Source organism: Pseudopipra pipra, chromosome 7 (genome assembly GCF_036250125.1).
Source record: "Pseudopipra pipra isolate bDixPip1 chromosome 7, bDixPip1.hap1, whole genome shotgun sequence".
Classification (NCBI taxonomy): Eukaryota; Metazoa; Chordata; class Aves; order Passeriformes; family Pipridae; genus Pseudopipra; species Pseudopipra pipra.
In genome coordinates this window covers 34,275,513-34,419,691 of record NC_087555.1, presented here as the reverse complement: position 1 = coordinate 34,419,691, position 144,179 = coordinate 34,275,513, and the positions used below count along the sequence as shown (strand labels likewise).

The window sequence follows — 144,179 nt, the reverse complement described above, 5'->3', positions numbered from 1 at the left end:
AAACACAAGGCAAACAGAATTCCTTTAAAGTAAAACAAAGATTTTTGCTTAATTCAGAGCACCAGTAAGCCACTTCATACCTGCACAATCTTTAAAGACTCAGGATGTGAGACCCTGCACTTGTGTTCTGCAGGACCACCTGGTCTGCCAACTGTCAGCAGGAATCTTAATGAGAGTGACTTATCTTTTCCAAGTGATATCCCCAAAGGCATCCAAAGAAAGGTCAAATAATCTTTGTAGAAGGTTCTCCATGTCTGAGCTTGATCTTCGGTGTGCAATCTGTAATATATGTAGAAGACTTACCACATAATAGAATCAAGAAAAAGATTTTATAGGTATAAAACCACAAAAAAGTATAATTCATTCTTATATTTTCACTATACATGAGATTGTTATGGTCTACAGACATCACTTATCTAACTAGCTTAGTCAAACTTATTTTACATGATACTATCTACACTGATAGAGACAGAAATTCATTCCAGAAGCATAATACTGGCTTTATTCCAGGTTTGCTTGGCATTGTAGAATACCCTTTTGAGCTTTCAGACTGTAAATTGTTTGTTTGCTATAATTTCACCTATTATTAATTAAACTGTATTAGTCCAGCTCCAATGAACCACTGAATACATCTTCACCAACAGCTGTGGATTTAGGCTTCCAAAACAGTCTTTTCAATTAAAGGACATGTATTTTAGAAAGAAATCTATTTTAAGTAAATCACTGCTTGTTTGTGTTTTGTTTTGTTTTGTTATTTTACTTTTTCCAGTTTGTGTGAATATTTTATTAAATATTGAATTGATTTATTAAATATTAAAGTGATTGACCAAATGAACCTTTTAGAAAACTTTCCACACCCCTATCTAAACATAAAAGTATCTACTCCCACTGCCTCAAATGTGAGCAGAGGGCCAGGAATGAGACAATGTTATTCTAAACTGTAGCATCAAAATTTAGTTCTGAATCTTATACAATGTTTTTGCGTAAGGGTGCCCTTGGGTTAGCCAGAGGGTGCCTGGTAAGCATTCACAAAACAGTTCTGACATGTCCACCACCTTTTCTCATGCTGGAGCAGAGGACACGGGTACCAGGCACTGCTGCTTGGATGTGGCCATGCCTGGGCATGCGACTGTGGATTAGCAGCTCACACATCTTCCAGGCTGCACAAGGAAAGGTGTCTCCAGTGTACCTATTTCTCATGGCCCTGAATAGTTGATTGTCTTCTTTAAAACACACATTTGAAAGCAAAATATATTGGCTTTACACGCAAGCACAAGTGCATATATTTCACTTCAACTTCTCTCACAAAAATTGAGAATATACACCCTCTGACAGTATATTTACAACTGCAGTTTGAAACTGGCTTCCCTGTGATGCCAGTTTGGAACCAGAGGGACTGCTAAATGGCAAGGACACAACTCTTCTATTCTGTTTTTTTAGCTGAGCAGTTATGAAACAACCTTAAAAATTTGCCTACAGTTCAGCAACTGATTATTGTTCTGATTACAGCACACCAGTTACACTGATGCAGATTAACTCAGCTGGTGGCAATGGAGTCAGTTCTGACCTGAACCTGAGTGACTGAATCTGTCCTCTAATCTAATTTGAACTATGGAATCCCGATCACAGATGTCTTTGTTAACAGAAATGTTACTGTTCAACTGAAGCACTAAGGAGAACAAAGTGAAGTACCTAAGGAATGTCAGATCTGACATATCTTCATAGGAGAACACTCTAGAAGCTAAGAAGAGGGACAGAAACCATACAAACAACTTCAGTTGCAGCAATATTGCAGGAGCTCTGGTAATTATAAAATCAATTATATTTCTTTCATGAGTTTGGGGATATCTTTGGATTTGTCAGCTCTCAACACTTGAAAGAAACTCTTAGAAATATATTCTTGAAAGTACCTATGAAATCTTGTACAGCACAGTGCTCTTCATAAAGACATATTATAGAACTACAAGTATAGGGGGAAAAAAAGCTTTTTTTGGCAGATCTAGTTATCACTGGGAGAGGAAGATGGAACAAATCAAACCACAATAAGCATTTTGAAGTGTTTGCAATAGTTGCTCCACACAAGTGGATGATTCTACATCTCATGTTCATGTTCATTATTACAGCATTTTTTATAACTAAAATTCAGTTGCGTTTCTACAGCAGCATTCCACCCTTACTAAAAAAAAAAAAAAAAACCCACCAAACAAAACCAAAAATCAAACCAACAGCCAAAAAAACCAAACAAAAATGGGTCTGTGTAAAAATTTGATGCCTATTTAATACTATAAATTCTATTCTTATACTTCTCAGCGACCTAGAAAAACTCCAGGGAAGCTAGATTCTCCATCAGTGACACAAGCCAGTAAGCCTGGATCATAAGACATTGCAAAACAGACCTAGCAACCCTTAGCCTGTGAAAAGGTAAAAACACAGAATGTGGAATAGTAAAACATTACACAAACTGGATTGGTGAAGGATCTCAGCCCCTAAACCATGCACAACAGCTGAATGTTCTAGACAACATCTTCCCAAACACCAATCAAGCTCAGTTAGGATGGATTTAAAAAGCAGTGAAATAAGGCAGCAGGTAAAGGAAGGCTCTGGAAGCCTTAATGAACAAAAAAACCCTTCAGAAACACCACTTGCAAAAAGTTTTATTTCCAAGGACAGGTATATACTGTATATATCACTTCAATTCAACAGAGAAAAGAACATGCCTTGTCATTGCTCTGCTGAATGCAACCACAGTCAAAAATTACTTGCAAGGCAGTTAATAACAACTTTGAGAGTATCAGCAGAATCATGTAAAACACCACTTAGATTTGGCAAGTTTAAATGGTTTTGAAATAACAGGTGAATAATATATTTGGATTTGCCTCTGTGGGCAGCCAAAGCAGAGAAAATTACTGAAAGACAGATTTTTTGACAAAAACATAAGATAAACAACTCGGCTTCTTTTTGTCAAGAGTAACAGAGTGGGTGTATAAATAAAATACAGTAGGAAGGATGTCTCTGGAGTTTAACAAGGCCTCTAGAACTCCACCACACAGAAAACTCATTAAGACACTGGGGAATCATGGCACAGATCAATTCAGATGAAGAACAGAGATTGTAAGTGAAGAGATTGCAAGTGAAGAGATAAGTGTCATGCTAAATCTGACTGGCTAGAATATCAAGAAGGGACATGTTAGATCCCACATTAATCAACAATCAGCAGTGCAGAGCTTGTCCTGCTCCTCCCCTACCTGGGAAGCTGCACTACAGTAGGAGACTGATAGTTCAGAACGTGTGGAGGATATTTATTACAATCCAGAAGGTTCACCATCACACCTGACAGGACTTTAACACATGAAGCTTTAAATCCACCTCATGATTAACCTTTCCTCATCTAACATGCTCTGCCCAAGCCCCCCTTCTCCAAAAAACTTTCTTGTACCATTTTTTCATTACTCCTCAATCTTCTCTCTTTAAAATTATTCTCTTACAGAACCTGTATAGGGTAAAATGCCATTTAAAACATTCTTCAATCAACAGGTATTTTATGACTGTCACATTTATTAAGAACTGCAATAAAAATGACAACTCCATCATCCAGGTTTGTGAAGGACAGAAGCAGCTGTCACACCAGCCAAAGTCCCAGACAGACACATAATGGATAACATTTTGTCAAATATATTATTTTCAGCTGTGTGGACCTTTCCAGCCATCAGCATCCTTTATTTGTTTCTCTTTGTTAGATCCCTCTGGACTCTCCCTTGAATCTGTCAAGTGTGATTGAAATATAGAGTGTATCCCGGTTACTAACACATACATAGAATCATGGACATCCTCAGTTGGAAGGGATAATCAAGTCCAACTCCTGGCCCTGCACAGGACACCCCAAGGATCCCTCCACATATCTGAGCATGTTCTTTTCCTAACATCCAAACTAACCCTCCCTGACACAGCTTCATGCTGTTCCCCCCAGGTCTTATTGCTGGTCACCAGAGAGAAGGGATCTGTGCCTGCCACTACACTTCCAATCATGAGAAAGCTTTAGGCAGTGAACAGGAACACCGTAGATTACTCCAGACAAGACTGCATAATTTGGGTGCCTGGTGCCCCTTCTCAAGGGCAAACAGCTCCCAGGTGTGCTCACAACACCACCAAAATTCAGGGCTGGTCACTATTCCTCTCACTATGAGCACAGGAGCCCGGCAGCCGCTGGAAGCACCCCGGTGTGTGGATGGCTGACCTGTGTTTGGAATGGTTGCCATGGTGATATTTGCCAAAGCCAAACCACAAACTAGGAGGTCTTAAGACAGTCAGTGGCTTGGAAACCCATACCAGAGATCTGTGCTGCTTTTGCCTACAACATATACATACCTTCTCGTGTGTGTGAGTAATATTGTATATGGAAATAAAAATATATATGCATGTGTAATGAGTTTAATGGAGAAGACAAGCAACAGAGAGCATAGTCCTTCAAAAAAAACACATGTGGCAAGAAGCACCAGAGTGTGAGACAAAAAAATATGATCAGCTCTGCAAAAAAAATAATAATGGTGTTATCTATAGGATAACACCACATTTCTGCTCTTGAGTAAACAAGTGTCTAACTGAAGTCAATGTGACTTGCAGGTGGAGAATGCTACAAACTTTCAAGTACTGCTTTCTAAAGGCATTTCGTCTCTAAATATCTTTTTTTTAAAAAAAAGTGAAACGATTTTGTGTTTTATTTTCTATTTAATGGAAATACATTTGCAAGGTTTCTTTGCCATGACCATAGGCATTCTGCACTACTAATTTAGATTTGTTTCTTTTGTTATCCTCTAAATAACTTGCTCCCTTCGCATGTATAGCTTTTCCAAATTGCTTCCTTCAAAATTCTTTTTTTTTTATTTCCTATTAACACTATTCTTCAAAAAATAAAGGCAAATTAAAGAAATACCAGCCACTAGACTGCAACTAATCAGTGAGAGACTTCATATTTCCAGTCTTTTGAATATTGTTGAATGCTTCCTTACAATGGATATCAGATAACTTTCTCTGTGTAGCACGAAGGCAAATTTCAGGCGAAACCTTATCACTGCACATGAAATACTGCCCAGTCTTCTGCTTTACATTCACGCAGCCCCATTCTTGCTTGCTATTAGCAATTCAGCAAATTGTAAAATAACAGCAATGCTGCACTACTGCACCTTCCTTGAGGAATATGCTCCCCCTAGCACTTGCATAAATGTTATCCCAATCAATAACCTAGTAATTAAAGTCACCAGCATTTTGACCTTATTACAAGACTCCTTATTTGACCAAAAAAAAAAAAAAAAAGTTTCTTGCTTTACTTTTTCTCTTTGGAAAGAGAACAAGCATCATTTGGCCACCCCTTTGTCCTTAACCCCTGCATTAACTACTGCTGTAATGTCACTGGAAATCGTTCTGCTTTTCTTTGCAGACATGGCATAATTTTCTTCCTGATATCACTTATTCCTTTTTCCATTCTTGGTTTATCAGTTAGCCATAAATTGTGACTTCGATAATACCAGTAGCAGCCTCTGGTGATGAAGGGCACCCTCCTGCTCTTCACCCCCAAGGAACTCCTTTGGATCAGTGGCATGGCACACACCTGCCCATCCAGCCTCATATTTCTCCAGCCTTTGCTATCAAATATCTCAACTTCAAGCTAAGTTTATTGCATCAATATTTTCCCCTGGAAATCACAAAAATCTTACAAACATCATTTGATGGTAAATCAAAATACTTTTCCCCTCTTTCTCCTGAGTAATTTATATAAAAATTGCACTAAAGAAGTGGTTCATACTGCCAAGGTACAGTACCACTGCAACTGTCTGACAGAGCTGTTTGTCCATTTTTTCCTGCAACCTCTGTCCAAAGGGAGAGTGCAACAAGCATAAACCAGCACTTTGCCATTCTGGCAGAGGAATGCACTGAAGAGATGTAGCCCTGCTTGTTGGTACCAGCTGTATTTTGAGAGGGCATGACTCCCAGCCAAACATGTCAAAGCAGCTGTCTACCCTGTGTGTGTGCATCCATGATCAGAGAGATATGACTCTGCTAATCCAGTCTTGATTTGAGAACACCGCCACAAATAAGCTTCCAGGACCATAAAAAAAGAGTCAGTTGAGGCTGCTTAATCAGGTAGAGATGATTCATTTGAGAAACCCTGCGCCATGACCTTTCATGAGTCTCTGAGCTCAGACAGGATGTCAAATTTTTATGGAGAAAAGAGGTGTAATCAACTAGTGCTTATGATGACCTTTTAATAAGCGAATGGTTGAGGCAGGCACATCTTCTGAACAGAATGAGAAATTGGATTTGTATGTGTGTCTAGTGCTGGCTGGGGAAGGTGATGAAATCTTGTTCTATTAGTCCACTCCAGCCAAAATATAACCTGAAGGGAGGCTGTAGCAAGGTGGGCATCAGCCTCTTCTCCCAGGCAACTAGGGATAAGACAGGGGGGGCATAGCTTCAAAGTTCAGGTTGGACATCAGGACGAATTTTTTCACACAAAGGGTTGTCAAGCATTGGAAAGGGTTGCCCAGGGAGGTGGAGTCACCACCAGTGGAGGTGTTCAAGAAACAATCAAACATGGTGCTTAATGCCATGGTGTGGTTGACATGGTGGTGTTCAGTCATAGGTTGAATTTGGTGATCCCAGAGGTCTTTTCCAACCTAATTGATTCTGTGATTACCTGGGCTTCTTATGGAAGCCCTGCAAGCTTCTCCAGCACTGCATGGATGAGGTGTTTGGTGAAAACGCAGTACCGGGAACTCAGTGTGCACTAAACGTACAATTAAAACCCACTTTTGACTAATTTCATAGAGTTACTGTGTATAATTGACAAGGTCAGAGGTTGGACTCGATGATCTCAGAGGTCTTTTCCAGCCTAAACGAATCCGTGATTCTGTGATATACACAAATATTTACATTCGCACGGGGGGAAGGCGCAGAACGGGTAAAACCCGCAGATGTTTGTACACCCTGCGAGGAGACCAGAGTCGATCACACCGGTGGATGCGGGAGCCGCCCGGCCTGGAGGGCGCCAGGCAGACGAGTCCCCCGGGGCCGGCACAGCTCCCCGTCACCCCGCGCTCCGCCCTGGGCGGGAGGGGAGGAGCGGGGGGTTTCCCGCGGGAGCCGCTGCCGAGCGCAGGAGCCGCGACAGGTGCGGCGGCGGCCCCCGGCCGGGAGCAGCGGCCAAGCGCGGCCGGCGGGGCGCGGGGCGAGCAGGGGCGATGCGGCACCTGCCGCGCATAAAAGTGATGCCGCGGCGGGGCGGCGGCGGGCGCGATGCGGGGCGGCGGGGGCGCGGAGGGCGCGGGGCAGGCGCGGGGACCCGCGGGGGGCTGCGGGCGGCGGCGGCGGGCGCGGGGCGGTGGCGGCGGCGGGCGGAGGGCGGCGGCGAACGCGCGGGAGCGGCACCGCACACACAGCGTCAACTCGGCCTTCGGCGCCCTCCGCAGGCTCATCCCCACCCGGCCCGCCGACCGCCGCCTGTCCAAGGTGGAGACGCTGCGCCTGGCGGCCAGCTACATCTCGCACCTGGCCAACGTGCTGCTGCTGCAGCAGCGCCGGCACGACGAGGGGGTGGACGCTGAGCAGCCCTGCCCGCAGAACCCGCAGCCCCGTGAGTCCCCGCAGCCCTGCTCGCCACCGGGCAGCTCCACGCCGCGGCCCATCTGCACCTTCTGCCTCAGCGAGCAGCGGCAGCGGGTAAGGGCTGACCCCTGATAGCCTCTCCTGGAGCTCTGTTATGCAGAATTATCGGTGTGCCTCGCAGGTTTGGGATTTCGCCCCTCTTGGAGCTCTGTTTTGCAGAGGGTGGTTATGGGTATCCCCTGCAAGTTTGGGATTGACACAACGAAAGGGATCAGAGGCGTCCTTGGTGCATCCTAATCTGAGTTTTTATCCCTTGTACAGCACCGAGAAGGAGAGAAACCGCCAGCTGGTCCAGCAGTGAGCGGGCACTGAACCGGCCGAGGTTCTCACACCAATCCTGCACTGACTGTACCACTGCTCTGGGTAACGTCGTCACACTCATGCTGCATGTTTACATTTAAATAGCACAGTCCTAAACGAGTTACTTTTCAAGCCTATATGCACTTTGTTTCACATTGTGAGAGGTTTGTTCAGGGTGGTTTTTTGCAAAATGAAATCGAACGCTGCTGGGAGGGTTGCACCTGGTGCAGCAGCTATTTTAGCGCGAGAAACGTTAAACCTAAGCACCCAAGCCCTGATCCTGATGTCTCCTGAACCTGTGTCGCATGATGAAACTTGAACTTCGAAACACACGGTGTGCCCTGTCAGAGGAAGCTGTCATGGACACGCTGTGCCCTACGCCTCCAGCCCAGCCTGGGCTGCACGCAGCGCTGCCTCCCACTCCTCCAGCTGCACGCCAGTTCCCGGGGAGGGGGCCTGACACTGACAGCTGACATGCCCGAGAGGTCTCAGTGATGCTGGAAGATTATTTTAAGGTGTTCACAGAAAGTCAGAAAACTTCCAGTGAAAGCGCTGCTGGTGGCTGTTCGCAGGCACAGCAGCACATCCACACGGGACGTAGCCAGGACAGGACGGGAAGGTGGAGCAGTGTAAGCGATGCTCTTTTCTTATTAACAGTGTGAGTCGTGCCAGTCCTTTATATAGCATGGGATATTCCTAAATCTGCCTGGCAAGCACGGGGTAGGGAGGGTTTCCCAAGGGCTTTTACCCATTACGCAGGTCTTTCCCAAATTGTGCCTGAACATCACTTAGGTCATTTACCTCCCCTCTGTTTATTAACTTGTATATTTATATTCAGGAGTAACTCTAAATAGCAAATAAGCATGTTATGTTTTCAGTTTTGGACATCAGCGAAGCAGCAGGCTAGAATCTTAAACCCCAGTAATGCAGGATTTTAAAAAATATAGAGATAGTTTAATTTTGCAATGTTTTTATAGCTATTTATAATATGCTTAATTAGACTTTAATTAATCTTAACTTGTCACATTGGGAGGCACTCTCTATTTTTTAAAAGCTTAGTTACTGTACCACTCTGAGAAGTGCTGCAAAGAATACTTGTCTGCCTTTTATTCCCCTGATCCCATCTGTTCAGTGCTCCTGGCCACCCTTGCTTTAGCCAAAAGTGAGGGCTGAAGGAGCAGCACTGTGTTGTTCACTTTATTTTCTGTATAGAACTTTCTCTTCTTCCACTACATAAGTGCAAAGCAAATTCTGGCATTGGCTATGAAGAACTTGGCAAGGGCAGGATCTTGGTATATTGCTCATACAACTTCATAGTTTTAGTTTCCCTTCTCCCCTCCCCAAAACACACTGATCACCTTTCCTTTGGCACAATGAGGAAAACCCTACTGCACCTACAGAACCTGGAATAAACTTCTCCTTTGAATCCTAATAAAGAAAAATACTGAAGCAAAGTCACATCACATCAGTCTATTCAGTTATTAAAAAATACACCCTGTATTTTCCTGGATTGAGAAGAGTTGTTTGTTTTTAGAAGGTTTCTATCATTAATCTTGTTTTTAATAAAGAACTTTAAATGGTTGCCAGATTATGATCTTTGTTTTGCTTTGGCATTGATTCATGAAGCTGGAACTCTTTACAAGTTTTGTACAAAGTGCTTTTTAATTTTGATGTTGTGTTGGCCTGCGAGTGTGGGTATATATTTCCACAAAGACATCTTCTTGGCTATTTTTTTTAATTAATTTGAAAAAATTTATCTTTTTAAAAGGCATTTACTCTATAATTAAAACTGATCTTACTGTTAGGCCCTACACTCTTATGAACACATTAAATCAAAGCATTTGACCTCTTTACAGATACAGTTAATACTAACTGAAACTCTCATGAATAATTTGTACAATCCTACAGGAATTCGGTGTTTGTACTGCAAATGGGACTTTATCTCTCTGGTTTTGTGTAGGGTTTATCCAAAATGCTTTTCAGTGACAAAAGCAGGAGCAAGCCCTTACGACTTGGCCTTCTCTCCTGTTTAATGTATCTCAGTGTAGCATTAAATTCTTCTCCCTTTACTCAGGATAAACTGTTGAATTCAACTGGGCTTGAATACTTTCTCAGGGTTTCAATAATATAGCACTGATTGATCATGTCAGTAATTAGACCCCAGAGCACTGTGGCCCAAATAGTCCTGGTATAGACAGATAATATCTATCCAAAACAATTATAACAGTGATTTCTCTGAGGAACCTTTATATATATGTAACACTACGTATTTAAATGGGGACAAGTGGGGATGGATCCGGAACTTTGCTGAAATTTATTTATAATGTAAAGCTTCTCTACCCCTAGGAGCAAAAAAAAGATACAGGATTGAGCTGTTACTCTGTAATGGGTTTTCTATAAACCGAGAGAAAATAATTTAATTTCTGGAGACACAGATGAATTGAGGGCTCAGATTGCACTTGTAAAGAGCTCATCATCATTAGGTGCTTTATTGAATTTTTGCTGTATGAGTTTTTGTGTCTTACCAGTTCTATTTTTTTAATCATGGAGCAGCATTGTTCATGGCATGCACAAATATATAAGTCAAAATTTTGAGGTGGTGGCGAGGCATTGGAATGACGTGGGTTTTTCCAGAGGTGCTGAACAACCTCTTGTTCTGCTGCAGACATTGGGTTTTGACTCATTTGTAAGTGCATTCTGCTCTGTATGTGTGAACAGAGGAATGCCTGATGCCAATCCCATCTTTGTTTTCCTGTAAACACTTGGCTATTCGATTTACATGATGCATGAATAAAGCAGAAACAGTGAGATACACACCATTTGGTCTCAGATCCTATTAAATGATTGGTAAAATATTCCCAGCATAGTACTTTGTATAAGTCATTGTACTTAGTCTGCTACATCACAGTATGAAAACAGCATCAAGCAAAATAAATAAATCATGTTGTTTGATTTTGCTGCTTAAGTTTAAAGAAGTATTTGAACATAGTTCTTGGTTATTTATGAATTAATTGTAATGTAAGTCAGAGTAGTTTCATATGTTAGCTACTATTTTAATTTCTGTTCTGCAAAACAGAAGTTTCCATTCATGGAAAATCTGCTTCTTTACAAAAATCTGTATTTGTTTGCAAAATGTGCTTTTATTTGCAAAAGGAAACAGTATTTTTGTTACTAATTTGAACAATAAACTATAAACACGAAGGTAGTAGCTCTTGTCTGTAGCCTTCTCAGTTAAGACAAAAGTATTTAATCATTTTCTTTACCTTTTTCAAATCTTTCTATACAAGATTTCAGCATATTTGTGTGTGTATGTAACTACTACTGTGTGCATTGGCAGGACAGAAGGAAAGCTTGGGAAAATGAACAAGCAAGTTCCTCTGCTCAAGACCTGCACAACATCCTAAGTGCCAAATACAGGGGGAGCTGGATGAAGGGAAAGGATGGAGGAACAGTGGGGGGAGAAGAAAGGAAGAGTTGATTTATCAATGGAAGTTCAACAGTTTCCAGCATCAGGGTGAACAAGTCAGTATATGAGTGAAAGAGTCCATAGTATGAGCAGTCAGTGCCACGTTTCTATGTTTTCCTGTTGCGCTGTAGACCCTATATTGAGACAATCCCACCAAAAAAATATATATAAAACGTAGACTCACTGTTTAAATAACACTTGTGAAAAGAGATTAGTAATGTCTTGATTAATAGTAAGAGCTAGTAGGTAATACAAGGCAGAGAGAAAAAGTTTATATAAACAGCATGTTGCAAAGGTGAAACATCTGGGAGATCTCTTATTCCAGGAATCCTTTGAGGATTGAAGAAAAGTGTTTCTAAAGAATCAACATGAGGATGTGGAGGAGAAAGCAAAGACTATTATTGGGATAAAAAATACCATAGAGTTTTATGAAAGCTTAGGGGGAAAAAGGGGGCATTACTTAATAGCAAGAAGAACTGAACTGGCTGCTGTGAACTTATTTCTTCAAAAACTTTTTCAAAATTTGGATATACATGCATAGCCAGGCAGCCCAGTGTCTCATTTCAAGTGATATCCTTTAGCTATTTCAACATAATACAGAGTTTCAGAATCCTTGAAGATTCATCCCATTTCTGAAGTTGTACAGCAATGAATACAGGCTTTCTCAGGAGAGGGAGGATAAAGAGAAGGCGTGGATAAAGAAGAGTAACCAGTAGCCCACCACAGAGGATATTCTGTGATGCCAAGAAGAATCCTGGTTCAAGTCCAGGTCAACTCTTACCCTTATAAATGCTCTAATGATCATAACCCTCCCTTATTTGCCTGCCAGGAGTGCATACGAGATGTATTTGGTGCCTGCTCTGAGACTCCCAAGCAGCCTCTGGTGAGAAGCTGATATCTTGGATCTGCAAGAACTATGGTGCAACTGGGCATGAGCTGGGCAACTGCTGTTGTTGTTTTAAGGATTATTTAAACATTTATCATCATTTAGACAACCAAGAAATATCCTCATGAATTGCTGTGCTACAATTAGGTACCTAAATTACACCATATGGAAAATCAGGATGGATATATGTATGCATGCATTTTCCCCAGGAGAAGGCCAAGTAAAGGCAGTCCTTCCTCCAGCTTCTCATTCCTGACCCCTCAGCTGTGGAACTGGGTCACTGGAACTTCTTGTGGACCCCTTCTGAAACCAGGCGAGGGTTATGATTTATGTTAACACAACAAAACAAATAAACAACCTCTCCAAAAAAACCCTACAGATATCTAGCTCCTTGAAAGGTTTTGACATCTTGATACAAGTAAACCGTGATGCACCAAAGAAATTGTCCCCTGTTCTGGTGACAGACAAAATGCTCATGTAATAAAACACTTAAAACACAAGTTGCTTTAGAAAAGCCTTATCTTCTCTCGTTCATTTACTACATTCACTTCACAGTAGTGTTGTGAGGTTTTAATTAAACATTTGGAAATTGCTATGTGGTCTTCCAAAGGAGAAACCAATATAAATAAGACATTACACTTGAAATGGGTGATGAAACAAGTAAGTGATAAAAGTAATTCTACTTGCTGTGACATCTCTCTCTAACATCTGATTGTCTTTCCTTCACGTTATTAAAATAAACCCTACTTTCCAAGCATATGTATGCAGATCATTTTTAAATGCAGAGATTACAGAAACAGGTAATTCTTTCAGTAACGGAATGGAGCTTGGCTAGAAGTGTAGGCATCTGTCAGGCCTGGATAAGATCAGACAGCTGTGCTCTATCCTGAAAGGGTGCCATGAAGCTTAGTTTTCTTAGGGAAATAACATTCTCAGTATGAAAAGCAGCAAAATGCAATGAAGTCTCCAAACAAATAAGTAGTGAAAACAGGAACTCTCAGAGCTCATTTTTATCTAAAATACCAACTCTACATCAGGTGAAAAAATGCAGGATGAGAGGAGGAAAACATCTTTACAAAAAAAAAGTAAAGGGTAGGAGGATCATTTCACTTTATATTCTCAGTCAAGTTAACCCTTTAGATTAGAAACAAGATGTGAGTTTAGCAACAATAATGACTGCAGAGAGCAGTTATAGTAAGAGGGCTGGAACACCGGCTATGGAAAGAGGGATGTTAAATGGAGACAAGAAAGCAAGGCAGGTGGAAATCCAACAGCAGTCTCACAGCAGCTACGGGGGAAGGCAGAGCCAGGCTTTTCCAAGAGGCACACAGTGAAAGCACAAGTTGCAATGAGGTAATATTTATTTTCTTTTACTTAAGGAAGAATGCTGCTCATCACAAGCATGGTTAAGCACTGGAACAGGTCATCCAGGGAGGCTGTGGAAGCCTCCACCTTGGAGAGTCTCAGAACTTGATGGAGCAAGACCCCAGTCAGTTTGGTCTAACTTTGAAGTCAGCCTTGCTTTGAAAATGGGAGAGGTATTGAATAAATCAGAAGGTCCTATCCAATCTAATTTTTCCCATCATTTTAGGAAATGATGAGCTTATGACTGCCTGGAAAGGAAGATTGTAGAAGGGAATAATAAGAAAAACTTGAGAAATTCAAGGACTTCACAGGAAAAATCTATACTTTTGGGCAGTGCCAGGATCTATTCCAGATGAGATAGGAGGCATCCAGCATGCATACCAACAGGAGAGCAAAAAAGATTTTGGGAGAATGGAGAAACTGCATATGCCTATAAAGAGAATTTCTAAAAATAGAAACAGAGGCAGGGCATTATTTCTATCAGAAGGACCTCTCAGGCCTATTCTGGCTCTGAATTAGTAAATAGGTTATAATTATTTGTTTGGATAATGGTTAAATTTACAGGTGACAACTTTGGAGGGTAGGATTATAATTAGAGATTAACTCATAGAACAATAAAATGAGAAATGTTCTTAAAAAGATGCATTTCAGTGTAGGAATGCAGGCAGTGCCACACACGGACAGGAATAACCCACCACACAAACATATGATGGAGAATGACAAGCAGAAAATTAATTTTGAGGTGTCACATATCGCAGACATGACAAGCCTTTGCAAGGAAATTAAACCCCACGCTGGATGCATATTTCACCAGGACCCCTTTCGGCAATATTTTCTACGATTATTAGAACTTCCCCAAGTTCTGTCTGAAATGTCTGGCTGGGTAGAAAATTTGATAAAATTTGTTAAAAATTGTAACTTAGAAGAATACTACGTGTAGAGAAATACATGATCTTAACTACTGTGTCTGTGTAAACAGAATGATGGAGAGGGACTTGAGATAGTGAATGCCAAACTAGGTAATGGTGACACAGGATACCTGTATCTTATTAACTAATAAATGTCTCCCAAAGACACCAGCAGTAGTATAAAAAGAAGTTTTGAGACTCTGAGGTTTTCAAGGGTAACATTTAAAGAGCCTGTGGTGCTGCTTGTGATTGGAGACTGAGTATGTGCTGAATATATGCATATAAAGTAATCAGAATATCAGAAATGCACGATAGAAATTTTAGCATCATGGCAAGGGGTATAACAAACTGATTCAAGATATATCCATGGGCAGCAGGAGCCAGGCTGCAGGGAACAAGGTCCTACTACATGCTGTTTTGTTACCACTGCAACCGATTATTTTTATTTGCTACACTGCTCAAAGAAAATCTGAGTGGAAAAGACAGGCTTTAATAACAGGTGCTGTGAAAGATAACAGCACAAGTGAGAGTTTCTGGCTGATGTAAGAGGCAGTCTCTGGAATGCTCAGTATCTCTACAGGCTAAGTGTTAAGCACCAATTCTGAACTAGCCAAGCGCAAATGAGGACCACTGAAGCACCAGCAGTGGCCAGCAAGAGAGACCCAAAGAGAAATGGCCAAAACCAGCAACTCACAACATTCCTGCACTGCACAAAACACAGCTGAACCCAGCTAGAGGCAGAATAAAAATCAAAGATTACTTTTCTGCTGCATAAAACATGTTAGTGCTTATTTTAGCATCTGTAATGAGATGAAGCAGAAATAAAACACATGTTATGGGGTGTCTCTACATTCCAGCAAATGCTGTAACATTGCAGTGTCCTCCATTACACGAGACAATCCATTGACTGGCACATTTCAGCTGTCACTGACATATTACAAATTAGCAGATCCTCTTCTCTGCAGAAATTACTTCTCTCTGCCATCTTGGTGTGCTCAAGTGGCTCAGCTTTCCCCAGGATGGGAAACGCATAGGAAAAATGACTGAACAAATCACTACCATTAGGAAAACACCACCACACTTGAAAAGTTTTAATTAAGCTGGTTAAGCTGCTTAATTAAAACTATTTAAAAGGCCCATTCTCTCATTTCTGTTATGGACTTTAAAGATCTTATGGCCTCAAAGAGTACAAAGGGGTCCAAAAGCAGCCATAATATAAATAAGAATTAGCAAATTTATTTTCACTGGCATTATTTATAGTTAGTGATCTTCTCAAGTTGGCTTAATTATCATCTGATTCTAAAAGGCTAATAATTTCACTCCATTACCCTCCAGATCTACTTCTCTTTAGTTTAACAGATGCCAAAAATAAAAAAAAATAAGGAAAAAGAAAGATTAAGAGTTTAAGTAATGCGGAAAATCAAGGCTGTTAAAAGAAAAGGTTGCCAGTTGCTGTACCAGCGATTTGAAATTTATTGCCCACCACCTCCATCTGCTGAAAGTTGCTGTCTGTATGAGCAGAAACAGATCAAATCCTGTAGGCACCACTGTTCCTGGACTCATATAACTAGGTCAATATATATATGTATATATAACTTAAACTAGATCAATAGCAGTTTCAAAGGATGCAATAGTTCTGGTGCTTAAAGCTCTGGTTCCTTCTGCCAGCTCCTCTGGCTCCTTGCTCTGCCACAGGCAATGACAATAACTTCTAAAACTCTGTAGTCAGGAATTGCCAGAACTTTCCTTTAAATGTCTGAATTCATTGATTTTCAACAAGATTTGGGTCTTTGAAAACAAAATTAAGGTTTTATGGGGAAAAAAAATTGCCGGGATTCAGATGCTGATTAAAAATGACAGTGCCTACAAACATTTAATACCTACACACACACAAACACCCTTCTGTGCATGTACTTCTAAATCAACCATTACCTGAACTGCACCAAAACTGATCAGCGTGGAAATGAGCAGGAACACAAGACACCACCTTTGTGTGTTCCAAATTGAGAAAATCATCAAACTCATGCAGAATAATTTATAGGGGTGAACATCAGCTAAGAAATTGTGAACATCAGCTAAGAAATTATGAACAGAGTGTATCACCTCTACGTGCTCACTACCAGTTTACTTCCATAAAAACACCGACAGAGCATCCTACTCCATCCCTGCTGAACAGGACCAGCCATGCATCCAGGTCACAGAGAGGAGGAGTCAGGAAACAAGATGCCCTGCTCAGTATGTTTGTTCCATTTTACAGTCCAAAGACATAGAATTGAAATCCACGTTTCAGTAACTCAGCTCAAAACAGCAAATTCTGCAATTTCTGCTGAGCAGGTCCCCAAACAGCACAACTGCTGTTCCACAACCAAATGTCAGCAGAGCAGCTGAGCCACACACAGGCCTAGAAGGGAAAGGGAGAGCTCAGAAGCCTGGAAGGGAAAGACAGATCTCAGTGCTGACCAGGGGGAAATAACAAAAAAACCCTTCTGTGTAGCTGCTTGGTGACATATGGTACATGGTTTGAGCTTCCCTGTGAATCCCTGTCAAGTCAATCTGCTAGGCAGAATTCGAATATTACATCAGATAACATCTCAATCCCAATTTTTTTCAGGATCCATACTCCATTACACTCCCATTTTAGGCAGAAATGAAGCCCACAGCCCAGTTTGCCTCAATATGTAGGGATACGTCTCTAATAACTCTTGTGTCACCTTGGAAAATTAAAATACCACCTCTTGTTCTGATTGCATATGAAAGTATAGCTAAAACAAATTTCATGGCACTGATTAAGTGTCGTGTCCACTAAACTTTCCAATCCCGTTATGGATCTTTCTATATTGGTGTTTGTGTTGGCTGCACGATGAGGAAGAAAAATCAGATTTCAGGTGCTCCCAGGCATGACAAATAGGCACTGAAGTGGCCTTGAGAACTAGGATGTAGTAACAGAGAGGAAATTGAAGCATTCAATATTCTGAGGTGCCTGAGCCCTCTGCAGATGGCTCGTGGATACTAGTTAGTAATCTAGCAAAAAAAAAAAAAAAAGTCATCCAGTTTTGTTAGGGCTTGTTTTGTTTGTTTTGGTCTTACACTGGCAAAATAAATAATTTTAATGCATGCAATACAATGTGAATAATAATAATACACATACTAACTTGCAGGGAGCTCATCTCTAAATGATTTAGCAAGTCTCTTGCACAGTAACAAATCCCTAGTTTCAGGAGGTTATGGTACATTTCTGTAATTAGGAGCTTTGTGGAATTTAATTCAAGGTTGCTGACGGAAAGGCTGGTGATCAAGAGTATTTTAAACCTGTGACTGACAGTAACAGCAGTGCTGCAGTCTATTGCCTTAGTTGGACTATGTGTTCTGCTCATCTTCATACCCCACCATTTCATTAAATAACTTGATGCTTAAAAGCTCATCAAATTTAAATGTATTTCTATATGTTAATCTTTGTATATGTTTGCATTTTCTAAATGGAGATATAATTAAAATGCAGAAATTGAATTATATGCTTTTATTTTGGGGCCTGTTTCTATCTGACAAGCAGATCTGTGGAAAGAGATGAACTCATAGATAAATAGAAGATCTGAAAATATTTATATATTATATAATCTATTTTGACATTCACTTTTAGCGAATGAAGACAATATCAGCAGGTGTCTGTTAATTAGGTACCAGTAGCACATGCATAAAGATAAATTTTAATCTGTTCTATTACAGTGAAATTATGGAGGTTTAATATTTTTAAATTAAGAGCTTCTCTGGTTTACATTTTCATATATATGGAGATGTTTAAATTCTGAAGTAAATTTTAGTATTAAAAAAGTCACAAAATATTAGAATAGTCATATTTCCTTTTAAAATTGTTAGGCACTTATGAGTCACAGCAAAAATTTCTGATTTGTTCACACAAATCTCCCTGATCTTCCAGTAAACATTATTCTGTATCTTTAAATAAAATTAACTTAGATTATTTGGGTTGTAGGTCTGATCAAATGTGCGGAGCACATTAAAGATCAGAACAACAAATTGGCTATTACTCAGTAATATACACAGGTGTGACCCTGCAAAGGTCAACAACCAGACACTTTGTTCAAGTATGGGAAGTTAAAAATAGGCTGTGCAAGTGTAGTTTATATAAATTGGTGATGTACAGTGGCCTTTGAAGGTGAGTGAAAAAATGTATTTAATTACTAAAAAGTTTAATTGACCTCTACATGGGAAAAATATGAAATATGAACAACCCAGAAGCCATATGAAAGAAATTAAGTGGGCCACTTTATAAGACTATTAGAATTTCTATTGATTTTGTGAATAATTGTGTCCTTGATTATTTTATCTGTCTTTCCGCACATTCAGCCATCCCCTACAAATAAAATTTAATTATTGTTTAGACAGAATCTGAGCACATCCTCAAGCAAAATAGTATAACTGGTGATGGCACAACAACAGCTCCCTGCAGCAGTACACAGAATCCATCCAAAATTAGATTGTGTCCCAGCATGCTGCAAAACTACACTTTGCTGGCTCTCCTTATGTTATTAGACAAAGCCAAGTCAGATAAAGGATGAAATGAGGTTGGTTGAATTCCTGTTTCTCCCTTAAAGCCAGCACTCACACACTTACAGAGCCTTAGGACCAAGCCTGCAGACTGTACAAGGGCAGTGATTCTCTCCTTCAGGAGCACAGAGGAAGGAGAGGTCTGTGCTCCTCCTCACTGAGGAAGAACAGAATTAAACTGACAGAAGGAAAGCAGCCTGTGGAGGATCACTGGGTTGGAGCAACCAGGACACCCCGAGATTGCAGGGCTTGTGCAGTGCCCGTCACAACACTGAGCTGATGTTTCAGACCGGCTGAAGACTCAGGCAGGTATCACAACACCACTTATGTCCAGATCTGGTCCTAAGTGGTAAAATCTGCTTTATTTTGAGATGTTCTTCATGCCTCCTTTCAGTGGAAGAAGGGTTCTTTGGAAAGTACCATCAGTGTTAATACAACCAAATCCCACACCCAGCCATGACATTTCTGTAAAGGTTGCAGAAATACAAACGAGAGCTGGACTCAGCAGCTGCCTGTCGTCTATGCCAGTCCTAGATGCCAGCATAGAAGACTGATTTAAAATTGCATGATTTAAAACGTACATCAAAAACCTGGATTTATACAGGCTGGGTTTATCACTAATTTTATAAGTACATCTTGTCACATTTTCCAGGCAGCTTAACCTTTTGAAACTACTGGCTATTACTGGCCCAAAACCATCCTTTAGGTTTAGAAGGTTTTTAAATTCAAAATATACTTGGTACTTCTGTTTCAAGTGAAGATTAAAAGCTAGTAAAAAGAGTTTCACACTGAGCTAAACCCACCCAGAATGATGTTATAAATATGCAGTGGCCACAGGGAATAAAACCAGAAAGACTATTCAGCAAAAAAGCTGCTTCCTTTTCAGGATCAAATGTGATCTTCAAGATGCAAGAAAAAATGATGAAAACGATAAAAAATTACACAGAATGAGAACTTGAAGCAAAATTTACAAATATTCTTCGGTGATGTGTAAGAGAACAGGGAAATAATCATCAGTTTATGGTTCTAGATTGAGACACCCAAATTAATCTCACTGAGGTGACCATACTCAAGGCTTCAGTAGAGATATCAAACTGCAATGAGATTGAGGAATTGATGTTGCTGAATCCAAAGGAAAAGTAAAGCTTGATGTTCTCAAATTCAACATGTTCAATGGTCTGATAAAGAAAGTCTGATAGCATGATTTATCTAATAAATTTAGGCTTGAGAAGAGAAAATACACTGTGTATGTTTCAAAGTTTTGGATGGAGTAACTGGGGAACTACAATTTCATTGGTCTGACCTCAATAGTATGTGAGTCTTTAGAACACACTTTGAAAGATTTTATATAATGGAGATAAATGGAAACAAAAATAATGATGATGGTCCTGTACACTGACCAAAATAGCTTTTGCTTGTGCACTTTCTCAAGAGAGAAAATAGAAAGAAAAAAAAATAGAGGAAAAAAAGGAAAATTAGAACAAGAGTCTACACGTATTTGTAGGCAAATGAATATATGAAAGGAAAACATGAAGCCATCATGTTTTCTGTAATATTCCATGTGCAGCTGTGAATGCTTTTACTAATTCCAGTTAATCTACAGAGCTATGAAGTGAGGGAAGGGAGTGTTGGCCACAGTACTGGAGTCATCTCCTACTCCTCAAACACTGTAACCGAATCCTTTACATCCTCCTGGACTCTACCAGAGCTGAGCAGATGGAGCCTCACTAAGCTGCTCATTCAAACACAAATGCATAATAAAGCAACAAACATGAAGGCTTTGACATGATACCAAAGCAAAGGAACAGGAATAATTTTACTAAAAGTGTTTCTCACTTAAACCTTTGTGATGCTTCTGATAGAGTGAAGGGTTCGTGGTTCAGGACTAGCAGCATACAATTAAATCTGAGTAAATCTGGCTTACATTTAAAAACAATTAAAAAACTAAAGAAAAGACACTGCAACAGCACAGTCTGACTGTGTTTTTATGTGATGCATCAACTTCAAGCAGCTCTGCAGTTTGCTGAGTGTTTGTATCCTTGCAATTAAAGCAGAGCTCATCCCTGACATCCTGAACTAAGAGGATGCCTTTTGGTTTGCTTTTAGGGTTTTTTTTTTTTTGAAAGGCCCAACACTTTTCTCTTTCATACCTGCTCCAGCTGGAATTTGGAGGGGTTTTTTCCCTTTCCAGAAGTCAAAGCTTTGGAGAACAGATAAAAATGAGGATGAAAAGTTCTGCTCGTTCAGCTTTCTAATATAAAGATTTTTCTGCTTTCATTTTTTTTTTTTAATTCACTTAAATCTTAGGGTCACTATAAAGCATGCCATTTAAGTATCTCTTTTTCATGAAACCATGGCAGAAACTATCCATGCCTTCAGGATAAGCACACTGAAAGCAAATCTTCGTTTGTTCTCTTTCCCATGGCTGAAGTGAAATTGGTTGCATCCACTGGATTATAACTTCATTTTAAAGGAGTTTTCTTCATAAATGCAAAGTAGGATTCAGACTATATAGAAAGATAGATGGGGCAGAAAAGGATAAGGGATCCACAAGAAGAATAATGATTTTCTCCTACTTAGTGGATCTCTTACTGTGATTCTGACATATACTTCCACCTGACAGAGTAGTTCTGATGCAAACTTTTTCATAGCAGTTCCTTTGAGTTTAAGAACGTTGCCACATAATTTGTGATCTTGTGCATTCCAGCCCCTTACCCTACTGTTTTGTCAGGATGCATTCCTGTCTGCTTTTATTAAACACCCTGAGGACAATATTAGTTGCAACACAATTAGGCAAAGAAGAGAATGTGGAACGAAGCCTTAATTCTGAATTCCCTGACCAGTCCTATGGTTCAAATAGAAATAAAGAGTATGGAAGAAATCCAAACAGGAGAAGAAGAACACAGTTTTCTGTGCTTATTCAAAGGATAATGATGTCCTAAGGGAGCCAATAAAAGAAAAGGAAATTGTGAGAAGGACAACTCTAGTACATCTAGTAAATCTTGTAGGAAAACACAACAACAAAAATCAATAATAAGAAACTATTTGTGAGGATGCTAAATAAAGCAAGCCAGGAACAAGACCTTTGAAATGCATATATTGTAAGCTCAATTCTAATACTTCAAAATAATTATTCATAATCCAGCTTGAAATTCAATAAGAATGTTTACCCAGTCCTTACCTCTTCTTTTGTCTAACCTGACTTTATATAAATGATCAGGGAAAGAGAAACATGGCAAACCTCTTCAGCATAGTACAGTATTCTCTCAAAACAACGTTTGCATTTACCCAAAAGACGTGTGCATTTTTAAGAAAAATAGTCCATGTCCTATTTTGTTCCATTTCCATGGATGGTTACTCCTGTTAAAGCCTATTGATTTTTATGTGAGAGGAACGGCAAAACAAAAGTGTGAGTTCAGAACACCAAAGTCACACGCTGCACCACTTCACAAATACACCAGCAAAGTCCAGGAGTATTCCAGAGTATTCCAGAGTCAGCCTGGCTATTCTGTGTAGCAGGCATAACAGTGTATTTTATATATGCTACTCATTTAAAAGGGACAATTAGCTTTTCATATAATTATTACAATTATCTGTTTCTACTGAAACTAAGCACAATGAAAAAAGGGTTTAAAAGAGTTTTGCATAAGTTTGGAAGGACTTGGGGGAAAAAGTCACTGACTGAACTAGAATGATACTTGACAGAATCCAGGAATGAATCTTCACATGTGCTATAAAAAATATGGATTAAAAAAAAATAACCCACCCAAAATACACACATACTCCTAGTCCAATACTTATGCAAATAAAATAACTTGTATTCAGTAATGACCATGACACCCCTCCAAAAGACAAGTTCCTAAATACTTACGCATTCCTTTGAACTCTGGAACTCTTTTAAGAGAATTGTTTTGAATGAAAACTGCACATTTCAGCAGTACTTATGTTTTCAGGTAATCCAAAATTCATCTGAAAGTTCAAAGAGATTCATACATAAAGTATTGGCATTTCAGGTGGCTGACTCTTAATCTGTGAAATGATATATCTTAAAAACTACAGCAGAAGTCTCTTTTCAGAATACTTAAGGTCTGGTCATGCACTGGAGTTTATCAATAGCAAAAAAGTTTGGCAAAGATAGAGGCTGTGGTTGAAGTTCATATCAATATAGCATAAGGTCCCAAGGAAGACTTTCTGTCTCACTAAAAGCTTTTCTAAAGATTTAACTCAAAAAATGCTAATGTTATTGTAAGATTTCTCTGCACTGGACCCACATTCACCCTGAAAGAGTTTCCCACACATTATCACAGTTATTAAAAATGCATGCAAATAATGAATATAAACAAAAAGTCCCTTTTCAGTACCATGGCATTTACATTTCAGGAACTGATGAATGATGACAGTGGTAATTCTGAAATTATTTACTGCCACCAAAATTTGGGCCATTAAAATTACTCTTACTCTAAATATTCAAGTATAAAGTACAGGAAAAGTTCAAGGAAAAAACCCTCAATTCTCATTCTTTCATCATATTTTATAACTTAAAAACTAGCTATATCCAAGTCTTAGAACATTTAATAATTGCATTTCCACCTTCTATTTTTCTCTTCAGATGTGCTTTATTACACGGGTGCAGAACTGAATAAGGATGGTCTGACTGACCTCTCCCTTCTCTTAAAAATCTAAGATGAATTTCCACTTACTATAAATGATCAAAGTTTTATGGACTAATGACAGTTTAAAATACTTTTTTTCCCCACTTTTACTGCAGCCCTGTCATTAAGACTAACAATCTAAAGTAGCTAAGAGAATGAGTAAGCAAGATGATTTACACAGATGATAGTGCGATGGTAAGGAGTGGGGAAAGATTCTTTGAAATTTCTTTTGTAGCTGAAGCATTAAAAAGATTTACACCAAGGTCTTTAAGTGAAAAGAGAGCATTGCCAAAGAGATCTGGCAAGCTCTTCTCCCAATAAAATACTCTGATCCATAAATTTAGTCAAACTCTCATCTTAAAACCTGATTAGAAGGATCTTGCTTTGTTACCAGGGACAGCCCACCAACCCCATATCCAAAGGGATTGCCTATAGAAATCAGACAGGATAGCAACTTTTATAAAATCTTCACCACCATGGCATCTCCTATACCTTTTTTTTTTCCAGGAGGATGTGTACAAAAATTGAGGAAATATTTAGCATGAGAGAGCACAGATTCTAATACAAAACAAAGTCATGCTGAAATTATTTTGGCCTGGACACAGCAGTAAAACCTGTATTTTTTTATACCTGGCTGATCTCTACCGTATAACAAGACTTAGGAAAAATCACGCCACAGCTTATAAGGTATTGGTTTTAACTTCTTTCATAATATGCTTTAGTTAATTTAGAACAAGCTTCTACCATTTTTATTCATTAGAAATAGCCTCAGAAGGCACTAATCAGACCTCATCAGGCATAGGACAGGTTCAGAGTCAAGGCTTGGTTTTTATGACTGTACCAGTACATACATTTGGAATTTGAAAGCAACAGTATTTGATGCATTTCACAGCAAAATTTCAAGACAAAGAACAGAAAGAACACAGGAGGTTTGCTGTTGCTCAGTACAGCAGAACATTATTATTTGTTGGGTGCTAAAAATGGTCTGAAGGTTGTAAAACATGAGTGTTTTGACAGTCCTTGCTTCCAGATCAGCTGTTCATGACATTTCCATCAACTTGGATTGCAGCCCATCCAGATCTAGAAAACAGGTGCCATCCAATCTTGGACTTCACCCAAAACCAAAAGAGTAAGGATAGATACTCATATGTCCTCACCCTCACCCTGAAAGTCTGAATAGAGTGACAAACTTTATATAGGGTACCCAAACAGTCTGACTCTAGTAGGAAGAAAAGCAAGGGACCAAAGAGGGGGGACAAGGAAAGGAGTCTATTGGTTGCTTGGTCATTTTATGCCGTAGTAATTCATGCATCTCTGCTGCCTGAGGGTAGCAGGCTGCCACTATTTTGACACCTCTGAGCCAAATTCTTTAACCCCCAAACAGAAACACATCGAAAGAAATCCCCTTGGATGGCAGCCACTGCACACATCTTGTGCAATTTTGCTCTGAAGCTGAATGAGGACACAGCCTTGGCTAACTGGTACATCATAGTAGCCTTGAGTTTCTATGGAGAAGTTTGATAAGCAGCTGAATATCATTCAGGAATTTTTGTGCTCCTCTAGCCAAACAAGGATGGAAGAGAAAGACACCAAAAAGGGAGGAACCCTCCATAACCAACACCACCTTTTCCAGGTCACTGCTGTGATCTGGCAGTCTGTAGGAAGGCAGAAATATCAGGAAATTTAAACTGATTACACAAAAGTTACAAACACTGCTGGAAGCATTTACAAACACACCCTCAGAAAGAGACAGATCCCACTCCTCTTCCTGCTCAGCCTTCCCTCAACTGAACTTTGAGCACTTAAAGGTCCAGTTTCCAGTTCAGCTTTTGTCCAGGTCATGGGCTACATACTGAGCGCCATCAACACCCAGCTGTGACGTAGTGTCACAAAATCCAAGTGTTGGCATGGTAAAATTATTCATAGAGAGCCAATACTGCATCAAAGGAAAGTCAACCTACAATTCTTATTGCCCATCTTTTATCTCCATCACAGAATATACTCCTCTGTCCAACCACAGATATTACCTGTTGCTGTCTAAAATACATTTAGTAACTCTTGTGGTATTCTGAATGAGATAGGGAAAAAAACCACTGAAGATCACTAAAATTCTGACTAAAAAATCAAGGAAAAATTGGCAAGCACTTTAATGAGTAAATAAACTCACTATTTCAAATTATTAGAGAACCCGTCCTGGCGCTACAAGCATTCATTCAGAAACATACATTCACACGTGCATAAGGAAGATCCAAAGATGGATATGTCATAAATAAGAAACAGGCCAGAATATGAACTTCAGAATGAAAAAGATTTAACTGAACACAGAAATTTAAAGCTGTTTTAGGAAGGTGCTTTTTTCACATTCACCAGTTTGGAGAAAGATACGTCTTCCGCAAATGGAACTGCATCAACTCTCAATGGCAGATGGTGAGTGTGGTCATAAACAGAATGATTTAACTCTCTGGTCAACATCCAGGTATATGATCAAGTTGTCAGGATTTTTATATAGGTTCCTTTTTCATTGAAGGAAGATTTGCGCATATTTCTTCATTTGTATAAAAATATTTAGGAAAATTTAGCAGGAAACTGTTATAGAATCACAGCATTTTCCACCCCTTAGCATCTTGTACAGCAGCCTGGGAAACCAAAACAGGTCATGCATTGATAAACAGTTTTCAGAACAATTCATTAAAAGCACTGAAGAGTGCTTGTTGCTTACATATCCTCCTGAGATGATGTGTTGAGTGCACACATGCAAGCCCTCATTCCATACAGACCTGGTCCCAAGAGACTGAGTGAGAGAGTTAAAAGTGGGAAGACACACTACTCATCCAAGTATGAAAAGTTAGAAAGGTTCAGAGGGGATTACAAATGTCATTTTCGTACCGAATCTCTTTCACAATAAGCACTGTTTACTGCACACATTCACACAACAGTGCCCTTTGGCTGCACAATCACAGAACCATTTCAATCTCAAGTATCATACGTGAGGAAAATGCTGCATATTTCTCTTGTTTTCAGTGTGTTTGGGAAAGCCAGGAAACATACTCATAAAGGAATGGTTTCTTTTCTCACACATTTTTCTCTCTCAAGCGAAATTCGATTTTTACATACTGCATATTGATTAGTTGCATAGTATTGTGATTTGTAGCACTGCACAGAATCACAGAATATGCTGAGTTGAAAGGGACCCACAAGGATCATCGAGTCCAACCCCTGGCCCTGCACAGGACAACCCCAAGAGTCATACCATGTGCCTCAGAGTATCATCCAAACGCTTCTTGAACTCTGTCAGCCTTGGTGTTGTGACCACTGCCCTGGGGAGCCTTTTCAGTGCCAAACCACCCTCTGGGTGAGGAGCTTTTTTTCTAATATCCAGCCTAAACCACTACTTGTTTCAATCATTTTCAGTGCAGATTTTTTATTCTGAATATATTTTTTTTTTTCGGCTTCCTCTTTCAATTACTGGGTTTTCTTCTACGGCGAACAAATTAAAGAAAAAGTTGCGGAATAAATTTAGAAGTGTTTGTTGCGGAGTCCCGGTGGTGCCTGTTGTCAGTAGATGGCAGCATGTGGCCGCTTAGCTCACACGGGCTCTGCCAAAATGCTTACAGGGGAAACAAGCTTTCAGACAGAAACAGTTGGGTCTTTGTAAACTCACATCCCTGTGTATTTTTCACAGCAAAATATTGTAGTCATGCCTCTTAGAAATCCTTCAGGGATTGAATCAGACGGCGAAGTTTTCCTTGATTCTTCGTTTCGTTCTGATTCTGTGTTTTTATTGTGGGTTTGTTTGTTTTTAAACTAGCTTTACACAGAAATTAAAAGATTTCTGTAAAGCTGAGATCATCTGGACAAAGTCTCTTGGTACAGGCACTCAGAAAGATTTGTAAATTTGGAATTCCAGCCCTGCATCTGCAGTTCAGGACATCAGTTCTAGCAATAAAAACAGCTTTTCTGGCCCTGTCTCTTCAGAATTCTTGACTTACACAAGATATTTTCCTGCTATCAAACAATACTCACACATGCATAATGTTTACTCTCTTTCCTACCTGTATAAAAGGCAGCAGCAGTGTATGTAGGAGTACACGCCTAACAAATTTAAAATAAAGAATTCCAAAACTTCGCTACTCTCTTGAGTCATTTTCATATGATAATTTAAATGGAAACAAAACCCAAGTAAGTACCATGTACAGATTTCAGTCATTCTAAATTCCTAATTATCTACGTTTTCCAATACAAAATGGCCTTGAGATAATGAGCACTGCTGTTTGCACTTGCAATCTACAGCCTGCTTCTATGAGTAAGCAATTATATTAAATGCTGTGGGCAACGTAGCAAAAGTGTATTTTTGTATGTAAGGTTTATTTCAATTCATGTGATGCGGTTCTTTCAGGTTAGGAAATTTAGGGTGCATTTATAATAGGGTTTTCACAGTGGATAGAAAACCTTCTCTCTCCTACCACTGTTAATGAAGCCTGGATATATTCTTTTCACTTTCTAACAATATAGAAGCTTAACAGTGTATTTTATTGATAATTTTATAAAAGTTAAAAGAATTAGCAGCCAGCTCATGCATCCCCTGTGTTGTGTTGATGCTACAGCCAGAATGACTTGGCCATTTCAAAGAAAATGTTAAAGAAACAAGAATCTGATCTGCATTTCTGGTGTGTTTTTCTTACCTGATATGTTCTCATTAGCCTTCTTCTGTCCCTCAGAAGCAGCTAAAATTTCACTTTTTCCACACTGTAAGTAGCAGCTTCTTCAGCACTGTAGTGAAAAAAAACCCTTCTGTCAAACAATACATTGCTTTTATATTCCAACATATCACACAATTGATCTTAATGAAACAAGGCTTCAGGAGGGCCTTCTAACACATGAAAGCACACAGAACTTCATAAAGCAGCAAGTCCATTTGGCTTGAACTTGTGAGGGTGATTCATATGGCTCCCATGCCAGAGGTGGGATAGCTGGAGTGTGGAACACTGATGGAAGCACTGGTTGTGAAGCTTCTGCTCCCCATGGGATCACAAATGCCCTGTGGTCCTCTGGGCACCCAATCAGGGCCTCTCCCTGTCCATCTCCTCTTGCCCCAGGACTCTCAGTACCTGTCAGGAGGAGCATGTGCTCCCCAAAGCTTCACCAAGCAGCTCCTTGAATTATTTAGTCTCCAAAAGTCTGTCTGTCAAGGAGCAGTTGAAACCAGCTGCTTCTTCCTGGAGAGCATCATTAGGCAATTATTGCAGTAAACTAACTCAAAAAGTCCAAATTTCAATATGCCTTTGAAATTCCGTGTGATTTGAGGTGCAACAGATGAACTGCAAAGAAGGATGTAAAAATCCTTTGTGCTGCTAAGCAATATTAATGGAGTAAAATGATGATGGGATTTAAAGACCCCCAAGATAATGGCAGTTATATGACAACAATTATAGTAAAGAATGGCAGTAAAAGATCTGTATCAACCTAATATTGTAAACACAAGGAGACAGATTTTCCACTACTCCACTACTTCTAATGCTGCACTAATATATCCTACTTGAAACTGTTGCTTTGCAGTTTCTGAGGACATCTTATATTCAGCGTAACTGGCAATACAGTTCTTTATCTCTTTGATAAATACACTTCTCATCCTCTGATTTCTATTTTATGACCTCTTTTTCCTTATTACCTTACCATTAATCCCTATTTCCTCCCTGACTTCTCTTTCCCACTGTTTCCTCCCCTATTTCTTCAGGTCTTAATAAATTTGATGTATCATAACGCTGGGGGGGAAGAATCTTCTCTGAAGTAGCATTTAACAAAGGTAAGGTTAAAAGAGGGGCAACAGGATCTAATGTCATTGTATATTTAAATGCTGCTAATAGTGCATGAGCAGGCATGCCAGAACTCACCAGCTGTCCCTAAAGGTACAAGCCAGCTTTCTGCCTCCTCACATTATAGCCCAGTTTACAACCTCTGTTGTAACATATCTCAGCACAAAAAGATTATAAAATCTGCTTCGCTAGAACCAGAGGTCTAATTTATCTGCTTTCAGAAATACGTTTTTCTGTAGAGTTAGAAATTCAAAGATTACACTCAGTGTTACAGATAAATAACACAGCAGAAATTTAATAGTATGATAATATTGGTTGAAGCAGAGGGTTAGAGCTTGCATAGCAGAAGATTCTTCACAGATATATGTGTGTATATGAAAGATATATATGTAGATATATTTATATATATCTATACTTATAATGCAATAGATATATAAGTAATATTTTCTATATGGGTAAACTATGACACCATAAAAATTAAGCAGAATTTGGCATAAATTTGAGTCATGCATGGGAGATAGTTGTGGACATAGAGACATGCAAGAAATTAAGCCACAATTAGCAGAGGCAAGAAGCTAACTGTGCTGCCTCTAGCTAACAGAACAGCCATTGAGTTGCAGGTAGTAATATCTGATCTAGACAGTTTCAGATGTTTAGGTTAATTGGCACCTAAATGGAATTAGAAAACAACAGGTCAAAATTCATGAGGAGCCACATTCTCACTCCCTGCCCTCACTATTAAGAAGCAAAAATAGGGCCTACAAATTAGAAAAAGAATTAATTTCTAGGTAACTGTGTGAATACAAAGGATCTGGATAGTTAATTTTGGCTATGTTCATCTGAATTTGCAATTTCTCGTATTTTCAATAGGCTTTTCCATTCTACTACGTGTCATGTATTTTCTAACATTGCCTGCATTAGGCAGCCCTTATCCTTATGCAGGTTCTTGTACTTACAAAACTTGTTCACTTGACTGCTTATAAAATAACTTCTCAGTTCAGACACTGACAGAAAAAATTCTAGTAAAGTACCAATTCTCATTCTCTCCATGTGTGCATCAATGCTTTGGAAATGAAAACAAGCCACAGAAACCAGGCCTAGGTTAAAGAGGCAGAGCAGCTGCAGAAGCCAGTTGTGAGGCATGACTTGAAGCTCTGACTGGTGAAACCACGGCCGAGTTTCAAAAGCCTAAGCACAAAAGATCCGAAAATTATTTTTAATAACCTGGCCTCATCCTGAAGGAGAAGTAGGAATGAGAAAGGAGAAAGAAAGATGAGGGCACGAGATAAACTGAGGATATAATCCATGCTTAGATAAACCAAAGGCACAATTTGATGCAGTTTCCTCTGCAGTCGAATTGTTGGGTACGTAATAGTCCCACCCTGAGTCCCTTTAGGCAATTTCTAACAGGCACAAAGAGATCCTGGAAGTAGGCAATGCACCATGTAAAAGTACAAACCAATTCCTCATTGTCTAATACACAAAAATGATTGCTAGGATTAATAAGCTACCAAACCAACATTTACTGAACAGGCAAATTATGTAAGGCAGCTTTCCTCAGTTTGTCCTTGGGACAGGTTGATCCTTGCTGCTGCAGACTTGCCGTCCTCAGCCTCCTTGTTTTCTCCTTAGGATTGTATACCTTTCCATATTTGTTTTTCCTTTTGAATCCTTGAGCTGCCAGCTGTGCCCTTCTCACCAAGCCTATCTACAGTTTCACCTTCTTGCTTTGCAGGGCTCTGTTCTGTGCAGGCTTTTGCAGCTCCTGCTATCAGGTCGGCAGGTTGCTCAGAAGTCTGAGCTGGGGCTGCTCAAGCATTGCTGTGTTCATGCTGAGTCCTGGATCACAGACAGCTGGGAGGAGGTTACAGGTACAACAGGCTGCTCTGGAAAACTATTGACATTCTCTTACCACATCTTTTATTGTCAGATCATGTTGCTGTGAGGGAGCAGAGAGCATCGACACACACTTAGTAAAATCAAAGAACCTCTTTGCATCTCATTCAACTCTGACACAGCAGCGATAGCAGCAGAGGATTCACTGTTTGGGAGCACTGAGCACACAAAGCAGGCAGAAGCACATAACAGACCTCTTCATTTGCACTAAGATGTTAAGCAACAATAAGCCTACTTAGGCCTGCAGATGGTTCAGTGCCTATAATGTTTGGTTTGGGTTTTAATGCAGAAATATCAAAAGCTGTTAGTGGCAATGCTGAATGACCTCCTGCCTATAGTCACTGATATTCTTTTAATACTGAACACATACTACAGAGCGACTGATCATATTTTGAGACTCATTAGGCAGTCAAAAATGGAAGGAAAAGAGGCACTAGCTAACTATCTCTGCCCTGGCGAGCAATAGCAGGATAAACCACTGCCAGCCCTCCTGCACACTCTGGGAATGCATCAGCAAGGAAAGGTTGGTGTGTGTAACCAGCAACATGTGCCAGATGTGACACCGCAGGAAAAACACAGGAAGAAGCAAAAAGGCATAATGGATATAACAGCCCTACATGTGGCACTCTGTCTCTCCTGTGAGATGAAGAAATTTCCATATCTTACCACGTAATCACATCTAACTGCATGAACCCACTGCTTTATTCATCCGAACAGCGAAATAAGTGTTTTCCACCTTTTCTCAGTTGGAAGGCCCTTAAAATGTTCCAACATTCCAACACTGCAAATGTAAACCACCTTTTAAATAGCATGTTTTCCACTATTATTGGTCCCTGAAAAGAAAGGCATTCAACTCAGGACAACAGGTCAGCAGCCACTGAACTAGAACAATTGCATAAGCCAGGATCTGCACTTGGACCATTTCCATTCACACATACACAGGGCTGCTAAAAGAAGCTTGCAGAAAAACTAGTAAAGCATTTCAAAATCTTCTCCAACTGCTGTGAAGAGAAGGAAAAATGACAGATAGAGCCAGACATAAGCCATTTCAATATAACTTTTTTTTTTCTCTTTTTAACGTCCTAGCATCTTTCCACTCCTTGCAGTAAGGTTTGTCTTGCCAAACTCATTCTGTTAAGCACTAGTATCAATTGATTTAATCCTGAATACTGGTTGTCGTAGAAAATTAGCTATGTTAAGTGTTTCTAGAAAACTGCCACAAATGCTGCCACGAATTCCACCACAAATTCCAAATGTAATTTGTGGAAATTGCAATTACAACACAAGAATTCCTGGTAACTTAAAAGTTTTCTGGAACAGCTTTGAAGGAGTCTGTATATGTCGAGTTGCACCTGCCTAAACTTATGTCCACTATGGCTTTGGACTGACTGGAGCATCACTACTGATGAGAAAGCACAGAGCATTATCTGTTTATACCAATGTTTTTGACTCCTAAAATGAATTTTGAACACACTACTGAAGATTTCTATTTGCTTCACTGAACTATTTGCAGTCTGTCTGCAATGTGCCTTACGTGATCTGAGAATAAGGAGGGAACTGCACAATGGCATGAAATCCCAAACTGTCTTTTATGAATTATTTAATCCCAAAAAGCATATTTCCCTTGATTCATTACTTCATTCACGATATTTGCTGTTTGAAAAATTACACTAGTACTTGTCTCCACTAATCATCAGATCAAAGAAGGTCATTAGGGTGTTAATTTTGGTAACACTTTTGAAGAATGCCTTTTGATTTGAGAAACCTAACTTCTCTCATGCACCTGGGCATTTTCTTGTCTTCTTCCCTTCTGATTCCACTCTGAAAAGAAAAAATAAAAATTAATCCATCAAATCTTTCTTTCTCTATCTCTGAAACTTTTAAAGATGGCAGAGGCTTTTCAACTTATCTTACAATCATAAAAGTTGACAGAAGTCTGCAAGAAAAATGAGAGCAGGATAGATTTGTCAAAGATTCAGTGGATAAAAACGAATGCAACAAGACAAATGTACGCCTCTTTCTGCTGTAAGTGAAAGAAAACCTCTCCAGAGTCACCAGCAGGAACATTCCATTCCTCATCTTCCAGTCACACCAAGTTTACAGCTTTGTCTCCCCTTTGGCAGAGGGATGATGTCTCCTATTCAGTCCAGCAGTATCAGGCCTGATCATACTGGTGATACCCAATGATGCAATTTTGGACTCCAGTAACTTCAAGGCCAATGGAGGCCAATTGCTACCACAGTTTCCAGAACTAGGGAAACCTCCAATTTCTGTTCCAGTTCTCTCAAAGTAATGTAACATTCACTGCTATATTTCAATTTTCATACAGGTACCTATCCCCTGAGCTGGATGGTTGAGTAAAATCTGAGGTCAGCACAGAACAAACTGCAGTGTGACCTTACACAGGAATTGTTAGTAGGTCATTCATAAGTCATTGCTGCTCTCCTTATCTAACACAAGTGGTATCACCACACCATTTTTAGACAGCTTGCCCTTATTGAGAGGGTTTTTTCAGAGTGAGAGACAAAGTTAAACAGCACTGACAGAGCATGTGGCACACTTAATTGCAAACCCATGGCCCTACCCCAAGCTTCTGGCCCAGCAAAAAAAAAAAAAACTAAAACACTTTCTGCAAGCCAGCTTCTCTTTCCCCACGTTTGATTGAATTTCAAGCACCCAGTCTCCAGAGATCACAGACTTTTCAAACAATATCCCAGCAAATGAAAACTGAAAAAACAACAACATGAACTACTTTGTTTCAGGGAAGATTCCTGAGGCCCTCTGATTTATTCCAATGCTGAAAAAAAGAGCTTCACAGCAGCTTGCCCAGTTCTCCAAAACAACCATGCCAGCAGCTGGAGTCTGCCTTTCTTATTCTCTTCATCCACAGATGGAAACAGTTTCTTCAGAGAGTCAAAGCATAGCTTCATCCAAAGTTCCTCAATGGTTCTGGTCTGGATTCTAAACAAAAAGAAGTTTGTGTTGATTTCCCCAGTCCTGAACAAACCTTCCAAAAGTAATTCCCTCCTCCCCCAACAGCTATGAACCCAGCTGAGCCACAGTTTAATGGGAAAGTGGAAGGAATTGTGCTTCCTCTCCACCTCAGCTGCCTAATGACAAGTTTACAGGCAGGACTGGGAAACACAAGTTCCTTCACAGTGGCATGAGGGAAGCTCAAAAAATTCCCTCTTTCCCTGGGATATAAAAATGTCTTGTGAATAATTGCTTTGGCATTGTGGAAGATGATAAAGAAAACAAAGAATTTGTGACAATTTTCAAAAACCAGCCAATTACAGCCCTAAGAGCCTGAGGTTTTTGTCAACCTGCTCTAATTGTTCCCATAACAAAATGCACGTTCTGGATGTTTTATGAACAATTTTATCTCATGAGGCACCAAAGGCCACTGGGATATGTGCTGGGCCAGATTTAGAACAATAAAAAAAGAGTAACACAATCTGACATCTGCTGATAAACAATGTGAAAATAGATGCAGAGCACAATGTTTTAATTGGTGATTCAAGTCAAGTTCAACTGCTTATGTTGGAAATGATGTAAATAAAGACATACCTATTTTGGCAAAAACAATGTTTTTAAAAACTACGTGGAACCTCGTTAAGGAATAACGAGATATGTTTTTCTCTATCTTTGAAAAAGTTCACTTGGACATATTGTCATTCCTTTAGGCTATTTATATCCCTGGCTTGCTAAAACTCTATTAAAAATAATATATTTCTGTTGTCTTTTAGAACTAGCCAGAGTTCACCTTGATATTAGTAATTGTACATGTGCTACAAGGATATTTTCTTATCACTCCTCATATGAAAGTTGACAGTAAAAAAAATTGCATCTTTTTATATAAGAGATTATGACAGAATTGTCGTAAAAATGAAGGGGGAAGTGGATTTGGAAGCATTCACTGAACAGTATTTTTTTCAGTACTAAATGAATGCAATAGCAAATTTAATCTCTCAAGACACAGTCATCATTTTAGCATAGCTCTGGGACTTTTTTTTCCCGTATTATAAAGTTGGATTTTTTTTTTAACAGAATTACACAGCAAATATTTTTGACATAATACAGATTTGCATCTTTCATCTACTGGATTAAACATAAACCACATCTTAGAGCTGTGCTGATATGATTTATTCATATTCTATAGAAAAATAAGTTAAAAATTTAAATTAAAAAATAAAAATAAAAAACACCAAAACTTCAAAACTAAATTTTAGAACTTAAAACCTTAGAGATAAATTAAACAGGGTAGCCACAGCATAAATTACACATGAGGGTTTATTCTAAATGAGAAAATATTCCTTTGCAAGAAATTAACTGATTAAATAATTTATCTATTTATGATGAAGAAAACATATTAAAAATTTTGAAGGTAGGAAAAAAACTGTGAGAGTGTTAATAAAGGACCACTCTGCCCTCAAATGTTATGATTGCTGTCTGGATATTTAGTATTGCAGTAACTCTAGCTATTATGACTTCTAAAACCAATTTGATTTAATAGCTCTTCTTACCCAGTTACAGACAACCCATCTTCCTTTAAAGCAGAATTTTCATCATTACTTTTCCTTACTATTATACCTTCCAAAATTTTTTCCATGTTCTTGTTTTGACATAGTTTATAAGCTTTGGAAGTTTAACTATTCTAGTAAATTATATCTAGTAGACTTTAAAATAAAAATGGGAGAATTTGAGCAATCTTAACTTTCTAGCAAGTGTAAAGCACTAATATAAATTGAAATTAATCTATTCCTGGAGTACCTGCTACACTGTCATATAGAAATATAGAAAATACTGTGAGTGATACAGTAGATTAAATAGATAACGTGTTTCACCTGTCAGAGTGGTTCATATGGTTCTAGTTCAAGAAAGGTTCTCTGCCGAAGATGTTTATAGGTGACTAAAGAAAATGAAGTTGGGCAGATGCTGAAATTATTTCTTGAAAAGGACTTTCATACAGGCTTGCAGCATTTCTCTGAATGGGAATTACTCATCATAAAAGAACACTCGATTCACACAAAAAAAACCCACATAAATAAATTTTTAAAAACCACCCACACAAATAACATACTTTTCTTGTGACTATTACAGCTGAACTATTGCAAATTCTTCCTCTCATAATCAAATATTATTATTAATTTTTGATGGAAATTTTGGTCTAGTTTCTGTAAAAGCAGGAGTATCAGTCACCAAACTGTCTTACAGGTCCTATTGTATGAATTCCCTTAATATTTGCTCAGATATTTTGCCCACCTTTGTTAACAATTACAGGTTTCCAGATGTCTCTTTTTATTCATTCATTTGTGCTTATAAAAAGGTTTAAAATGTATTGATTACCACTACTGCAGTTTTAATTAATGACCTGCTCTCACCATTCTTCTTCCAGTATCATCAACATGTCTGCTAACAGTTTTGTTTTATCCAAAGGACTGTATTTGTCCATAGAATTAGATCTGGATGTGCCCTTGTATTTACACACAGATTTGTGCTTATTGGTAAACTGTGTTATACTTCACTTTCGTGGATTTTTTAACTTCTTTGAATATATTTAAACTCAGGGAACTCAACACGAATTAGTAAGTGTCAGTGACTTATTTCTCTTTCAAATGGTTTTTGAGATCAAAAATCAAGTTAAAGGGTACAGAAGAAAAACAGCTCAATGTGGTGGTCCCTCATAGCCTTCCTAAATCCAGCTTTAAATCTAAACATGCAATGAACTGCTTTGAGCATCTGGACTAGAGTCTGTCAGTGAAACAGCACAGATCCATTACCTGGGTTAAAGCAGGAGCAGATTATAATTCTCTGTTTGGACCAGCCACTATGGAAAAAAACAGCACACTGGATGCACTGGGCAAAGAGACTTTTTGTGCAACCCAAATCAAAGGATGTGACAGAAAATTCTGGTGGAGAGGCCTCCTCAGCTCCAAGGCAAACTTAGAGGTCAACCTGAAGGCAACTGAGCACCTCAGATAAACAAGGGAAAAATTAATAAAGGCAAATTAGTAGGTAAGAGGATGGATAGCAAAGAGACAGAAAGTGCTGCTAATGCAGCTGTAGCAAACAAAGTGATAAAGTTAAGATTTAAAAATTATATGACAATCATTGCATATAGCAAGAGAATAATCTAAAATATTCTGTCAGCAATACATGGATTCTGGAGAACGGGAGGACTCAGAAGTATTGATGCAGAATATGTCAGCTTGACAAGCCTTCCCTGGGGAAACAATGTTACTGATAGTCCTGAATGGACCTGAGGAAAATAATTAGTTATTGGAATACAAAAAAATAGGAAGCTGAAACAGGCTTATTTGCTTAGTGTGCAGCTAGGATATTTAGAGTAACCAGTCATAGAAAATCAACTTGTAATGATTAAAAAAAAAACCAACAACTTCACACATTTCAAATTAAAATAATGGATAAATAAAAATAGGCTTCCAACTTGGGTTCCTAATGTCTCAGTGCCAAGTGTGCTAGGCCTAACTAGATAAAAATTAGCTTAATATTTAAAGATAAGAAAAGACCACAAGAAAATGGCAAAATATGGATAATCAAAGCTAATGTATTTATTAGAGGCCAGAAAGTGTAATAATGTGAGAATCATAAAAAAATCACATGAAAAAGTACCCAAGACTCTTCGACCTCATCCAAAAGTATATGGAAAGAAAAAAACCCAAGGCACCCTCTTTTTGGAAGAAAATTAATCTCCCTCTAATTAATTTCCTACTTTAGTTTTCAACAAGAATGAAGATCCTGAATATCAGGGTGAATATAACTAATCAAAGGGCAGGAGAAAATGGAAGTGGAAGTTACAACACGCCCAGTAAAATCTAGTTGCAAAGGCTGATAGGATCAGACAAGTGTACATGCAGAAGTGGTGGTGGACAATCTTCACTCCAGAACTCTGAAGTAACCAACGTGGTTGGGATATAACCAACTGCAAGTCAGACAGAAGAGATCTGTAAAAAAGCCATAGAATCAGGAATGGTTTATATGTAGAACAGCAAATGCAAATCTTATCCCTAAGAATATGAAGAGAAACACAGCATCAGCAAATATGAGCTTCAGAAATATGCAAAGCCGCTGAAAGCAAGCTGAAGGAGGAGAAAAAGGCTTGGAAACACGGATAAATAGAAAATGGGATAAATTAATCCGGGTTTTGGTTTGGTTTAAGGGGTTTTTTTGAGAAAGGTAGATTATTCTGGGATGGCAAATATTTCATTACCTGCCTTTGATTAGGTTGCTAATTTCCTAGACAAATGAAATAGAGTCTTCTATCAGCACTTCAGTCAAAATGTGATTGTGTGCCGTGCGGGAAAAATAGATAGGTAGGAGAAGGCGATTGGGAAGAAAGTTGTGGAGAGGGTAAGGCGTGGTTTAACAGGTTGTGTTCAGGATCTGGAAAGAAATAACTAATGGGGTTCGTCAAAGATTCATCTTGGGGCCACTATTATTCAATAAATTAATTAGCAATTCCAACATAAAAATGTAGGACCTTGCTGCTGACACAGAACCAGCAGGCAGCCAGTAGTGTGAAGGATCTGCATAACACATTGGAACAACTGGAACAACAGAGACAAAATATAATTGTGATGTATTCTTGACAAGGAGAATACAGTAACACCATGTATGAGAGGCTATATTTCCAACACAGATAGATTAGGCATTAATGATGTTCCACATGACTGCCAGCATCTAAATTTGGATGTTCACCCACTTTAAAAAAAAATGTTAATTCCAATGGGAATAGACAAAAGAGAAGTTTTACTGGGTAACACAGGAAATGGAGTGCTATTGCCTGAGAGATTGCCTGGCTCACATAATTAATAAAATTTGAGAGGGAATGTGTAACTATACAATGTGAGAAGGAGGAATAGGAGCTCATTAAGATATAGCAGTGACAGTAAAAGGGCAAATGAGTATAAAATCAGATATCAAATACAGTAAATCTGAAAACTAGAGGTTAGGAAAAGGTTTTCAAATGGCAGAGGAGTGAATTTTTGGAGCAGCTTCCTAATGTAGCATGAAACTCCCCCTAGTCCTAATTTAAAGATGGATTTGCAGAGTTTCCAAAACAAACCTACATTTCAATGTCTGCAGTTAAGGGAGATGGACTGAATGACACAGGCAGCTCTTTCCAGTCCAGTGTTCCCAGTATTTGGAAACAGAGTGAAGAGTCCAAGGATTAAGGAGAGCAAAGGTTGATGTCAATGTTTTCAAGTAACTCAGAGGAATGAGACTTGAGACTTGAATTGAGGTTGGTTTGGTGCTAACTAAAGATTTTACATGTTTGTGCTTACAAATTACTTTATAAAGAAATAAAAAAAGTACTACTGACTTTGTGCACAAGCATTGGAGATCATGTGTTAATCAGATATTTTTTACTGTCTTGTAGCAGCCAAGAAAGTTTAGTAGGACCTTGAGCTCTTAGCTTAGTTTTTCTACAGCTGTGTCATCAATCCATTTCTGGAGAGATTATTTCCTGAAGCAGACAACAATTATTTCCTGAGATGAACCGACTATTTGTTATTGTGCCTTAAAATTAGACCAGAAAATTTTCCTGTCCCCATTTAAATGATGTTTGAAGATCATGCTAACACGACAAAGCAAGGGAATGCAAAGCACAGGCCTCGCATTCTGTTCTTACCCAGCACTACAGTGACTTTTCTGGCGAGTAATGCAAATAATAATACTTATCACTTACTCTGCACAGTGCTTCAAAGCGCTTTACAAATATTTATTGCTAGGTAATCTGGAAAAAGTATGATTTAAGGCCAGCTTCTGGTAGCTTGTGTGACAAACTTAATGTCATTTGAATCGACTCCGTTTGTATTTAATAGGATAGAACTGCAGCGCTTTAGTTTAAACGCTATTGTTCCATTAAAAGCCAATTACAGAAATTCAGCTTTCCCCGAACTCATAGAGGACAGCTTTTCATTTAGTAAAAAAAAAAAAAAAAAAAAAATCTATTAAATGCTTCATCCGAATTTAGTGCTCATAATTCCGACCAAAGGCTTAAAGAGCCTTTTCAGACGCGGCACAAAGCGATTCGCCGCGAGGCGGGCGGCAGAGGGAGCCAGAGACGCGTCCATTCGCCACGAGGCGCCGGGACCGCAAAAAAATGCCACGGAAAAGTGTCACCTTTCCATGCTAAACACGCGCGTAGCGGCGTTCGGCTGATTTCCCGCGCAGGCAAATGTGAAAGGCAACTTTTCGGGTTTAAATTTTATGCGGGTAAATCTTGATGTCTTTAATGCTGATCGTTCTGTATCAAAAGTCAGATCAGATGGTGGCACAGCAGGTTGGAGATCACTAAAATAAACTCGGGGCAAACCCAAGCACTGACACGAGGTGAGTGAAGAACGGGTTGAGAGCAGCTCCAAGGAAGAGGACTTGTGGGTGTTGGTTGATGCAAAGCTCAACATGACCCAGCAATACATTTGCAGCCCAGAAACCCAACCATGTCCTGGGCTGTATCCAAAGCAGCGTGGGCAGCAGGCTGAGGCAGGTAAACCTGTGCCCCCTCCACTCTGGTGAGACCCCACCTGGAACACTGCATCCAGCTCTGTGTTTCCCAGTATACAAAGGACATGGAACTGTTGGAGCAAGTCCAGAGGAATACATGAAGATGCCCAGAGGGCTGGAGCGCCTAGTGTGGAGACAGGCTGAGAGCTGGAGCTGTTCAGTCTGGAGAAGAAAAGGCTCTGGGAAGATCTTAAAGACCCTTCCAGTGCCTAAGGGTGCTGCAAGAGAGGGAGAGGGTTTTGGGGTATGTAGTGATAGGAGCAGGCAGAATGGCCTTAAACCAAAAGAGGACAGGGTTAGAGATTAGGAAGTAATTCTTCCCTGTGAGGGTGGTGAGGCCCTGGCACAGGCTGCCCAGAGAAGCTGTGGCTGCCCCATCCCTGGAAGTGTCCAAGGCAAGGTTGGATGGGGATTAGAGCAACCTGGTCTAGTGGAAGTTGTCCATACCATTGCCACAGACTTGGAGCGGGATGGTCTTCCACGTCCCTTCCAACCCAAACTATTCTACAAATCTCTGATTCCATGAAAAAGAACTTTTGAATACTGCTACAAGAAGTAACCACGGGAATCACATCAAAATACGTTGGCTCAGTGACCATCACTGCTTCAGTTTTCTCCAAATCTTTGAACGTGCTGCAAACGAGCCCATTTTAGAGTTGTTTCCTCTATATGTAGTTTCCTTTGCTCTAGTATAAGCATCTTTTCTGAACCCAAATGAGAGATAGTGATTTGTGGCTCCATCACATCCACACAATACATTTTGCAAGACACCTTGCAACAGAGCTAGGAAAGGAACCAGTGGGATATAACAACTAAACAACTGCAATTATTATCTGGTAAAATCATGGCTGCTATCAAGCGCAATGAGGGGGCCTGCAAAGCTGTTTCCATCAACAAGGATTTTAGCGGTTGAAAATACAAAAGTGGTCAAAAGGTAACCTGAACACAGACCTACTAAGAAGATGAGACTGAGGATTAAGAGGAAAGTAATCTGCAAATGACAGGCAGGGTTTGGAAACCAAAACCACTACTTGCCAGTGGCAGAGAGCTGGCATATCACATCACCTGTGAATTACTGATTAGCAAACACAGGCACTGCCAGGCTGGACACAGGTGTACCTGTTATGGGTCATGGTGGTACCGCTTCAGCCCTAGGCTGTGTGGGAGGCACGTGTGCCAAACTTGGGGTCACCCTCCAATGCAGCCTCCTGCATTCAAAACTTTATTTCCCCTTTCAAGGTTGCCACATTACAAGCTCAAAAGCACAGGGACAAGTGTTTCAGGCTCCTCAAGCCTACCTCAAAATTGTGTCCAGACAGTGTTCATTAAATTATGTTATAAAATAAATCTAATCTCAGTGACTTCTTTGGAGATGGGTCCTGCAGCCCTTTGGGCTCCCAGGAGGCTCATGTGCCATTACCCTGACCCCACTGCCTTGCACAGCTCGAGCCCTACACAAGGAGCCCACTTGGACACGACCTTGTCCCTGTGCCTGCTCGAGGGGACGCCATGCCCAGGTGACAGATGCGTGGTGTCCCCAGGACAGACTGAGTGTCCCAAGAGCAAACTGAGTGTACTCAGGGCAGACTGAGGGTTCCCAGGATGGGCTGCAGGACCCGGCCGTCTTGCAGCGTCTCCTCACAGCTGGGGAGAAGAAACACGTCGGGTTTCCCCACAAGGACAGTGGCTGCCCATCCATGTGCGGGTATCCGAGGGGCCAATTCACCCTAAAGAAATGGACCTGTGACAGGAGTGTCCTATAAAACCGGGACTGGGGCCGTCGAGTCCGACTCTTCGCCCGTCTCCCTTTCCACACCAGCGGTCGGGCTGCCCGTGGTGGCTCCGGGAGGCGCATCCCGGCTCGGGCTGGGCGGCTGCGGGCGGAGGAGGGGCCGCCGCCTCTTTAAACTTGCCGGGAGGGCCGGGCTGCCCCGCCCGGGGCAGCGGGGGCTCCTCAGCGCCCGGCGGGGACGCGCCGCCCCCCGCCAAGGCTCTGCTCCACTCCGGCCCGGGCGGGCGGTCCCCGGTGCCCGGCAGCGCCATGCGGGGCAGCGGGGCGGCGGGGCCCGGCCGCGGGCTGTGAGGGGACCCCGCTCTGCCCCCGGGGGGAGCCGGGCAGCGCCGCCACCTCCCGCCTCCCTCATCCCGCCTCCCTCATCCCGCCCGCCATGGCCGCCCGCGGAGCCGGGCGGCGCGGAGCCGAGAGGAGCGGCAGTGCCGGGGTCTGGCCGCTGCCTGGCAGCGCCCCGTGAGCGGGGACAGCGCCCCAGGAGCGGGGACAGCGGGCGGCGTGTCCCTGCGCCCGGTCCTGCCCCCCCGTCCTCCTCCCGGAGCGGGGATGAGCGAGACCCGCGCCAGGGGAGTCGCCGCCTAGACCGGCAGCCAGGATGGTGCCCCTGCAGCCCCTGCCCCTCGTCGTGGTCCAGGGCGTCCTCCAGCTCGTAAGTCTCCATCCCTGCGGCACCCGGGCTCTCCCGGGGGGCTTCGGGGGCACCGGCGCCCTTCCACCGGGTAGCGCGGTCCCCTCGGGCTGGCTCCGAGCAGCCCCCCCAAACCATCCTTCCTGCAGCCCGCGACCGATTATTATTCCTTTTTTCCTTTTTCTTTTCTTTTTCTCTCTCTTTTTTTTTTTTTTCTTTTAATTAAGCTAGCTTGCTTCTCGCCGGGCTGTTTTGGGATATGGGACACTCGCGTGCCCGAGCCCAGCGCGGCCGCGGGGGCCGGGATGCACCGGGAGCTGCCGGGTACCGCGGGCGGGGACGGGGGGATATGTGTGTGTGTGTGTGCCGAGCATCACCCGAACTGTCCGCTCCCGAAAAGTTTTCCGCTCGCCTCAAGCGCCTCTTTTCGTGTGCGAGACATAGCGGGTTGTGCAGGTAGAGCCACCTGCGCTTGGGAAGCTCCCCCGTTAGTCTCGGCTTGCTGCAGCTCAAGCCAGGTGTTTTTTAATTTTTATCAGAAACTGTGCGACCTGCCGGTGTTACGCTAAATATTCCTCTGCGTGCGGTGGGGGAATGCGGGGACTGACGTGGTGGCAAGGTGAGATGCAGACTGTGAAATTCAGGGCTCTGAAGGGAGGGAGGCAAAACGAGGTGCGCGGCTAGAGGCGGGAGAGGAGCTCAAGTTCTCCCACGCCAGCAGTGCCTCGTTCGTGGAGCACTGATGGTGGGAAACAAATGGATTAATGCTCCTGTTCAGGTGGCAGGAGAGGTTAAAAAGAGGAAAAAATGTATCTCTGGAAGAGTTTGGCCATATTCACTTTAATTTCAAAATCCCATTTTAACTTGGGGTGAGTTTTGGTTTTACTGCCAAATACCTCCGCTGCAAAGTTATGCCTCTCTTCCCCAGCTGCCTTGGACCCGAAAGTTTGTCACCGTAGTCAATAGGGAGTGTGTAATAAACCTTGAAGGGATTAAACACCCTCCTTAAGAACTGGAGTCTAGTATTACAGCGTGAGGTGATTGATTAGTTTTTGAGGAAGCTGATGTCAAATTCTAATCCGGTTCTGGATTGTGCTTGTCGTGTAATGTTTTTTGCTCCAGCACTTTATCATAGCAATGAAGTAGCGAGCTGCAGCCCTGCGATAAGGCACACATTTCTTTCACACTCCCATCCTTTTGGACAATAAAAAGCTGTTTACATTCTTCACATTCCTGCAGCCCAGTTTCCAGCTAAACAACACGCAGGGGTGAGAGATGGGAAAGCAGAGCAGCAAATGGATTACAAAGTTGCTGAGCAGAAGGGAATTGAATAAAAACGCTCCTTCCTCATGCCTGCAACCTCTCTCACCCCTTCTCACACCTTCCTCTTTATTTTTTTTTTTTTAAGATATCAAAAGGGATCGATTGAAACCTGAATCATCAGGGATCGGGTCTGTTACACAGTGTTTTATGGATGATGTTGGGAAGTTTCTTGCTGTGGTTTTACATGCTGTAAGTGATGGCTGGCTAAAAGAAGCAAAGTTGCTGCCTTGAATCAAACAAAAATCATAAACAGTCACTGAAGGTTCCCAGGTGGATGTGGCACTCAGCTCACCCAGGAGGATTCATTTTTTTCTGCATTCTTTATATACAAACCAACAAGGTTTTGAACTCAATTAGTTATATAGCTTATATAAATTAGCTTAAATAGCAAATTAAAGCAAAATGAGAATGTGTGAGATTTTTGATGCATTTTAGGCTTACCTTGTAATGCTAACCCACTGCTAAAAAGTTGTGTAAATACCTTTCGGCATGCTCTTACCAGAACATCTGGTTAACATCTGGTTAAAGTTTTTGCTTACCATAAATTAAAAATATTTGATGTTGGTGGTAATGCATTGAATACAAGTCTCTGCTATTCTTTGTTCTCTGGCCAGTATTTGTAGGGACTGGTGGCTTCCTGGAGTCTGATTAGGAGCTTTAGCAGGCAGGCATTGGTGTTACTGGTTCTTGACTTTTTCCTTCTATTTTTAACCAAAGATCAACATGGTTAATATTATTCAAGAGTAAAGGCTCAGCATTTCAGCCAAGAAATAAAAAAATCATTGGTTTCAGTGTTGCAGTACAGCAGCATTCTAGTAAGCCATAAATGCTATCATCAAACCCTTCCTGATGGGGCAATCTTAATTTTTTATAAAACATATAAGAGGTGTCAGAATGCGAAATATTTTGGCACTGTATTTCAGTGAAGATAGAAGTGCCTTTTATTTAATAAATTGAATTTCGAGTAGTGCCTTGCCTTTCAAATACCAAAGTGTGCTGTCTGCTTATCTACTTCCTAAAGATGCATAAATTAGGATGAAATCCATGTGAAAATTCATAAATTTGAGGAGATTATGGCAGAGAGTCTCACTGAATTTCTGAAAGCAGTGTTAGATGATTTTTTTATATGCTGTTCTGTCAGAAGTTCATGTTTAGTACCTTTAATAGAGTGTAGACGTATTTTTGTAACATGTTCCTGGATTATTATTTTGATTAATAGTTGGTGTACCAGTATGCATGCAGCATAAGCACATATATATTTCCTCAAATATTTTGCATGTTTGGGCATATGTAACAGTAAGGAAGCCTGCTGTAGAGTCAGGTTAAGGTGCTAACTTGCTCCTGTATAAATGCGTTGATTTTAAAAGTCAGGTTTACCTTATGTTGACAGTATGGAGCAAAACAACAATTTGCAATGCACAGCCAGTACTTGTCTGGGCTGCTATTGATAAGAAGATGAAGAATTGTTGTGTTGTGTTATCACTAATAGGTACTCTTGCTTTACCATTAATTTTCACTAAGCTTTTCCAATTGTCACGTAATTGCTGAATGCCCTGTTAGTTACCTCTTCACAAATAATAGAGTTCTACATGTTGAATATTGAAGAGAGTGAAGTATTAGGGTAATATAGTTTATGGTATGCCTGATAGTGTTTTATTAAGTTAGCTTTAAATACCTTAAAGGAAAGGGGGCTTCTCCTACTTGCCTGGGAATATTACTTGTCATTTTAAAGAAATCTTGTTAAAAAAAATAAAATGCTGTCAGTATCCATTATTTCCTTTTCATGTTATTAGTTTGCACATTTAATGCGTCATGTTTCATAACGTTGTTTAAAATAGCTTAGATGGGGTCTTCAAAATGCGTGATATTTCCCTCTTTCCTTTAGGGAAGAAAAGAAATAAAAGCAGTGTGCAGGTTTTGAATCGAGAAGCAGAGTTAGTTACTACTTTGTCTTGGCGAGGTAGTTACAGACAGGCACTCAGGCAGGACCTGTGGTTCTGTAGGGTCATCAGGCACCATAACTATTTGCACAGTCTTGCATCTTTGAGGTCTGAAATTAAGGAAGGATCACAGCAACATTTTCCAGTGCCTACAGTTCAAGTTGCACCAGCATTTCTATCAAGAAACTCCCTTCTGACATTATCATTGGGCAGAGTTGTTGCTGTGTTAGAAATCCAGAAATCAATCATTTTAAAAACCCTTAAAAGCAGTTGATTTCCTCCCCCCCCAGTAGTGTTTGCATAGATAAGAAATAATTGGGAAAAAATGACCAAGGGTGTTATTTTAAGACTTTTCTCCACCAGTTTGAGAGTACAGTGTTTGATATGAGGGAAATTCAATGATAGATTGTTTGTCTTGGAATTTCAAGGGCTGAAATTATCTAACAAACTGGTTTTTGTTAAAGTTAATGAAACAAAATTTTTACGGAAGTTTTTTTTTAACAGAATTTAAGGTTCTTAATAACTTTAAGCTGAGAAGAATATTTGCTACAGTAGAAGACATTGCTTCATAAGAAGAAATTACTTGAAAACTGAGATAACACTGCCTTTCCATTTAAAATATGTATACCCTGTAAGGCGTAGAAATACAGAGGTATGTTCCTCCTGGCTACTTTAATTTTGTCTTCTAGCCCTGCAAACATATTCCAGGTAATATGCCCTTGCAGTGAGAATCAGAAATAGGCACCATGCAAAACTCTCAACTCCATTTCAGAAAGGTAAATGCTTCCCTCTGGTCATCTTGAAGCACACGGCTGAAATTCCATCCCCTTTAATTTCGGGGGAAATTTGTCATGAAATATATTGGGCCCAACCTTTCATTTGGTTTATTTTGTTATTTTTCTCGATGCTGTGGGCATTCTAAGCCTATGTTTCATTCTTGTGTATTAAAGTAATGTGAGTAACTCAAGGAATTCAGGCAGTTTGCAGTTGAAGACAGATCAACAAATGCTGGTTTCAGAAGTTTGAGAATTTATTACCCTGAATGAGAAGTTGTGTCTTAAGGTGAAGGGGGCCAGGTTTAGTTTACATAGGAGGTTCACAACTCAATCTGTCCTCACATCATGTCTTTTGACCTAGTTCTGTGGAATTGGTGGCTGATGTTTTTCAATTTGACTGAAAATTGTAGGTTGACTGGGACACAGAAAGGTTAAGGATCCTACTTAAAATCTGTACAGAAAGTCTGTTTGATGTCCAGTAGACCACAAGACACTCCAGGCTTCCCTAGCACAGGGCAAGTAAAATCCAAGTCTCAATCTTTCCATGTGTAACATGCAAGGAGTTTTTCTGCCATTGTAAAGCACTCTGAGAGATGTCAGAGATGTGCTGTAAGTGTAACCGACAGGGAAGTGAAATGGAAAGATCAGTGGAGCCCAACTGCTAAACTGGGATGCACTGATCATTCCCACCTTCCTGGTTTTCCTCCTGCACCTTGGTTTCTGCAAGAAAGGAACTCAGACATGGGAGTCAAAAAGGAGCAGCAGAAACCCCTCACTAGAGGGACATTCAGGGCATCAGAAAGACACAACCCCTCTCTAGTTGCACCAATCTCCTGTACTGTTGAAATTTTTACCTTTAATCAGCACTTTATAAGCCAAAGTGTATGAGAAGAAGCAAGAGCTGCTCAGCATGATGTGGGGAATGAGCACTGGGGTGTCAGCAATGCATGGTCTGTGGGTGAGGTGTTAACCCGTATTTGGCCCAAGTGTTTAAGGCATGGTAGTTCTTGGGCACATCTGGTAAAGAGCTGAAATCAGGAAAGATCAGTGCTAGTCCAGAATGGTTTTAAGACAAAAGCTGCGATTCCATAGCTGTGGGTTGCATCTTGGTCAGAAACAGAGCAAGCCCTCCTGGTGCTGAGGGAAACCTGTCGCTTTGGATCTTTCACACGTACTTGTCAATGTATCAAAATCAAAAGCAGCGAGGAAAAAGGAAGATTTTTTTCCTTTTTGTGCCTGCATGCTTCACAAGACAGTACATTTGCTCTGTTAATCCATCTTCTAGACCTGATTTTTGTCAACTTCTTTAACATACCACTTCACTATACTAATTATAAAGCACAAATAGCAGCCTTAAACTTTTTACCACATCAAATCTTGGAGAACTGAGTGAAATCTAGCAGAACTGAAAAGAGGAAAGTTCCCCTTCACATGACTATTAAAAATTCATCCTGAACTTGATTTCCAAACATCCTATTTTGAGGCAGCTCTGGCCATTCACTTTGAATCTTAAATATGTGTGTGTTTATTTGTCCAACCCCATTCTTCATTCCCATTCGGTTTCCATTTGCTCAGTTTCCCACTGTGTTTGTAGCTATAGTTCCTGTAGTTTGTTTAGGAAGTTAAGACTCAGAGTTAAAGAAAATCAGGGGTGGACCTGCTAGTTAGGTTCTGCTTCCAGCAGAGCATCACTACTGCAAAGTAAGTCCATGAGAGACACATTTCAGCCTCTTAGAGACCCTTTCCTCAATTTAGGACTGTTTACACTTGCAGGTTTTATCTGGTACTGTTATCTGTAAAAAAATCCATTTATCAGTTGTTTCCTCGTGGTTCAGAAACTCTTATTGTATTGTTGTAGCACTGAAAATGTGATAACATCCATGCAGTCACGCAACACAGTTGTGCCTACAGCTGAGTCATGCACCTGGGTTACACCCTGAGTAATCTGAGCTGGTGGAGGACCCTCAATACAAAGATGCAGCCCAGGAGTCTGCATCTTGCAGGAGGAACACAGGCTGCAGTCCTAATGTTCCCCTGCTCCCAGACTCCACATACAAGGCACTTGGGATGCTGGAAAACCTATGGGTCCTGTGCAGAAATACGGGAATTGTCAGCACTCCGCCAGGTGAGCAAGAGACGGGATGGAAGGGGCAGGTGTGGATGAGTTTCTGGGTGAATCTCACACAAAATCTATAAGGTCTGCAGGTCAGGAGCTGGAAAACAATGTTTATTCCTTTCCTGTAAGGAATCTCCTCGTGGGCTGGTATTCTGTGTCAGCTTTAAGCTCAGTTGCAGTTAACAAAAAGGTTCAAGGAAACAAATTAAGAGTGGGGAGGAAATAAAGGGCTGTGAAGTTGGGTCTGCAGTTCAGACTAAGTAGTTCTGTCCTTGCAGCAGAGATTTCAGTGCTGGTGGGATGCTCTGCTCTTCCTGGAATGGCAGTACTTACTGTAAATACAGAATTTGAATGATTGACTATAATTTGAGGTAGAATTAAAGAGCTGTTAGAGCTGTAGTTCTTGAGATAGGTTTTCTCTTTGTTCCAAATGATTGGTAGTAACAGAAGCTATTATTAGCTGGGAAGTGAAAATGAAAGAATAGGGAGAAATAAAAAAGAAAACGGAGAATCTACTGTCTCTAAAATCGGTTTTTATGTGTATTGGGGGCAATTATGGTTATTGTATCATTGCAGTGCAGATTTGAGGCTACTTTAAAAGCTCTAATTCTGCTTTTCCAGATCCAGCATATTTCTTTTATGTTTACAATCAGCTGAGAATTTCTTTACTTGTTTTTGGTGATGACCAGGTATTTCTAATATCACAAATCACCAGTATAAACACGACCTTAATTTCATCTGACTTTACCCATTATCTAGGAAAATAAACCACTTGTGCATAGAAGTGCTTCTATATTTATTCTGTTATTAAGTAGATTTAAGGGCTTTTTATGGTTTTGATGGAGAAGGAGCTGGCTGTGCTTGAGGGTGACCTGGAGGAAAAAAGCCCTGGGATTTTGCTGAGGGAGAAAGAGATGAATGCAAGAAAGAGGAAGATGATGGAAATAAAACAATGCCTTCAGCAGTTGAATTGAGCCTGGGCAGTTAATACAGGAGGAGAAGGACCGACAGACTGACAATAACCAGGAATATTCCCACAATTACACCGAGTTCTACCTGTGTATGAACCTCAGGAGGGTGAAATATGGGACCTCTAGTGCTGCCTGGCTCTTTTCACCTTACAGGCACCTGCTGGTTGCTTCTGTTGTTCGCTACATATCTCTGGAAAGTTGGAATTGCTATTTCTTGTGGGGCTTCAAGGGTCTCATGGCCAGCGCTTTTTTTTCTTGAGCCTTCACTTGTAACTGTTACTGGTGAGTGTGTCTTCCACCACTGGGAGCCTAAAACAGATAAAGTATTCCCAAGTTGAATTTTCTCCTTACCCCAGGTGATTGTTAGAAGAAACCTCCAAAAACTGTAGTACAGGAATAGGTATATAACAGTAATTTTATAGTGCGCTGTAGTCAGAATTCATGACACTTTTTAGTCAAGATGTCTTAGACGTGTGCCATTATTGTTTTGGGAAATCAAAGAAACAAAATAGAGCCTCAAGGCACATGTCTCAGCTTCACCTCCAGTAGACTAGAAGAATATTCTGCATAGCTGACCCTTTCCTTCACTGGCCCATCTCCATACAAAGGCAAAAAGCTGCTGAATCTGATCTTAACTGGCTGACAACAGGGGCATTTTCAGAGTGTCATAATGTGGATCAAGGCAGGAGTGAAGCCCAGCCCTTCAGTCTCTTGAGCAAAATGTGCCAGGGAGAAGGCTAAAGCCTGTGTTGTTTTCCACTCATTAAACTAATAAAATGCTAATCAGCTCTGTGGAAAGATTCGCAGTAGATAATGTGACTGCTGTGGCATCACTGAGTTATCAGGTGTGTTAGCCTCGGCCACTTTAAATTAGGTGATTGAAACACCTCTTTTTCTTTTGAAGCCTGTTCAATTTCTTCTACTTTTTTGACTCCTTTCAATTCTGTCACTGCTAAAGGCAAGGAAAAGACTGATGTTAAACTCCTTACCAGGTTGGGACAAATCCTATGATACAGCTGCTGTTGTATTCCAGGCTCTGCTTCATCCCGCTGCTGAACCTCTGTGTAGTTTACATTAAATTAGTCTTCCCGTATTGGAAACATTCATTTTTTTAGTTAATTTCGAATCAAAGTGCACTCTGTTCTGTGCTGAATGACAAATCCATCAGTCTTCTTTGCATTCCCCTGGCTTGGGTCTGCTCCCTGCTGTAAGGAAGTTTCTGCCCCTCCAGGGAGCTTTTCCAGACTGCGGTCCGTTGTGAGCTGCCTGCTTGCTAACTCTCTTTCTCTCTCCCTCCATGCTCCATCTTCCTAAAGTTTGGGGGTTTTTCCAAGCAGAGAATGCTCAGTTCCTCTGGGAGAAGCAGCAGCTTCCTTGCTTTCCCTCTTCCTTCTGGAGATGCTTAATCCAAAGTACAGTAGCCAGCAGCAGGTAGAAAGACTATATTCCTTTCTACTGCTCAGCTCCAATTTTTTTTTATTTAAAGATTTTTAAAAATTATTTTTTTTATAATTGTATTTAATTTTTGTACAGGAAACTAGTAGTTAGAACCACCTTTCCAGAATCTATTAGTGGTCATCAGTTCAGCCTTCACTGACAGCTTCTGTCCAAGCTCTCTGGTTAGCGGATCAATCCAAAGGTTTATTGGCTCTGAGCTGTAGATTGTATAATGTAGTTCCAGAATGTTTCCATTTAAAATGGTCAATTTTTAAACCCATTTGTCATGATTCAAAATCTGATATCCACTATTATAACACATGACTGGAATGTGATACCTTTTTTTTTTTTTAGAGGAGCAAGTTTTACAGAACTTCAGATCCTATATACTCTGCCCTCAAAAGCATTTTTCTCTAAAAAGCATATTTTTCCCCTTTGACACCCTTTCCCCTGTGAAAGTCTTGCCGTGACAGTGAGCTGTGGTGTGTAACATTTAGACTCAGACCAAGAGATACAACAAACTGCATTTCTTCCACATTAACGTCCTGGGGGCGCAGAAGGTATTTGGTTTCTTTACACTCTCGCTTCTCCCCCCTAGAACCCAAAATCCTGGATATTTTTTTTTCTATAGCAGTTCTGGTGAAATCACAGCTGATGCTTTTCCTTACAGTTCTTAAATAGTGGGAAAGTCATTCTCATCCATCTCACTCTTTGAGCCTTTTCTTATTTTTCTTCTCACTGGAATTCAGTATCCGGTTCCTGGCACCAAACTGAAGTTAGCTAAAATAATACCAATGTGTTGAGTGTCTGACAGGAGAATAAATGCATTGTTGAGTTAGGACCTATTTGATTTAAATTAAATTAAATGCCTCTAAATGTAAGAATGAGAAAACATGACATACCTCATACTCAGATCCATTTTATGGTGTTCACCCTATAATCCTTTTATTCAAACACGCATGACCTATGTGTTATCAGCAATGGACAGCTTAAGACTGCTGTGACTAGGGAATTTAAACTCCATATTTTATTTAATAAAACCTTTTTGTGGATATTGGATGGGATCTGTTACTCTCCTTGCTTAGACTGAAGGTTCAGTGTTGCTGCTTTTAATACTTGATGTTGAATAATGGGGGAAAGAATGAATTTAAAATAGCTAACTTTGTATTTATGATGACTAAGAATACCAATCTGCAGAAATTTGCCTTCTGGAGAGTTTGCAATATTCTTCCAATCAACAGCAGAGTTATATTTTTGGTGGAACAAAAAGATTAACATGGTGGAAAATAGAAATATAATGGCAATTGTATCTTTCTTGTACTTTGACGGATTGAATTGTCTTGTCCAGTTCAGATTTATTTTTATTTTTTTCAATGAAGCTGGTAATTGTGAAGGAGATTCAATTTTTTTTCTGTTTAGGTATTGAAACTGTAGTCCTGATAACACAACCCACTAGTCACTTAACTGACTTGTCCCATACCAGTGACTTTGACATCCTTCTGTGATTTCAGGGAGTGTTGAGATAAACTGAGTCTGTGACTAGGGGTTAATAAAGCCTGCTCTTTTATGAACATGTGCCCCATGCCCCAATTTCTGTCTTACCTACTACAGTTATGTAACAGAAATCTAGTTATCCTTGGGATCACCAGCTCTGATCCAACTAAAGTGCACAGAATGGCTGAACAGTTATTTCAGTGGGACTTCCTCGGTTTGAGAGTAACATCTTAACTAAATGTGGTTAGGAATTTTTCTACGCTTCTGGAAAATTCAAAATCACTGAGAGATAGTAGAGAAGTTATCAATGTCACAGCTTTGAATCAAACACCTGCAGAATGGTGCCTGAGAATGAAATTTAGCAAGTTCCCCACACAGAAAGGAGATGCCTGTAAGGTCCAGAACCCTCTCGTGGGTCACAAGGATGCCCACTTTCACCTAGACTAGGAAGCTTTTTAGGAGTAGCTGGGCAGCCTAAGGTAGGACAGCTATTAATGACTAACGAATAAATAGGTGATAATATCTCCATTCTCTCTGAGCAAATAAGTCAGTGCTTATCCCCTAATTAGGATAGCAGAAGGGAAAGTGAGCCTGCATCTCTCAAGGCAGTATCAAATTTATCAAGGGAGACAGGATTCTGCAGGAGGGTGCTCAGTCCCTGCCCTCGACAGGACTAAAAGCTGCTTGGATCTACCTTTTGGGGGAAGAGAGAGAATAGGTACAAATTTGTTAATTTATTTTGGTGGGAGGTCAGATATGAACAAATTCAGTGAGAGCAGGAAGCTGACTCTTCTCACATCTATCTTGCTTCTGCAGAGAGACACTAGAAAATGAACTGTGATGGAGGCATCACTGCAGGCATTCTTACCTCATTCTGTGACCTTAGTCAAAGGTGCATGAAAACCACATCCTGGATTGGATCTTTCAACAGAAATTAATGAAGAAATGCCTGGATTTGTATCCTGAGAGAGCCCATACACGGATTAGAAGATCAGGTCCTCAGTGAGGCATGCTCCAAAACAAACTAAATGGAATTTGCAACCCAAGGACTACTTGGGTCATGTGTCTTCCTGTGTCATTTCAGAGATTATAGATTTAAGCATCTGTTACAAACCTGGGGGAAAACTTCACTAGCTCTCTGTCAAGCTCTCCCTGCTTTTGTTGTTATCTTTATCAGATGGATACCAGGAAAAGCTATCCAATATCCTGTGATGTTGGCTTGCTCATGCTGAACACTTCCTAGTATTCTTCCTTAATGTTTTTTTAGAAGGTCCCATGATAATCTCTAGGAAGTCTCACAGCTGATGGTATCATATTGTTTAGTAAGTTTTTTCTAATACTATGCACAAAGTTTCCCTAATTTATTCCCTTTATGCTTAGCTATCTCCTTTTCTATCACTCTTGAGACACTTTGTTCAGGCTGCATTATTTGCCTGTTCCTGGGGACCTTTTTCTCAAAGAACTGCAACATTAGCACAATGAGTCATGGAGAGTTTTGCTTCTTTATTCATCTTTTCTACTGATTCTGAGTGTTTAGAGTAATATACACTTTTTTTCTTCCCTCTTCTCTTTGGTTTTCACAAAACATCTTAAAGGAAAGATATCCCATGTGCTGAACAAATTTGTTTAGATGATGTCTTTTAACCCGTTAGGGATTATATAGGAGTCTTGGAGAATTTGGCAATTTTTCAGATTAAGACAATGGGCTAGATTCAGGAGGAAGACATTATATTCTGCATAATTCTCTTGAAATATTTTTTTTCTACTTCAAACTGTGATGCTTCCACTACCAATTTTTTATTATTTTTTTTTTTTTAATGGGCGTATGATCTAGACAGGTTGGATTTTTTTGGGACATCTGCAGCCAGCCCATGAGGATGGGACACTGTGTGTGTTCTGAAGATGTGAACTACGTGACTGTATTAGCACTATGCATGAGTTAACAAGCACAGCACCAAAAAGTAGGATTAGTGTAGGGTTCATACAGTTATAAGGTTTTGATCAGCTCAGAGCTCAGGGAGAACACTCTTGTATCTAGCCAGAAACATTACCAATCTCCCTGTGATATTTCCATTGTGACATCTTCAGGGGTGTCTTCTGCTTCGTTTACAGAGCACACATCAGTGCTCTGAGTAAAAATTAGAGTGTCTGAAAAGAAAAATAACAGCAGGAATTGCACATAAATAGATTGTGTACCTAAATGTTTCACTCACTGTAATTTCTGATTAAAGAAATATCCCACAGATTCCCAAGGGACACTTTTCTTTGCAAGCAGTGATAACCTTTATAGTTGTCAGTGTATAAGAAAAGCTTCTGTTGAAGGATGTTATTAAAAGAATCACATGTTTTGTTGATATAAACCTAATACTGCTTCAAATTTCCTATTCCTGAAAGAAACAAATTTAGAGTAGTCTGTAAAATAGTCTTTTTGCCTGGAACCACCACCTTTTCTCATACAAGCCATCATTAATAGATAAACTTTCCATTAAGAGCTAGACAAGATGCTAGTTTTTCTTTCAGCAGTTAGAAACAAGAACAATAAATGTGTGGGAGAAATGCATCAATTTGGTTAGGAACATCAAAGTGTGTTCTTATCTGAAATATAGACAAATCAGTTCAGAGAAGGATCCAAGTATAGAATTATTGACCCTGGAGGATAAGATACAGAATAACCTTCCTAGGCTGCGCTTTGTCAATTTTAAGTAGTGTTTGCAAGGTGAGTAGTTTAAAAGTCTCATCCCCCTCAGCAAAATATTAATAGTAGATGCATCAGACTTTTTCCTAAAAGTTTTTTCCCTTTATAAATTACACTGCTATAAAAGTATGTTAATGTTCTATGCATCTATTAATCTTCTGTAAGACAATATGAATAAATCCAACTGATTGATGTAACTCATAAAAGTACATAATTGTGGCTCTCTCTGATCTGTTTGTTAATTTTCTGATGTGGTCTCAATTCTGGGACTAACTGGTTGAGCCCTCTCTGTAGTGTGTCACAATGCTGGAAGCGATGGGGTCTGCAGTCCTACATCCCTGTAGGGTGAAAGATTAACTCAGTAGATCACAATGAATATTTATTTAATCATTGTAAATATAAATACAATTCTCACAAGTTAACTTATGAGATAAATTCTTCTTCCACGTGGTGCTAATTGTGATATATTTAAACCTATCAGGCAAAAAAATTATTCTGTTTTATTCAAAATGCTTTTGAGCCATCTGTTCAAGAGGTGAACTGTCTTCCAGACAACCCAGATAGAAAGCAGTCCTCGTTACATTATCAAGAAAGAAAACCTCATCCTATGACACATTCTCTGTGTGTGTGTGTGTGTGTGTGTTTGTATAAGTATATATATATACTTATATATATATATATATATATATATATACAGTGTCCTGGGGAAGTTAGCAGGTGAAAACTGTCCTTTAAATCAAGCCCACAACACAAATATGACTTTTTTTCAAGGAATATGTAGATTAAAAACAAGGAAAAAGAATTGCTAAACACCTTTAATCCAAGATCAACAACTGTCAATGGTATATTTTGAAAATAACTTTATAATGAAATCTGAAGCAAACAAGATTGTTTAAATCATCTTCTTTGGGTAGATTAGTTATCGGGAGGGGGTGGTGGTGTTTATACTGTGATTTCCGGTAAACCACGTCAAAACTTTTCAGTAATGATAGTGATTATGAACATTTAAGCCTCCACAATCCCTCTGTGAATTCAGTCTATAGTCTTAGAGAAGAACGGGACCCATTTGTTACCATTATCTGGTTAGAGTGTGACACATTAACTGTGGCCTTCTGAGCCTCAGCCCAGCAGCTTTTCACCCACTTTTAGTCCACTCCTCAGGGCAGCAATGTTCCAACCTGAAGACAGAAATGCTTGGGAGACTGTGTCGAAAACCTTGACAAAGTAGATGACACTCCTCTGCTCTCTCCTCATTCACAGATCTAGTAATTCGATAAATATTTGGCGACCAGTTTAGTCAAGCATGGTAAATTTAGTAAATCCATGGTAAATCTATGTTGTTTATTCCCAGTCATCATCTTCCCCTTCTTGCGTCCACATATGACTTTAGAAAGGATTTACTCTGTGATTTCCCTGAGGGCTGAAGTGAGTCTGAGCAGTTGATAATCTCCCAGATTGTTTTTAGCCTTTTTGAAAACAGTTGCTACCTCTGGGGTCTTTCCTGGTCATCAGGATCCTCCCCCAGTCTTCAAAATGTTTCGAACTAGATAGTGAAGAGCCTCACAATAACATCGACCAGCTCTTTCAGCACATTTGAATGACACCCATCCATCCCTCTGGGCAATGTATGGGTTCGGATTGCTCAGGAGACCCTTGCCTCAATTGTCTCTGTGACTGATAGTAAGGATTTACATAGGGAAAAGAAACAAACTTCAGAGGACTTGAATTAGTGTTACTTAGTTGGTGCAAGAGTCAAATGGATCCCTTGGAGTTCAATACAGTATCATTGAGACAGTTTAGTGATGTTGTTTAGTGATGGATGCTAAATGATTGTTAAACCATAAATTAAATAATCATCTGCAAAGGAATGGTTTACAATCACAATTTTGTCTCTAAATTGGCTAGAAGGACATGATGGTTCACTCCAGGTCTTTTTAGGAGATCTAAGCTTTACTTACAGGGGTAGATCTTAAGTTTGGTCTTCCAATATCAATGCAAATGACCTTGTAGAGGCAGAAGTAAATTTTCCTTGTGGATGATGATGCTCCAGATAAAGCAGCAATGTGCACTCGCTTCATGACCCTGGAGCAGTCCTGTAAGAACTGCTTCATTTTCCCCCTTCTCTATGGTTTGAACATGGGATACTTTTGCCTGAAATCTCTACTAGCAGTGTATAAGATTCAACAAAATTTTCAAGATCATCATTAGTGTGGGTTAGCCCCACTTTCTGGAGCTAAAAACTCAAGACCATCTTGCTTAAAATACTGATTATTATATTCTTTGCTGTGTTACATTTTAGCAATGCCCATAGAAATAATATATGCTTAAGGCAGACACAAGAAGATTTGTAATTCTTTGTAAGCCTCATCCTTCTGAATTCAGTGTTTCGTGGAGACTAAACACAGAGTCCTGTCAGCCTGTGCTTCGACTCAGACTAACAACTTTTGCTCCTGCAAAAACGATTCACATTTTTAATCATCCGTTAGGTTGTGTTCTACATACTGAGGACTTGTAGATAAATAATTAAATTGAGAAATTCTGGATAGGCAAATGAACCTCGAAGCAATTATAAAACTGTAGAATTTATCAAGTGTAGTGATATTTTTCAGCTATGGAAAGAAATTATCATTAACCATTGTCAAGCACTTGCAGTTTTCTACCATAGGGGAACTTGGTTCTCCCTCAGTTTGTGAGCTGATGTAGTGACAAGCTGTGGAGAGATGACAGATTTCGCTAAGGATTCGGAGTCTGAACACCTGTGCAGTGTCATGCTTTTAAAAATAGAATGTGACAGCAAAACACATCAACCCTCTAATGTCCAAATGGAAACCACAGGGGTTTTTCCTTCAACTTTTATCTGGAGAAATCACTTTCAATCATCACTGGCCAAGTGAAAACACAAAGCAAAAGCTGTTTTGTTGCGGTCTAAAATTAAGAGCAACAAATCGGGATGGTAGGCACAGGTGCACAGAAAACATTCAGTAATCCCCATTTCTTTCTTCTCAGTGCTGTTCTGACGTCCTGCATCTCCAAGGGGTGCAGATTACTAATGGTCAGTAGCATTTTCTTCAGGAAACCCTTGGAGGATGGTTAGGAGAGGACTGTCACCCAAAGCTGCTTTGCATACCTTGGCTTTTGTGTGACTCATTCAACCCTCCAATGAAGCTATCAAAAAACAACCAACACATTTCTTGTTTTCTATAATCTTCTCTCTGGAAGAAAAAAGAAAAAAGAGCATTAACCAAGGGCAGAAAGATAAAGCCAGGTTTGCTTGATTACTGTGTTAGAAGTGTGCAGTATGCTCTTCTCTGGAGGAGCCGACGTCACTGGCAGCATTTGAAGGGAACATCTCCACTGGCCATCTCCTTTAATAGTATCCTTGAAACGTTAATCAAATCTAAAGCATATAATCTTTTCCTTTTTTTTTTTTTTTTTTTTTTTTTTTTTTTACAGAGGGAACTAGGATTCCCAGTCTGCCAGAGACTCTGAGCCCACTGCCAGCCTGCTCTGCTCTCCTCCAGGGCTGAGCACAATTACTGGGCAGCACTATGGGCTGGCCAGGTACCCACTTCATCCCATTTTTCCCATTACACAGTGCTAACCTTTCAGTATATTCTCTTTCTTCAGTAAAAGCTTTGTTTTCAAAGATCATATGTTTTTTCTACATATCTGGTACAATTATTTTGAGATGTGATTTCGGCCGGCCTCTTTTCTATTGCAATACTATTAACTGTCTTAAAAAGGACATTTATTCAGTATTTTTGGACAAGATCTTTATGTGACTGTGTGATGGAGAAATAAGGAATGTCCAGATTTAGCTCTTTTGTGCTCTCATTTATGTATGAGAGAGACAGAAATCTACTTTAAACTCAGATAAGAATTAGCATTTTGGATGACAAAATCTATCACACATGAATGAGTTGCTTCTTAAAATCAACCAAATAAATTAGACTCCCTGTTTAGGAGCATCTGGCACCCTTAGAACCTAGTTCATATAATGACATCTCTCTTTGTTAAGAAGAATTATGTAACAATATGGTTGATTTATTTCAAGATGATTGGCTTAGCAACTTAATTGGACTATGCAGTATACCAGAGCAAAAGAAAAAAAAAAATTAATTAGCTCATTCATTTGTGGATGACTGGAAGCAATGAGCATCATGCTCAGCTTCTTTAGAGGTGTGCAGCCATTTGATCCTGCAAGGAACCAGACCTTTTCAGCTCCCACAGAACCCAAGCTGATGTTCAGGCATTGAGCCCCAGACAAAGCCCACAGAAACCAGCAAGAAGTTTCCTCTGAATCCAAAGAGCACTTGGTGACTCCTGGAAGGTAAAGGAACCTTCCTGGAGAAACGTCAAGACAAAAATGTGCCTTGAAGAATAAGGCTCATTTTCTTCCTCCGTGGCCTCCCTTTTCCCTTCAGCTTAAACTCCCACCTTCCAAGCTCCCAAATGCTGTTAACATACCAGAAAATTACCATGCTGTATCCAAGTTTTATATTCATCCTGGTGCAAAGTTTTATTTCCTCTATTTCCTGGATGACTATTTATATATGAAAAACGTGCATTTGCAACATCATTTGACTGCTTTATGGGGTCACCACCTCTCAGCTGAGACAGAACATTATTATAATTATTACTATTATTGAACATCTTAGTAACACAAAAGTAGCAGTGTTATTTATTGTAATGTGTTCAAATTACTTAATATCCAAATAGTATTTTCAGAATGGCACTTGACAGTTGTTCAGATTTTCAAGATCTCTCCATTTTATTTCAGTTCCAAATGCAGCTTGTGCCAGCCAAGAGACTGCTTTCTTGTGGGCAAATTCCTCTTAAGTGGAGTTAATCACATCAGCTTGTTTCTACACTCTAGTTTTACACCAATTTAAATAAAATTAGAGGTGTGAGCGCTGATTTCTCTTGTGTTGTTAAGCTAAAATACTCTGAGTCCCCAACGATTTCTTTTTCCATTTCTGTAATTGAGCACCAAACTCCCCACTTCTGTCCCACCCCCCAAAGCACACAGAAAACAAGACAAAACCCTAAATTAAAATCAGAGTAAGGATTTGACTTACAACATAAAAGAAGAAATAGGGCTGAAATTCCACACTTATCACACCCTGTAGTACCTAGATACTGCTGCACATCTGGTGTGTGAGATAATGTGCTGTTTAGAGACCACAGTATGAACACAGAAAATTGGAAATGAGTTTCAAGTCTTAACACTACATTTCCCCACTTCTGGGAGCAAGCAAGGCACTGTTTTTTACTCTTTTTGTAGGTCGTGTGATTTGATTACCCAGGGTTTTTTTTGCTCTGAAAATAATGTAGGCACTAAGGAAATCAGAAAAGGAATAGTTCTGTAAGAAGTATTTTGTGCAGCACAGCTGAGAAGGTTTTTTATAAATTCCCAGACCATATAGCAAGGTTTAATTGTAATATTAGCACCAGCAAAAAAAAAATAAGAGATGCTCACATAAAGTCATGGGTGGAGCAATAAAAACCACATGTACCTTGTTCATTCACTTATCACATAATATAAATAATCAAAGCCAAAGGCAGTGTTTAGCCATTCTCTGCAACAGAGCATATTCTCTCAGGACTACCTGGTTTTACAATTGTCACAATCACATGTATCAGTTATTTGCACGTTTCTAGACTGTAGCTATCAGACAGGAGAAGTTAAATCTGCAGCCAATGTTCTTTCCAGTTATGTCTTAATGAAACCTATGGATGTTTGCATAGGTCTGACTTCTGGCAGGGAATATTTTCCTTGTACAGTCATGTAAAAGACAAGATTTTTATTACTAAAAATGACCCAAGCATAGTGCATTTAGCTTTGGACTTAACATAGAGGAAATCAAGTACATCTCTTAATGCAGAACATCAGACTTGATCTGACCTTTTAATACTCACATGTTTCCAAACCAAATGCTTTCCCTCAGTTTTGTGTGTGTGTGCCTGAGTGCCAGTTCACCTGGGAAAAGAGAGGGTTTCCATGGCAAGCCAGGGCACAGAAGAGGAGACTGGCTGTCTTTAATGCAGAGCTTGGTATTAGTGATGTGCTCCCAATGTACAGCACTAGGTGGGATGGCATCGGGGAGGAATACAACCAGCAGGGAAGCTGTTGGCATGTGATGGACACCCTGTTCCCTAATCTAGACCAGAGCAGGAGCAGTTCTCATGCCTTAAGGCTCGAACAGTGGTGGGAGCATCACAGCCTGGCTACAAGGCCAGGAAATCAGCACCCCAATGCAGACAGAGGTGCCAACAAGAAGCGTAGTGACCCTCCTCCTCCCTCCAATCTGTGCTGCATTTTTCCTGTGTACTGACCGTGAAGATAAATGGAGAAGAGCAGCTGAGGGAAGCATGCTGTTAGCACTCCAGAGAAAACATCTCCTCCCGAGTATTGAGCAGCAATGAACTGAACATCAAAATTGTTTAGACATTTCGATCCATATTCAGCTATAAGAGTTTCTGCTGAAGTTTGGCTGAGCCCTAAGTGAAGTCGAGCACGAGCCACATACATCTTATCTACACTTAATGAGGTGTTGTCCTTTGCTGGCTGGAAGGACATCTGCCAAGATTTTCTCTTCTGGAGCTTGTTATGGAAATATTATCTCTCTGTTCAGTGAAGTAACATATCCAAGCTTCTTGTTCTCTGAACATAGGTGATAATGATCCTTGTTTCTACTGTGAGTCCATGCCCTCCTCCATGCGTGGCTTGTGGACAGGAGAAGCTGCTATGCCTCCAACAGGAGCTGGAAGGTTCCCAGCTTCAAACCCAGCCAAGAACAGGGAAACCAGACTTATGCACAAATTTCTGAGCCAAAATCTGTAACAGACTTCTGTGCATATACTCTAGTGAATCTGATGGTCATGTCTGGTCCAGATTAAGTTTGTACCAGTGGATGATCCAGACACACAGAGAATTGGCACAGGGCTGAGCAACTTTCATCCTTATCCCTGCAGCATTGCAGGCAGGTAGGACAGACAAACAAACCCTTCCTGAAATGGTTCATCACAAGCAACTGGCTCTTCCATAGGTATCAGAATTTGTAATGCTATTTGATGTAACGAGTTTACTGGCCTGAACATGGAGACTCAGAGATTTATAAAATCACATTTTTATTACTGATTCAGTCATGCACATACATATTTATAGGCATTGTAATTGATCACATAGGGCAACACATTAAATTTTAATACAGGGGATTACTTCCTGTCCCTGTAGAACCACCTTTTGTATCCACAGGAGGCAGTTTAAAACATTTACAGCAGAGTTGCTTTTATGTCTGTCACAAGCCTATTACCAGCTTTGGTCTAGGCAGCAGTTACATTTAGATTTGTTTCCTTCTTTGATCTCCACAATCCGTGTAAAAACACACATTAGAGACGAGAAGGATTGTGTGGCTTTTTAAGCCTGGCATCACTTACACATCACAAGTTCTCGTGGCTTCTCCTTATCAGCTCACATCTCATATCTCCTGCTCTAAAAGCCTTCCTCTTCCTACTCCCAGTGTGTTTGGGTTTTGAGATTGCTCAGGGCACATGTTAACACTCATTCCCAAACCCATTCATGGCCAGTGGTTAGGTTTCTTATACAGACTCAGAATTTGGCAATCTGATGAAAAAGACTTCATTTTGTGTTACATCTGTTCAGTCAGTGCATGAATGAAGCAGTGAATACGGGTCTTATTAGCAATCATGAGTCCTTCTGAACTGGTTTATTCTGCTTTTTAAAACATAGTGAGAACTGACTACTACAGAGTGGATATTTTCAGAGTAAACCTTAAATTAGAAAAGTCTGTCTTGGAAGCAGATTCATTACCTGCAAGGGAGGTCAAGACTGTGGTCAACTGAAAAAGAAAAATCCCCAAAGAAATTTGAACACCAAGGTGCATAAGGAACATTTTGGTTTTGTTACCCTGCATGGTCAAGTCCTGGAGCAGGGAAGCCAAATGAGTTGTTAGCAGAGGAATGTGGACAGTAGTACCCCTGGAACCGTCCTGGTCTAGCAAAGGTGTCCTTGATCATGGCAGGGGGTTTTGGAACTAGATGATCTTTAAAGTCCTTTCCCACGGAAGAGAACACTTCCTTCTGTCTTGTTTCTAGGGTTGTACATTTTCTAGGGTGTGTGTTTCAGACATGCGTGCCTTAAAACCAACGTGCTAAAGTCCCATTTCCCTCATCCACAGCCCTCCTGCAGGTGATTTATCTGCCATCAGTGCTTGTTTCACCAACTGCAAGCACCCTGCTAGTACAGTTCTTTTCCACAACCTGGAAATGTTATTCTTTATATGCCAGTTGGAATGCAGCAAATGCATCGTGGGATGAGACCAAATTAATACTTGGGGTTATGTGCAAAGTAATTCACAATAAAAGAGAGACTGTAAGATGTAAAGATGTGTTGAATGTGCTCCCTTCTTGTTTGATACAGATACAGCCCGTGTGGAGCAAATAGGTTTGAAATTATATTTTTACATGCAAATGACAGCAATTTGTATTAACTCCTATTGTGCTAGAACATAACATTTTCATCTGATCTGTGCCTTTCTGTCTTCAGATCCTCTTTCTGTTCTTACAGTGCATATACAAAGATCCTAGATATTAAACATCTTGTTAAATTCCTGCAGGGGAACAAACCAGGCCTGTGTTATGACATTCTTCCAGGCAAACTAGATCTCAAACTCATCTCTTCTCCCTTTTGTAAACCCAAGTCATGGATTTATTATATCAGGACAGATGACTGACCAATTTCTAATTAAGCCTCGTTAAAACTTACATGGTGATTGAATTTCATATTTAAACCTTGTAATTTTTAAAGTGTTTCAAACTTATCATTTCATTTTGGAATTAACATTTCATGTACTACGCACTGGTATTGGATGGGAATAATGGTGGGGGGGTTTTGTTTTAAAAATAAGTCAGAAACCCCAAGTTTTTTAATTGATAAATAGCTAAAAAAAAAAAAAAAAAAAAAAGAAAAAAAACTAAGAAAGATCTTTGTATTTTAGGAAGCTTTGACCAACTAATCACAAACTGTTCTCCCAATCTTTGAAGTACAACCAAATTCAAGCTGAAAGGAATTCTGTTTTTCCTTTTCTTGGGGACACAAAAGATGGCTGAATAAATTAAAAGGGATTAAAACTGGGTTTCAATAGGACCTTACAGTATGAAGTCACTGTTAGTACACCATTATGCAGTACACAATGGCTGCAGGCATGGCTGGCTGCTGTTAGGCAAAGACTAATATTGTTTCACCTTAAAACTTAATAATCAGGCAGCTTCAGTCAATGACTTTCTCTTCTTTAAGAGAGTAATTCGTTTAGGAAAGCAGCATGCATGCCTGTGTGTAGGCAGCAGTGAAATATCTCCAAGTGCCCCAGTGTGCTACCCCATGCTAAGTGGTTTGAAAAGGAAAAAGATTTTAATTTAATTTAGAAAACTACCGTGGCTTTCCACGCGTAAGGCGGGGAGGGGAGAAGCTGTGAGCCAGCATGGCACTGCTCCCCTGGCAGCCATGGGGGGGACAGGCAGCTCCAGCCCAGCCCCAGCTTCCACACTGGCTGGGGAGGAGGACAAACCTCAGCCTTGCCTTCATCCCAAACTGGTGCGATGGTGTCGTCCGGAGCAGGCGGGGAAAGGCAGCGAGAAGGGGCTGCCCGGAACTCCCAGCAAGGGATGGGTTTTGGCGCAGTCTGGGGAAGATGCTCACCCCCAGGCTTTTCCCAAAGGGCCTCCACCTCATTGAAAAGGCACAAGTGGAGGAACTTCTCCCCAGTATGTGACCTCCACATCTCCAAAGCAGCCTCAGCCCCGGCCCTCCCCCGGCAGCCTGACCCCAGGACACAGCACTTCTTGGTGAGGGGTAACTCGCCTCTTCCCTCTGTATCCGTGGCAATCCAGTGTACTCGTGCACTTCCCACATGTTTCTGTCACAAAGCTTATAAGCAGAAATATTTTTCTTAGGGAGATGCCAAGAATGTACCCAGCAGCTCCCACAGCTTGGGTACATTAACAAAAGCACATGTGGGCAGTAGGATTTCCAGGAAGGAACACTATCCTTGAAGTAAGCTGCAAAACGTGTTTTCTGGAAGAAAGCTTTTAACTTGGGACTCCTAGTCAATCCCCCTCTGTCCAGCTGATGGACTCTTGGATACATCCACTTGCAAAGAGCATGAGGAGTCAGGAGGAATCACCAAGAGTCACTGGATAACCCCAGCTAACAGGTTCTTCAGCAGGAACATGCCCAGGAACTTGGAGTGACCACAGCTTTCCTGAGATGTCAGTGCAGAAATCACTAGGGGCAGCTCTTTTCCAATGAGAGCTTCCCATGCTGAGCTCTGTGGTGACCCTGCCTGAGCCAAGAGTGGTGCCAGGAAAATACCTGCAACAGAGCATTTCTAGCAGCATTTCTAGCATTTTTATTTCATAAATGCTATAGGGTTAACAGGGGGTTAGGGAGGAAACATGCCTTCTGACAAGATGCACTTAACAGTGAAAGCTGAGGCAAAGTTCAGAAACTTGGATTTGTTTCTGCTCTCTCCCCTCGTTACAGTTGTCTCCCATTAAAGGCAGTGGAGTCTGGAAGCACACACGTTGTTCTTCAGGAATGGGCTCTTTATCTCCATCGTGTCACTGGCAGGTTGTTAGGAAATGCAGCCTGCAGTGAAGCAACACAAAAATCTTATGCCTTATTTAAATAATGGTGTTCATTGCCTATTAAAATGTAACTTCCTGCTTTAAAACAGGATTAATTAAAATGTACAAGAATGCAATTCAGTTACATTTTATGCTTCAGCCCAGCACATACTTTTCATCACTCATTCCCAGAAGAAGTATTAAGGGCAGCACAGCATTCTCAGTTCTGCCATTAAAAGCACAAATGAGTATCAAGCCTGTTCTTTTCAAAATCTTGGCTCAAGTATCACCATTGTTAGATTTTTCATAACATCTTACTTTGGCCATTACTGTTTTGCAAGATAATTGTATCAGTGATCTAACTTTTGACAGGATTCAAAGTGGCTGAAAATAGTTCACTGCAGCACCTTTGTCTTTTAAAGGCCATTTGGGGCTTGTTATTTTAATCCTTGTGCAGCCTGATTTATCACTTCAAACATCTGTCAGCTGTGCTTTGTCTTGAAATTGATAGTGATAGTGTTACTGATTTTTCAACAGCAGCTGGTAGAGGTTCATTAGTTAGGCTCTCAAAGGGAGTAGATAACTGTAATATTTTTCTTTGTTAATCATCTCTTACACGTTGTAATAATACTGAGTTTGAAATCTGCTAGAAATGCACAGCCTCTCTCTGTTTGTAACTCGTCAGAAGCATCCTTTTATTCTTTTAATCTGGCTCGATTATTAATATATGCAGTAAAAAATTGAATAATGGCACGTGAGTAGGAAGAGAGAAAATCCAGCCTTTGCTGTGCGGTACTGAGCGAGGAGGGAGGTCATGGGGGTCTCAGAGTCCACATCCAAATATGAATCAACTCCAAAGAGGAGATTAAGGGCTGTTCCGTAATTGATTTTTAGTTTAAACTCTACAAGGCATACAAAACCTCGTGACAACTTCAGTAAAATCAGGTTCATTTCTAACAGATACAGCAGTTTTCTCTTAATGCACTTTCCCTGCCACATAAAATAGCCCTAATGGTTAACTGTGATTCTTAAAACATTTCCCCCCCCAAAAAAAATCCTTGCCAGCCTTCCTCCAGCTGAGCACCACAGTGACTCCTGCTCGGAGCTTCCAGGGACCTGAGCATCTGTGAGCTCTCCTGCAGCTGAGAGCGTATCAGTGCTACCGCTGGTTCCACCGGCAGTGCTCACCAACAGATAATTACTGCTTGAAATTAGTATTTTAATGAACTGATCTCAGCAAACGTAAAGTGAAATCTCCCAGGCATTAAAGAAATAAGCAGGAGGGAAAATTGTTAACTGTAAAGTTCAACAGACGGCTGGTCAGCGGGCGCTGTCTCGGCAAAGGGGTTGAGTGTTCCCGTTTCCATCTGCAGGAAGAGGCTGGTTTGGGTTTTGCCCCTACAAGCTGCCTCAGTTCTTAGGGACAGGGTTTAGTGGGGCTTGGTAGTGCTGGGTTAATGTTTGGATTTGATGATCTTAAAGGTCTTTTCCAACTTAAATGATTCTATGAGCAGCACCTGCAAGTGGAAGAGTGACTTCAGGGGAGATTGAAAACACCTGGGACGTCTCATAGGCTTTCCAGGTGAATAGGAATGTCTTCTAAATGTCTGCTAAAAGTAACTAAACGCCAGACCTTCATTCTAAAAGGACAAGTCTCAGTCCCATAAGATAATACATGTACTAGATAATACAAAATAGTAGTGAAGCTCAGTTCAAAATAGATTGCAAGAGTGCAGCCTGAATTTCAAGGAAACGTGTAGGGTGACTGAAAAAACACCTGAGAATCAGTGGGTTTTATATGTTAGCAGAGCATGAACTGTGTTTTCTTCTTAAATATAGACAAGTAACTTTGGGTGGTCTGCATCAAGCACCACAGTCATGCCAGGCCTAGGGAGAGGAGTGTGTGGAGAGTAGGAACAGGCACCTAGAGGTGAAGCCCCCTGCCAAAAGAAATGTGACCCCCACCCCAGGCTTCACACGTGCTCAGGTAGTCAGTAGACACAGACCATCACCAAACAGGAACCCGTATGCTCAGCTCAGGTTTCATCCTCTCCCTCTCAGTTCCCAGTGTCAGAAACTACACTGGAAATAAATGCATAATGATTTTTAAAGTCAGAATTTCTAAACATCTCTGTGGACAAGTCCTTCAGAAGTCCCTCCTGGCTAGAACGCTCCATTTGTATGTCACAGACTCGAAGACCTGCTTATTTACTGAAGGACAGTTGATCACTAACACAGTTCAGGACACTGTGTAGCCAGGCAGGTGGATACTCACCCACCCCACCACAGCATGGTCCTGTTAGGAACCAAAAATTCTTCTTGAACATTTCATATAGATTTATATAAACATATATTTATATAAACATATATTTTTATTTTCATATATATATATATAATCTAAGCTTTCTGTATCTACCATAACTGAATTAGATATTTTTATACAAGACTTTTTTTCAGAATTTCACAGAAATCCTGTAAACAGAAAGGTTTACATTTAAATTACTTCCCCACCCTTAAAGAGTGAATGCCTTATATATAGTAAAGGAGTAAAGCCACTTAGTGATATCAGAAAAAAATTATAAGACTTACTCCTACACAAACATACAGAAAAGATACCTATTTTTATCTCAAATATCTCTATTTTAGATTTAAGGGGGAAAAACACTGAGAGTTTAAGTCTTCAAGAATAGAACTGGTGCACATTTTTTGGCAAGAAACATTTCTCAGAACAAATTTTCTGTTCTCTCAGCAAAAAGGTAGATCAATTCAATTCATGGATATAATTTAAAAGCTATCTATGCTCTAAGCAATTTATCCAATTGAGGCTGGAGGGAACACTTCAGATAACCTAAAACTACTCATCAGGGCTGTGAGAAAGACAGCACATACTTTCCACAAATACATTTTTGAAATAGGAAATCTTTGGATGCTTTATTTTTAATTTTCACTCTTTTCTTCTTCTGCTTCTTCCTCCCAATTTTATTTCTTTACTGAAGTGCTGTTTTAGTAAAATACTATTTTGCTTAGTTGTACAAACTGGAGAATTTTCAAGTGATTTTTTTTTTCTGTAAAATACAATACTGAGTTGGAAGTCTAAGTTTTGTTTAAAAAATATGCAAATAAATTGTATCCAGAATTGGAAATTTCTCCCAGCATACTTCTTTTAGATTTGTATTTTTGTCTGTGGGTTATTTGGATGTTATCATCTCATATTCTCATTAAACTAAAGATTTCTACCTGCACCATCCCCAGACTTTAGGCGTATATAGATGCAGACAGATCTTCTGAGGAGTAATGACAAAGCAAACTGCCCTTCATCAGCTTCCTGCTCATCTACCTGGAGAGCAGAGGGGACATTCACCATATTATAGAGTGGGAAAATAGTGCTGAGTCAAACACTGGCTCTCATGCTTCCAGTTTATGTTTTCTGACTTACCTTCTAGAACAGTTTGAATCTCTTGAAAGGCTAAAAAGCAAGGGAAAGCTTCAGGCTCACCCTTATTGTCGTGTCTGGCTGAACATGAGCAGCCAGTGTGTACCAGGGTGGCCAAGAAGGCCCAGTGGCATCCTGGCCTGGATCAGGAATTGTGTGGCTGGCAGGACTAGGGAAGTGATTCCTCCTCTGTACTTGGCACTGGTGAGGCCACACCTCCAGGTCTGGACCCCTCAATTCAGGAAGGACATTGAGGTGCTGGAGAGAGTCCAGAGAAGGGCAATGGAGCTGCTGAAGGGTCTGGAGCAGCTGAGGGAGCTGGGGGTGTTTAGCCTGGAGAAAAGGAGGCTCAGGAGTGACCTTATCACACTGTACAACCACCTGAAAGGAGGTTGTAGCCAGGTGGGGGTCAGTCTCTTCTCCCAGGTAACAAGTGGTAGGGCAAGAGGACATAGTATTAGGCTGCACCAGGAAAGGTTTAGGTTGGATATTAGGAGAAATTTTTTCACAGAAAGGGTGATTAGACCTTGGAATGTGCTGCCCAGGGAGATGGTAAATTCACCATTCCTGGAGGTGTTTTAGGAGAGACTGGATGTGGCACTTGGCACCACGGTCTGGTTGACATCGGTGATCGGTGATCGGTGATCAGTCATAGGTTGAACTTGATGATCTCAGAGGGGTTTTCCAACCTAATTGGTTCTGTGATTCTGTGTTACTGTGTTGTGTCTCTCAGGTATTTAAGCTGTACTCTTGTTTAGCAGTATTAGTTGACTTTCAGACAACATGTCAGAGAATATTAACACTGATACACAGTTTAGTCTGCCATTTCTTCTCTTTCCATCACTTTCCTGTTGCACCACTTGGACACTTCCCAGCAATGCTTTGGAGGAAGCCCTGTCACCAGTCATGGGTAGCAGGACATGGTACAGGAATGATCACTTCCCTTCCATTGGCAGGGATGCCAGTACAGCATCCCTCTGCAGAGGGGGAATTCCTTTGTAGGATGCATTAGTAGGATTACTGCTGTGGTTTAGTTGACACGGTGGTGTTGGGTCGAAGGTTGGACCCAATGATCTTGGAGGTCTTTTCCAACCTTAATGATTCTATGATTCTATTTACAAGCAGAAAATTTAATGGGCTGCAAGGTTCAATCATGAAGGCTTTCTTTTCTGCTGAAGCAGCTTGTCATAGTTTTAACTACAGGAGACAGGGCAAAGTTGTTAAAGTAATCCAGTTATATTAGTCGTTGAACAAGGGGTTTCTCACCACCTTCCCTGAATGAAAAAAAAAGGTAGCAATAGCTGTATGAGCCTCTAAAACTTTCCAAATTACAACCTCACTAACTTGGAGGACTTCAAGAAGTCTGAGTACCCTGCCACATTCGTCTAGAGATCACCTGCTCTGTTTTCCCCCCATATGGATATCTTTGCTGAATTTGTCATGCTGAACTCCACAGTCCCTCTTTATCACCTGTTTCAAAATGAGACAGAAATCAAGCAAGTGGACTCTGAATTTCTGACTTAATTTTATCTTTGCACCAGAGTATTTTAAACAGTCCATCATCGCCCACAGGAGAAACAAAGCCAGGCACAACAACCTGCTGGTGTTTATTTATTTACAGCTTAGCAAGGGAGAGGTTGTGCAAGTGTAGGAAAGTGTTTCAGTTGCCTGCAGAGTGAGAACATCCTTAGTTTCAAGGTTCAGTCTCTCTTCTGGATATTCACATCCCACCACCCCCATTAGCATGAATATGACCAGTAGTCATATTCCAATCCCATTTTTGCCTGTGTGCTGCTCACAGCTCTCCTTTTTTCCAGGTTGCAAACTGGAAGCTCTGCTTCCAGAGCCATGTAGGGCACACAGACCCTGTGCTCAACCCCCATTTGAGATGTCTTTTGTAATTTCTTTTGTTTTTCAAACTTTGTCAAAAGTAAATCCCTGCTCACTCTGTCCTTCCCCACAGCTCAGCTCTCAGTGGATTATGGAATCATAGAATGGTTTCTGTTGGAAGGGACCTTAAAGCTCATCTCATTCCAACCCCCTGCCATGGGCAGGGACACCTTCCACTAGATCAGGTTGCTCAAAGCCCCATCAAACCTGTCCTTTTTGCTTCATTGAAAAGCAGCTTTTTGATATTGGGGCAGGCTGACCCACACAATTTTGTTTTCTCAGGGGAAATCCATAAGCTTCCCAGCAGAATTTTGGGGAGACAGGATCAAAAATTAAAAATTTCCAAGCAAAATCCAGAGGATGTGTTTGGGCAGCTGAAGATTGAGGATTATTAAGGATTTTTCTGCGTGGTAGCCTAAGTTGTTAATTCACAGCTTCCACTCCTGGCAGAAGCTGCAGTGGTAAATGAAAGTTAATCCATCTTTCAATCATGAAAGCACACGGGCTGATAACATCCTGAAAAATAGGGCTGTGACTTGATGGAACAAACATGTTTCTTTTATACAGTTCTGCTGAAGGATGTTACTTAACTCCCAAATTCCTCGAAGCATCCCTGACAGCAATCACATCTGCTGCCATAAAACCCACCACGGCCTCTGTCTTTGGAAAAAAAAGTATTTAATAATCAGTAAAGTTCAAGCTCAGCTTTTTGTGATGAGTTATTAGAACCCGTCATCTTTTTCCCGGGGAGAAAAAAAAAGGCTAAGAGGCTATAATGGAACACAATTTTATGGGTTTTTTCCATTTAATTGATGATGGGCTGAGTTTTTATTAATATTTCTGGGCTCCAGCATAAGATGCTGAAAAAGCTAATATGAGATCATTGTATCTGGTTAATGTGTGTGCTTTGCAAAATTGATAAGGCCTGTCAAGACATAAATTATTTAATATTTGATAAATGTGTGGAAATCACTGAATTTTCAAACAGACAAAGCAGAGTTATTTCTCTCCCCCTCCATGCACTCCCTTCAAACTGGGGCTTTTGTGCAGCTGCTTGATGATGCTGCGTTATCCTCACGGCCTTTGAGGCTCCAAAATCACCACGGGGAAGACAGAGAAGGGTCCTCTGCTGCTGCAGAGGGGACACAGGTATAAACCCATGGGACACTCAGGCACAGAAGCAGCAGAGAGTGAAGAGACCACTGGAATTGTCCCCCAGTATGAATTGTTCACTGGTGTAACTGGGGGCAAGAGGAGGTGACTGAACCCCACCTCCCTCCCACCACCCCTTCCTCTCCAGCGGTGGGATAAAAAGCTCCCGGCAGCACCAGTGACTGGCCAAATGGTGCTTCAGAACTGTTTATTCCAACAGACTGGTTCATTTCAGCTAATTGCCAAGAGTTTTTAAATGGTTCCTGGCAGGGGTGAAGCCAGAGGAATAATTGCTGGTGATTGATGAATAACCTGGATAAAATTCCCAAAGCATCAAAACTTATTAACTCTTGCACAGGGACACCTGCTTTTATTTAGTGCCTTGCCCACAGAGAAGGACATGGGAATGAGTTCCAAATGAACCCAAATTTGGGCAAATAGAGAAAACAGAGCATTTATTGATACCAGTGTCTCAACAATGCAGGCTCATTTCTCAAAAAATATCTCATGGTAAATGTTATTTAACCCTGTGTGGCTCTGCCATGGTCAGGATCATGCATGGAAGAGGGAGGTTTTGAAGAGTAATCACCACCTTTCAGAGAAGGGCACAGCAAGAACCAAAGGTTTAAAGTTTAAAACTCCATAAACATAAACCACATCACGGTGGTTTGAGCTGTTCTCGTGGCTTATGTAGTGAAAGAAAACAGCAAGGCACGCTGTGGATACAGCACATCTGGATGGGTCCCGGTGCTTCTTACTGGAACACATCTACGGGCTAATGGAAATTTTAGGGTAACTGGGTGCCCTTTTACAGCCTCTGTAATAGGGAAAAAGATTAGGTGATTTCTTCTCTTTGGAAATTGATGGTTTGGAAGGAATGGGAAAACGCAGGTGCAGCAGAGGAGAACTCCAGCAATAGCCATCTATTTAAATGGACACACTAACCTCCCTGAGCTAGTATTTTTCAAATACCCTACCAGCAATATTTTTCACTATAGAGACGCATTTTAGTGAAATGGAAAGATGCTGAGGAAGTAATTTTTTTCCAGCATGTGCTGCATTCTTTTAATACAGATTTTTTTTTTTATTGCCCGGAAATTGCTAAAGCAAAGTGAATAAACATATGAACAAAGCGCATCGGCCTGTCCTCGCTAGGAGCAAAATGTGACCATCCAGGGAAGGGCCTTTGGGTTCTCTTATATTGCAGAAAGGTTTATTCAAAACAGGGGAAAAAAAATCTGCACACCACAAAGGTTTTACATCACAAAAGCACAATTATTATTCACATTTCTGAACAATGCCCCCTCATTCGTGCTCCTGCATCAGGCACTGAGCAGAACAGGGCGGTTCTTTGTTAGACACCTTTTTACTAAACATTTGCAAAACACAACCAGTGTACCACCTCGAGCCCACAAAGTCCCTTCCCTGCAGCCCACTGAGCTGACAGCTCTGTCAGCCTCTGAATCTCGCTCCTCTAATGAAATCAGTGAAACAAGACAGCACCAGGATGGATCAGAGTCAAGAATTAAGGCTGGGCAACACTGGAGAATCCCACAGCCTGAAAAGTAGTTCAAAAAGGAGGAGGAAAAAAATACTTAAGTGTAAGATACAACTTTTAGCAGTGGCTGGTGACTGCTGTCTGGGCTTTAAACAGGGGTATTACGTCCTTATAATTCAACTTATCAACGATTTCATGTTCCCCTCTTATGAAAGCTGTTGTGTTGCCACGTGAAACAGCCCAGGTCACTATAGCTCCGGGGGTGTGTTTCATTATCCCATGAGTACACCTCATTTGGTGTAACACATACATAAATAACAGTAGTAGTAGCCTAGCACAATGCAACTCTGCGATTTCACCATCACGGTTTTGAAATACTTGTGCCCTAATACGTTATTGATGTGGCAAACCCACCTGGTTTTAGCATGCCTTGATGTTTCCCACCCTTCCGCCATCCCAGACCTTATACCCACATATTTCTTCTTTTTCTATCAGAGCCTTCAGCAAAGCACCATCGGGAAAGCAATGCCCTGCTTTCTCATTTGGAGTGAGAGCCCCCTGAAGAGACATACATTGAACATTAGCCGTAGCACATGACTCAGTATCCTCTAGATCTCCTCATAAAAGGCAAGAGGAGAAAAGCCAAAGAGCCATTGCAGGGATTTCAATAAACATTGCAGAAGACAAGTAGCCCAGAAGGACAACTGAGTGTGTTCCTGTGCCCTTGCCAGAGGACAGTCGGACAGTCAGTGCTGGGTGCAGACACAAGCAAAGCCAGAACCTCCTGTGAATCAAACAGCTTCATTTCTACATCATTTCACCTTAAAATTTCCAATCACTTTTCCTACGGCTCAGTTACTAACAGCAATACCAGCTATAGGTGCCCATGGTTTGAATGGCATTTTAAGTAGCACATCATTTAGCTGTGCAAACACAGAGGAAAGTTTCTGATATTCCAGCAGTGCCAGGCCCCTGGTCCCAACTGCAATCTGGAAATGCAGCAGAAAAGTCTCTTTTTTGTGCTTCTCAAGGCCTCAGGTCAGATTTGGGGTGAAGGATGGGCAAATGTGTGCAGCACTTCTTTCTTCATCTGAGCAGTCACTGCTTTGCAGCAGAGGAGTGGTTTCCTTAGTAGTGGGGTTGGCCAGCTGTCCTTAGCATCACCAGGCTGATTTTGGGCTTGTGCAGGCTTAAGAGTGGCTGAAAAAACACACATAAACATGGCAGAGCTTCACCAGGAGCTTTCCATCACGGTGGAAGTGATGCTTCCCCCAGCATCATTATGACAGTGCTATTTGGGCTGGTGCAGATCAGCATCTATCACTGTTTCCATTAGAATCTCCTATTTTCCTGGTTCATAGCTCAGCCATAAAAAAATATACGATAGAGGCAGAAAGTTGACATACAAGGTCTCAGGCTGAGAGTGATCACTGTTGTCTTTTCTTCCCTCCTTTTTAATCTGAGGAAGGAAATAACATATTTCTGCAGAGACGCACCTGACCACTGCATTTCCATCCAGCCATGGATTTATTTATAGTGATAAATAAGTGAGAGGACAAGTGGAATAGCCTTAAGCTGAAGGAGAGCAGGTTTAGATTAGATATTAGGAAGAAATTCTTTACTGTGAGAGTGGTGAGACCCTGGCACAGGTTGCCCAGAGAAGGTGTGGCTGCCCCATCCCTGGAAGTGTCCAAGGCCAGGTTGGATGGGGCTTGGAGCAACTTGGGATAGCGCACTGTGTCCCTTCCCATGGCAGGGGTTGGAATGAGGTATATTTATGATCCCTTCTGGCCTAAACCATTCTGTGATTCTATGATTTAGCAACAGCAATTGCTGCCTTTCAACATTCCAGCTGTGAACATTGCCGTTGTTCATCATTTAATCTTAATTACTGCATTAGGGGTGATCAGGAAGGACATGTGGTAAGTGGATTGGGGCTCTGGTTTGGAGTCTATTGCTGGAGAACAGGCCCCAGTGAAGATTAAAGGCTTTGGAGTTTCTGATCTTTTCCAGATAATGAAATGAAAAACTACAATTTATAGAAATAACAGTTGGATATTATAGAAATGGAACACTTCTAGGAACTAGAGGCGCAGAAGATCCCTTTGGGATCAGGAGCAGAGGGAAAAGCAAGCCCAGCATTGCAGTTTCCCTAGTGAGACAGGAAGCACAAAATCCCATCCCACTGCAATTCAGCATCTGTGCTCAATGCTTTGACTGCTTTAGGCAAACTTCCACCCCGTAATCTTGCTACTGGATACTGAAAACCCCATCCTGTGTGTTAGTTATAATGGGATCCACCACCGGGATCCTGGCACTGCCAGATGAAGCAAGAGCAGCATTTTGCCAGGAGGAAGGGGCAGTAGCAGTTTAAAACCAGGGACACGAGCAGGACAACACTGTCCTTTTTTCTTTCCATTTTAAGCATCTCTTTGTTCTGTTCACACATTTTATAAGAATAGTGGCAGATGAAAGAGTTTTTCTTCGTCCATTAGGATGATGGTGTAAGACAGTCCTGAAGAGAACAAACCCTGAAAACACATTCTCCAAAGCTTCCATTTCAACCTAAAAAGTTGAAACACAGATCCTGCTTCTGACCTCTTAAACATATGCTCCAGTTCTGCATTTTCAACAGGACTTCTCTGCCAGAGCGAACAGGAAGAATATACTTGGGAAATGTGTCTCTACATTCAGTTGGGAATTTGTTGTTGCATGTTTAACTCTGAAATCTAAGGCCATTCTGTTGCTACCAGAAGGAATTTTTTGCTTTCTGATTGCAGACTTAGCTTGGCCTAGTCATGGTTCCCAAAACTGAGCTGTGCTGCATGGCTGGGATTGCTCTGCACCTCTGGAAGGCTGGGCCTTGCTAAACACAGGCAGATGAGCAGCTGAAATCAGCACACAAAAAATATGGTTATTTTTGTTGTGTCAAGCTGTGAGCACAAACACGGAGGCTAAGTTTAGAAAAAATGGAGAAGGCAACACCAGAAAAGACAAATGTACACTAAACAGTTCAGGACACAATTATTCCAGCAGAAAAGGATTTTAAGCCTGAAGCAGTTGGGAGATTAAGTGGGGAGAAAAACAAAGGGGAATGGAAAATCCCACTATTCTATTTCACTCCATCTTTTAGGAGATGGGCCACTTTGCTCTTCAGGTTTTCCACTTTCTTCAGGCATGTTTTCCTCTAACAAATCTGTGAGCAGAGGGTGTCTGTCTGCTGTTGCACATCACAGCCATCAACCTGTCCAGAGGTTTATTCATTTGCCCCAGTGAATGGCTCCTGTTGAGATTTTTGTATCTTCTACAGGCTATTTTGAGTAAGATCCTTGAGCTTTCATAGGGCAGTAGAAATTACTCATTACAGTAAACCACCTGTGATTAGACTGATACAGACCCTACTGGTGTAAAAATAAATATTAATGGCTCCTTTTTTATCTCGACCATTTTATTTTCACACTTTACACAACTCCCTCTTTCTGTTCTGAAACAGGTGTTCTGTGATGCCAATCAGGTCGTACAAGCTGCGGACGTGCTGGACTGGGAAGACAAGGATGCTGCAGAGACACTGGTTGACAACGTGGTCCACTCCAGGATGGTCAACCCCTTACGCCTGTTTGTTAAGCCATCTCCAGTACTGAAACACGGCCAGGTGTCCTACTCGGACAGCATAGAAAACTTTTGGGATTGGTTGTCCAACATCACGGAGGTTCAGGAATCTCTGGCACGAACTAAACGCAGACCTATAGTAAAAACTGGGAAATTCAAGAAAATGTTTGGATGGGGCGATTTCCACTCTAACATCAAAACTGTTAAGCTGAACCTCCTGATCACGGGGAAAATCGTCGATCACGGCAATGGGACCTTCAGTGTTTATTTCCGACATAACTCCACGGGTCTGGGGAATGTTTCTGTCAGCCTGGTGCCACCTTCCAAGGTGGTTGAGTTTGAACCATCTCCACAGTCAACGCTGGAGACCAAGGAATCCAAGTCCTTCAACTGCCGAATCGAGTACGAAAAAACAGACCGCGCTAAAAAAACTGCCTTGTGCAATTTCGACCCTTCAAAGATCTGCTACCAAGAGCAGACCCAAAGCCATGTCTCCTGGTTGTGTTCCAAACCCTTTAAGGTCATCTGCATTTACATCGCTTTCTACAGCGTCGATTACAAACTGGTGCAGAAGGTCTGTCCTGACTACAACTACCACAGCGAGACGCCGTACCTGTCCTCCGGCTGACACGGTGCAGTCAGCATCAGTCATAAAAATAAGCATTTCCACTAACCTTTTGGAGAAGAATATGTTTTTCCTATCAGGTTAAAAAAAAAGTCTTTAAAAAAACCTGTAGCTGTGTTTGTGCCGTATCGTAACTAATCAAACTGTTTATGTATCAGTCATTTTCATTTGAGACCGTTGCATTTTAGCTCTTGTCGTCATCCATAAGGGAACTGCCAGGCAGGCACGTGACAAAAATCAAACAAAATTATGTCTGTAATGAACGTTGATCTTGAAAGTCACTGTTTTAAACTACTTCATGGCAGAGAGGTTGTCTTTTACTGAAACTGGACAGCACTTAGCGGGATCCTATTTCTCATTGGGAACTTTAGGTGACAATATAAAGAACAAATGATGAAGCAGCCTCACAGCTACTCATATAGAAACTCTAAATAAACAGCTTTACCACTGATTTCATAAAGAATGTTACAGAGAGGGCTCAAGTAGTCAAGTCCAAATACTAAGAGGAAGTGCTAAATCTAGGACAAAAAAAAAAAAAGGAAAGGAATCTGCATTTTTATGAGTTGTAGTAGCTGTAGGTACTCATTGAAGTGAAGAGTGAGTAGTTCTTCCTTCAGCCTTCTTACCCATGGATATGCAGTGGTGTAATTAGACATTGATGAGCTTTAGTTTTTTAGACCCCTCAGGTGTGCACATGTGGTGTACATTCCTTCCTTCTGTGCTCACCACTGGTTTTGATTCTTCTCAAACATTCACATACACCAGTGCTAGTTTTACAGCAATAGAGAATATACAAATATCTTGAAAAAGGGTGATCTCTGCTTAAGTCAACCTGGTCTAGCGGAAGGTGTCCCTTGGTGGAACAACATAATCTTTAAGGTCCCTTCCAACCCAAACCATTCTGTGATTCTATGAAGTCTGAGGACTGTAACAGGGGCTGGCTTCCAAGCAAAGGAAGCAATTATTTTGCTATCCAGCCTCTTAGCATTATATGTTGCAGCAAGGAAAACACATCACAGCACAAGGATACCTGAACAACAAGCAGCTTTCTGCTTCATGGCATCAATTGTCTTCCTTAGCAGTGCACCGCACACCTTGAGTCAAAATACCAGCCACGACAAAGAGAGAGAGCAACAGAAATCTATGCATCTTCACCTCATAAAGCAGGTTTCAAACTATTAATATATTCAGCCAGGCTTTTCCCTAGTGCAGAACAGAATCCCTCCAGTGCAGTTAGAACAACGGCTGGTCCAGCTGTGGTTTTGCTTCAACAGGACAGGTGCTGTCCCACCACAGTCAACAGCAGTTGGCTCTGGCAATGCAGGTTCCAGCATCATCCCCTGCGCTCTCTCTGGGTATTGATCCTGCTGCTGCTGCCAATTTGCTCTCATGGCCCTTTGTGACAGTTTGATGTCACAGGTACTGTGGAAGAAGCTGGCTGAGGAAGTGCTTTTTATTGCCTCCAATCAGACCTGCAGGAAGGGTTCAAGAAGTTACACACAGTTTAAATAAAGCACTGTTAAAGTACTCTGTTTGAGTGATGTGCACACAGACAAGTGACTATGGCAGCTTGGAAGGACTCACTCATGAGATTAATTCTGATTTCCTTGGTAGAGACTCACACAGAAAAATTACTCTGTTAAAAATATACGACTAACTGGCTGATTTGTTTTTCTCTTTAGGTGACAAATTTAAATGTGTGGTTTAGTTTGATCAATAATCTAAATGTTTTCCTTCATCTTATTTCATACAGAGTCTCTCCTGGTCTATAATGATGTTTTTTAGTTGGCCTATTCCTGTCAATTCCTACAAGTTGGTCTACTTTGTATTCTGTATAGCGTGTCCTCGCTCCAGCTGTACATGAGCTTGGATTTACTGCTACGAGTTCAGTGGTCGGTGCTTTTGTAACTTAGCTGTAAGCCATGATTTTATTGCCATGTATTTTTACTCAGCACTGTAGGCAATTAAAAGAAAACCCTACATGCTATTTATTGTAGAGTATGTGGAAAACATGTATGTATATACACTTAAATATGTGTACATATACAGCACATATGTGTACATGTATTTGTATGTAAATAAAGAGAGTTTACTAAATCTGGCACTTGCTTCTGGTCTCTTTGATTATTTTTTTTTTAACTGTTGCATATATAAAGACACAAAGACACAGCAACACGTCACTGAATATGTTTCCCCAGCTGGAATTTGTTTTTCTAGGAGATATTTAAATATGTGCTATGGTGAACTGTGTGCAGGTCTGGGCAGAGTTCAACACTATTCAGGTGATATTTGAGAAATGAAGTGCATGTTTTGACGAAGACAACCATGAACTGTTTAATAATTGTGCAAGTGAAGGGGTTAGTTTAAATTAGACAACATTCCCAAGCAGGAACATGCTGGGAGACACAGCAGGCCACTGCTGATTCAGCCCTTGCTCAGTTTCACATGGAAACAGGAGCTGGATTCTCCTCTTCCACAGACATCCTCTGGCTGCAGCACAGACACCTCCCAGGCTGAGGTTTCCAGGCCTCAGGAAAACAAAGGATGGGAGAAACTCGCACTGCTCTCCTGTCTTGGCTCAAGGAGTCAGCCTGGCAGCCAGAGCAGGAGCAGAGGGAGGGAGCCTTGGTACCAAACTCCATCACACCCGAGAACTCACCACCACACTTTTTCTAATTGCAATACTGTACAAATCAACTTCAAAGCAGTATTTTTCTTTGAGATCAGTTTTGAGAAAGTCACTGCAATAAAAAGCACTTACAATCTTATTGCAGTCAAAATCTGATTAAGAAGAAATTATTCACACCAAGCAAAGTAAGCAAAACACAACCCAATGATGACAGACTTGATTGGGTCAAATTTCACACTTCCCATATAAACAGAACTAACTTTGATTTCATTTCACACAGAACAGGCAAATTTTTAAAAACATTTTTCTGTATAACAGGTGATTATTTCAGGCAAGTTTCAAATCTCAGTGACTGTTCCTCTTATGGTTCTTATTCAAAGGATTTTAAATCAAAAACTTCAAAGATTAAATACCATTTTTGGAAAGAGTTTCAAGTGGGCAATGACAACTTATGACAGCAGCAACTTAATCTAGAAGCTTTTAATATACATCCCATATTCAATACAAATCTCAACAGCATAGTTTCACACACATTTATATCAATGCAAATATCATAGAATCATAGAATATCTGAGGTGGAAGAGACTCACAGAGATCATCAAGTCCAACTCCTGACCTCGCACGAGACAATTCCAAAAATCCCACCATGTGCACGAGAACATTGTCCAAGTGCTCCTTGAAGTCTGGCAGGCTTGGTGCTGTGACCACTTCCCTGGGGAGCCCATATTAAATCCATTAAATAAGTATTTAAACTTCTTGGTAAATACATATCCTACTCTTTTCACCATCCATGGATATTCATAAAAAAATCCCAATAAAAAGCTCATTCATGACACGCAGACAAGCATCAACTTCTTTATTTTGGCGAGCATTCTGTACAGAGCTGCAGGGACTGTGCACATCCATATTTTTTAAATCATTTCCCCTTGAACAGGGAAGTAACTTAGTTTGGTTTTCCTTTTCCCCTGAAGGATTTTGTCCTTTGTGCCTTTGAATCTTCCTGCAGCTCTCACCAGTGGTCAGATCCTGCCATGAATTCCTCGGCCTTGGTCACTGGATCCCCGGCACTGCGGGCTCTCTGCCCACATGGCCCTCCCTGAGCCCTTACATGGGGTGCCCATGCTGTACCACAGAACCCAGCAAGGCAGCAAACAGCAGAGCTGAGTGTTGTGTGCTCTGAGCTCCCTGGGGCTGGCACTTTTTAGGGAGAATTTACTGGGCAGTGCTGAACGAGCAAATCCCTGAATTATCCTGATGCAACTGGAAAAACTCTCACAGCAACTAGAAAAGGTGTTCCATGCAAATCAGCATCCAGTGCTGCTTTTCTTTTTAAATTGTAATTCAAGGACATTAGAATTTGCTATTTGTTTTATGCTCTGTTGACCAGCATAATCTGGATAATGTTTTATTTATAGTATAATAATGATTTGTCATTAGCACTCTCTCTATTCAAATATGCACAGTGGAAAAGACAATAACAAGCTGCAATACACTAAGTAGTTCAATGAAACACACATCAATCAAGTAGATTTTTAGCTGTAGGGTGTCTCATTTGAAAAACTAGACTTTGCCATTCCCATCTCTCCCTCATGAACACCTCTTGCAAGCACCCGTCAGAAGCAGCATCCTTCTCTCAGAACTAGCAAATAAATTGGGTTTACAGAGAAGGAGTTGAATTGTCATGAAACATCCCACTTCGTGTCAAACCACACTTCCCTTGGTGGGTTGTTGAGCTCAGGGCTGCAAAACCTGTTCAGATCTGCAGTCAGGAGTGACGGGAACTGAAGGCCTCCAGCTGTTGGTACTCTCAAGCAAGAACTCCAGCCATCCAGATTGAATTTTGAAGGGGGGAAAAAAACAACAACAACAACAAAAAAAAAAAAAAACCACAAAAAATGCTTTTTCTAAAGATGTAATTCGGTCTCCAACTCAGCACAAATCCAGCACCAGCTGCAGCCCAATTAAAAAGCCATCACGGTCATAGGAAAACAGTTTACTCCAGGAAGAAAAAATTCTACCTGCATAAACAGTGGTAGGACTCTAAAACAGACTCCAAAGGAAACATCAGCATCTTCCTATTCAACAGTAATGGAACAGCCAACCACGTCAAACAGTCTCTTACACTGCTCTCTGGTTTTGTCCTCAAGTCAAAACAGAGGAAAAAGAATTCCACTGCTTCAGGGACATTTTAATGTATTTTCCTCATTTTATGGAAAATCCACACCCATGATTCCTGACCCAGACACAGGAAGCTGACTAATTCTGAGAGTTCAGAGGTGACAAGCATTCCTCCGTGCGAGTCAAAAGGCTCAGCCACCTTTCCTAGCTGGATACCAGGAAAGGAGCGATGTGGGAAGCACACAGGGAGACTGTGGTCTCTTTTAGCTTTTCAGCAGGCAGGACTCACGGCTCTCACCCAGAACTGGGCCATTGGAGCAGGGCACAAGGCACAAGGACACAGCCTGAGGGCAGCAGTGGAGCACAACCACGATGGAGGAGCAACTGTGCAACAGCTGCCCCTGGAACACCTTCCCAGACATCCCACTGCTCACCTTGCCTCTCTCACTGTCCTTGGAAAACAAGACAGCTTTATTACCAGCCTGATCCCAGATCAGCACCTCACATTCAGTCATCATGCTACTCATCTGCCCTTGGCAGCTCTGCATTGCAGCCCCCTCGGATGCAAATCCCATTTCTTTATTCTACTGCCTCATTCTCAGACAGTACGTGGCTCTTTCATCACTAGCAGTCAATTAAGCTTTGGCTACCTTATCTTAACAGCTCCATACAAGCTGGTGATCTTCCTGAAAGATGATACATGATAATTGGTTCCAAACTGGCAAGAAAGAGAAGGATGAGACTTGTAGGTTGTTTGAATTAGCCCTGAAGTTAAAAATGGCCAAAAAAACCCCCTCCACCTAAAGCTATCAGGGTGTTTGCTTTGAACTTCTAGTATTTTCTCAGGTTTGTATCGTCTGTTACAGTTGCTGTTACTTCCCAGGACACAAGACTTGGGATCTTTTGTTCTGGAGATCCTACAGACAGCAGCAATGCTGCCAGCTCCCAAAAGCAGGCAAAGAGGTCTGCTGTGCTCACTAAGCACCCAGCCACCTCGAGGAGAGAGGGAAGGACAGAGCCCAGCACAGGGCACAGTTCAGGTGCTCACACTCCATGGGTGTCCCTGGCACATGTCAACAATTTTTCAGAGCCCACAGCTCAGACAGTCCCAGGCAAGCTCAAACAAACTCTCAGTTCTGAACTGCAACATCACAGTATGTTTTTTGCATTGCTGTGATCCCTGCTTTCATCCCTGTGATACTCCCTGTGGTAAGGCCCTGGCACAGGTTGCCCAGAGAAGCTGTGGCTGCCCCATCCCTGGAAGTGTTCAAGGCCAGGTTGGACAAGGCTTGGAGCAACCTGTTTCAGTGGAAGGTGTCTCTGCCCATGGCAGGGGTTGGAATGAGATATCTTTAAGATCCCTTCTGGCCCAAACCATCCTGTGATTCTATGACTGAAGTAATAAACAACTAAGTAGTCATAAGAAAATCATCCCAATGATGAGGTTTTTAGATGGGTGAACAGCAATTACACCACCTTCCATCCCCATTCCAAAAGGCCCTGATGAAATGCAGCTCACCCTGAGCTCTTCTAGAGCATGACAAAGGTATCTCTTCAAAAAAAAAAAACCAGTTCAGGTTTCCAAAACATGCCAAGCTGATTTAACTTGAACATGAGCACGTGTTTTCTGGCTTAGCAGGAGAACTGCTCTGAGAGGAGACATCAGTCTATTCTAAACCAACAGTACTTAATCCTTAAAAGAAGAGGTGGTGGTGGAAAAGTGCATCTGAAGCAGGTGATGCTGAGCAGACGTGCACTGCTGTCCTGGGAGTACAGAATACTTAACACAGATTTCTGAGCAGGTAAACCGAAGGATTAAAAAATATTTTGAGTTGCCTTATTGCAGATGATAAGCAAGCCTATTTATTAGATAGCACTTAGAGCTACTTAATTCCAATCCACTTCTCATGTCAGATATATTTAACTGTGATGTTTCTGACTTCAATCACTGAAGATTTGGATTAGCCAAAGTACTCTGGGAAAACAAGATGCCTGCTCACACCAGCTTCTTGGAGGCGATGCCAGACAGGGAGATTGCTCTGTCCCAGAGGAAAAACCTCTCTTTTCCATCTTTTTCTCCTGGTTTTAAAGCAATTATATGATAAATACCAGGCCCACAGTGTTTGGTCACAGCCAAGCACAACCTGACTGCTCAAAAGCAAAAACAGCACCACAGATGAATGGTGTGCAAGGCAGCCCAGACCCACGAGGTCAGCCAAGCTCATCAGTGGGTCCAGACATTAAGGGATACTTATATTTGGCTAAAAGTGGAGAGGGAAATCTATTTTGATTCACTATCCCAGTTATCTTTTAAAATAAGCACAGCCCCTTATTTAAAATACGAGTACTGAATTGTGTTGCCAGAAGCAGATTAATTGCAGCTTCCAGGAAAAAACTCTGAGCTTATTTCACACGGACTTTATTCCCACTTGAATTAAGTTCCTTATGTTACACCAGCTCATTTGAATTTTTTGAATTGGTTTTGCATAGTATCATTTACTGATGTACTATCTTTAATTACATAACACACATACACTCTCCAACTGCATTATTAATGAAAGTGTTTTTAATTAAATGGCTCTCAGCATAATATTCAGTCATTAATTTCACATGCTCAGGGTGTGGAGAGATTCTATTCTGATGGTCTGGGGAAACTCTGTACTTTAGATGAGGGATACTTGCGAAGTGATAGTTTTAGAGAGAAGTTGAAATCATTATGAGCACTGAATTACCCTCTCAGCAGCTGGTGCCGCAGTTCTGCTCTACTGGGTATTATCTGTTCTTCAGCTCAAGTGCTCCTTTTGCTCTGACACGCTTCACCACTGGTAATCTGAAAATGCCTCTCACTGGATTCACATATATTCCAGGGTGGATAATAGCAGAGGTATCTTTTAGGAACAATTTACACTTAGACAATGGCACTAAGGCTGCACCCTCTACAATAAAAAGCTCTGCACCCTCCTCCCCAATTATGGTCACACACCTGCCTCCACTCTTAACCTTTCAGTGCTGTTAGAAGTGACAAAGAGCATTCACTGCTCTTGGGACTGGGAGGATTTTTTGCCCATGCACTACATGGAGGCACAGCACACACTGGAACATTACACAGCCACTGCTGGGAGCATACTTAATGCTGCAAAGGTTGCCAATTAAGGGCAAGAAGCAAAAGAAAAGTACCAAAAAATTTTTTCCCTCCAAACTAGCATGAAGTTACCACTGCCTCATACAGAGGTGGCAGGCAGGCCTCTTCTCCAGTCCAGCTTGGGAAGGAAGGCCCATCCAAGCAGTCCTGTACAAGCTTTTCCCTTCCACAAAGTCTGCAGAAAGGATTAATTTTCACCTCAGTTTATGCTTTTTATTTACTGATGAAAAAGACATTCCTATTAAAAAAAAAACCACGTTCTAGGACAGCATTTTCCAGGAATACTTTGGAAGTCTTGGAATTAATTCTTTTGTTTTTCTAGCAGAGTCTAAAAGGGCCTTGAGAGGAACAAGACTGCACAGAATAGTACCTGTTTGACTTCTGAATTTTGTGGTAAGTTTGTCCATCCTCCCCAAAGGCAACTGCATATAAAACTGTATTTGTATTTGTTCCTGGGACTTGTCATCTAATTAGTCTCCAGTCTAAATAGTCCTGGACTTTTGTTTTTGAGTAACAAAGTCCTTGCCAAAAAAAGTCCTCTAACTTCACCGGTTTAAAAGCCTTTTTCTCAGTGCTAATGCATGTGAGGAAGGGAGCAGCTCTTGCCCATCCCATTCTCCTGAAAGCAAAACATCCTGGATTACATCTCCCTTACCAGACCCCTCTGCTTCAGCTCAATCTCCCGCTGTCAGGCTCACCCCTTGGACTCCTCTCTCTGCTATGCTGCCCTACAGCTCTGTCCTCTCTGAGCTCAAGGCTGGCCCTTCCAACTCCTTCAAAAGAAAAAGGGGTGAACACAAAGAACTTTATTAAATAAAGACCTACTCCATCAAAAAGATACTATACTTGGACCTCCAGTGCATTTACAGTGAATTTTTGAGAAGAGAAATAACTAATATTTTTATACGACAAGACTAATAATAATACACACCCACGTTCCCAGCACTTCATGTCTACATAGAACATTGCACCATAATGAAGATAATTGAGAGTATGACTTCCATCAATATTTAATTAGCATTTGGTGCTAACTCATTATTTCAGTACAATTAATTTGACATCTTGCTGTACAGCCTGCACAGATTTCCTTCTAGAGGACTGTTTTATTGGTGGGACATAAGTAACATAAGACATGTGCACCTTCCCCGGGGCTTCTAGGACACTATGAAATATGGAGAATATGACTGACATTTTAATCTACTGCAAAAGGATACAAAAGGATATTAAAGCTCAAAATATGCAAGTGTATTTTCCTGATGTATTTTTGTAATAAGGGAAGTATTCTACCAAACTAAAATTTTCAGAAAACAAACTGTACCATCATCACAACAGCCTTTGCCTTTTCCTCCCTGAATCGTCTTAGTTTGTGTACCCAGGAACAATTCAGTAATCCAAAATTTCCCACATATTAAAGGGCTCCATTGGATCCCGAGTGTGCTGCAAGTGGGGATTTTCTGAGCCACCTTGAGTCAATACGGAGTAGTTTCCAGAAGCAGAAAGCAGTTAACACCAAATCCAGCATTTTCCAAAGACAAAGGACTACCTTCATAGTAAATACACAACAGTACTTTAAAAACTGTGGTGACACATTCAGAATTGTCATTTATTGGAATTTTCACCAGTTTTAGGCACCCCAAAAGTTGGCCCCATCCCAAACTTTGAGATTGCTCAAATCATTACTTTCCTACACTTGAGGCATTTGAATGAACTGTTCAACAACGCTTTAGTGAGAGTTACACATTATGTACAGGTATTAACAGCTGTAAGTGGGAAGTTTTAGGAGCTGCTTTAAGAGCTGCTTTCCTTCTCTTGGCACATACTCACATTTTTATTAAACAAAGTCTTCTCAGTCTGATTGAATTTTGGAATTTTCTTCACCTCTCGATTTTCAAACGTACTACTTGAAATTTTTAAGGAAAAATGGTTCTTTAAAAATTATTTTCAAGTGAAGGTGAATCTAATGAACAGGTTCTACAACTTCGTTAATTTTGAAAACTAAAAGGACAATAATATTCATGCCTAGTATGGTAATTAGCAATATATTTAGGAAGAAATTCTTTACTGTGAGGTTGGTGAATTCCTGGCACAGGCTGCTGAGAGTTGTGGCTGCCCCATCCCTAGAAGTGTTCAAGGCCAGGTTGGACAGGGCTTGGAGTAATCTGGTCTAGTGGAAGATGTTCCTGTCCATGGCCAGGGGGGTGCAATGAGATGACCTTTGAAGTGCCTTCCAACCCAAGCCAGCCTATGATATTTAAAGAACAACAAGTGATTGCTCTTTAATATTGAAAAGTGTTTCTCAGCTGGCTTGGTAAATACCATTTTTGAAATGCAGGCTCTTCCATGTGTTCTTGTTCAAATCCCTTTACTGGGATGCAGAAGGATAAACATCATGTCAACACACAGTTCTGGGCAAGGAGCAAAGAAAGATCATGTTTTCTCTGAATTCTTCCTGCATAACTTCCCAAGGGTAGTTCCAGTAGCTCTGCCATACACCTACTCAGGAACAGGCTCCTGAGCATGGCACGCACTGCAGAGCCAGAATCTATTTCTTACTGTCATTTCTCTTCACCTACTTCCAGCAGCTGTTACCTGGGAGAGGGGGAGAAAAATTCTGCAAGGTGCAAATGGGAAAGAAGAATACTTCGCCTGCCACATGAAAGGGGCACTGAGTCCTTTCAGCTCAAACTCACTGGAAATAAAAGTGCTCATGACCCTCTGCTTATCAGTTATTTGATGAATCCTCTGTTTTGAATATTTGACAAAGACAAAAAAGGAAAAAAAAAATCACAACTATCAAACTGCAATTGCCCTGTTCCTCTTTTGGCTGCTCCACTGCTCATTCCTCCTTCCCTGCTGGAGAGCACTGCTGTAGGTAACACAACTGCCCTCCTTCATTTCACCCCCAACTTCACTATTTAAGCCAAACTTGCTGAAGCAACAGCTTTTGACCACCCCATACAGGGATATCAGCTGTTTAGCAGGTGAGCAGTGGTGCCTCAGCTCCACCCAGCCAGCCACACCCTTTGCCTTCCTCCCAGGCAGTTCCTCTGGGGGAACTGGCATTTCCTTTACAGATGCTTAAACCCTGTGTATCTGCAGGCATAGAAGCCAGTTCTGACAAAGTTTAGCCTTATAAGAAGGAAGTAAAGATCACAAAACTACGCCAGCAGCATTGATGGTTCTGTGATAAGAATCTCTACATACAGGTAAATAAAGTTTGTTTTTATTAAAGATGCTGTCCTTGTGGCACTGAACTTTGCTGAGCCAGCCCTGGGCTTTGTGTTCATCTTTAAAGCACAAAAAACCCCCATTTATGCCAGGAGAAGCTTCTTTCCATCTTTGTAATTCATGCTAAAACACTAACGAGGATTATTGTTAAGGATGGTCTGAGTGCAATACCACCTTCCTCTACATGTTTTTATCCAGGGAATCAGGAACAAATGTTTAGTTTGCTCTCAGCAAACAAGTAACGAGGGAAGATTATGGACTTGCTGACAGCACTGACTCAAAGTAAATACAGCGATTGTTCATAGTATGACTACCACCAAGAGTGTAGATGTGATTATTTATTTACACAAAATGTGCCCAAATTCTAGATGCTCTTGGACTTATACTACATGGGGATTTTTTAATAGTCAGCTGTTGAGGATACTCCAAAATCGTCCTTTAACATCCCTTTTCTTAACATTGAGTCACAAAATACCTACACTTTTTACCTCTACGTTTTTAACTGCCCAGAATATCACCTTATTGGAAAACTGCAGCCTCCTAAGTGTGCACCTTTGTTACCATCTCAGCACCTCTTGGACACCCATACTATTTTTTGGGAGGATAATTCTTCCAGAAAGGCAGTTTCTATATTCTGCTTAAGTAGTTTGATTAAAATTTGTACAGAATATTCAGAGGTGGATATAACCAGGGCATGCTGCCCCAGCAAACACTCATATTTAACTAAATGAGTGGCAAGAAAACTAGAATGAAGTATTTATTGATTAAAAAAGTAGTTGAAACTGCAAGCACTCCATGTCTTTGATAAAGTGTGTCTAAAGAAGCCTTTGTAGAGCTACCTGAAGAAATGTTATTTCAGACATACAGAGCCTGCCACTCTTGCAGACTTCCAACCATGAGTTATCCTAACAAGCATCTGAAATACATGTCCTGTGGGCAGGAGAGCTGCAGAGTCACAGCTGCCCCAGAACAGCCCCAAAGGCATTTTTCTGCATTAGTAGCTTTACAGCATCTCCCTCACACAAAATCTGTTTCAGCTAATTGTCCTGTCAAATATGAAGTTCCATTTCTTCAAGTTGAATCTTTATGTCCTGCCAATGAAACAAAGTTTTACCCTACTGTGCCCTTTTTCTGCTACTGAAAAAATACTTTCGTTTGATCTCAGTTCTTTCCTCTGGAGGAGCATTTGTATCATAAGGCAAAAGACTAATTAAGCAGAAGCCAAAATTGCTGGGGTTTTTTTGTTTGTTTGTTTTTTTCTAAGAGTCAACCATTAGATACCTGCAGAGCAGCATGGAAAGCTTGAGTTCCTATGCAGACAAAAAACCAACGGCTTTCAAAACTTCATGCTGCTCTACTGATTTCAAACACAAAATTCAGATCACGGATAAATCCATACATGTGTGCATGTCAGGAGTAGAACAAAACTGAATGACAACATAAAGGAGGCATACAGAAACTCTAAAAATAAAATAAAATAAACAAACCAAAACCAACTGCTGAAGAACAGATGCCCTCTATTGCAGATGTAGATGTTTTCAGATGCAGACTCAAGGATGAGTTAAGCTCCTGACAATAACTTTGCATCCCTACATTCCCTACCTATCCATCTTTACAGGGAAGATTGGAGACCTCGGTTATGCCCAAATTATTTATGTGGAAAGAGTATATTAAAGTCCCTAATGCATCCATCATATTCTCCCTGTTCAATTGGAAGTAAAAAACCGAAAATCTGGAAAACCCCAACACCCCAAAGAAATAACAGACAAACGTGCCTCACCCACATACACAAATCTGTATTTTTTAGTAACACTGGAGATTGAATATGCAAATTAAAAGAATGTATTAATTATCATTAATCATTCTTTCACAAAGACTAGAACTAATTGGAGAAATAATTTGAGAAAATTGAAGTACATGACAGAAAGCATTAAGATTCATTAAGTTTCAATTCTCTGGTCTGTCAGCTTGTCAAAAGTAGATGCATGCTATTCTAGCATTACTGGTAAAATACTGCACATTTTCCTAATTTAGTACACAATTTAACCCCTTTTACAGTTTGTTCTGAGATTAGCTACATCTGTCACCATACATTTTTGTTAAAAGGCACTGTCACAAGGAAATTCACATCTCCATTTCTTTAAATCAGGACAATTGAACTTGATGACATTTAATTGCTAGGTATTTTGTATTTATTTATATTATTTGAGTGGTGCCAGCACACATTCCAAAAAAACACCACAGCAGATAAACAACAAGGCATTTCAAGAATCCAAAAAGACACCCACACTTCTCCATACCTGTGTCTCCAAATCACCTTGACCAAAAAAGCCAATAAATACACAAAAAAAAAATATTTCATGTTCCTCTCTTGACTGCCCTGCAATAACCCTCCCCAGGGAAGTTGTGTTGGTACAGACTCTTTTGATCCAGCGTAGTAAACCCCAGTCCTGCTGTAAGGGAGAAATGAAGGCTTGGTAGCGTAAGAACTCCCTCATGTGTGTGTCTGACAGGAACAGCCCATCTGCGAGATGTGACAGGGAGAAGATGCACAATCTAACAGACTTTTTTTTTCTCCATTCAAAAACATATGGTGTGGGCTTCACAGAGAACACAACACCACAGCTCTTCATCTGGGGATGGCACAACTACCTGAGCAAGATTCAGTCTTTGCTGACCACAGAAGGTAAACATTTCAGTTGAACACTTCAGTAGCGAGGAGGTGGTTTGTTTTAAAATTTCAAGACTCGATAAACACAGCTGGGTTAGAGAATTGTGTACATAATACATGAAATTAATTTCAAAGCTTACAGAAAGTCACCAACTTGAAAATGGAATATTTAAAATAGTTTACGTGGCAATTCCTGTTAAAATAGGTCAGCCTGCAGTTAAAGCTTCTATGCTTTAAGATGTCACACTATTAGAATCTTTTTTGCATATGCTTCAAAATTTACCTTTTGTAACTGAAATGGCTCAGTCAACTATGCAGTGAGAAACGTGGGAAGTCAAAAACTGTAACTGCTTAAAATGCAGCACCAGCCGCCTCCATCCTGATCAGCAGCTCGGAGTCTGACATGGTGCAATTTATTTTCTACATGACTATCACTGCCAACGCATGAAACATGCATAAGTTTGGCAAAGCAGAGATTTCCACTCATTATATACAAACCCTTGATTGAAATACAGTACCTGCACAAAAATATTGTTACGCTCCAAACCCTGCCTAAAGAATGCAAGACAAAAATGTCGGTGTCAGGCAACGTTTTCAAAGAAGTCCATTCTGCTCCCTGCTTGACAGGATGATAATCACCACTAGCTCTAAGGCTCCTTCAAAATACTTTAACTGAGAACTCAAAACACTCTTGGTTGTTTCTCTATAAGAAGGCCAAGGCCAAGCAAAGTCTGCAAAGTTATTTTTCCCTCCTGAGTCTTGAGTCACAAGCTCATTTCTGTTATTTATACTTGACTCATGAGAAACCCAATTTTGCACTTGAGCATCAACTTTACATACTGTTTAAAATATAACTTATTTGACACCCTCTGGAATGCCATTCCAAAGCACTCAGGAATTCTCACAGCTGAGAATATCTCACAGTTGATATTTTTTGCAGTGTTTGTAATGGAAAAAGCAAGTTCTTTGCATCATACATCAGAAATGCTTCATTCCACTCCTGTACTTGTATTTTTTCCAGCTTTCTCTGAGAGTACAAAGAAGGAATCTTCAAAATTGACAATAAAACCCATGTTCCTCTAGTGGAAAATTACCAAGAAGTTTGTAGAAAGACAAACTGTTCAAAACTACTCCAATTTTCAATGGCAATTAACAGCAATTCCTGTTACCACACTATCACAACATTAAGTGCAAAGTTATTTGTGTATAATGGAAGCAGTTTGTTAATCTAATTTACTTAATAAACATGGCAAGTTAAAGTTGTAATGGAACAGGTAATACTCTGACTTAAATAGTAACAGAAGTTATCTTAAAACATAGAAAACCATTAATGCTGTGAGGTTTGGAGAAGTGGCACAAAGACACTTTAATCAACATTTCTCACCTGTGACTGCTCAGGCTGCACTCTGAAATAACTTCTCTTCTCATGGCAGTAACAGAGACTGGTTAAGCTGGCACTACTCTGTAGGACATCAAACTGTCCCTTCAGTGTATGGCAGGATGGGCAATTCTGTATGGCAAGAGATGGTTTTTAATCTAACAGCATATATTACCAACTTGTTATTTGAGTTTTCCCTTTTTAACGAAAGAGGACATACACTGGACTGGACTGACACTGTAAAACAGTCACAACAGAAGCATTCATCTCAAAGGAGAAAAGCTTTAAGTGCCTAGTTTCCTCACAAAACACTATTAGAATTCATTTTACAAAGAAAATAGGTGCTTTTTTTTAATCAATGCTCATTGAATCCATTTTGCTGAATAACAAAGAAAACTTTTGTACGATGACAAGATAAACACCTTGGAAGAAAAATTACTTCAGAAAGACTAAGGATAAAAATACAGCCTTCTAAAAAAAGAAATAATGAAGTTTAATATTTTTTTACCTAAAAGATGAAGCTCATTTCAAAAAGTTGGACTTGCACAAATAATTCATATCACCACTCACAGTGGTAACAGTCCTGTTTCCCTTGCAGGTTACTGGAGTTGCCTGTGAAGGTGTGAGTTATGCCATTGTTAAACCTTGAGAATTTTACATGTACCTACACACAAACACTTTTAATGAAATAACTTACCTTGACATCCATTGTTTTCTGGAGTTCAGTGCATCCAAAGTCAAATACACAGAAGGCAACTCTCAATATCAACAGTCCTACATATGAGTGCAAAATATTTACAACCATATTAAACCCCATGAACTCCTCATAGAGATTACTCTTACAAACCACTTTTTCTGTAACAAATGCAAACAGCATTCCTGTTGGATGTGGTCATTATAAGCCTATACTCTTTGACAGGACAAAAGATGACAGTTTTTGATGGCAGGTGGAGAAAGAAATCTTCATTACCACAGCACCAACCCTTCTTCCCACCAAGCATCAGTCCTGACAGAGTCTGTGTAAAGGCAATCACTTCTCAGGTAGGCAAGTTAAGCTGTTCAGAGCTCTAAGATATTTGAAAGCGTCAAAATGGAAAAATAACTAAGTTAGTGGAGATCAAAGTAAGGCTGCAAGATGATCCTCCCCAGAAGAGGTTTCCAAAAGCACAGCAGTATATTTTTCACTAGACTCACAGTGCTGGTAAAATACCTTTCTCAAAGCAAAGGTAGCCACTGGGAACAGATACAGGGGGAAAAAAAAAGGCAAACAAATACAAGCCAGACCGACACATTCTGTATAAGTAACAACTTTATTGTAACTTGATGTGCTGAAACGCAAAAATATTTTCAGCAACAAGGTACAAAAAGTATTTCACCATTAACATCAGCTGATAAAAAAAGGCTGGATGGTTTGATACAACTGTTTACATATCTGAATTCTCTTAATCATTTCCACCCCAAAACAGGTCTAAGTCATTTCACTGGTTTAATTTCTAAAATAGGACTCATTGATCTTAAGCCTTCAAAAACCAGGTTACAAATACAGTGAAGTTCCTTGCAAAACACTTGAAATAGTGAATTCCCTTTACAAACATAGTCCATTTACTGTAAGCAGAAGCCAAGTTATGAGACTAAGTGTCTTGCTAGCTAAGGAGCTAAGCTCTGCACTAAATACACTATTAACACGAGACAAAGAGGACAGGTAACATTCCACTTGTCAATTAAAAAAAAAACCAAAATCAATTAAGCTTAGGAATTTTAACCAGCTGTAAAATTCAACAAAATTTAACATTTCAGGTAGCAACACCTCACATTTTCAATTCACTGTCTTCCATGAAACACAGTTTCAAATACTGCACATCATTTTATACTCCCAAGGGAGAAAACTGCTGTGAGGATTTAAAAGGAACATAATCTCCATACAGGTCTTCTACTGATCTTCTGTGCAAAGGTGAATTTTATATTAAATACTCAATGTTTAGAAAAACATCAGAACTAGAGTAACTCTGTGTCCATGATTATCACATTTTGACATACACTTATCTTGTAACAGCAAATATTATCACAATTTCACAAAATGATACCATTACTCAACTTGTATCTGTAATACTTATTCCACTTGTTTGTGTAGTTTCTACCTCGGTGAAACTGAATTTAGGAAGAAGAATCGACATGCAACTTTTCCATCTCAATTGAGTATCAAACAGCATTCTCCTTCATCTTTAAAAATACCTTTCACAAAGACCTTGTATCCTGTTAAACCTTCCCTTCACTGCAACAGTTTCCTAAAAAGGCACAATGTGTTCATACTTCTGCATGCAGTAAATGGACTAGGAAATAAGGATTATTTATTGAAGCAACTTCCACCCAAAGCATCTCCTTAGGAGAGGCTCAAATGGAAAAAAAAAAAAATATATATATATATATATATAATACATAATAGCATTTTAACAGCAAATTGAGTCCTTATTTTTAGAAAGTCATTCTTGACAAAAAAAACACCGCACAGTCATACACACACGCGCACGCACACACAGGACACATGCAGGGTTCTCCCCAGAAAAGTATGGAAGCGGTGGTTCACATCTATCTGAGAGGGTAGTGTTGGCAAGCCAAAACATGGCACCTTCATACGTCATAGTCCTAATCTGGATAGAAAACTAAGGAAAAAAAAAAAAAAAGAACAAAACACAAAACTCAGGTTTCAGCCTGAAAAAAATCTGTCCGTTGATTTAGATAGCTTTTTTTCGATCTGCTGCACTTTGAACTGACAACTGAGGCTTTGAAGGGCAAGTTCTTGAGGTGTGGGGAATGAAACGAAGCTACTGAATCTGAAGAAGAAGGTTGTAATTACCAGCTGTCCCATTTCAGTGAGAACACTGCATGTAGGTAATTAAAAGAGCTGAATAATTAGTGCATTCACTTAAGAATACAGCAATTGTTTTACCTTTTTCTTAAGAGCTGACAAAACTTGAAAATATACATAATAAATAAAATCAAATCTTAACAGATCAATCATCATAGGGCTTTTTCCTGTTAGTGTAACATCTGGTTTACACTGCCTGACTGGAGAAGGGGACACTCTACGATGTAGATGATATCACAGCACAGTGTCTGACATTTTTTGGTACCAAGTGTGCTATTAAGCTTCTTAAAATAAAAAATTCACAGAAATCCTTAAGCTTTCCATCTGATTACTCTATGTTGTTACTTCAGAACAGGCTGACCTGGGCAATCATTACACCATTAACTATTCAAGTCACTTTGCACGTGAGAGCTGCGAGTTTTACAGTGATCAGCAGAAGGATCTGTAGTCCCAACGCATTACACAGTGCAGCAAAAAAATCATGGTTTTGGAATAATTGCCTTTACTCTCTTATTGTGGAGAATGCCTACGAGACCTTATTTCAGATAAATACCTAAAAACTGGTAAAAGGATAAATCTCTACAAATATATAACTTGATGACTTCTGTACTAATTAGGTTTCTGATTTTACACTTTATCCATCATAAAGATTTAGTCAGAAGTCAAGAAGAAAATGCACGTTCAGAGGTTTTAGTCTTCAAAATTGGACTGGATATTTTTTCCTATTTACCTTTGCTAGTGCCTTACAAGAAGTCAAAGTATAAAACTATATATTCTTTCCTCCAAAAATTTTGTTCAGAGCAATTCAGATGAATCTGAATGAAATGAGGATGGAGATAGATTTCAAGACAGTAAACAATTCAAAATTCTTCCTCTTTCCTCCCTGCATAACTTCTTTTAATAGGTCAACTCAAACCCTTATGCAAATAAGTTTATAAATTAAGTGAGATCTCCTCTCATTCCCCACTGCTAAACCCAAGTCTTCCCAAATAAAAAGAAATACAGCATATTATGACTATTACAGTAAACTCAATGCAATAACTCAGGGAACATTTAGAGTGTGCACTACTGCAGACTTTTCCTCCCAATTGTAAACAAAGCTATCAAACACTGAGGATGTTGATATTAAAGCTAAGGTTCATATAATAAAGAACTGGCCCGTGACAAGCAGTTTACAAATGTTTCATCCTTTTCACATTATGCAGAATTTCAATACCATCCACAATGCTAGTACAATAACTGAAATGCAAGACTGAGCAAGTCTCTGCTTGCAAATACCATCTGACATTTCAGGGAAATACTCCTCGATGTGTACACAGCCTCCTCAGGTGTTAATGGAAGCTGTGCACATAAGTCAAGATGGGAAAAATCCCTTCAAAGTTTTTACCATTCACATGCCTTTTTCAAATAAGCGAAAATATTCTGTTACTTAAATATGAAAGCTTGCAATAGCCACCTTCAATTGAGTCTTAAAAAGACATGCCTTTCTTTTCTAACAAAACTAAATCCCATGTGGCTGTGGGCATCTTAAAATGTATCTAAAAAGTTAAGCCACAATTACCTGTACCTCATTAATTCATCAAAAGCAAAATATATATGTACCACACAACATATAAAAGTTACACATTAAAAGTGCATATTCAGAATCCATTTGGCCCATTTCCTCAATTTACATTTGGTCATTCTATGCATCCTTTACTTTTCTATGTTAACCATACACGTGGGATATAATTTTTCCATATACAACATTATTCCTTTTCACACTGAACTCTTTACCTCTCGTTCAGTTCTGCATTAAATGTAAACTAATGATGGACCGTAAAGAAACACAAGCAAGAGGTTTATTCTGTGTTTCTTTTCACCGCTTGGACAGCTTTGACACACACACAGTAAGCATTACAAACTGTAATGAAAATACATTTTTGGGCCAAACCATTGCATATTTGCCCCCACAATGAAAAATAAATTACGTTCAAAGCAGTATATTGCCATAAATAGCCTGTAGGCATTCGCTGAAGGTAAACAGGCTCTCCCTATATTTAGCACTTGTCTAGGGTACATGATGTGCCTCTGGTTCAAGTGCTTTTAATGAGAGGCCAGTCAAAACCTTCCAGTTAGCACAGGACCAAACTATAATCTTTTTTTTTTTTTCTTCTGAAAATAATGGAAGATCCCTTTCAAAAATTAATCTTCAGTTTTCAACTTTACTGCATTATGGAGCTAGTGCAATCCTGCAGAGCCTAGTCAAAAAGACAAGGCACATTAAAAATAATAATAAAAAAATCAAGATACATTAGACTATATGGACTAGAGAGTCATTGAAGATAATTTAAGGCCTTTCAGTGAATTAATCAGTCTAATTTAAAGCTGAGGATTAAACCATAAATTATCCATCTGAAAAGCAAACAATAGGCTTTTTCAGCTTCTGTTCTGTGGACAAGGATAACAAAAACTCTTGTTATGCTTTGTGAAAACACCTCTGGACATGGAGGAGTAGAGTCAATCCAATTTCTCTAAAGTTCATGGAAGATTTCATGACTGTTTTAGCCGTTTGCGTGGAATGCCAAACTGTGGACACTGTGCAGACGCCAGTGCGCGAAAGGCCTCTGCTACTAAGTGAGGGTGGGAGTGGATCATGGACTTCCAGCCTGCTGTTTCCATTATGTCTGTTGCTTGGCTGAAAACAGAAGCATTAAGAACAGTCACACAATTTTACAAACCAAATGCACAGCGGAGAAGAGCAGGCAAGGCAGGGCTAGTGCAGAAGAGCCACTGTAAAATGACAGACGATGAAAGCCAGTACGGATGCCGATGGACAGATGCAGCGAATTGCAATATGGGTTTATCATCATAATCAGATGTAGGACTATTCAGCACCAGCAAGACCTCAGCTACAGAACTACATCCATTACTGCGCACTGTTTTAGGATAACCACCTTGAAATTGCTCAGGAAAAACACTAAAATAAAGAGGAAAACTAGAGGAAAATGAGTTCCAGAGCAGAGACAAAAAGCAAGGCGAGACATGATAATCTCATTACATAAAAGGGCATGCTCAATTTGGGGAGAGAGAAGGATGACAAAATGAATCAGCTGAAACTGCAGCAAAAATGATGTAGTTCATCTACTATAAAGAGCCATGAAGACAGATTAGCTGGCTGGCTACAAAACCCTTCCCTGGGAGTCTGCAGTCTCAGTACCAGTGGAGCATACTTGAGAACATTCACCCTTTTTTTCAGTACAGATGATGGACTACGTTCAAAATGGCTTTCAATGGCCACTGTTGATTTTTAACTAACATAGAAACAACAACAGATTTCAGCAAGTATTACACTGACATCCTGGAGATTAAAAACTATGCATTTACTCAATGTATGTATTTACTTTTTGGTGAAATACTATAGATGAAAGCAAAAAAATTCACTCTGCACATGAAGAATATTGTACTGGTTGGGATGAATACCACATTGACAAAGGATAAATCTGTAATTTGGAACTAACATCTTATGCATCAATCCCAAATTTCTGTTGCTCTGCATTTTCAGAAGCCTTTCATGAGCACCCTCATACTGTTTCAGGAACACAATCAAGTATAAAGTTAGCAGTTGACCTCTGTACCATATGATCTCTAAAACACCTTTGGCAGATTTCTAATGCAAGTCTTTAATCTTCTGCTGCAAGTCAGTAAAGGTAAGTGCCTTGAGAAACAAAACCAAAGTTCAGACTTCCTGGTGCCCAGAGTCAGTAAATTAAGCCAGGCCTTCTCACATTATTTCTCTGATTTACTGTGGATGCTTTAGCTGAAGCAAAGATGGCCAGCATGTTAGCTGGCAATTACTCAAGACTGAAGTCAGCTCAGGAACTTCCAAATCACTTGAGGAATAAATACATCAACTAGTTTACATAGTCACAATTCTGACTTATCCTTATTACTGGTATTTTACTATTTACTTTCTACCAGCCCCTTCTTTTCCACATCATGCTCAATCATTAGGCCTGTGAAGCCTTTTTTATTCAAGGGAGAAACACTCTAATTTAAACTAACTGGTACAACCCAGCCTTTAACTTCTCCTGAGATCCTGACAGTAAGAAATAAATGCTCTACTGCCCTTTTACTGTCTGACCCCACCACTGGCTATTCCTGTCTTCTACCCCATGACTCACTTGAGCTGCTGCTGCAAGCAGTCCCACAGTCTGAGCCACACAGTCTCAACCTATTTCCAGTGTAGGCAGGAGCACTGAGAGTCAGCCAGATCGGAGGGACCTGCCTGACTAGTTGTGTGGCCTCCAGAGCACCAGTGCTGGCATGTGGGAAGATGCACAAACATGTCCCCAAAGGCAAAAAAGAGCAACTGCCCTCCTGTCTTTGGAAATACTGCAGGCTCAGGCAACACTGTGGGCTCACACTGACCTAAGCAAGTCTTGAAACCACACTGGGGTTATCACTCCTCCAGGCACAAACCTGGTTAGTGAAGAGAATGGTTTCCTTTATAAAGGCTGCTGCCACCATCTCACAGCACTATGTCCCTAGGAGTGGGAATAAAAGCCAGCTATTGTTAGGTTCTCACACTGGAGGGCAGTTAACGCTCCCTATCATTTAAAGGGGAAGTCACAATCATAACTGGGGTAGCATCTGCTGATTCCTACTTTACTTACAGTCAGTGACAGGCCTCAGTAGTGTGGAAATGAAGCAACAGTTCTTAAGATCTGCAGTCTATTTAGCAGTGTTTGTACAGAACATCGTGGGGCAGGGAAACTTACTTGCTATTCCAGTTTTTCCCATCTTTACACCCAAGTTGTCTAAGAACACTGCACCTGTAAGAGAGAATTGTGCCAATATTGAAAAGGTACACAAAGCATAAATACAAAGGTATTTAGAGTCCCATAAACAGTACTTGCCTGTTAATAAAGTCTATTGCTTGTGCTTTTAACTGTTCAGCGCTGTGCAAATCTGCGAGGATAAGAATGTCAGCAACGTTTTCTACGGAGAGGTTACTGCAGAGTGCTTCCTCACACATCACCTTCAGCCTTTCCAGTGCATACTGGTGAAAGAGAAAAACTACACTAATCATTCTCCAAACTCATTCCTTCTGCCCTTATCTCCACAGCTCTTAAGACAGTTCCAGTCCTGAACGACTTGGTGCCTCCCAAGATTAACATCAAACCTCCTCCAAACATGTACTTCAAAACACAGTATGCTACAGTGAAGAGTTCTCTAACATAAGACATGCACTAGGCTTGACCAACTGATCAAACACTTCACCCACAGTACTTTTATTAAAACAACAAAAATAATTAATTCAGAAGTTTTCATCTCCCTTCAGTTTGGTAAGGGAGGAAGAGCAAGGAACACACATGGGCTCTATCAAAATCAGAATTAGACATGTTCTTATCTCAAAGCAAAAGGCAAGATATTACATAATGGAGAGTTTCATCAAACTGTCCAAGGGAAAATACGTTTGTCTATTTAAAACTAGCCTATTTCAAGTTAAGCCCCTTCACATCCTTGAATTTCTTAATTTCTGTCATACCTTTGACACAGCCTACCAGAAATTTGATATAAAACAAATGCATTCTCATATTATATTTTGCATGAATAAACTGTGCTTCTTTTTTTGAAAGATGACACATTATGAACAGGCTGCATTTTTATTTTCTGGTAATGCAGACGTACAACTGTACCTTATAATAGTCTCTACATTTATCAATTATTCCCTAAATAAAGGCCATCATTCATAAAATAACTTTAATTGCTGAGCTGCTATAAGTCCCTTTATCTCAAAAAGCACAGCAGAAAGAGTATTTTTCTATTGAGCAACGGTTTAAAGAGTAGACAAGATCCTAACACGGAAGAGATAAAAGATTAGAACTGTTATGTTTGTAGGGAAGACAAAAAGATGAAAGTTCTAAAGTAGCAATACTTTAGGGAGCAGTTAATTCATGAATTTGTATAAATCTTCTTGAAGAACACAAAGATCTAGGATACATTTTATTCAAGACCAATTTTCCAAATCATATTAATAATCCTCAAATTCTAAAAAAAATTGATAGTAAATAAATATCTGAAACACTTCTGTTTAAGAAAGATTTATCAGCCTTCCACTTCTAAAAAAAAAAAAAAATAAAAATCTACTCTTTCCCATCTTTCTCCACTTCTGATGAGATCTGGTTCTCATATTTAAAAAATCAAAGTATGTATCAATCTGAACCTAAGATTTTTTTTTTTACACGAATATTCCACAAGCAAACATGAGGTTTGAGAACTTCAGAGTCAACTACTTACTTTGTCTGCAGCTGCCAACAAATTGTCAGCCATTTTTTCAAGGTTTGGTGCTTTTCCTGTGTAAATGAATCTCATCATTTCTTTAAAAACTTCAGGGTCTACATCATTTATTTCTACACGATTCTGGGAAAGAAGAGGAATCAATAAAAGTCTTTTAAATTTAAAGTGAATATCCATCATCATCTGCATGCACACTACAAGTTTTCATTTGCCATCCATCATACAAAATCCTTACAAAATTAAGTTAACATTCAACAAAGTTAAGCAGAAAGCAATCGAAAAAGCTCTTAAAAAGTCAGGTGGAAATCAGTTGGAAAAGCTTCAGCAATAAAAAGTAATTGCAACTTTCTTTCTAGAAATGTATAACTCTGGAATCTATCATACAGGTTGTACAAAAAAATCAAGACACAGTTTCAGGAATATTTAAAAATGCTTCAAAGGTTCCAATCCAACAGCAAAGTGTTTGGAATATCAGAAGTCAGAGCAGCAGACGGAACAAATTGAGGCATTTTTCGCTTGACTTCAACTAAGTCCACAAACCTACGTTTTGTTCTCAGAATCCAAAAAAGCAAACAAAGCAGCACATTGAACAGGCATCATGTAGCTGAAGACCATCCTAATACAACAGTGGTATTGCATGTTTGACCCAACTCTACAGAAGCATTCCCTAGAAGCAACTAAGGAAGTAGGAAATTATGTCAGAGATGTAGAATGAAGCATCAGACTTTTGAATGGAGTACAAAAATCACAGGCCATCAGCACACAAGAGGCACTGGTGTGTTCTGGTTCCCTATCACACTACTTAGGAGTTGGGTTGTGCTGGACATTTATTGCTAACAAAAGAAGACAAAGGCCTGGCATGGCACATTACTGAAGCTGTAACATGGCTGTGTTTCTTTCAGCCCAAAAACCTCAATAAAATGCTCCAAATATTCCAATTCTACCTGTGAAAGTTTCCAAGCTGGAGAAGTGCAGGGAAGCAAAGTGCCATGTCTGTGAAACTCAATTGTACTACAGCACCATATCCCTCTGGTATATTTGCTCACACAGTGGCATCCTGCAGCCTTCAAGAACAGGTGATGATCATCTATTCCTATTTGTCATATTCTTTTTCATGAAAGATGCAAACAACTCCTCACTGTGGGAGGTAACAAGCACATAAAAGCAGAAGCAGCTCTCTGCTGATTAACTATCCATCCAAAACACTTACACAGGTCAAGTGCCTGCAGAAGCTGTGAATGAAAAGCAGTGTTTCACTGCCTCAGGGCTTAATTTGAATCACAATTCACCCCTTGTTTCTTGGCTACCATAAAAAAATGCTTTAATACACAACAGTAGAACCTTAGTCAAGTCAATCAGCTTATGTGAAGACAAAAACTAAAGCAGAAAGGGGCAGAGATTACCAGGCCAATTAGAGCAGTAGCTAATGTTTAGAAACATCATCTAGGGCAGACACAAGTACCTGAAAAAACAAATCCTGTAGCACCTCTCTGTTCTATCTACACAAACTCCCTCAGAACTCACCAAGAGAGAATTCAGGAGCAGTCCCTCCTCCCCTCATGCACCCTCATCACACAGTTCTCATCTTCCTCAATCTGCAATACCTCGAGTTTTCTGCAAGTCTTCCCTTTTTCACAAAGTTACAGGTAATATTTTCAGTAAAGCTTACCTTTTTGCTTTCCTCCATTTCATGTTCAAACATTGCATTAAAAACTGGAGATCGTGCTGCATCGAGAAAAGTTAAGTATTAAATATAATCAAATTTTAAACTTTTAAGCAATTTAAATTACAAAATAATAGCGAGACAAAAGTAGAAAGTACCTGCAAGGACAGATTTATGAGCTTTGAATTCTTGTCCTCCTACATAAAAACTGCAATCTGTAAATCTTGTGGTTTCCCAGAGATTCCCTAAATCTTCTGCTAGTCGACATTCAGGTACCTTCAAAGTGTTTGTATTAGACTGTCCTGATATATTTACTGAGTCTTGGACCACGCTTACCTAACAGAAAATCACAGCAAGACAACTCCTTCATAACTGAATGCCAATAATAATAATATTTAAATTACAGTACCTATGGCTAGAATTTCAGTAATTCCAAAGAAAAGCAAAAAAAACAGTGATGTTTCTGGCATTAGACCAGAACCATAAACTAATGCTTTACAGTTTACTTTTAAGTAAAATACAACAAATAGGGCTTTACTTAGAGACTCTAATATTATTTACTTATCCAACCAAAACAAAAAGAAAGAGCACAATAGCACATGCTACCTGAAAGACATGCCAAAGTAAATAAGTCGAGGAGAGATATGGTTCTTGGGATATCAGTGGGATCAAAAAAAAAAAAAATTAACAGTTTAACTATTTCAGAGTTAAATTACCAGTTCAACACTTTACACTTAAATAAAATACATATAAAATTTTATACATATCATCAGGATCACAAGGTCACAGAAACTTTTCATAAGAATAACCCACAGAAATTTTTAATCAGATAGCCTTTATTTTAATGACAGTAAGTTCATACTTAACCTGCAATGTGGTAATGCAAACTAAGTGCAAGTAACAGCTCCTTCCTTATTTCCTTTTACTGTGTCCAGCTGAGGCAGGAATCACAAGTGATTGTTTTCCAAACAAGATTAAAAGCCATTATTTTCAAAATACCAGATGTAGTAGGTAACTTCAGTAATGAAATGCATGTTCACAGGATGTAATTTCTGTACAGAACTACTGAAGAAAATGGTGAAATATGTGTATTTGAAGTGAATATATTGCCATTATGCTCCATGTTTAAGTCTTTCACACAAGAAGTAAACAGGTCAGTAGCACTCCTACTTGTTTTTTTCAGGGATCTTCATATGCTGAATCCTTTTAATGAGGGAAAACAGAAGAGCTCAGCAGGTTTTGCTTCTCTTGTCTGAGAGCACACACATGAGAATAAAACCTTTGTAAAGAGTCATGCTACAAGACCTTGATCACTCCATCTCCCAAATACAGAAAATTAGGGTTATATGTTAAGAGAAAATGCTGATACTGCCAGGATCAGGGCTTTGATTGATTTCCAGAGGCACAGCATCTGGAATAAATCTGGCATAAAGCAAAAATAGCACAGCTAAGCTTCACAGAAAGTTGGAGCACTGCAAACCAAACTCCAGACCAGAGGAGGAGGAGGATGATCCAATTATGACAGCAGCTTGGGGATTTGAGTCATTGCATAATTCCCTGTATCAACCCATTCCCCCTTGTGAATATAAGAAATTCCTTTACATTCTTCCACCTTTTAAAGGGAAAAAAAAAAAAGAAACCCAAAGCACTGCAAATCTTCCCTGTCACGGTAAGACTGTACATTTATAAAACTGAAAAAATTTATAGAGCTGTTGTGTTCTCTATTTCACAGTTTTCACACACACAGTGATTTCAGGAGATAAACATACACATAAAGGAAGTTTTAGCTTAGCCAAGCTCATCTTCTGTTGCCAGAGGAGAGCTGTGCTTCTCCAGAGCCTTGAATCAAAGTTCCTGATCCCCGTTGTCCACTCAGCATCCTCTTGGTCGCTACAGACAGTGCCTAAGAAGGTCATCTACACACTCTTCATGTGCACCTAAACTGATCACTGACCTTCCAAGTTTCCATTTTAGAATGCTTTCTAGTATATATTGAAAGTTGTGCAACACAACAATTTACTACGGTTTTAACATATAACCCGAGCAAAATTTTAATTCAAGGCTCCTCCACCTGAGTGGCCCGGCATGTATTGTCTATAAATAGCAAGAACTTTTAAATATTCTAAATACAAAGGTTTGCAGGGGTCTGATGTTTCATATCTCACTTGTCCAGATGATATGCTTAAAATCAACCGTATTTTCCTTTTTTAATTTATTTAAATCAAGCTGAAATCCAACCAAGTTAATCCCACATAATGACTGAAAATTCATCAGCTTGAACAAGTTCTGTGTGTGAGACATTATTGTATTAACTGATATAATTTTCTTGATTTTGAATCTGTGGTGATCTAATAGTAAAGATATAAGTGATTCCCTAGACTACTCTCATGCTAAGCCAGGTAAGAGATCTGTGAAAGCACTCATGAGGAAAAACATCCCTGCAGAGAATATACTATTCCATTAGCAAATGAAAACACTTGTAAGGCTTCAGTACTTTGAGATTATACAGAAAGGGAGAATTGAGTGAAACAGAGATCAGTTCACTTAAAAAAAAAACCAACCAAAATTGAGGTTGTATTTAATCACAAGGCCACTTGTCAGTGGCAGCACCAGACTTCACAAAGTATTTAAACTTAATAACCCTTCAGGTTCCAATCCAAGGACATATCCAGCTGATCTTAGGAGCCTTTGGCAACACAGAAAATCTTTGCTGCCAAAGGTGACCAAATAATCTTCCTGCAATCCAACAGGAGGAAGAGCCAACCAACACAGTCGGCCTTTACTAAACACCTGCTGTGTCTGACAAGTCTCGTGCAATATAGTTTTAAGTGGTAAGTCAGTTTTCCAACCAGGATACAAGTAGGAAGGCAAACACAGAAATTAGCACTTAAGTTTTAAAAGGACAAAACCTTCAGACTTGTCTATAGAAAGAGGTCCTTCAAACAACACCTGTTATTTCTAATGGCAGCTGAAGAGCTAGAATCACACATCTAAATAAATTCTTAAAATATTTGTATTGCCATTTTTTCCTTTATCCTGAAATAAGCCAGAAGTTATTTTAACATGTTCACTATGCACAACTGCATGTTTTACTTCCTTCAGCATTTATAATCAGAGTAGGTCAAACACTTCACAAAAGTCACTCACATTAAAACATCAAGAATTTTGTGGGGAAATACAGTTACATGCAACAATTAGCATCAAAATTTAAATAACAGTATTTCTCTGTGGAAAATTCAGTATTTCTTCTTTTTTTTTTTTCTTCATTTCTAAAATTAGAGAGTGATCTATTTCCAAAACCAAACACTACTTTTAAGAGCTGTTCATTTACATCAAAGTGTTCATTAAGAGGACAACTTAAAATGAGAAAATACTCAAAAGTATCTTTATAAAACCATAAAACACTTGTTTTATCTGCTTTTATCACCCAAATAATTGTATTCATAACAAATTTATCATGCAGCTAATTTAACTTGTCTAAATGAAAATAAGATGCACTATATTTGCAATATCTAGTCTCAAGGGCCACATTTCAATTATTCTTCCTACCCAGCATAATGACATATAATTAAATTGTAATCTTGCCAAGACAATTTTACACATTTCCTGTAAATACACAGATCAAAGCAAACTTATTAGCAGTTAGAGCATCTATCATCCTCCTAAGTCACTAATCACTTTATGGCAGCCCAGATAACTGGGCAGTGTATATTTAACATACACTCTACTTACACTGCTACTTTCCCTAGTTTCCATTTTTAACACTAAGTAAGCTTTTTACTGAATTTTAATATGATAATTTAGGTTACCAACATAACTGATATTATAGAAGTGAACCATAATACTCCATGAATTGAAATTTATACCACAGCTCTCAATACTAATTTTCAGTATCAAGCACACCTTCTACAGGATACTTGCATTTGCCCAGAAAACAAAATGTAACAATTAGTACAAAAATAAAGTGTTTAATTTACTGGGAAGACCTGTTACTTGGTTAAAGGCATCAATTAGGATATTACAGGAACAAAGATTCTGGCAATTAGCTGGGGTTTTTTTATAACATGAACCAGTACGTAAACATTTCCTTTTGCTTATCCAGAGAAAAACAATCCTCTAATTCCAAAGAGAGCTGCTTTAAATAAAAGTGACCTCAGTAAAACAGCACTTCTATAGACAGCATATATGCACATGCATAAATAATTCTACAGTTGATTCTAACATACTCCTGACAGATTCATGGAGAAGTCCAACAGTTTCCAATTGATCAGTTCAGACATTTCACATTTCAGCACACATGCATCAAAAAAGAAAACAAAATGCAATGCAGACAAAGCAAGTAAATGTGTATTTTACACGTTTACAGTAGACAACTTCTAGAGTATGTTACTGTTTAAGTCAACATAAATCTCTAGTTCTTAGAATATAAACCACTTTATTTAAAAGTTTACCACTTAATACCTCGCAAATATCAACTTACCTCACAAAATAACGTAAGCTTGTCATCTGGTAGAAGACCATTAGCTTCATCTAGCAAAAAGTCTCTTCGGATAAATTTCTTAAACCCCCAGTCCTTGCCTTGCACAAATCGATAGGCTCTTTGGCTTTCTGATAACAAACAGTTATGGACAAACAGAGCAAGTTAAAGGCAAATATTAACAAATAGCAACACCTCATTCTACATCAAGGCTAAGTGTTAATAAAAAACCCCGAATCAATATCACACATTTGGATTGTGTGTCACATTTCTAGAAAACCCACAACTGATTAAAAGCTTTTTAATATTGTAATAGTGTTATTTTATAAAACACTTGATGGAACTTAGTAGAGCACAATTTGCAATTCAAACCATATCAACTCTTTAGATCTATCTTAGGCACCTCCCAGCATGAGGAGTCTTTCAGTTCATGTTTAAGAATGCCAACGTGTCAAAACACAAATTGTTCACAGGGAAGTACCATTACAATGAATTTGTCACCACAAACACATCCTGACAATGCTCTGCAGTTGTCATAACAATCTGTTTTGACTTCTTCCTGAAATGGAAAATCTTGTTTCACAGGTTGAAATCAGTTAGAAATACAGTAGAAGCATTAAAATAGCCAAGCAGAAATATAAGTTTTCAAGTAGCAAACTAATTTTTGGTCATAAAAAGATATTATTTACTTTTACATTTACCTTTTAGCCATAGTTATATCAATTTTTTTTTTAAATCCATTAGATTTGCTGTGACTACACAACTCTTATTTTCCAGTTCTAATGTTCACAGCCCAAAAAAACAGTTTCCACAGTCATCTCAGTGCAAACACATATAATTCAGTAAGATCAGGTATTTTGCATGGCTTGTTTACTGTAAAGTGTCACTTGTTTCCCAGATTGAACCACAGGAAAGAGCACTATAAACTTTTATGTAGAACTAAAACACGGGAAAGAAGTTGTTTGGGAAAGGCTTTAAGAATACATATAGAATAAAGCATATTCTGGATTATATTTAGAAAGATCATTCAAAATGAAGAGAGCAAGAATACTTCTGAAATAAGACCAGAGGGGAAGCGGGGAGGGATCTCATGAAGAATTCTCCAAGACAGACCTTTCCTTTCATTCCAAAAAAGCTGGGCAAGAAATGCATCACCATCTGATTTGCTGGATGGGGGGGATGCTTTAGCCTTCTGGAGAGCAATTCAGAAGTTTAAGTCAGAAGTTGGTATTAAAAGGAAAGTATTTTTCATGACACAATCTGTTAAAATATCAATTCATTCTACAACCTCCAAAATAAAGCCATGAGGAAAGTCACACTTCTCTGGACTAATTAACTTGGTAGCATCACTGGAACACACCTGACCACGTACTACATACATATCATACATTGTCCTCACCACCAGTAGCTGGAAAAATGATATTCAGAACAGTTTTTCACTAGAATTATATCAAGAAAAATGCAGTGTAGAGGTTTTGATTGTATTTTCAGAATGCAGTGAAGAAGCACTCAGGAACTGACACTGCAGGAGGTGTGGTGTCTCTGTCCCTGTCACCTTATCACACCCCTATATCAACTACAACCCCTCACTTGTGCAGAGCACAGAGGGAAATGCACTCACTGAAGTGCAGTGTGGGCTTTGAGGGTGACACAGCAAACACAAAGCACTGTTCACGTGTTTAAATCTGGACACCAAGGAAGAAAACCACATCTTAAAAAATATCGTATAGATTTTTAGGCCTCTAGATTAGTGTTTTCACATCCTGGCCAACTTTCAACCACATTAAATTGAATGAAAAAAAAATAAATCAGAAAATCACATTCCAAAAAGGTTCAAAACTTTCTTCTCTAGATTCAGTCCAATTCTTTAATCTGCAGATTTAGATTTTACTCTTATGAGCAACAACCAGTGTTAACCCCCAAATTAAGTCATCAGTAGCACTTTAAGTATAAAAACCCACAAAAATAAAGCAGCATAAAAGTATAAATGTATTTTTCTTTTAATAAAGTTAAAATGTTAGTTTGCTCTCTATTTTGCACACAGCTTCATCACTTGAAGGCAGCAGTCTGTGCATGAATTATCAATTTAAAAAGGACATCTGAAGTGGGGCATAATTTCACTGTATAAATAAAAACATGGCATCTCCAGCAGATGGCAAATGGCTGGAAAGTCCAAGGAAAAAGATTTCTGTTGCTAATTTCCCAAAGTGAAAAGATATTTACATTTCCTGTGGTGCCAAATACAGCACAGCTACTATTGCAGAAACTGAAGACACACCTACTCACAGGATTTTGGGGTTTTGACACCTTGTGATTTTTAGCATTGCAATGGATAATGAACCAGCTGAGAGCTTTTAAGTCAGAATTAGAGGGCAGGCCAATGTCAGCAATGCTGTGCTCAGTGTCTGCTCAGACCTACTGATCAGGAAGAAACAGGTCACTGGAGATTGGGGTCCTGGTAGACAACAAATGAATGAGAGCCTGCAGTGAACCCCTAAGGCAAAAAAGGAGCAGCAGCATCTAGTTAAACACTAAAACAAGCTGCCCAGATAAGGTGTGGAGTCTATATCCTTGGAGATATCCAAAGCATGACAGGTCCCAAGAAAACTGCCCTAGCTGACCGTGCTTTCACCAGGGGGGTTGGGGTAGACAGACTCCAGAGGTCACCTGCAGCCTCAGCAATTCTGTGATTCTATGATTACCTCAAAATATTTTTTGATGCACACACTGCAGTTTCACATTTTATCACAAACACCAATCCACTACTGGACTAGAAGACTGTCTCAAGCCAAAAGATTCACCAAATGTATACAAGTGTATCTTTGCTCACATGAGCTCCAGAATCTGGAGGCTTGCAGGGAACGGAACCATCTCCATCAGTGAAACAGATGAAGCAGAGTGAAACATATACATGAAACACAAACATCTACTTCCCTTCCAAAAAATCCCACAATTTAATTTTTAGATTTGCACTCAATTCTGTGGATTTACTTAAAGATTACAAATGGGCCTAGTTACACAAGGAGAAAGAGCATCAACTTTGGGTACAAGAACTGCAGAACTTTTTAGAAGAAATTCAGAACTCGCAACAGAACAGACCTTGCAAGATCTCTTAAATCCTGGAGTAAAAGGGATTATTCATATACTGGACTTGCAGCAGCACAAATTCAATGCATATCAGCAATAAATTACACATTTTCACGAGAATTCCAGCTTTCCCAAAAACCATTTCCAATGAAGGTGGGGCTTCCATATGACCCTTCCATACATTTTTCATATTGACGCAACAATTAAAACAAATCACCAGTTATTCCAAAGTCTTCTAATTCCCTGGGTACATGGCTCATGTTTTTAAACCAATTCCAGTGTAAATCAGATGAAACAGGCCAAAACATTGTAAAGGAGTATCTAAAAAAAAACAGCCATGCATGTTTATCTAATTAACTATGGAAATCAAACACTTCCAACTTTAGCTACAAACAAGCAAATACACCTCTACTAACAGGAAGCAAGAAAAATCTGCTAGAAAAAGTAGGTGACAAGAATCTGGAGTGACAGCAGTTAGCAATGTGCTGTAATTTATACTGCTCAGGATAAAATTAACATAGCTCAGTGATCAGAAACGTGCGAAACATGAACAGGAGTTTTTAATTAAGTTTCTAAAAGGATATTAAAAAGATATTTTTAAAGTTTATCTCAGTATTAAATTCTGTTCTCAACTGAAAAAAATTACATTGCTGATGTTCTCCAGGATGTTCTTACAAATCCACATGCAACACATTCATATTCCCTTACCCATTGCTTTTGTTTCTTCTCTTTTAGCATTCAGTAGGGAAAATTTGAATTTTGCTCTGACTTCACTTTTTGGACAACTGACTAGAAGCAAATATAATGACAGATAGTCTTTGCTTTCATCATCTAATCCCTTTGGATTCACTCTCAGGCACCTGAAAAAAATGGACAAATTGTAATTTTTAAATGGTATCCACAATAAATTCAGAAATATTTCTACAAGACACAATGATACATGCTATCAAAACAAATGTTCCCCTTGTGACTGCTGAAACTTTGAAATAAGAACCAATTCAAACATATAGTAAAATTCCAAGAAATGTCCAAGTTTTAAAATTTATCTGTAATTTAACTTCATATTTTTGTAAATAAAAAACCTCCCAAAAAACCGAAAGCAGTTGCTAGAATAAAGACCTTACCACTTCATTTTGTCATTTGGCCCTGATGAAAAGGTAGAACTCTTTAGAACTTCACCCATTTCTTCTCGGCAAAAACTGAAGTTATTAATGGTCCACATGTAGGAAAATTTTACTACTTTAACCTGAACAAAAGATGTAGAAATTATTAAGAAAATTTAATTTACATATCAAGCATTAACTATGAGAGCTAGTTAGACTGTCAGCTATAATCTTTCAACATTTCAATAACTTTAGATTTTTTTTTTTAAACAATAACTTCGACTAGAAAATAAAGCCATTGGAATTTATGTAGATTACCTGTGTGTAACACCAGCTTTCAGCCACAGGTCCACTGGACATCTCCCCAGGAGGAGGTGGGGTGGGAACCCTTGACATTGCCACTTATTGCAGGTTTATAGAATCAAGACAGCAATCCAAACTTCAGTAATTCTCCTAAAAAAAGTAATTAATAGATTTTGTTCACCCTTTTTAAAGTGTGGGAAATACAGAAATCAACATTACTGTGCTTACTAAATGATGCATCTGAAAATTAAACCTGAAAAGAGGACAATGGCTCTGCTGGGTGTCACACTTTTAACAACTCTTGGTGGTCAAAACCTGCAGGCTGAACCCTCATGCAATGCTTTACAAGAGTAACCACCTATGTATGCATCACACAACACCACTAATGACCATATTTCAACATCCCCTTTGCAAATTACCACCTTGACCACTCCAGTCATGTTACAGCTTTCTTTAGGATCTTCTCCTTTGATTTGCAGAATAACCAGGGCCTTGTGAACACTCAGTTATTAGTACCAAAGCTTTAGTGTTCCACACAGGCATCATTCAGCCCTAGAAGAACATCCAGCCACCTGGGAGAAGAATATGTTCACACAACCCTGAGATTTCTAAAGGGAGGGTAAGAAATTAAACTTGCATTAAAAGTAGTATTTCCTCCACACGTCTTTTATGGATGCCTTGTATCTTTAACTCCAAGAGCTTCTACTCAAGAACTAAAATCACCACACCACAACCATGTGATGGTTCCCTATTGAAGTACAAAGCTTAAAACCAGTTTGAAGTCAACTCACCAACTCTCCAGAACTTTCTAACTGCAAATGAAGCAATTTTGTTATGAATTACCACCTAATAGAGTACTACAGTTTCTCCTGCCCATCAGGAATTGAGTCACATGCCCAGATCCATCACATAATACCTAAAGACACATCATTAGTCAGCCTACTCGCCTTTGAACCTGGCTAATGAGAGAAGGTGGGCCCATCAGAGGGTGGCTCTGGGTTACTGGGCTGACTCTGCTCTAGGGAGGGTTTGCTCTCACCTGCAGACAGGTTCCTGCCAGAAGCACAGCCTTTCACTTAAGCCGCTCCATTAAGTTGCTAAAAAGTGAAATGAACCCTGATCAAACCAGATGAAAGTCAATTATTTCTGCCACAAAACATTTTCTCTTAGTACAGAAAGTTTCTTTAAACATACCCTGCTATCACTTAGGGCAACAATCTTCCCGCAACATTTGCCATAAACGTCTTTTTAGTTGTGATAGAACAGCATTAATTGCCCTACTCAAAAGACCTGATTGCACATCACCAGTACTGTTGGAACTCTTAGAACTCTTCCTTCAGGGATGGGCAACACTTAGAAACAAGGTTTCATGCAAACATTGGTAAGAAGACACTGCAAGACCACATGTAACTCACTCATGAGGTAAAGGAGTTTATTATTCCCACCGGAAGAATTCTCCTTTGTGAATGGCTATGATCCTCAGTGGATGTTTTCCCACCCACCTTTCTGGTACTGCTTCTCACTCAGTTGTGGTATGAAGTAGCCCTTCCATATTAAGGCCTGCTGACATGGGCATCTGAATCACAAAAGTATAAAACCCTGAAGACAAAGCTAATTCCCAATTTTTACCAGATGAGGAAGCAGATGATATATAATCACTCTACTAACAGATCTGCTAAGACAGGATGAAAACAAAATATTGAATAGGTCTCCTGCAAGATATGGATCACTGAGACACTGAAGACTAATCATAACTACAGTTCAGCTGTCTCTCATAAATGACTTTTTCGCAAATAAAACTTGCATTTATTTACAACGATACTTAGTACTTAATTAGTACTTGTCAGAAATGAAAACTAGTAACAAACAGCACCCCTAAATTTAATATAATAGAACTTGTTTGCCCCATATTTTAAGCAGGAAACATATGTATTGTTGTGTTTACACAGATTTTGCTTACAGGTTTATAACTGGCTTTGATTCTCTGTACAGAACCATCCAGAGTAAAATTCCTGAGAAGGATACACATGAACATCTCTCTTTCATAATGCAAATATTAGCACTTACATTACCATTATTTCAGGAAGCACATCCTAGTCAGTGATAACAACTGAAGCTGTTCCCCACACACGATTGATTTTACGCAGAACCATATCCTGAAAGGGTTAGAACAGCTTAACTCAGCTTTACTGAACCTATTTGCTGCTCTTCAATTCTTCAAAGCTAAAACCAAGAAGAAATACAGCCCATTCCTTATTCTGTCATTTGCAGGAGATGCACAGGACTGTCTCATCTCTCATCTGTACCTCAATTCTTCAGTCCATTGGACCAGTCAGCTCCCTGTAACCATGAAGGAGCAGCAGATCTGAGACAAATTTGCTCTGAAGGGGTTTCTAAATTGAAAAAGCCTGAAAATAACTGCTGTACAGGATCTCTTTAAGAAAGTGTTCAGTGACCTCATGCCAGCTTCCAGTAGCTACCTGTCCCCTCCTGTCTCACAGTTAAATCAGCTTGATTCAATAAGAATTTAAGTAAAGGTAGTTATTTTCAATTATTTTCAGGTCCATCTGCTGCCTTGTCTCTGTACCACCTCTACCCAGGGCATCCATACTTTAGAGGACGCTTTCACCTGGTGCTTTTAATTCATTCAGGTCCTGAAAGAAGGCCTGATTTTACATAAGGACACTTTTCAGGTCTTTCAAAATAGCTTCAGCTTTTTGTAAAGCTTCCAATTACAGCATTAGGATGAGGCAGCCGATTTTCATGACCTCCTGATATGTCTCTGAGAAGCAGATTTACATCTCACTTGTTTTCACACGGATTTACTAAGCAAATCAAACTTTTCGATTGTGAAAACTGGGAGAAAGCGATAACTTTAAATACTTGATATTATCCTGGGAGTCTGTGCTGAGCAGCTGTTTGTATTTTTTAGTATGCCTGGATGCACAATTTTAAAAAGTCTTACCCACTCTGGCCACTGATGGTCACCAGGGCAAAGTGGACGCTGCATGGGAAGCCTGAAGGTGAGGACAGAGGTGCAACTACACACCCACCCTTTGTTCTGCTGAGCTCTGCGTGGGGAGAAGACTAAATACTACTTTGAAGAAATTGTTTATGAATCATTGATTAGCCACTGTCATCAGCTCTGACAAAAAGGTTTTTCAAGCACCAACCCCTCATCACAGCCCATTAGGGCAAATGGCTGGGAACAGAGAGAGCTGCAGTTCACAAAACCAGTTGGAGAGCGACTGGGCGGAATTAAATCAGTGCAGGACGAAACAACTTAGAGGGACAATTTTCATGCTACAACCTGCATTTATTTCTCCGCAGGCTATCCTGAACAAAGCACCAGAAGTGACAGGACATTATCAGGCCATAGCTCCAAGAGTTTTCAGGCAATGTCATACCTGTCTGGACAGGGCTCAGCAAACCAGTCAGTGTGGCCATTCTGCCAGGCAGGAATCTCTGGCCATCTGAGGAACTTGCACTGGGAACAGCAAAACAAGTTTTAGCAGATGAGGGCAAAACAAGTTTCTGGTTTTCAAAAGGAGAGCAAGATGTATTTTTGAAGGGTGTCAAGTACCTTTGCTGTTTGTTTGGGGTTTTTTTTAATGAAGTGATATACTCATACTGAATGGGGTGCAGCAGTCAGTGCTGATTTTACTCTCTGAGAGTTTGAGTTTACTGTCTTAGAGAAAAAAAAAAAGAAGAAAAGCTCAAAGATACTTTGCTTCACCTGTACTCTCTGACCCCAAACATGATGGGCTTGACAATTCTTCTACTGGTCTCTTAAGGAAGGTATTGGCTTCACCTGATAATCACTCTACTCTCTGATAAACTCTCACCAATCTCTGATAAATCAGGACCTTCACAGAGCTCAGTACTACTTGCAGAACAGTGGGCAAGTAGGCACATAACATAAAAAAAGAGGAATTCTCGAAGTACATTTTATTTCGGATTCAACTGAAGTGCTCTTCTAGTCAAACAAATATTTGTGTTTAACTTCAAGCCATCTGAAGTTGATTATTGCCAATTTATTACCTGCACATGCAGTGTAAAGAAAGCATGGGCTACCTTCCATAAAATGTATTTACATGGAATTTCATTAAAAGCTGTATTAGCATTCTATTTTCCTAACTTAGGATGAGATCTTAAGATTCAAACCTACTTCCTACATCAATAACGTGAACTTCAAAAATATTTTGTTTCCCCTCTCTGACATTGAGTATTTATCAACATTATTCTAAACAAAGTTACTTTTCAACCTCTCAGAGCTAGACAAGAACACATTCCCAGTCTCTTACATCTTGCATTGGAATTATCTCAACTTTTTCACTGCAAAAACGACTAGCTCATTAAGAAAGCACCACATACATATGAACACACACAAAGAAGAATTCTCTACTCCCCCAATAATAAACCCACAGAACACTTCATAAACTTATTTGATCTTGGGCCAGCTCTCACACTTAGGAGCAGAAGCTCAGTTTAACCAGCTCCTAGGAGATCCTTCAGAGCACTGACAGTGTAACAGGGGCACAGGAGCAGGTGCTGCACGTTAAGCAGTGACCATGGCAAGGGTTTATCTTTGTATTTCAATGAGGATTACAGTCAGTAAATTACTGGCAGGAATGGCAAAACAAACTGCCTTCTGCAGGGTATCCAACACACCCTGAAAGTCAAATCCAGCCTGGCAGAACCCAACCCACAGATCAGTTCACCAAGCAAATCAGTGACCCTGTCCTGTTCCCACAGGAACGAGAGGAAAAGCACATTGTGAACTGGCTGATCAGTCCCTGCTGAGGCTCTTCTCTCCAATTTCTGTTCCTCCCAGGGCTTGAGCCTCCAGGATCAAAGTGTTTCCCTCCTGGGCCATACCAGCAAATCCCACCCACGTGTACTGCATATTCCCTTTGAATGGTGATGGTCTTCTCCTGAGCAGGGCTGAACATTTCGAGAAATGCAATGCTGTTGTGAATTAACTTTTTTCCCCCTTGTCGTGGTTTAACCCCAGCCAGCAACCAAATTAACTCTATCCCAGCCAAAACCAGCACCAACCCCTCCATTTGGAAATACTGATAGTTCATCACTGGTTGAAATAAAAGATCACCCTCTGAGGGTTAACTGGCAAATAACACCCTGTTCCTCCAACTTTTTATTCCCAGTAAATACACGATTCAGAACCCAAATACAGTTTGTCTAATTGTACAGAAAAAAGTTTTAATTTTGTTTTCTTTTTTTAAATCTGAACTGAATAACCCTTTCACTCAATAAAACCAGCTTCCAATAACCCATTCAAAATAAACACATTCTACTTACAGATATATTGATTTTATTTCCTCTCATTAAATGATCACCAGTGAATAAAGTATTATGTAGTATTATATAAGTAATATGTGTTACATATAATACTATCTATCAGTAGTTGTCATTCAAGGAATTAGTTTTGTTTTTCAAATGATTGAGGAGGAAAATTCTTGGGAAAAACATTTAAGTGCTTTAAGGTTCACCATCTTACCAATTCTTTGGTGAGCAAGAACACATTTCTGAAGTTAAAGATGGGAGAAACAAACCAACCAGACCAAAGTTACCTCTCAGGTGAAAGGCACTCTAAGGCCCAAGTAAAAGTCATTTATCACTCCCCCATCTGCAGCAATGTTCCACTGTGCTCACCAGTTCCAGGTAGCATCAACTTATGCAGGCCAAACTATTTAAAAGTGAGGAAAGTCATGTCCCTTTCTCCTTGGTCACAGAAGGATTTGTGTAACAGCCACTCTCACCCGGGTCATGCTTATCCAGTGGCACGAAACTCCTGTGGCTGGAATGCTGCTCAAATCCACAGAGGAGACGTTATCTTTCTCATTGAATCTCAGAGACTAAAAAAATAGCCAGCTGAAGAAACTGGGGTGTTTTTCCTGTTTAAGGATTTGTCTTAAAAGCAGTTACGCTTACAAAAATTCATAAGATTTCTACTAGTAAGTAGAAAAAAACCCAAGTTTGTGAAAGATAGGTTGTTTATTAATTAGCAGGATTTGCATCTCTTCACAATTGATCTTTCTGAAAGAATTGCTAAAAACTAAGTTTCCTGATGGATGATCCACAACACAACAACAGACATTTGAAAGGTCTATTAAGCTCAGGCAGTTATCCAGTTTGTTCAGTATCATCATTGGCTTCTCTGAAAACAGACTCAGGATACACTTAAGAAAATTTAAATACAGTGTTTAGTATTTATTAAATTAAAAACCTATCTATTGCTGCATCATTTTAGTGAACAGAATTACTGATACTGAGACAACTGCAATCACACATATCCACCCCCTAAGTCAGAAAATCTACAGGTTAAGGATAAACTACACTTTACATTACCTATAGTACTTCTAACATACAAAATGTTTCTTTATCAGGGCCAGAGAAGGGAAGAGAAGTTGGCCTGTGCACAGGAAGATCCTGTGACACTTACTGAAGAGGAAGCCTATAACAGTTAAAAGGGTTTGAGGCTTTTTTAGAACATAATATTAAAAAATGCTTATTTAAGTATATGTTTTCCCTGGAACTGCACAACAGCAACCAAGTTTACACAAACCCAAACCAGCTGTGGGGCTTAAATCATAAGCTCTGGCTACTCCCATGTGCTTCACGGTTAAAATCTCAGCTTTGCCATCCCCCAGCTCTGCTAGAAGCCTGTGCCCAGCCAGGAGACACACATACACACACACATCAGCACCCACACCACAAGCCAATTCCTGACCCTCTCCACGCTTCTCCAGGGAGAAAAAATACTACCTTGGACTGGATCGTGACAGCTGAGAAACTACATATACACCCCGTCACCCCTGCCCAGGGGACAGCAAACTCCAGCAGGGAAGGGCAGGCAGCTGGGGTCAGAGACAACCTAAAATAGCTGCAACTAAGACTACAGAATTCAAAAGCAAATCCTCATGGTAGTTCCAGCAGAAGAGCCCCAGCAAAGCAAAACCCAGCACATGTGAAACACCCAACTTTTCAGGAGGATGGGGCTCCACCTGTAACTGATAACACTGAAGTCAGCAGCTCAAAATTAGCAAGGTGATGATGATATTAGCTGTAAAAACTGTGAAGCTGAGTACATGTAACTTTCAGGCTTTTCTCTGAATTTTCTTTCCTATCCTAAGCCTTTGAAAAATAAAGTTGAATTTTACCTCAGCTGAGAGAAAATCCTAGTGGCTCAGCAGAGCTTCAGCTGTAACCATCTAGTTTACATCAGCCAAGCTTATTGATAAAAATCCCTCAGCATTAGCCTTGCATTATTGTTCTGTAGTATAGGAAACCCATTGTGCTCTGTATCAGATATCCCAGACCATTCCCTACAGCAGTCATCTATGCATTTCCCTGGAGAAGAAATGCAAGATTATTTCTTACAGCATTTTTCATTTTCATTGCCCAGTCTAGTTTTATGGCACCCAAAAGATGGGTATTTCCACCACAACTTCTCTTGGGAAACTATTCTATTTTAATAAACTATTGCTGTTGGGTTTTTGTTCCTGGTATACAGCCAAAGTGATCTTTTCCCCTCCTTAGTTTCACTCCATTACTCTTACTCCAACAAACCAGTGACATGTGAAAGTATATTAAATAAAGACATTTTTTCCCTAAATGCTCCAGTTACACACAGTCAAGAGTTCACCAAGTCGAAAATGCTAATCTTGACTTTATTCTTTGCACTTGAAACAGAAGCTTGAATTAGCCAGCAGAAAGTTGACTTCAACTGTAACAAACAAACATCTTTCTCTAGCAGATTCACAGCTAGTTTGGGGTGTTTTGCTTTGTTTTGTTTCTCTTTTCGTTTAAAATTCATAAGAGTTGTGAAAAGCACTGGACTATGTTCTCCAGAGACTGGTGCTTTTATTTGCTGCAGAGAAGCTGTTCAGAGCAGCAGAATGCTCTGCCCATTAACCTCTACAGACTGGTATCACCTACAAAGCTCCCACTGAAGTGGTACAACTGCTTTCAGCAGCCAAAAGCTCCTACTTACAGATGTTATCAAGAGGGGGGTTGATCATTCATTTGTTGCCCTGTTACCTCTCATGGCAAACAGTGGACACATTTGTTCACACAGCTGCATCTTGGAAATGTTGAGAGCTACAGCTTGTTTCAGGCCTGTTCCATGCCTGAGGATCAGACTTTGTGCAAAAAACAACTCATAAGCTAGGAAATTGAGAAAAAAAACCCCAAACTCATTTCTGTCAGAGGACCGAAGTGCATTTTGTGCTAGTTCACCCAAATACTCTTGTAACTGAACTAATTTCAATGGACTGGGTATTAAATTTCTTTCACAACAGTTGATTAGACACATCCTAGGAAAGACTGGTAGGTCAAGAGGTAAAGCTGCACACTCACTTGCTTTGGTGAAAATGAAGCTGGAATCTCTGAAAGCCATCAAGGCAAGCAAAACTTGACATCTCAGTATTGGACTGCAGCTAGACAGGTTTACATCCACAGAGGTAAAGAAGAAAATCCTAAAAGTTCATAGAATCACAGAATATCTTGAGTTGGAGGTGACTTATAAGAATGATTGAGCCCAGCTGCCAAATTCAGTCCAAGAGAAACTAGTTTCCTGAAGTTCAAAGACAAATACACAATTTCTATCATTCTACTGTTTAAAAAACATCCAGATACCATTTTGCTTATACTTTTGGATTTAAGAACAACTCAAATGTAATCTGTTTAAGATCCCTTTTTCCACAACTAAAGCAATTTCAAACCTTTGCAGTTCCCTGTCAGTTTTCCCACTTACGGCACAGTCTTAGTTGCTCAACACAGAAGAAAATTCCCCAAGTTTGGAAAGTACAATAAGGCAAAGAGGCTGGTGCAAGGCTGTCAGGGTGGCCTGGTTATTGGGCACAGTTAAGCAGATTTCAGTCTGACAGAAGCAACGGGCTTGATAAAGAGCAGCAAAGTTCTGTCACACCAAACTCTCTTTTCATGAGCTGCCTCAGCTGCTTTCAAGAGGCTCTTTCTGGCAACATACAAGCCACCACGTGGGTGTCTGTCACCAGAAGCTGTGCTTGCACAGGCTGTATCACCCCCAGCAATCGCCCACTGACAGCTACACTTCAACAAGCCAAATATCCCTCCCAGCTTTGCTGAAGCACAGTCGGGCTTGCAAAGTCCTCCACTGGCTGTGGCAAGTAAACAGATTTGGTTTCATCTTCAGTGCTGCCAAACAAGGCAGACCAGAAGCAGATGCTCTTTGCCTCCATCCACAGACGACACAGCCCCGGTGTGAATCATCCCGACGAGGTCACCTCGTCAAATGCAGTGCAGTGCCTGCAGTGCCGCCACAGAAAAGTGCTCTCCCAAAGCAGGAAAACAAACAGAAGGAAAAAATGCACTTTAATACCAGGAAATCAAGAAGTCAGCCAACATCAAGAGACGAGTCTGTCTTTACAAGTGCCTCTGAAAACCTCTGTGAAGGCCCAGACACTCTAATTTATTACTTACCCAGACTAACACTTGATGATGCTACTGCCATATATCTTTCCTCTCACCACTCAGTGAGTGGAGTCTCACAGTTGTTGGAAGAGATGGCACATTTCCAAACACAACTGCTATTTAAATCATTAAAAATGATGCCTGGCCTGTAAAACAATATTCAAAACCACTGACTACAGAAAAAAGGTTGATTTTGTTTGATAATCTTATTAATATAAGTAATCATAGCAACTAACTCTGGATATAAAGTTTACCACACATGAATTTTGAGTGGCCTACTGCCTATGGAAGCTTTTCTTCTGCTTCTACTTGTATCATGCTTTACTTCCCTCCCCCCAGCCTTTTTTTTTTTTTTTCTTAAAGATTACAACCCACTTTAGGAGAACATTACTGATAGAGCATCTTCTGCTATAAGCAAGACAGGAACTTCCCTAATCAGAAGCCTCTCTTGGGATGTAACAGTATTCATTCAAGAGTACCATATCTGTTTACTGTATTTTTTCCCCTAGATCAACCACCTGATCAGTGTATTTTGCAAAACTTGCAAAAAGTGTATTTATGCAAACTTCTTCAGTAAAAGGATTTTCAGTTTCTTATAAACTATATGACCCCATATTGCAACACAAATATTATTCTCCTGTCATGCACTTAAGTAACCAAAAAAATCTACCTTAACATGTTCTGCAAAGATCAAAAAAACATTGAAAGTACATTTCATACACTCTATTCCTCCGAAACCACCATATGCCAAGCACAGTCCCAGACCCAAGAGTGAGATCACACTCACTTGGACAGTCAGTACAGCAATGGATTACATTAACCTACAATTACCCAAATCAGCTAAAGATTTTGGACAACTTGGTTTCCAGTATAACATTTCCAGAACTGAAGTAGTACGACTTAAGTCTTTAAATGAGTTCATAAGGCTCTAAGAACTTTCCAAATGCAGGAGAAAAACACCTAAAAATAAGTACAAATTCAGATGAACACAAATAATTGCTGCAGTTAACTCTGCACACAGCACAGACACATCAGTTAAGATGACTGTATTTTGTCCTGTTACAAGAACAGTTATTCCATTTGATACATAAATATCAGTGTGCCCATACATCTGATGCTGACAAAAAGGAGCTAAAATTTATTATTTCCATTATATATTGCAGCATCCCCAAAGCTGAAACAAACTATTTTAAGCACTCGTTGTCTAAATCGATTACAAAACAGTTCTGGTTTCATCTTCAAGAGTTTTGTTTATAAGCAAACAAGTAACTCTGAAATCAATCTCGGTCAACAAGGAATCCATCTGTTTTAAAATTTAAGAAAAGCTGCCACCAAAGAGTACTGGTTTTGCTGCTGAGGAAATGTCTACAGATTAATTCAGAGCCCTATTGTGTTCAATGCTGAAGGCAGTACACATGTGCCTCCTCTAAAGAATTTTAAAAAAATTATTAGCTAACTAATCTGAATCATCAGGTTAATACATTAAGCTCTCAAAACAACAAATTACATGTATTTAGATTTTATTTCAACTTTAAACCAGTGATTTTTAACTTAAATTCTGCATATTGAAACTGTCCTTCACAGGCTATGGGCCATGCTGATGGAAAAAACAGATTCATCAATTAGAAACCGAATATGCATTAAAGAAAGCCAGGAAAATTAAAACTTTTGTGAAAAGAAGTTTTCCAAATAAAAAGTCAACATGGAACAGAGAGCTAGAAAGTAGGACACCATAGGAGAAAGTAATGCCAGCTCTTCCTTGGGCCAGAGTTGTGCACCTACACATCATTTCAGTTGTTCAGGAAGCAACCGCTGAAGCAACTACCTCAAACTCTTTTAGTCACCCAAGTCTAATTAATTTGCTGAACATTTAATACACAAGAAAACAAATAGTTTGAAGGAAATCAAGGGCAAGTCATTGCTCCCCCCATTCCCTTCATCTGCGCTCATAACTCTACCTGTGAATCGATTTTGCAAAAGACTTGACCAACTGGTAAGCGAGCTCTTGAGAGGGGACACACATTAAAGGAACAACCAGGAAGGAGGCCGAGAGAAAGCTTGGCTCCCAAGTTTCACCCAGTGATCCTTTCCACTGCACAACAATAAGAGGTTCCCACCCCATGAACTTTGGAAGTTTCCCAACTGCCGGAGACATTTACTCCACCAGCAGCAGCACTGCCTACGCCAAGAGCTACTCTGTTGCATTCTCCCTGGCACACAATTGCTTTTCCTTTCTATAAAGCAGCCAGGCAAATTACACATCAAATGATAATTCACCTTTGAACTACTTAAGGAGTCAAGTCACAATACAGTGCAAAGAGCAAATGTCACGCGAACGAAGGCGGATGAACTGGCACAGGCTGTTCCCTACTCAGCTGCTGAGGTACCACCAACTACAGGCTCAGCAGCTGCCTGTGCCAAAGCAATCCTACAGTGTGAGTACAATCAAACTGCAGCTTCCAATAATGCCTTGTCAGCTAGAAAAGCTTACATCTGAAGTTTGTTCCATTAAAAACAATTGTCTCAAAAAACAAAAACAAGAAAAAAAACCAACCAAACCAAACCAAACCTTTCACAGGCACACAAGAAGTAAATTGCCATCTTGGAAGTGCTCACACAACCCACCAGCTTCATTCCTTGTATTTAGCAATGAAATCATGGGAAAGCACACAGACATTTATAATGCTTAAAAAAAGAGGTTACAAGTACATACAACAGCCTCTTTTACAGAGGTGAGAACTCAACACCAATACTTCTCCCCATTCATCCAGCACTGAACTTTATGTGATGTCCACTTTGAAATCACTCAGTCCATCTTTAACCTCTGAAGAAGCAGCCTGACAAGGAAACTAGCTTTTTTCACTAAAGCAACATATTACATTCGGTTTATATCACCTATTTTTGATGATTTCCACAGAGAGAAAGAGACAAGCAACCAATTAAAAGTGGCAAGTGTAAAATTTTTCACCAAAAAAAATTATAAATCAAGTGATAAATGGCTTCTGAGAGATACAAGACAGTATACAGGATAAGTAATCTAATTTAGGGAATTTGGACATGTGAGCTCTTTGGATTATTCCATGCCAATGAGTTTCTGAACCAGCTGAAAGAGTATCTCACTTTCCACTACATTTCCCAAATGCTATATGCAAACACTGATCACAACAACGTTGACAGACACATACATGCTTGCAAAGTGATTCCATAAAAAACCTTTATAGCTGACAAAGAATAATTTTAAACCGGGTTACAAAAAAACACATTGGAAAGCTATTAAACTTGGGTAAAATGGAACCAAGAGAGTTGAGGTTTTTCAGGTTAAGCTCTTTCCAATATTCAACATATACTCCTGCCAAAATTCCACCACACAAGTTGAATAGCTAAAACATTACAGAAAGAAAAAAAGAATTTATGCGAAATACACACTCTGCAACACACTTATACACACTACCTAAAAAAACCCACTGAACTAAGGCAAGTGTACATTTTCTCTCAGTTAAAAACTACTACAACATCTAAATTACCACTATTAAAACACCTCCACTTCTCACAGAGTGGCAACAATTCTCCTCTAAGTACTGAGCACAAACAGAAGGAGAGATTTCCTACTTCCAATAGGAAAACTTTTGGTATCAGTGGGACAAGTAGAAACAGAAACAAAGCTTGCTAAGGACATAAACTGGATAGTTTCTCAAGGATTCAAAGGAAGGAAGAAGTCTCTTGTGAATATGCACATATTTTGCAGAGGGGAAAGGGAATTGTGGAATCATAGAATGGGTTGGGTTGGAAGGTACCTTAAAAACCATCTTGTTCCAACCCCCCTGCCATAGCAGGGACATCTTCCACTAAACCACGTTGCTCCAAGCCCCATCCAACACGGCCTTGAACAATTCCAGGGATGGGGCATCCACAGCTTCTCTGGGCAACCTGTGCCAGGGCCAAGAGCCAAAGGTACAAGAGCCTCTTGGAGAGCACAGTCTCTGATGTGATGGCTCAGGCATTAGACAAGCACTGAGGCAAGTGCCTCCTATTCTATCCTAAAAATGCAAGGCCCAGAATATACACAACAAAATGCACAGTCCATGCTTTGATCCAGGGCATAGTGTTTTGAAGACTTCAGGATTTTACTACAACGAGTATCTGGTTACTGTTTCTAGAGAGTGTAACAACCTCATTTACACTTCCTTAGTCTTAACCATGTTTTGCTAAATACACAGGAAGCAGAAAGGGCAGCACGTTGTCAACTGCTTTTTACAACGAGACAGAAATGCCCATAAGGAGCATATGAACCCGTCACAAAAACTGTGAGAAAAAGAACACCAAAAATATCCACTTGTCATCAACAGGAAAACACAAGGAAAAAGAACAAAACAGGATGGGATAGTTTTGCAATGCAAGACACACAGAAGCCTATGCCTGAGCCTGGAAACCAATTCAACAGGACACGTTTCTAACTATGATTAGAATCACTTCTACAAGGGCACGAGATGTAAAGAGAAAAACGTGAACAGATAAGGTAGAGACGTGAAGAGACTGTATATGAAAGGCTGGAAAAACGACAAATGCAGACAGAAAACCTGGGAAGAATGAATGAAGAGAGAAGTTAATGAGATCGATGTGCAAGTCGATCGATGCTACCTATTGGTGTCCTCGGCTATTTCTTCTCCACTCTAACTTATGTTGATAATGACAACTGGTTTCATTTTCTCTCCTGTATATTTACGTTTACGTGCTTTCAAAGGCACAAAGAGAGAAACATAACACATAGAAAAAAAGAGGAAAAAAACAGTTTTATAATATGTGATTTCAACTGAACATCTGAAAATTGTAAAGAGCATGCACTGACAGTTGAAATCAGTGATTAGGGCCAGAAAAAAACCTGGTGGCTTTTCAAATTCATTTTATATTTGTCTATAGTATATACAAGTTTTTAATAGCAACAAGTAGCTCGCACTGCCTATGCAAGCACAGAATGTAATTCTTTATTTTCACTGACAGTTTAAAAGCAGACTGCAAAGTACCAAAGTTAAAAGTTTGGCAGAAAGCTGTTTCAAGGCAATATAACACCAAGGATATTTCTGGATATATAAAATCTCAGGTTTCCAGAAGAGAGTTAAAAGCAGTTTCTGCTGATGTACCAAACCCTATATAATGTTAGCAGCTTTATATACAAAAGACATATTGTTTAAAAATTATTTTCCTTTTCCTGAGTAAATATCCACTTACAGAGTGGGGGGAAAACACCATGCAGTAGACAAACACTGGAAATCCTTCACAAACATTTACATTTGTCCTCACATCCCAGAAGGCCCAGAGAGAGAGAAGCCAGGTAAAACTTTCAGAAGTAAGAGTGAGTACTACCTGTCCCTCTAAAGAGGGATATTTATTACCAGAAATAAAGGTTTTAGTAAAAACAGAAAAAGGAACAAAGCTTTTTTTTAACAGTTAAAACAAAATGCCTTGGCAGCCATACAAATGGCTCAGCTCACAACCACTGTGGTAAAAATTCCTGTAACCATATGGGATATCTATCAAAATAATGCATTCTGCAGAACTGATAAGAATAAGGAATGACCCAGCTTGACTGTCACAGATTGTTCGTCTTGGCAGGAGGCTCGAAACAATCCTTTTTGTTTAAACACTATTTTTATAACTCTTAACACCATTTTAGAAAACAAGTTAAGAATATACCCACAAAGCAAAGCTACGTTTTAAAACGGACTGGTTTTATATCCTGCAGTTAAAAAACAAACAAACAAACAAAAAAACCAGGAACTCAGCGATATCGCTTGTGTTGCCTCCTTTGTTTTGCTGTTTTCCATTCTTTACGTTCTTGCTCACCTACTTGTGCTCTCAAGAGGCTCAAAGTGATGCAAATTCCCCCGGACTCCCGGGAATTTCAGCAGGCGACATCATCAGGTGAAACCCAGGCTTAGTCAACTCCACTTCCTGACCACGTCTAAGATGGAGCGCGCAGCCCCGATGAATCAACCAGGAGCTGTTTTACACATTATTCACTCGCCCCTACAACCTCCCTCAAAGTTCTCCGCAGCCCCGAAGGGAGAAAAACCCCCTCCACTTCCCTTCCTTCTTTTACTTCCCTACGAGACGCGAACTTCCCAAAACAAACTGCGCCTGGGGATAACGAGGGCACAGGCGGAACACAACGCGCTGCCTGGCTGGGCTCTCCGCGGCTGGAAGCGCTCATCCCAGGGCCTGCGGGAGCCCAGGGCAGGGATCCTGGATCGCTGGAGCAGTGGATCGCTGGAGCAGTGGATCCCATCCCTGTGAGCACCGCCCGCCCCAGCGCCGGGCAGGGCCGCTCCCGCCCTGCCCTCCCCGCAGCACCGCCAGGCCGCTGCCCAGGGCAGGGGCACCCGGGCGCACAACAAAGGCTTTTCCATCCCCACTCCCAGCCCCACAGACACACGGACCCGCACGGGTCCCCGGCACGTACCGGATCGCGGCGCTGGCGGGGTCGCGGCGGGGCTCATTCCGCCGGGGCGCGCAGGGTGTGACGGTCACCGGCGCCCCGCGGGGGGCGAAGGCGGCGAGCCCGAGCGGCGGCGGAGCCGCATCGCTGCCCTGCCCGCTCCCCGCCGCTCCCGCTGGCCCCGTCCCGTCCCTGCCCCGCGCTCGGCACCTCCCGGCTCCCGCACGGCCCCGCTCCCGCTCCCGCCGCACTTCCGGGAGGGAGCGGTCACGCGGCGCCGCTTCCATCCGGGAACGCGCGCGGGGCGGGGCGGGATGAGCCGGGCGGGGCCGGGCGGGGTGTTGGGTGGGCGCTCCCGGGATGGGACCGCACCGGGGCGTGTGGTGCGACTGACCCCCCGCTCAAGAGCGTGGCACAGGACTGAGTCCAGACGGTTCTGGAATATCTCCAGTGAGGGAGACTCCACACCCTCTCTGGGCAGTCTGTTCCAGTGCACGGTCACTCCACCCCATGTTCAGGTGGAATTCCCGTGCGTCAGTTTCCGCCTCTTGTCCATCCAGAGGGATGGAGCACCTCTCTGAGGTGCTGAAGGGAAGAGGTTGTTCAGCCTGGAAAAGAGAAGGCTTTGGGGTAGGTGACCTAGCTGTGGCCTTCCAGTACTTGAAGGGAACTTCAGGAAAGGTTGAGAGAAAGGGATTGTTCAGCCCAGAAAAGAGAAGGCTTTGGGGGTGACCTAATTGCAGTGTTCCAGTACCTGAAGGGAACTGAGAGGAAAGACTGAGAGAGAGGGATAGCCTGGAAAAGAGAAAGCTTTAGGATGAACTTATTGTGGCCTTCCAGTACCTGAAGGGAACCCTTCCAGTACCCCTTGAGGAGAAGCTGAGAGAAAAGGATTGTTCAGCCTGGAAAAGAGAAGACTTTGGAGTGACCTAGTTGTGGCCTTCCAGCACCTGAAGGGAACTTACAGGAAAGATGAGGCAAGACTATTTATAAGAGCATGGAGTGAGAGGACAAGGGGGAATGGTTTAAACTGAAAGAGAGTAGGTTTAGATCAAATATTAGGAAAAAATTCTTTACTGTGAGGGTAGTAAGGCTCTGGCACAGGTTGCCCAAAGAAGATGTGGCTGCCCCATCCCTGGAAGTGTTCAAGGCCAGGTTGGATTGGGGCTCTCAGCACCCTGGTCTGGTGGAACGTGTCCCTGCCCATGGCGGGAGGGTTGGAATGAGATTATTTTCAAGGTCCCCTTCCAACCCACGCCATTCTGTGACTCTATTGCTTGGCATCACCAAGAAGAGCCTGGCTCCATCTTCTTGGCACCCCCCCCCCCCTTTAAATATCTATACATGTTAATGAGGTCCCCTCTCAGTCATCTCTTCTTGAGGCTGAACAGACCCAGCTCCCTCAGCCTTTCCTCATAAGGGAGATGCTCCAGTCCTCTAATCATCTTCATTGCCCTCTTCTGTACCTCCCCTCAGAGTGGTCAGGGGGGCTCCCCTGAAGCAGCTGCCTGGTCATTACCCCAGTTGCCAGAAAGGTTCACAATGTGGGGCAGATTTGGGGCTTCTGAGGACTTTTTAGTTAGTTAATTATAATTTTGGTTTTCAGATGATGTCATCCTAAAATTGACACTTGTGAGCTCCGTCTGCTCCCTGGTATTGGGCTGAACAAGAACTAGCCTTTGGTGGCTGCTCCCTGACTTACAGGGCTGATGTTGGGTTCTCAGCCCCTCACCTGGTGCACAGATCTGCTCCTGGCTGGCACAGCCGTGGGCTTCAAGCCCTTCGCACCACAGCCCCTGACCAGGGTTCTTCTGCTCTTACCACACGTGTTCACTACCCAGCAGTTCTGAGAGCTGTCGGTCAGATTGGTTTCCTTTAGACACAGGTGAATTTCTCTACATCATTGACATATCTTCCTAATTGCTTCTAAAAATAAATGGTGCGATAATTGGTAAATTGCATATACAGTAATGCAAACTTCCCTGTGGGGGGTTGGAAATAAAGCTTAAGCAGTATGTTTTACTTTGGTTTTCAAACAAATGGGTCTTTAAAGAAAACATCCTCTATGGAGACAATTAAGACTCAGTGACACCTTAATTGCTTCTCTTGAGAACGAGCACTAAGAGTACATACACACAGCATTGTGCTGTGTAAGGATACCCAGGCCAGCAAGGTCTCAAGATCAATACAACTGCATTAGTGAGGCACAGAGCCCTGGATAATTCATCCTGCAGAGAAAAACTGCACTGACAGGGCCATACTGCTTTTGGTAATACTAGTTCTCAGAACTATTTCAGGAACCTGTCTAGCATTGCACTGTATTTTCAGATGTCTCAGCATTTTTTGTTCGCTTGGAGCCTTTTTCATACCAGGAAATAGTTTTACAGCCACGGCCAGAACTTACTCCATTTAGAAAGCCATATGAGTGCCAGGAGGACCAGGCTGTTACCTTTCATAGGGCCCATTACTTAGAGGAAAACACAATATACATTTGTTGTTTGTATCAGACACAGGTAGAACACAGCCTATAGGAATTTTTGGTCTTATCAGTGCTTGGAGACACTGTTGCAACTGGGAAGTGAAAGATGTCCACTCTTTCACAGGGCAGAATTCAGTCACTGCTACTGGAAATAATCAGGAGTGGATTCCTAGTTGTAGCTGAGAAGTCTGCCATGGAGATCTTAGGATTTAATTAGACTAACTTAGCACATAGGAAGAACAGTAAGCCAACTGAATCTTTGTATGTAATAACCATCATTTCCCTTAAATCCTGCTGTAGAGAATGTCTGCAAAGATGGATCATTAACAGAAGTTATGGAAAACTGCATATTTGTCAGCAGACAAAAGGTGAAATTACAGCTCATGCACCCATTGGGCTGAAAAGTGCTTTTGCTCACCCTCACCTATACAATATTCTGGTGTGGGTGGGCACATGCCACAGAACAGTGTGTAAATGGTTGCCAATCAAAGCAACTACCACCTTCCAGATCTGGAGTCTCCAGTTAGTTTTAACCAAAGTTTAATTTATTTTCCTGTGCTTTTCATCCAATGCTCAGTCCTATTCCCTGCTATTCCCCCTTAGATTCCAATTTTTGTCCCCTCTGAGTGCTGAATTAAAGCACACCATATAGTACTGGCCTCTTGTGTAAAGTTAAGGTAAAATGGTGTAGTGTCAGGATGCATTGGTGTTATTTGCATTATGGCAGCACTTAGTGGGTCAACTGAGATAAGTGACCCTTCATGCCAGACATTTCACAAAACACAGTTTGTAATCTAATAAGTCAGGACAGAAAATGGTAGCAAAAAACAAGGCAGGGTGAAATGATTAAGCACACTTCCAGAACACAGATTCCGTTAGAGATGAGGAGGAGGACAAAACTTTCCTGGGTCCAGAGTGAGTGCCTTAGATCATGCTTCCTCAGACCAGACAGGAGGTCCCATAGGAATATGCTCTTACAATACACACCGCTTTCTGGCAGAAACTTGGTGGTATTTATACTGTTCAAAGCTTTCCATAGAAAGAGCCTATGTTAGTTTATTGTCCTAAATAAAGCCTAATACTAAATATATTTAGTTTTCAAGTTATAGCAAGGGAAACTATATTTCCAAAGAAACCTTGGCACAGCACAATGGCTGTTGTAGTTGTTGGTTTTAATTGTACACACAGCCAGTAGTCCTGACTCCTCTATTTAGATTGTTTATCACTTCTCATTATGAAAAAGATCTCATTGCACACATATGTGTAGGGGGAAGGGTTGTTTAATGTGTGAGACCTGTAAACATGTCATGATTGCAGCAGGGAACGAGAACTTGGAAGCAGTAGCAGCTGTCAGGTATTAAAGTCAAAAGAAGAAATCTGCTGTTGTAGAATTTATTTCCTCCCAGCTTCCACTGGGACAGAGCAATGTTTCCACTGTACTGTGGTGGTACCATCCTTCATTATGAAGTCCTTATATTTAGAATAGAATAGAACAAACGTTTCAGTTGGAAAGGTACCTACAGTATCTATCTAGTCCAACTGATAATATTCCTTTATTACAATCAATCTGGATCCCTTCTTAAAGGCTGTTTCAAATACATTACCTAACAGTTCTTAGGGGTTTCTTTATAGAATAATTTTGCTTAAGAGTGCTCCTAAAAAGATTAAGTAAGCATGTCAACATAGAGTTATACAAGGATTAGTATTTGGAGATTTTAAGTGCTCTAGTCTGGGCAGCCAACACAGTGATCCCAGCGTGATCAAGTTTTGGATTGTTGAGACTTTCACCTTAGATAAACCCTTCAAAATACAAATTCTGTCTGCTGTCATATTAAACATCATATTTCCTATGCTTCTATTTGAAATAGAGAATGTATTCTAGGTTATTGATGAGATTTCTTCATCCTTGTTTTGTGATATGAGGTGAACTGAATTAAGCTGCTGCACATGATGATATTAACCCTCAGAGCATGTAAAATAGATTGTTTTCAGTATTAATCCCACAGATTTAAGAGAGGTAGTTGCATATGTAAATATGAAATGAAGTTATGAGTAGAAGCTATTCTCTACCCAATAAGTAGTCACATTTCAATTAAATTATATATCCTAATTAAAGGTTCATTATAAGCCTCTTTGTGATCTTTTTGGTGAAAGGAGGCATTATACACACACATGTAAGCACATTCCTGCAGGATGCTTTCAAGAATCACAACAGGATTATATCAATAAAATAAAATTTTTGAAAGAAATTAAAGACAAGAATATTAATTTCATCAATTTTCCTAATCAGTGTGATTATTTTTATTGACATATTCTAGAAAAAATGGTGGCAAATAAGAGTATTAGTGTCACATGCTTTCTGTTTCCTTTTCCAGTCTGTTGTCCAAATGAGAGCACCTTCTGGAAGAATAATGATAAATCCATAGCATCTTATTTTATTTTACCCTATTTACTTTTAACAGAGCCAGCAGACAACATTACAAATGTACTGCCAAGATGTATGGGTGACTTTGCATTAAGTAAATGCAGAGGCAGATCTAACTGATATGAGACACAATTTCATGGGCAGTTTTAAAAGAGTATAAAATTTCAGCAGGGAAGTTTTTAGTCATCTTATAATATAGTGGCTTCAGAATTTGAGTTGCTTTTTGGAATTTAAAGTTCCAGGGTATTAGGGCATACCCAATTTAGATTGAATTTTCCCCTTAACTTCTTTCTGTATTTTCTTTCTAGATTTTCTTTCTGAAAAGGAAAACAATAAAACATGCTAAGTTGCGACAAACAACTAATTCCTCACAAGGTAAAGATACAGCTCTAAAGCTGTTCAGTGATGTTTCAACAGAATGGGTCTTCACTTGAAAAGGTCAGTGTTTTGAAACCAGAAGTCTTCACTGTGAAATACATGCTAGTTTTGGCAGAAAGATTTTAGCAAAGATGCAGTTTCTTCTGAGAGAGGAGGGTGAGTTTATTGTAGGAATAAACAGTGTTCCAGTGGCTGCAGCACAGACCCTGCGGTGGTGGGTGAGTCAGTCGTCTGTTTTTCCTGATTCAGTGTGAGTTTTGATATGTCTTTCACACCACAGATAAAAACCACCAAGCTACTGGCTGATATGCAATTAGAGTCTTCTCTGTTTACACTTTGTATAAACAAACACTAGTTTTAGCAGATACTTGAACTTGGGACTTCCAAACTTTGCCTGAGCTCAGCAGCTGTTGGGTGTGATCTTCTCTTTCTTCTTTCATTAAAAACAAATAAACACTGAAAAGATTTTCATGCAAAAGGTGAAAACACTTGAGTTTTCTAACTTTCACAAAGACAGGCAAATATTTCCCACATAGTTTTAGTCAGTTTTTCAACATATTTTATTTCAAGGGATGCTTACATGTTATTAGTGTTAAAAAAGAATTATTAAATTGAATTTGCTTTGTCTTGTCATGTTCCTTTCTCTCAGTTTTTCTGTGTTTACTCTGTTCACTGTTATGCCCTAAAATAGACAGTAAAGACTTCAAAGCAGGTATCCTATCTTCCTGTGGATATTTCTTTGATGCATAATGGCAGAAAACTTATTGGAGACTGGTTGCAGCACTAAATGACAATAATTTTTCTGCAGAATGTCGAGCTGCAAATCACTGACCATCTTTGTTTACTACCTCCTCAGTGTTCTCTAATGTGTTATCACCAGTTTCTTGTCAAAAAAATTCCCACATTTCTTTCAGTCATTCATCCAGATAAATCTGCTGATTTTTCACTTATTTTTCCATCCTGCACACCTAAGTTGTTGAATTCATTCGTATTTGCTAGAACTCCACAACCGTGACTGTATAACCATGTGATGTGTCCCAGGGTCTTTCTCCTTTCCTCTCCCTTCACTGTCATTGCAGGGTCACAAATGATATGGCAAACCAGGGGGGTATTATTTGAGGTACTTAATAAGACACAAACCTGACAGGCACTACTGCTAACACTGGATGCGGTCAATTTTTTATAATAGTTTCATGTAGAAAAGATGATTTTATTTTTTTCTTAACAAATTTAATAGATCCTTTTCGGATCTTGAGAAAGGATGAAAACCTCGCTTTTAAGTTTTTTGCAAATCAACATTCCTCTCCTTTCCCCCAAAGAAAATGAAATGGAAGCCTGTATTTTTGAATGTAATGCCAAATCTTTCCTTGTCTACTCCCTTCTGCTCTCCAAAAAGTACTGAAACACAAAGGACCTTCTCTTCCATAGACTTCAGAGAGTGCAGAATTTTTTTTTATACCAGAAAGCAACAATAAAGAGCAAATTTTGCTTTGTGGCTTATGCTCATAAATTTGATAGTGATGCTAAATGTATACTCTTTTCCTCATTTCAATACCAAGTAGCTTTTAAAATGCCTTTAAAAGTAATTTTCAGAGGGTGAAGAACAAGCATGAAGTTCTGAATTTCGTGTAGCCCCCAAACATCATCATTTATAAAGGGGGATAAACCCAGCATCTGAACACGATTTGGTTGGCTCAGAGAGCACACAAATAGACTCTCAGAAGCATCAACAAATTCTTCACTGAATGAAGATCAAGTTGCTAAGGCACATTCAGAGAAGGAAAACACACACCTCAATTCAGTCTGTGAGGAAGACAAATAGTTTTGAGCTTTATTACCCTTTTTTGTTTTGAGATTCTGCGGTATTGCCTCTTGAAACATCCTCCTGCTTCCTAACTGATAAACAAAATCCTTAATTATGCTACTCACAAGACTACTTTTTAACATTAATATTCCCCCAGTTCTCTTGAGTTTCATGGCAGGACTTGGTTCAATTGTCTCTGTGCATAGCGAGAAAACCAATATTCCTTCTAACGTAGCATTTTATAGGACTGAGCTCTTTTGTCATACTTTGCAAACCTAACATATTTAGCATGGGACACTAAATACATAACTTTTAATAATTGAAATAAACCAGCGCTGTCATTTCAGTAAATGCCTATTTTTATACCTGCCAAATATGCAGAACAGGTAACTGGAGATTTACTGATTGTTGCACAGTTGTGATAATTTAGCCATGAATTTACGAGTTGCACATGCAATTGCCTATTTTGTTCAGTTCTGCATATTGCACAAAAAATATTGTATTTTTTTTCCCCATATTTTGCAGGTTTTTTGTAGGAAATAATGGAAAAAATTGATTTGGTGAGAAATATTAAATTGAAAGCTCGTGCTTTTATGTTTTATACATGGGTTGACCTTTGTTAATTCCGAAGGTTAATTAACCTCTAATGACACACGTTTTTACTGTGTGTATCAAACAGCATTTTTGTTTGACCATACATTGTTTTTCTTCTTTTTTTTTTTGTTTTCCCTGAGAAGTGAACGCATGCTACTGGCTGGGTTTTTTCTAATTTTTCAATTTCAACATCCCCTCCCAAACCCATAATTTACCCAGATTTATTCACCACCTTTATCTATAATTGATCTGGTCATATGATCTTAATAAAGTTTAAGTAGTTAAAATGTAAGAACACGGCTGTCCTCCAAAAAAGTTAATTTTAAACTGTGCTGAACCACGTACACTAGATAATAAGCAATATTAGAGATATATGTATGTAACAATATACGTGTATAATAGTAATCAAAATAACATAAGTACAATAAGTGTGACTTCCAATTGGAAAATCTCCTAAACAGAATAACTTCTGCATTTTGCTGAAAAGACACAGGCTCACTGAATTTCATCTCTAAGAAATATTGGATATTTGTATAAGACATTCACCATTCATTATGAATAGAAATGAGGATAAATGGCATATTCTAAATACCAGGAAAAAACCCCAAACACCTTTCAGGATTATTGGAAGGATCTCAACACAAATGTTAAATACTAAGCTGAGAACACAGAACAGCCACATGATAATTTCTAACAGAGTTATGCTTGATATTTGAAATTTTCATGAAGCAAACCTTTTCATTTTAAGAGAATAGAGGTGTTTCTTACCCATTTTTTATTTCTTTTGGCATCTATTTAGATTTAACACCTTTTTACATAGCAGTATGTGCTATAAGTATGGTAGTTCTCGTTAGCAAAGATTTTTTACTGTTGATGTTTTCATCTAGTTCATTTCTCCTTGCTGGCAAGCATTTAATGTCTCCAGACATATTATGATTCATAAGATGAATAACTTCCTCTTGCTCTGGGATTCAGGAGACCAGCATGGAAGTGTCCTATTCCTAGAGCAAAAGCTTGGATGAATAATGTAGTATGACGACAGTATCACTCAGTGAGGGAGTTGTTCTGGGGAGTCTCTTCAGCAGCTTAAAGCTGTTGGTCAGGAAAAGGTAGATTAAGGCAGATAGTGGTCTTCTGAGTCAGATTTTTTCTGACATAAGAAATATATGGTGGTGAAACAGTGTTAGAATCATTTTGCAATACTGTATTTGGATACAAACTTCATTTGAGATTTTAGCTTTCAACTGCTTTACCAAATTTATGTAATACAAATGTTAATTAGGGTAGAAAATTATACAGCCAACTCTTATGCACATTGCACTTAGTCAAGGTCAAAATCCCATTTTTATCAAAAGGTTAACGTAGCTTCTTTTTTTTTCAAATAGTCTACTGACACCATTGATTTGGAAAGATGTGATATTTTCAGTAATTATTACATCATGGTGCAGTATATTTGCGTATGGGTTCATTCTGTATCTCTTAATTAAAAAAGAATTTTCCATAGTTTTCCCATACATATGTTAAAAGCCCAATTTTCTTGTAACCAGAATTTGAGTTACTTAATTGCTTTCAACTCTTTCTTGTTTTATACTTTGAATACCTAAAATTAAATACTTGAGGTTTAGAATCTGATCTTTCGGTTCTGTTTTATACCTGGTTTATCTCTACTGAATTCAACAGAATTATTCATAGTGGTAAAGAAGCTGATTCAGTAATGGTTATATCCAAAAATCAGGAATTCACTTTAGAACAACTTCAACATATTGTGTTTAAATTCATAAAACATACATAGTAGCTCCCTAGTGAGTCTTGGTGAAAAAGACCAGATAGGTACCAAAGCAGAGAGATATCTTGCATTTCAGTTATTCAATAATTAAGAATTGGAATGTCCTTTGAATTTTAGTATTTCAAGGTGTTTATATAAGCATATAAAGTAGTTAATTAAAAAGGAAGAAGTTAAATATGATCATTCTGGTTATCTACCTTGAACTGCCCTTAAGTGCCAGCAAAAATCTGAAGTGTGTTATCCCCAAGTCATTGGCAATCATGGCTGCAACTCTAAAAAATGTCTTTTAAGAACACCAGTGTCAGATTTGTCATCTAAAACACTTGTTTGGCCCTGCAAGTTTTAAGATGACGGAAGATGACAGCAGCATCTCCTCAGAATGAAGAGATTCACAGGGAGCCATGATCTCATAGACATAGAATAGCTTGAGGCTTTGCTCTGAGTCATCTCTCTCTAATGGCAATTTTAAGGTCACTCCTGAACATGGTCAGTTTATTTTGGAGATGTGAAACAATACTTGGCAAGAAAGAAACAGAGATCAATTGGCACAATACATGACTATAGCTCAGTTAATCAAAGTGCCTTTGAAATACTTTTAATGTGTATCTTTGGTGTTCTGTTGTTCCAGAAATGTGTTCTAAGTTTTCATCCGGTATTTTAGAAAGGAGTCTGAATTCCATAACATCTGGATAGGGTGTGATTTAGTTTTAGTACTTCGAAAAGTCTTCGTTGACAAAGCTGCATTACTGAGATTCATTTCTTAGTCTTTATTTCAAAAATTTTATGCAGGGAAGAGACCTATCACACATGTTAATTCCTTGGAGTTACAGGCTAACTCAGAGACCAGAACAGAGAGGGAAATTTTGTGTTCGTGTGATAGCTTTGTCAGAACAGCTGCATAGAAAGTGAGGGAAAATAAATGTTGTTGAAATAACTTCCACAGACGTGGCTGAGAAAGCAGAAAGCCTAAAGGAGACCTAAAGCTCATGGCAAGACTTTTTCACCAGGTGTACTCTGTGTGTCCACACATGCAGATAAAGAACATTTTTAGGCAGTGAAGGCAAACTGTTGGTTTAGGAGGAAGTTCAATATCAAGAGAATTTTGAGTTGGTGCCAGAATGAATACTATAATGTTCTTTAATGTTTTAAGTAAAGGTTTGCCACACTGTTTGAAGAAACGTGCACGTATCCATCTGCAAAAAGCCAGCTGTCCAGGAGGCAGTTCTATTGTAAAGAGTCTACTCCTGCCTTTCAGGGAAATATGTAAGTTCTCACTTTCTGATGTGGAACAGAAGGATTCACACCCTCTGAATACTTCCAGCTACTAGTTTTCTAGACATGTGGTCCTATCTAAACTCACTGTATGACATCCTTACCTTCTGCCCCTGAGAGCTCAGAGCTTCCTTCTTCAAGCCAAGGAGGGACTGTTAGCCCTGAGCCCTGAAGTTAACAGAGAACTCACAGTGCTTTTACTCCATCAGTACTGTCTGCTTCAGGTAAACTGACTTTCTAAATGTCTGACATGAAAGATAATTCTAGGCAAAATTTAAATATTCGTTCAAGATTTGATGAAGACAAATAATTTCAAAGGCTTGTTTTCATTAGCGAATCATAGCTATTAATAGCATGATTTCTTTTCCAGTGAAGGGAAAGAATTCCCTTCTACTTTCCAGCTGTTTATCTCAGTTAATATTACCTTGCACTTGCTTTTAGTTCCTTGATTACTCATGTGCAAGGAGGTGGATAGGTCTTATCTCATAACTGTGTGCACCTTGTCTCAAATGCTTTTACCCGAGCTTGGGAATTTGGCTCTTTTCTACCTAAATGAACAACCACAAAAGAAGCTTAAAAAGCTAGTTCATGAGAGTTCCTTATCAGTAACAAATACATTTACTTCCGAGAAATGTTGATGGTCACACCATGTTTCCCTTCCTATTTAAAAAAGTCTATCATTCTTTTTATTTGAAATAAATGAAAAACTGTTTTCCATTCAGTCATTCATTAGTTATTGAATGGTCCATATTACTTGCTCTTCTCCCTGTGCACTGAATAATAGAATACAGATATACAACAGAGCTTTCAGAAAAAGTGTGCAAGAACAGATGGGGTTTGTGCAAAACACATTTGTATAGGTGAAGGAGGAACTTGACCCCGGGGCTTCAGATTACAGAACTCTCATAGAGAACTGGTTCCTGGGAGCAGTCAGAGACAATGCTGAAATAGAAAAATCTGTGCTCCTGATGCTACATTTTATTCATAGAAAAGTTGCAGTTATATAGTATGGCATGCTGGTTAATGAAGCTTTAATTAGCTCTTTTTAGACTCAATAAACCTTGGAGGTGTAGGCCCTGTTCGTACACTATTGCTGACCTTCATGTCTTACCTGAAAGTGAGCAAATAACAAATGGTATTAGTGCTACCCATGAAGACAAGGCTGAAGTTGAGCAGCAATTATGGCTGAAAACCTGCAACATTTGAAGCCTTTTCAATTCTTATGCTATAAGGAGTCTTTCATGCAAGTAATAAATTGGATGGCACTTAGATGAGGAGTACAAGTTGAAAGAGAGAAAAGTGAAGACCAGACAGTGCAAATCTGTGTGCACGACTCAGACATTTGCCACAGTTCTGGGATTTCTGTAAGTGGCAGATAAAGAACAATTTGACTGTAGAGCTCAAGCTGTTACTATTCAGCATTCCCAAGATGAAATTTGATGTCACTGAGCAGATTCATGGCACCCACAGCATGGCAGGAAATGCAAATAAGAAGGAAAAAAATGCAACACCTACAGAAAATTATGATGAAAAAAATGAAGGTAAAATTGGATGTTACTTTTTTCATTTTTCTTTTTTTTCTCTTGTCTGTATTTTCCCATTGTGAAGCAAGGACATAAAATGATTGACATTGTTACCAGGAATAACTCCTGAAATGTTGAAATAAGTAACAAGTGTCTGATGAGAACTGTGACCTGAGACAGAGAAAGGCTGTAGAGTGAAAAGGATCAAAACATTAATAGCCATTAATGCAGAACAAATACAAGAGTTCAAGGTAAAGGAAGGGGGAAGCAGAATAGGCAGACACTAACTGAGAGAGCAGACGTTGCTGCTTAAGGTAGAGAAAACACACAGGAGGCAGGAAGCAAAATGCTCAGCCTAAAATATTACTGAGTGTTGTGTAGGCAAAGAAAAATATCCTAGTGTTTGTTCCCTAAAGGAAATGGAAGCTGAAGCATGTGCAGGCACACAGAGAGGCTACCAAGAAGCACAGGTTGTATGACCAGATTGTCTCCAATGTTCTCCATATGCACACTCCTTATCCAGACAAAGCTGACTGCTATGCTTTCCACTTTGCCATGGGACCAGGGTTCTGGCTGACCAGCAGAGCTATAATTTTATTCCAGCAATACCAATAAGCAACTGGAACGTGACCATGAGAAGAGAACTTCAGCATTGCAAGACCAGAACACTGGCTATCAAAAAGATTAATCATAAGGGGATATATTGTTGCCTGAATATTTTAACAACTGGCATGGAAATACTCTACCTTCCAAGAAAACTCCCTCCCAGAAGAGCCAAGTAAATCTCAGATGAGCTATCAACTTGACCCACCACCGAAACGTTTAATTTTTTCCAAAATCAAATTAAATGAGTTAATTCTTTTTTCTACTTCTCTCTTTAATTTTAAAGTGACTTCTAAAATGTTTCCTAATGAAAAGCCAATATGAAATTATTATATAACCTAAATGCAGAATGTTTCTGCTGTTCCAAAATGCGTTGACTTCTCTTATTACTTGCCATTTTTGACACTTACCTAGACAAAATTTCACTTAAAATCACAAATAACTTTGATTCTCTTCAGTATTTCGAAGAGAAATAAGGAAGAACTTGGCCAAGGGAATCAAGAAACGTGCCACAATAAGGAAAAAATGTGCCTTGATAGTGAGTACAAGGCAGAATTCACTGCTCTGGAGTAAGGAACTGGTTCCACTTTCCACATGAGAGACAGGACAAAGCCTGAGTTGACAGAGCTGCCTGGGAGTACCAGAGGGTTTGCAAGTCCTCTGTTTTGGATTGTTTGGGAAAACAAAGCTCTCTGTGAATTACTGTGTTATGTTCACACCTCACATTTTTACAAACCCCAGTCTCTGTTCCAACAAAATCTCACAAGTGACACAATTATAAAAGTAGACTAACATTAAAACTGACAGGATATAAAATGTTCTCAGTTCAGTAGCTTGGATATAAGCTAAAAGCAAAGACAGCACATTTCTGCACTTGAAAAACTTCCCCCAGAATCTTCTTTCAGGGACAGCTTGAAAAGACAAATTGTACTGGAGTTTTCCAATCTGTCACAGTAGAGAAAATCTTCTGAGCTGTAGAGAGATGGCTTAAAATGAATAATATATCATTTTATTTGTGAATTTATAAACAAATTTATAAATTTTCTAGTTCGGTTGGGTTTTTTCTCACTTCAAATATCAGAAATACACCTTCCAACTCTAATCCAAATACATACTACCAAATCAACTCCAAACCAAGTGTTGGAGTACCTCATTAGTTGAAATTCGTGTGTATTTGTAATGTTAATTCTCTCTTCAAAATGAAAATGTCAATGTAGAGCAAAGTGAGCAAGTATTTTAGTGGGAACTCTGGGCTAAAGAGGATCTCCCATACTGCATGAAGTTGGAATTCAGGATCAGTGTATCTCACTGAAAAATAACAGTACAAGTGAGAGGTTATTGTCTCTCGTGAAAGAAGAGAGATTATGTATAAGACCCTAAACAGCAAGTTAGTTTT

The 144,179-nt window shown here is 40.0% G+C and overlaps 3 protein-coding genes and 1 long non-coding RNA gene across 7 annotated transcripts; 3 read left to right on the top strand and 1 right to left on the bottom strand.

The window, feature by feature from the left end:
* The first annotated feature begins 6,968 nt into the window (after positions 1-6,968).
* On the top strand, positions 6,969-11,164 carry LOC135417647 (basic helix-loop-helix transcription factor scleraxis-like). The gene is made up of 3 exons (XM_064662060.1): positions 6,969-7,165; positions 7,464-7,713; positions 7,921-11,164. Exons 1-3 carry the CDS (start codon positions 6,969-6,971, stop codon positions 7,969-7,971), a joined length of 498 nt encoding a protein of 165 aa, XP_064518130.1. The 3' UTR covers positions 7,972-11,164.
* A 31,889-nt stretch (positions 11,165-43,053) lies between these two features.
* On the top strand, positions 43,054-81,166 carry NXPH2 (neurexophilin 2). Its single transcript, XM_064661619.1, has 2 exons — positions 43,054-43,480; positions 78,325-81,166. Exons 1-2 carry the CDS (start codon positions 43,427-43,429, stop codon positions 79,066-79,068), a joined length of 798 nt encoding a protein of 265 aa, XP_064517689.1. The 5' UTR covers positions 43,054-43,426; the 3' UTR covers positions 79,069-81,166.
* On the bottom strand, positions 56,574-130,165 carry SPOPL (speckle type BTB/POZ protein like). 4 transcript variants are annotated; one of them, XM_064661616.1, is made up of 11 exons: positions 129,944-130,165; positions 114,028-114,162; positions 113,731-113,852; positions 113,315-113,466; positions 109,523-109,650; positions 105,201-105,378; positions 105,049-105,104; positions 103,380-103,502; positions 101,996-102,138; positions 101,858-101,911; positions 56,574-59,423 (listed from the first exon to the last, which is right to left on the bottom strand). In XM_064661616.1, the coding sequence occupies exons 2-11, from the start codon at positions 114,103-114,105 to the stop codon at positions 59,360-59,362; spliced, it is 1,098 nt and encodes a 365-aa protein (XP_064517686.1). In that variant the 5' UTR covers positions 114,106-114,162; positions 129,944-130,165; the 3' UTR covers positions 56,574-59,359. The 4 variants fall into 4 exon arrangements, 3 of the variants coding, with proteins under 3 accessions (XP_064517686.1, XP_064517687.1, XP_064517685.1); XM_064661617.1 differs by lacking the exon at positions 56,574-59,423 and adding an exon at positions 66,838-66,880 and having other exon boundaries at positions 129,944-130,164; XR_010432032.1 differs by lacking the exon at positions 56,574-59,423 and adding an exon at positions 95,523-99,774 and having other exon boundaries at positions 101,753-101,911; positions 129,944-130,163.
* Positions 130,166-139,443: 9,278 nt separating this feature from the next.
* On the top strand, positions 139,444-141,589 carry LOC135417629 (uncharacterized). Its single transcript, XR_010432153.1, has 3 exons — positions 139,444-139,871; positions 140,541-140,648; positions 140,776-141,589. It is a non-coding gene; the product is annotated as an uncharacterized LOC135417629 (long non-coding RNA).
* Positions 141,590-144,179: the final 2,590 nt, after the last annotated feature.

Coding starts and splice junctions, on each gene's coding strand:
- NXPH2 (XM_064661619.1), top strand. CDS start 43,427: ATGGTGCCCCTGCAGCCCCTGCCCCTCGTCGTGGTCCAGGGCGTCCTC. Junction 43,481..78,324: donor TCCAGGGCGTCCTCCAGCTC/GTAAGTCTCCAT, acceptor GTTCTGAAACAG/GTGTTCTGTGATGCCAATCA.
- LOC135417647 (XM_064662060.1), top strand. CDS start 6,969: ATGTTTGTACACCCTGCGAGGAGACCAGAGTCGATCACACCGGTGGAT. Junction 7,166..7,463: donor GAGCGCAGGAGCCGCGACAG/GTGCGGCGGCGG, acceptor CGCCCTCCGCAG/GCTCATCCCCACCCGGCCCG. Junction 7,714..7,920: donor TCAGCGAGCAGCGGCAGCGG/GTAAGGGCTGAC, acceptor TCCCTTGTACAG/CACCGAGAAGGAGAGAAACC.
- SPOPL (XM_064661615.1), bottom strand. CDS start 114,105: ATGTCAAGGGTTCCCACCCCACCTCCTCCTGGGGAGATGTCCAGTGGA. Junction 101,912..101,995: donor GCAATAGACTTTATTAACAG/GCAAGTACTGTT, acceptor TCTCTCTTACAG/GTGCAGTGTTCTTAGACAAC. Junction 99,775..101,857: donor GGGAAAAACTGGAATAGCAA/GTAAGTTTCCCT, acceptor TTCTGTTTTCAG/CCAAGCAACAGACATAATGG.